General features: G+C 52.2%; 3 protein-coding genes, 2 long non-coding RNA genes, 1 other non-coding gene and 1 pseudogene across 14 annotated transcripts; 5 read left to right on the plus strand and 2 right to left on the minus strand.

The window, feature by feature from the left end:
- The first annotated feature begins 2,830 nt into the window (after nt 1–2,830).
- Nucleotides 2,831–38,721, plus strand: DRC7 (dynein regulatory complex subunit 7). The gene is made up of 17 exons (XM_073015418.1): nt 2,831–3,055; nt 3,758–3,932; nt 5,056–5,181; nt 6,912–7,106; nt 9,852–10,010; nt 12,444–12,662; nt 23,370–23,498; nt 26,674–26,746; nt 27,722–27,850; nt 28,012–28,140; nt 29,611–29,831; nt 30,992–31,207; nt 31,768–31,878; nt 32,231–32,341; nt 33,647–33,841; nt 35,994–36,133; nt 36,228–38,721. The coding sequence occupies exons 1-17, from the start codon at nt 2,853–2,855 to the stop codon at nt 36,319–36,321; spliced, it is 2,625 nt and encodes an 874-aa protein (XP_072871519.1). The 5' UTR covers nt 2,831–2,852; the 3' UTR covers nt 36,322–38,721.
- On the plus strand, nt 18,645–20,298 carry LOC103233068 (mitochondrial carrier homolog 2-like; annotated as a pseudogene).
- Nucleotides 38,722–40,866: 2,145 nt separating the features above from the next.
- KATNB1 (katanin regulatory subunit B1) lies at nt 40,867–62,095 on the plus strand. Of its 4 annotated transcripts, none has more exons than XM_007993477.3 (20): nt 40,867–40,994; nt 42,103–42,408; nt 46,755–46,885; nt 49,437–49,554; nt 55,723–55,823; nt 56,160–56,201; nt 56,540–56,623; nt 56,839–56,954; nt 57,422–57,493; nt 57,671–57,821; nt 57,970–58,160; nt 58,281–58,411; nt 58,835–58,894; nt 59,819–59,886; nt 60,014–60,133; nt 60,240–60,389; nt 60,691–60,767; nt 60,842–60,916; nt 61,207–61,323; nt 61,666–62,095. In XM_007993477.3, exons 2-20 carry the CDS (start codon nt 42,369–42,371, stop codon nt 61,796–61,798), a joined length of 1,977 nt encoding a protein of 658 aa, XP_007991668.3. In that variant the 5' UTR covers nt 40,867–40,994; nt 42,103–42,368; the 3' UTR covers nt 61,799–62,095. The 4 variants fall into 4 exon arrangements, with proteins under 4 accessions (XP_007991668.3, XP_007991671.3, XP_007991670.3 ...); XM_007993480.3 differs by having other exon boundaries at nt 58,835–58,885; XM_007993479.3 differs by lacking the exon at nt 40,867–40,994 and adding an exon at nt 41,014–41,155.
- Nucleotides 62,096–63,069: 974 nt separating this feature from the next.
- On the minus strand, nt 63,070–108,376 carry KIFC3 (kinesin family member C3). Of its 6 annotated transcripts, none has more exons than XM_073015415.1 (22): nt 108,252–108,376; nt 103,969–104,179; nt 100,900–101,042; nt 94,490–94,628; nt 91,402–91,604; nt 77,351–77,416; nt 76,677–76,820; nt 76,332–76,571; nt 75,351–75,524; nt 74,624–74,771; nt 74,414–74,544; nt 71,727–71,838; nt 70,313–70,494; nt 68,987–69,091; nt 67,029–67,159; nt 66,327–66,450; nt 65,953–66,082; nt 65,637–65,866; nt 65,162–65,296; nt 64,583–64,691; nt 63,982–64,008; nt 63,070–63,766 (listed from the first exon to the last, which is right to left on the minus strand). In XM_073015415.1, exons 2-21 carry the CDS (start codon nt 104,138–104,140, stop codon nt 64,004–64,006), a joined length of 2,823 nt encoding a protein of 940 aa, XP_072871516.1. In that variant the 5' UTR covers nt 104,141–104,179; nt 108,252–108,376; the 3' UTR covers nt 63,070–63,766; nt 63,982–64,003. The 6 variants fall into 6 exon arrangements, with proteins under 6 accessions (XP_072871516.1, XP_072871515.1, XP_007991677.2 ...); XM_073015414.1 differs by having other exon boundaries at nt 94,490–94,625; nt 108,252–108,353; XM_007993486.3 differs by lacking the exons at nt 91,402–91,604; nt 94,490–94,628 and having other exon boundaries at nt 108,252–108,370.
- LOC103233072 (uncharacterized) lies at nt 65,909–67,341 on the plus strand. Its single transcript, XR_497305.3, has 4 exons — nt 65,909–66,037; nt 66,289–66,458; nt 66,593–66,705; nt 66,966–67,341. It is a non-coding gene; the product is annotated as an uncharacterized lncRNA (long non-coding RNA).
- A 12,386-nt stretch (nt 108,377–120,762) lies between the features above and the next one.
- LOC103233071 (uncharacterized) lies at nt 120,763–122,959 on the plus strand. The gene is made up of 2 exons (XR_005243905.2): nt 120,763–121,185; nt 121,763–122,959. It is a non-coding gene; the product is annotated as an uncharacterized lncRNA (long non-coding RNA).
- A 13,946-nt stretch (nt 122,960–136,905) lies between these two features.
- Nucleotides 136,906–137,012, minus strand: LOC119627803 (U6 spliceosomal RNA). The gene has a single exon (XR_005244029.1). It is a non-coding gene; the product is annotated as a U6 spliceosomal RNA (small nuclear RNA).
- Nucleotides 137,013–140,223: the final 3,211 nt, after the last annotated feature.

The following is a 140,223-nucleotide window of genomic DNA, read 5'->3' on the forward strand; positions in this document are numbered from 1 at the left end:
CCACACTGGGCTATAGCTGAAGAGGCCACCTGTGTAGGGAATAAAGTGCTGTGGGTTCTTCTCCCCAGCTCTGCCTCTGATGGTGTTCTGGGACTGACACATTGACTTTCTCTTCATCCTACTTCTTTCCTTGCCCACCACTCCCCCACCATCCCTTCTAGCACTTCCCCATCTCACATCTCTTCTAGCCTGAGATGCACAGGTTTCACAGCCAGAAATACTTGGGTTCAAATCCCAGACCTGCTACTTACTAGCTGTGACCTTAAGCAGTGCACTCAACCTCTCTGGGCCCCAGTCTTCTCATCTGCAAAGTGGGTGTCCTAAGTGTCTGCCTCACAGAGTCAGTAGAGGATAAGTGAGATGATCTCCGTACAACCCTCAGCACAGGGCCTGGCACACAGTAGGCGTTCAGCAAACTGTAAGTGCCTTGTAATGGTGATGACTGCCCTCCCTGTGCTCATTCTCTCTGGGACCAAGAGGCCGATAAATGGATCTGATGACTGGGAAGTGCTGCTTGGCTAGAGGTTCTCCCCTGAGGATCTGGGGTCCTGAATGCTGTTGGCCCACCTGGGCTTGGGTGGGCTCCAGCCAGATGAGCATCCATCCCCTCCTGAGTCCCAGAACACAGAATGTCAGAATTGGACAGAAAATATCTGCCCTCCCTTCCTATTGTAAAGAGAAACTGAGGCACAGAAAGGAGCAGACAGTGACCCAAGGGTCCAGCAGGAGCTATTGGCAAAGCCAGGGTTTCCCCAACTGGGCTCGGTCCTGGCTGGTGGCCAGTGACTCACCTCCCTAAGAGGCCGAGGCGGCCCGCGTGGGTGTGGAGTGGGGAATGGGGCCAGCCTTTATCTGCCGTTCCCTTCTGCCCTCTTGTTCCTGGCTTCACCCAGGGAAGTGGGGGATGATTACAAAGTCGAGGGGATTCTGCTTTTTTTCTCCTCACTACTCGCGCCCTTTGTCCTGTGGGTTTCCTTTGTTTTCCTCCTCTCTGGACCCCTGTTTACTGTAAGGAAAACAGATGTTGGAGGAGAGAAATAGAAAGACCCCAGCTGGGAGGCTGCATCAGCTGGGGTGGCGTTGGGCGGTGTGGATCAGGGACCCCCATAGAGGCTGACGTTTCTTATATAAGGAAAGGCTGGAGGTGGCACTCCAGTCCTCTGTGGCACCACAGCTCCCCGGTCTCTTGGCCCTGCCATCCTTAGCAGGCTGCTTTAGCCCTCATGTGTGGTCACCTCATGGTCTCACCTGGGCTGCCCCACCTCCCACTTTATCTCCACATTCCAGGTGAGAGGAGGAGAAGGGCAGAGGGCGCCCCGATAACTTCTGCCCACATCTCATTGGCCAGAACCAGGTCACATCACAGGGCCACCTCTAGCTACAAGAGGATCTGGGAAGCTGAGCAATTCAAACCAGGCACACTGCTGACCCCACACAACTGGGGTTCTGCCGTATAGAAGAGGAGACTGGATCTTTGGGTAGGTGACTAGCAGTACCCGCTCAGTGAGGCTCTGCTCTGTGGTCGCAGGACATATGGTGAGCACATGTGGCGTCTCTGCATGGATCACAGAATGAAGCCTGTTCTCTGGGCGGACACAGGCCTTGGCCAAGAGAGAGCAGGCTCTGTTACCCCCACCCCCCACTTCCTGTTTGTGTGCCCTGGTGCAGGCACCTTCACTCTCTGTGCCTTGGTTCCCAATTTGGTCAGGTGAGATATCATTCACCTGCCATCTTCATTTTTGGGTGGGTTGTAGTCCATATTACCTTACTGTTAGGATTTTCTTTAAACCAATTTATTTATTCATGTATGTATTTATTTATTATTTATTTGAGATGGAGTCTCACTCTGTTGCCCAGGCTAGAGTGCAGTGGTGTGATCTCGACTTACTGCAACCTCCGCCTCCCAGGTTCAATTGATTCTCCTGCCTCAGACTCCCGAATAGCTGGGATTACAGGCGTGCACCACCATGCCTGGCTAATTTTTTGTATTTTTAGTAGAGACGGGGTTTCACCATATTGGCCAGGCTGGTCTCGAACTCCTGACCTCAAGTGATCCACCTGCCTCAGCCTCCCAAAGTACTGGGACTACAGGCATGAGCCACCACACACTTTAAATTCATTTATTTAAATAGGAAACGTGACAATACTATAGTAATCCCCACAGCATTAGCAATACTTATCATTGATAACTGTCAACTGGCACAATGGCTCATGCCTGTAATCCCAGCACTTTGGGAGGCCAAAGCAGGAAGATCACTTGAGGCCAGGAGTTTGAGCCTGGGCAACATAGCCAGACCCTGTCTCTACCAAAAAAAAAAAAAATAGCCAGGTGTGGTGGTGCGTGCCTGTGGTCTCAGCTACTGGGGAGGCTGAGGTGGGAGGATTGCTTGAGCCTGGGGGTTTGAAGCTGCAGTGAGCCATGTTTGCACTACTGCACTCCAAGCCTGGGTGACAGTGAGACCCTGTCTCAAAAAAATAAAAAATTTCAAAAAGGATAACTGTCAAATATTCTAAAAGCAAATTGACATGTGTCCTGCCCTGTCCTGTCCTGATGATGGCTTCCAACCGGAGGCCTGCTTTGTCTTTGTTGTAAAGGAATATTTGCTAGGATTAGAAAGGTGTTACAGATGGGGTAGCACCAAACAGAGACCTTCTCCATGTTTGAAAGGAAGTCAAAGAGGGAATCACTGCCTTCCTATGTGCTCTACACCTCCCCAAAACCATCTCCCAGGCCTCCCAGGGATGCCCCGGTGGTGTTGGTGGCTGCTGCCTGGTCTGACAGTCAGCCATGGCGTATACCTACCCTTCCCCACAGAGACATTCTGTCTCCAGACAGCCAGAGACGCTCCAGAATGGAGGTCCTGAGGGAGAAGGTGGAGGAGGAGGAGGAGGCAGAGCGGGAGGAGGCGGCCGAGCGGGCTGAATGGGCGAGGACCGAGAAAATGATGAGGCCAGTTGAGGTGCGGAAGGAGGAAACCACCCTGACACAGGAGATGCTCAGAGACCTGGAGAAGAAGCTGTCGGAGATCCAGATCCCCATCTCAGCGGACCTCCCGTGAGTGTGGCAGGGTGGGGGCCCTGGCAAGGGCAGACCGGGGCTGGGCACAGGGAGACCCAGGCAGAGTGGTGGCGACTGGTCTGGCAGGGTGATCAGTTAAGAGTGAAGGCTTTCTGCTTTCAAATGGCCTGGGCCGAGTGTCCACGCTCCCCCCACTAGCTGTGTGACCTTGGGCAAGTCACTCAGCCTCTCGGTGCCTCAGTGCCTTTATCTGTCTAAAAGTGCAGGTGCTGGCCGGGCGCTGTGGCTCACATCTGTAGTCCCAGCACTTTAGAAGGAAGAGGTGGGAGGATCGCTTGAGACCGGGAGTTCGAGACCAGCCCGGGCAACATAGCGAGACCCCCATCCATCTCGACAAAAAATACAAAAATTAGCCAGGTGTGGTGGTGCCTCTAGTCCCAGCTACTTGGGAGGCTGAGGTGGGAGGGTCACTTAAGCCCAGGAGTTCAAGGCTGCAGTGAGCTATGACTGTGCTACCGCACTCCAGCCTGGGCAACAGAGCAAGACCTGTCTCTTAAATATAAATAAATAAATAAATAAATAAATAAATAAATAAATAAGCAGATGTTAATGATACCTGCTTTCTCAGTAGCTGTGAGGATTAAATGAGGAAGGGATAGAGCCAATGGCAACTCAGTGGAACCAGGGCTCCTGTGTACCAGGCATGGCTTCCCTAATTCTGTCCCTCTTGTGGCACAGGGCCTTTACCAAGGACACTATTGACATCTCCAAGCTGCCTGTTTCCTACAAAACCAACACACCCAAGGAGGAACACCTGCTGCAGGTGGCAGACAACTTTTCCCGCCAGTACAGCCATCTGTGCCCGGATCGCGTGCCCCTCTTCCTGCACCCCCTGAACGAGTGTGAAGTGCCTGTAAGGCTGGCATGTTGAGGGCAGGGCCAGGGAGCCTGGGGCTGGAGAGCAGAGGGCACAGGGAAGTGGGGTGGGTTCTCCAAGGGCACTGGGCCAAATCACAGACCTCCTGTGGACTGGAGTGCTTCTAGTCTGGGGGAAACATAAACTCGAACGCCAGCAGGCCTCAGCAGGCTCAGTACAGAGTACCCTGGAGGGTGGTGGTGGCGGCCTGGAGACCCCATGCCTCACCTAAAGAGGCAGCTGCTGATTGCTGCAGGGAAACTACAGGTGTGGGGCTACCTGATCAAGAGGAGACTGGGGATTTGTGTGGGAGTCTCTGATTTTTAAATGCTGGCAGCTGACATAAATGCTAAACATCGTCACGTGGGCCAAATAAAGCGGGTCTGTGTGTCCCTGTCAGCCAATGGGCAGCTGTTTCCCACCCCCTGGATGAATCCCATGTCATTCCATCTACAGATGGAGAAACTGAGGCCCAGAAAGGCTCAGACACATGCTCTGGGTCACAGGGCTGGAAGGAAGAAGCCAGAGCTTAGGTTCTTATGCCTGTCCTGGTCCCGTTTGTCTTATTTCTCTGTCCTTCGCTGGACAGGCTGACCTCTGAGGCTTCAGACTGTCCTGGCCACCAGCTGGCCCCAGCCCAGAACCTCTGTAGGCCCCAGGGAGAGCATCGCTTCTGGGAGGAGAGCACAGCGCTCCCAGGAACCCCAGGAAACAGACCTGATCTCCTCATTCAGCCCTGACTTGCTGGGTCACCTCAGACAGCTCTCAAGCCTGCTCTGGGCCTCAGGTGTCTCCATGATGCCCTAGGGGTTGAAGGCGGCAAAACTTCAAAGCTCTTCAAAGTCCAGATCCAGAATATGCTTGTGCTGTCTCCAGGTGCTGGCAACGTGATGGGGGCCTCCCAGTCATTGCCACTGCGCCACTGATGGCTGCCATGCGCCAGATCTGGGCGTCACCTTCCCAGCCAAGGGCTGCTCTGCCACCCCAGGGCATGTGGGCCTGGCCTCCTGCATTTGCTCGGGCCTCTAGGGTCCCCCTGTGGATTCGGAGAAGGCCCCAACACTGGATCTCAGAGGTTTTTACTGCCATGACCCCACTGGCACCATCTCTTTCCTTGCAGAAGTTCGTGAGCACAACCCTCCGGCCCACACTGATGCCCTACCCCGAGCTCTACAACTGGGACAGCTGTGCCCAGTTTGTCTCTGACTTCCTCACCATGGTGCCCCTGCCTGACCCCCTCAAGCCGGTAAGTGCCACTCACAGGCTGCATGCCTGAGCCCACTAGGACTAAGATGATGTGAGAAACAAACTCACCCATCCAAACCCAAAGAATGGAGTTACAGGCCGGGCACGGCAAAGTGGGTGGATAACAAGGTCAGGAGTTCAAGACCAGCCTGACCAACATGGTGAAACCCCGTCTCTACTACAAATACAAAAATTAGCGGGGTGTGGTGGCGTGTGCCTGTAATCCTAGCTACTGGGGAGGCTGAGGCAGGATAATCACTTGAACCTGGGAAGAGAAGGTTGCAGTGAGCCGAGATGGCGCCATTGCACTCCAGCCTGAGTGACAAGAGCAAAACTCCCATCTCAAAAAAAAAAAAAAAATGGACATAGAGACCTGGAGAACAGTGAAAGTAAGACTTTGAATGATGGTCTTGCAAGATTGGGTGTCTGATAGGCAGACACACCCAGCACAGTTTCAACAAGCAATTTATCCCCTCGTGTGCAGGTCCCTCCCCTGGTTCTTCACAGGCTAAGTACTATGGGGCCACAATCTTCCCAGACATTGCCTATTGATTGTTAGGCAGGGGCTTTAGGTGTTTTTTCTAGGGTTGTTTTGCGGCATTTTGTTGCAACCCGCAATGCATCGCAATCCTAGTTAGGTCAGGGGCTCTTTAAGTATTTGACTTACGACCTAGGTAACTGGGCAAGCTGATAAGAACAGCTACTCCGGAGGCTGAGGCAGGAGAATGGCGTAAACCCGGGAGGCGGAGCTTGCAGTGAGCTGAGATCCGGCCACTGCACCCCAGCCTGGGCGACAGAGCGAGACTCCGACAGAGCGGGACAAAGCCAGCTATTTAGCAGACTAGTAAACTTTTATCTTAGGCTAAACTTTTTTGGTTTGAGTGAGGGCAGCTAAGGCGGTAGGTAAGGCGGAGGAAGGAGGAGGCTGACAAACAGGCATTGGCTATTCAAGCAGGGGCCTAGTATATCCTGGGTTTTTATTTTTGGTAGTTTGCTGACCTAAGCAGATTCAAGGCACTTTTCTTTGGAAACTGATCACTGTGTACATTATTTCCTTCAATGGGATGCCAGGCATGGTCTGGGAAAAGGAAGTTCAGCCAGACTCAGGGCACAGCCTCTCAGGGCCCTAAGGGCAAACAGGCCCAGAGAGAGACAGCCCCTTGCCTGAGGACACACAGCAAGCCTGGGCTTCTGGTTCCCACCTCTTTTCTCCTTTGCGTTCAGAGCTTCCCTGAAGAGGTGCAGGAAAGAGAAGGGAGGCCCGGCTACCCATGACCCTAACCCCATCTTTGGGCTTCTGATCAACTCCATCACCTTCTCCTTCAGAATAGAGGGAGGGAGGAAGAAAGGGCGAGGTCAACAGTGGAGAACTGATAAAGGGAGGAGGAGGAAAGGTAGGGATCAAAGGAAAGGGGAACATTGGAGTGAAACAGTAAACTTACCAATCAGAGGGCATTAGATCAGACACTTCTACAGTCCAAAAGGTTTTCTCTATCAGGAAGTCCATAGCCCCTTCAAATGACAGGCAAATGTGAATGGCATGGTGTCTGGTTTTCATTCCATTCTTAGCAGGCTCCCTGACCCCACAAGGGTTAGGGGCCCAAAGCAGGTCCAGCCTGTGCATTGGTCCTGGCTCCCCGCCCTGACAGGTGGTGGGCTGTGACTGGTGAGGAGGACAGGCTGGGGCAGTGGAGCCCCAGCTGTGCTGACCGTCCATCCCACTATGACCAGCCCTCGCACCTGTACTCCTCGACCACTGTGCTCAAGTACCAGAAGGGGAACTGCTTTGACTTCAGCACGCTGCTCTGCTCCATGCTCATTGGCTCCGGCTATGATGCTTACTGCGTCAACGGCTACGGCTCGCTGGACCTGTGCCATATGGACCTGACGCGGGAGGTGTGCCCACTCACTGTGAAGCCCAAGGAGGTATGGTCGGGCTCGAGCTGCCTGGGTTTCCCAAAGGATGCACATTCCCGGTGCTGTCGTGCCATTCTTAGAGACATCCATCCCTGCTGCCTCATCCCCGGCCCTGGCCACGTGGACAGAGATCCCTCACAACCAGCCCTTCCGCTGCCCTGGAGTTCATATTTCAAACCACCAGTGATTTATGTCCTCAATGTCTTAACACATCCAGCCCAGTTTTCCAAGCTGGCTGTTCTTCTCTGTCTGTTGTAACTCAGTTTTCAGTTACTATGCTCCCTGCTTGGTAAATTTTATGAATGCCACATAGCTTATATCTTAAGTCAAACGATTCCAAATTTACCCTATGCATTTGATAAAAATCCAGCCAGCCATTTTTATATAAGAAAATAGGCCGGGTGTAGTGGCTCATGCCTGTAATCCCAGCACTTTGGAAGTCCGAGGCGAGTGAATCACTTGAGGTCAGGAGTTCGAGACCAGCCTGGCCAACATGGCGAAACCCCGTCTCTACCAAAAATACAAAAAAATTAGCCAGGCGTGGTGGCGTGTGCCTGTAGTCCCAGTTACTCAGGAGGCTGAGACAGGAGAATCACTTGAACCCAGGAGGTAAAGGCTGCAGTAAACTGAGATTGCGTCACTGTACTCTAGCCTGGGTGACACAGCAAGACTCCATCTCAAATAATAAATAAAAAATAACAGACAAGTGGACAGACATTTGGTTCTCAGTCCCACACTCCCGAGGTAAAAAGCCCCCCACCACCCTGCTTTTTTTTTTGAGATGGGGTCTCTCCTATTCTGTCACCCAAAGCTAGAGTGCAGTGGCATGATCTCAGCCCACTGCAACCTCAGCCTCCCAAGTGGCTAAGACTACAGGCATGTACCACGATGGCCAGCTAATTTTGTTTGTTTTTTGTAGGTTCTTACTATGTTGTCCAGGCTTGTTGTGAACTCCTGGACTCAAGCAATCATCCCGCCTCAGCCTTCCAAAGTGCTGGGATTATAGGCATGAGCCACGGTGCCTGGCCTTCAGGCCCCTTTTTAATAGCAAAAAGAAAAAAGAAAAAAAAGAAAATCACTAACCCTTCAGTGGCTGGTGGCTGTGCTTTTAGATTTGCTCATTAAGAATTCCATAAGGACCAGAGGCTGCTGCAGACATAAGAAACACTCTGAAATGAATATCAGAATCACAAATGCATCTCTTTACATTTAGACAACAGTCATACTACAGACAGAAAATGCTCTACATGAGGTGGATTAATTCCAGGACTCTGGGATCAGGGTCAGGCTCCCGTGGGTGTCTGCAGCTTGGGGATGGGGATCGAGGGGCCTGAGGCACTCAGCAGGATCACTCTGTAGCTGTGTTATACTTGGGTGAGCACCCAGGGACCCCAGGGTGGGTGCTCCGGTGGGAGAAGGGCGAGATAGAAGCGGAGGCACAAGAAGAGCCTTGCTCTCTCAGGCCTGCCTCCCCAAGAGAAGATGGAGCATGAGCTCCGCCATGGCTTTTGGCTTCAAAAGCCTCGGTCTGGGCGTGGTGGCTCATACCTGTAATCTCAGCATTTTGGGAGGCTGAGGCAGGTGGACCACTTGAGCCCAGGAGTTCCAGACCAGCCTGGCCAACATGGCAAAACCCCATCTCTACTAAAATATAAAAATTAGCTGGGCATGGTGGTACATGCCTGTAAACCCAGCTACTCTGGGTGCTGAGCCAGGAGAATTGCTTGAACCTGGGAGGTGGAGGTTGCAGTGAGCTGAGATTGCACCATTACACTCCAGCCTGGGCAACAGAGGGATACTCTGGCTCCAAAAAAAAAAAAAAAAAAGGAGCCTCTGAGCTCCCACCTGGGCATCTCAGCCCTCTCAGCTCAGCCAAAAGCTTAATGATTAACGTTATATCAATAACAAACAGATGCAGAGAATTTTCGGGTTTAAAATCCACTTTTATGTCCATTGCGCTCGTTGCTGCCCATGATGGCCCAGTGTGGTAGGTATTGTCACTTTTATTTTACAGATGAGTATGTTGATGAAATCAAAAGGTAACATAATGTGGCCAAAGTCACACAGCGGGAAAATAGAGGCTCAGGAACTGAAGCCCGGGTCAGGTGAACTTGAAACCCTGGAGTTTCACTATTTCTCCTTCATAACTATCACAGGCCCACTTCTGCAGCCTCTGCAGTGCACTTTCCTGGGAACACTTCTTACCACCTAGCACATATTTGTACACACGCAAGTGTACACGTGTATACACACACACCCACACACGCACACACACAGAGTTTATTCTTCCTGGCCCAACAAATTCTTAAAGTCAACATATGAGGCCCTCTGATGACAAGATCTGAAAAATCCAACTCCTGACAATTCTCCCCACTTCTGGATCAGACCCAGGTCATGGCTAGGATGGGTGCTGAGGATTGAAGAGGAGAAAGCCACACCTCCTGAGCTCCTGGCCCTGATGGGTACCTCCCTCGCACATTTTTTCTGTCTTCACTTCTCAGAAAGAGGCTGGGGAGAAAGTTCCTATTATTCTCACACCATGGACCTGAGATTCAGAGAGGTGAGAGGACTCCCAAGGTCAGGGAGCTGGAGCTGGGGCTCCCTCTGCATTTAGGGCCAGAAAGGCCACAGGCTACAGGAGTAGCTGCCATCCCCTGGTCCGAGGGACTGGCTGGGCAAGTCTCACCTCTTGGAGTTGCATGTGTGAAGTGGGGATGCAGGGCCACTGACCCTTCCTCTTCTTTTGGGTGACAGACCGTCCAGAGGGAGGAAAAGGTTCTGCCTAAGAAATACACCATCAGACCCCCCAGGGACCTGTGCAGCAGGTTTGAGCAGGAGCAAGAGGTAAAGAAGCAGCAGGAGATCAGAGCCCAGGAGAAGCAGCAGCTGAGGGAGGAGGAGGAGCGCCTCATGGTGGGTCCTCAGCCTCAAACCCCTGGGTTCAGCTATCGAGAAATGACTGCTAGGGATGGGAAAAGAGGCACAAGTCATGGAAGGGATGTGTGTATGGACCCCCCAACTAGGTCCACCTCACAATCACCCGCGACCTCTACCCGGCCCTGCAGGAATCTCCCACTGGTGGTCAGCCAGCTTCTCATGATGGACTTCTAACATCAGGGCACTGTACTGCCTAGGGTAGCCCATTCTATGCTAGGCAGCTCTGGTGTCCTCTTTGCTTTAGACTCTTACAGGGGATATACCTGCATACACTCTCCCATCCATTCATCCTCCTATCTCTCCTCCCATCCTTCCTCCCATCCATCTTCCCATCTGCCCATCCATCCATCCATCCTCCCATTCATCCTCTGATCTCTCCTCCCATCCATCCTCCCATCCATCCATCCTCCCATCCATCTGTCCATCCATCCATCCTTCCATCCATCCATCCTCCCACCCATCCATTCTCCCACCCATCCATCCTCCCACCCATCCATCCTCCCACCCATCCTCCCATCCATCCATCCTCCCATTTCTCCTCCCATCCATCATCCTCCCATCCATCCATCCTCTCATCCATCCTCCGATCTCTCCTCCCATCCATCCTCCCATCTATCCTCCCACCATCCTCCCATCCATCCTCCCATTTCTCCTCTCATTCATCCTCCCATCCATCCATCCTCCCATCTATCCACCCTCCTACCCACCTATTCTCCCATCCATCCATTGTCCCACTCCATCCTCCCATCCATTCTCCCATCCATCCTCTCATCCATTCTCCCATCCATCCTCCCATCCATCCATCCATCCTCCCATCCATCCATTCTCCCATCCATCCTCCCATCCATCCATCCATCCTCCCATCCATCCATCCTCCCACCCATCCATCTTCCCACCCATCCTTCCACCCATCCTTCCTCCCATCCACCCATCCTCCCACTCATCCATCCTCCCACCCATCCATCCTCCCAACCATCCATCCTCCCATCCATCCATCCTCCCATCCATCCTTCCATCCATTCATCCTCCCACCATCCTCCCATCCCTCTATCCTCCCATTTCTCCTCCCATCCATCCATCCTCCCATCCATCCATCCTCTCACCCATCCTTCCATCCTTCCATCCATCCATCCTCCCATCCACCCATCCTCCCATCCATCCATCCTCCCATTTCTCCTCCCATCCATCCTCCCCTCCGTCCATCCTCCCATCCATCCATCCTCCTACCATCCTCCCATCCATCCACCCTCCCATCCATCGATCCTCCCATCCATCCATCCTCTCATCTATCCATCCTCCCATCTACCCATCCATCCTCCCATCCATCCTTCCATCCATCCATCCTCCCACCATCCTCCCATCCATCCATCCTCCCATTTCTCCTCCCATCCATCCTCCCCTCCGTCCATCCTCCCATCCATCCTCTCATCCATCCTCCCATCCATCCATCCTCTCACCCATCCTCCCATTTATCCATCCTCCCATCCATTCATCCTCTCATCTATCCATCCTCCCATCCACCCATCCTCCCATCCATCCTCCCATCCATCCTTCTATCCATCCATCCTCCCATTCATCCATCCTCCCATTTCTCCTCCCATCCATCCTCCCATCCATCCATCCTCTCACCCATCCATCCATTCATCCATCCTCCCATCCACCCATCCTCCCATCCACCCATCCTCCCATCCACCCATCCACCCATCCATCCATCCTCCCATCCTTGCATCCATCCATCTATCCATCTTCCCATCCACCCATCCATCCTCCCATCCACCCATCCTTCCACCCATCCATCCTCCCATCTACCCATCCTCCCATCCATCATCCCATCCATCCATCCTCCCATCCATCCATCTTCCTATCCATCCGTCCTCCCATCCATCCATCCTCCTATCCATCTGTCCTGCCAGTCATCCTTCCACCCATCTCCCATCTCTTCTTTCAACTTCACACTCCTATCCTTCCTCCAATCCTCTTTCCCCCCTCTCTTCTTTCCTTTCCTTCCATAGAGTATTCCTTGAGCTTCTCTTCTGGTCCAGACCTATTTATTCATAACAATGAACAGTCACAGTTCTCTCAGAGGGAGGCAGATAAGGAAGCTGCTTGGTCTCCCATTTCCTTTCTGTGGATGAAACCTCACCCAAAGTCACGACATATAAAGCCGGTAACCCCCAGATGCCCAGTGCCCCAAAGAGTCCAATTTGTAAACCACAGATCTAGTCAGACTCTCCCATTGTTTTGATTTTACAAATGGGCTCAGCGGTTGGGTGATGGGAGATGAGGTGGGCCGTCACACTCCAGTTGATGGTGCCGTCTGCATCAGAGCCCAGCCCCAGGGAGATGTCTGGGCCCCTGACACTCCTCTTCCAGCCATCTGACTCATAGTCACCCACCTTTCCTTGGCAGGAGGCGGAGAAGGCAAAGCCGGATGCCCTGCATGGCCTGCGGGTGCACTCCTGGGTCCTTGTGCTATCGGGGAAGCGCGAGGTGCCTGAGAACTTCTTCATTGACGCATTCACAGGACATAGCTACAGCACCCAGGACGAGCACTTCCTGGGCATCGAAAGCCTCTGGAACCACAAGAACTACTGGATCAATATGCAGGATTGCTGGAACTGCTGCAAGGTGCCTGGGGAAGGGGAGCTGGGTGGGCGTGGCAGGCACAATGCAGGTGACAGGAATAGAGGGAAGCGATGGCAGCCAGACCTTGGGGAGAGCGGGACACCAGGCCATGAGGGCTTTGAACCTTCTCCATAGCTGAGTCTCCATGACCCACTCCCTTGCCCATGAGTAACCATTCTGATACGATTATTGTCGCTCCTGATTTGTGTATCCTTCTAAAATGTGGATTGTTTGCATTTTTAAAAACCTCTATTTTGAAGTGTAACCTACATGCAGAAAAGTACACTCATCCCACGCATACATACAGTTCAACGAAATTCCACAAATTGAACACACCTTGGTTTCCTACACCCAGATCAAGAAATAGAACATTGGCCGAACCCCAGAAAGTCCCTTTGTACAATTACTATCTTCCCCCAAATGTATTTTTAACTTATGTATGTGGTACTGGTACACACACGCACCTACAAGAGGATACAGAGGAGGTCACGATCCTAAATGTACATGTCATTGAATTATCACACACTGAACACACGTATGTAGCCAGGACCAGCATAAGCCCCCTCATGTCCCCTCCTGGCCACCAACTCCGCCATTGTCCCCAGAGTTAAGCACTACCTTGACTTCTAACAACACCCCATTAGTTTCATCTGTTTTTGGAGTTTACATCAGTTGAATCACATAGTGATTCAATACTCTTATGCCTGGATTCCTTCACTCATGGTTATGTTTATGAAATTCATTATGGTTTTTTGTGTGGTTTGTTCGTTTTCATTTTTTATTACTTTTCCATTATTTGAATACACCAGAACTTATTTGTCCTTTCTACAGTTGCACATTGAGACTGTGTCCAGTTTGGGACTATTTTGAATAGTGCCGCCATGAACATTTGTATATATGTATTTCAGTGAACACATATACACATTTCTGTTGGGTAACTACTGAGGGGTGGAATTGCTGGGTCACAGCATGGGCACGTGCTCAGTTTAGTAGATACTGCCCGATTTCTCAAGTGATTGCATCCATTTACACTCCCACCAGCAATGTATGAGGGTTCTCGGAGCTCCATCCACATCCTTGCCAATACTGGATACTTTCTTTTCCATTTTAGCTGTTGTAGTGGACATGTAATGATATTGCACTGTGGTTTTATTTAATGCAATTGATTTTTGGCTGGGAGCAGGGGCTCACACCTGTAATGCCAGCACTTTGTGATGCCGAGAAGGATAGATCACTTGAAGTCAGGAGTTCGAGACCAGCCTGGCCAACATGGTGAAACCCTGTCTCTACTAAAAATAAAAAAAATAGCCCAGTGTGGTGGTGGGCACCTGTAATCCCAGCTACTTGGGAGGCTGAGGCAGGAGAATTGCTTGAACCCGGGAGGCGGAGGTTGTAGTGAGCCTGTATCGCGCCACTGCACTCCAGCCTGGGAGACAGAGCGAGACTCTATCTCAAAAAAAAAAAAAAATTGCTTTTTGCAAACTGTTCACATATCCAGTAAGTTTTAAACCTGCTTATTCATTTTAAAATTTAATCTGTAAAGACTTTGGGATTGTCTGCATACACAATCAGTCCTACAGCTGAATGACGGCCGTTTTCTTTCTTTGTTTTTAATCCTTACGCTTTTTCATTTCTTTTTCTTGTTTTATTTCTCTGGTTAGTATATCCAGTATAATGTCAAATTGAAGTGGGGATTCTGAATATCCTGTCTCAGTCCTGATTCACAAGTAAAGCCTTAGTATCATAACATTTCACTATTTTTATGATGTTTATCTTGACTATAGGGTTTTTATAGCTAGCTACCCTTTAACTAAGGTATTTCTTTCTGTTTGCTAGCAGTTTTTAATCAAACAAAATTTGTTTATATCAAATTTTTTTCATCTATTAAATGATCATAATTTTTTCTTCTATTAACTGATAAATTAGACTGTGTTCCCCCCCTTTGTTAAGTTGAGGTGTAATTGACATAACATAAATCCACTAAAGTGCACAAGTTAGTGGCTTTTGGTGTATTTACAAGACTGTGCAACTATCACCACTATCTAATTCCAGAATTTTTTCATCACCCCAAAAGAAGATTTTTATTTTTTGAGACAGGGTCTTCCTTTGTTGACCAGGCTGGAGTGCAGTGATGCGATCATGGCTCACTTCAACCTCAACCTCTGGGCTCAAGCAATTCTTCCACCTCAGCCTCCCGAGTAGGTGGGACTACAGGCATGTGCCACTATGCCCAGCTAATTTTTATATTTTTTATAGAGACAAAAAATGGGTTTTGCCATGTTGCCCAGGTTAGTCTCAAGCAATCCACCCATCTTGGCCTCCCAAAGTGCTGGGATCACACGTTTGAACCACCGTCCCATGCCCTGAAAAGAAGATTGTGATTGAGATTATACTGGATCCATAGATCAATTGAGAGAGAACCGTTTTATCAACAATATTGAATTTTTCACCCATGAACATGGTATCTCTCTTCAGTTACTTAAGTCTTTTAAAATTTCTGTCAGCAACATTTTGTAGGTTTCAGTGTACAGTTCTTGCACATCTTTTGTCAGATTTATTCCTAAATATTTCACTTTTTGATGCTATGATTTTTTTTAAATTTCAACTTCTGACTATTCTTTGCTAGTGAATAGAAATGCAATTGATTTTTACATATTGATTTTCTATCCTGAAATCTTCCCAAATTAACTTATTTGTCCTAATAGCCTTTGTGTGAATTCCATCAATTTTTATAATTATGTTATCTGTGAATAAAAACAGTTTTACTTCTTTTCCAATCTGGATGCTTTTCTTGCCTTATCACACTGGCTAGAATCACCAGTAAATATTAAATAGAAGTGATGAAAGCACACCTGTTTATTCCTGATCTTAGGGAGAGCATTTAGTCTCATACCATTAAGTATAGTGTTAGCCACAGGTTTCTCTTATTGGTTCCCTTTATGAAATAAAGGAAGTTTTTCTCTAGTCCTAGTTTGCTGAGACTTTTTTCAGAATAGATGCTAGATTTTTGTCAAATACTTTTTCTGAATCTACTGATATTATTATGATTTTTCTTTTTTAGTCTATCTACATGGTAAGTTACTTGGATTGATTTTTGAATGTTAGACTAACCATGCATTCCTGGGATAAACCTCATTTCATTAGGATGGTTTAATCGTTTAAATATCATTGGTTTTGAACTGAGAATTTTGCTTAGAATTTCTGCATCTTTGTTGAAGAGAGATATTGTTTTGTAGTTTTCTTAGAATATCTTTGCCAAGTTTTGGTATCACAGTAATGCTGGTCTCGTGGAATGAGTTGGGAGGTTTCCCTTTTCTTCAGTTTTCTGGATGAGTTTCTGTAGAATTGGCATGATTTCTTTTGTACATGTTTGCTGGATTCTGCAAGTGAAGCCATCTGTGGCTGGAATTTTCTTTGTGGAAGGGTTTTAAGGTACAAATTCAATAGGGATATTCAGGTTATTTCTTTTTGAATGAGCTTTGGTGTTCGTATCTCTCAAGAAATTTGTGCATTTGTTTTCACATTTGTTATTATAAAGTGTTCAAAATAGCTCCTTATTTTCCTTCTAATATGTTAGAGTCTTTAGTGACATTACCCCATTCATTCTTAATATTGGTAATGTGTGTGTCTCTCTTTTTCTCCTGTCAGTCTGGTTAGAGGTTTGTCAGTTTTGTCGGTCTTGATGTAGGGGCAGGCCTCAAAATCAGGGCTTTGCCAGTGAGGATTCGTGGCTTTTTCCAGGAAATAATTCAAGGGCAAGCTGGTGGTGTTACAGGCAATTTTTTTTGAAGTGGCAGCATACGGCAGCAGCAGACGGACTGCTCCTAGTGGAGCAGGGCTACCCCATAGGCAGTGTGCCCAGATTGTAACCACCCAAGGGACTCACCTTGCCCGCTGCCTAGACAAAGCTGATTCAAGACTGGGGAATTGCAATAGAGAAAGAGTAATTCATGCAGAGCTGGCTGTGTGGGAGACCAGAGTTTTATTATTACTCAAATCAGTCTCCCATAGCATTCTTGCATTCAGGGAGCAGAGTTTTTAGGGACAACTTGGTGGGTTGGGGGAGGCCAGTGAACCAGGAGTGCTGATTGGTCAGAGATGAAATCATAGAAAATCAAAGCTGTCTTCTTGCACCAAGTCCGTTCCTGGGTAGGGGTCACAAGATCAGATAAGCCAGTTTATCCATCTGGTGGTGCCAGCTGAGCCATCAAGTGCAGGCTCTGCAAAATATCTCAAGCACTGATCTTAGGAGCAGTTTAGGGAAGGTCAGAATCTCGTAGCCTCCAGCTGCATGACTCCTAAACCATAATTTCTAATCTTGTGGCTAATGTTAGTCCTACAAAGTCAACCTAGTTCCCTAGGCAAGAAGGCAGTCTGCTTTGGGAAAGGGCTATTATCGCCTTTGTTTTAAACTATAATAAACTAAGTTTCTCCCAAGGTTAGTTCAGCCTGCACCTAGGAATGAACAAGGACAGCTTGGAGGTTAGAAGCAAGATGGAGTCAATTAAGTGAGATCTCTTTCAGTGTCTCAGTCATAATTGTGCAAAGATGGTTTCAAGAGTAGCAGCTCAGAGGCACTTCCCCAGTCATATTTCTATCCACTTTAATCATATGCAAATGAAGGGGCAGATTATGCAGAAATTTCTAGAAATAGGGTGGTAACCTCTGGTTCACTGGGTCTTTGCCATGGAAAGGTGTAATATCTGGGTGTTGCCCTGGCCCCGTTTTAGCTAGTCCTCAATTTGGTCCAGTGTCTGAGTCCCCCGCTTGGAAGTCAAGTCCCACCTTCTGAGTTGAGTCCCACTTCCTACCTCATTGTCAATAAATCAGTTTTTGGTTTTGTGGTTTTTCTCCATTGTTTTTGTTTTCTATCTCATTGATGTCCACTCTGATCTTTATTATTTTATACCTTTTGCTTACTTTGAGCTTCATTTACTCTCTTCTAGTTTCTTAACGTGGAAGCTGAGATAATTCATCTAAGACTGTTCTTATTTTTTTTTTTTTTGAGATGGAGTTTCGCTCTTGTTGCCCACGCTGGAGTGCAATGGTGCAATCTTGGATCACTGCAACCTCTACCTTCTGGGTTCAAGTGATTCTCCTGGCTCAGCCTCCCAAGTTGCTGAGATTACAGGCATGCACCACCATGCCCGGCTAAGCCTGTTCTTTTCTAACATAAGCCTTCTTTCTCTCGGAAGTACTACTTTAGTGACATCCCACACATTTTACTCTATTGTGTTCATTTTCCTTCCATTCAATATGCTCTTCAATTTCCATTTTAATTTCTCCTTTAATTCATGGGCCATTTGAAAATGTGTTTAGTTTACAGATATTTAGAAACCCTCTAGAGATCTTTCTACTGTTGATTTCTAATTTAATTCTGTAGTGATTAGAGAATATAACTTGGTATGACTTCTATTATTTTACATGTGCTATAGTTTGTTTTATGGACCATAATATGGTCTGTCTAGGAAATTCACCAAATTCGTAATATAGTGAATTTTCTGTGTGTACTTGACAAGAATGTGTATTTTGCTGTTGGGTGGAATGTTCTATAAATGTCAATAATCTCAAGTTGATTGATAGTGTTATTCAAATATTGTATATCTTTGCAGATTTTCTGCCTGCATTTCTTTCAGTTATTGACAACATTATTGAAATCTTAGGGCTACAGTTTTGGATTTCTCTATTTCTTCTTTCATTTCTATCAGTATTTGCTTCATGTATTTTGAAGCCCTGCTATTAGATGAGTAAATGTTTGAGATTGTTATGTCCTCATGACGACTTGACCTATCAGCATGAAATAATCAACTTTGTCCCTAGTAATAGTTTTCATTCTGACATCTATTTTGTCTGATATTAATAGAGCCACTGGAGCTTTGATTTGTATTAGCATTGGTTGTCCTCTTTGTGGAACTGTGAGTCCATTAAACCTCGTTTTTCTTTGCACATTACCCAGTCTCGGGTATGTCTATCAGTGCTCTTTCGTTGTCTCGAAGGCACTCTGTTTCTGACCAGGCCAGTTTCCCTTGGGTCCTTTTTAAGGAGACCCTGAGGAATGGCTTTCTCCTTTGCTTGGTGGCTTGGTCTGTCTGTCCATCTGCATGGCAGACGCAGCCAGTCTGGTGCTCCTGAGCTCCTGTCTCACCATCCTATTCCAGCTGCTCTCATGGGGTATGAGCCTCTTCCTGCAACAGCAGGTCAGAATACTTTGGGGCAACAAGTAGGTCAGCTTCCTGGTCCCTTTAGTTATACTCAGTACATTGCCAGCATTGATGGGAGGTGCAGGTTGTTCACACACTTAACTCCAAAACTGCTTGGGAATCCACGGTCAAATTTTGCAGTAGTTAGGACCTGGAAATGTACAGAAAGTTGTCTCATCTTCCTTTGACCAACATATCATGGAGATAAGTCGAGAGATAATCACTCGTTCTGCTGCTACCCCCATCGCACATCCCTTCTGCATGATTACTGAGATTTATGGTATAATTCATTGACAGAGAGTCCAAGTACTGTGAACTCTGTGACTCCATAGCAAACATCTACTGGGAAGAAGGCATCCTAGGATTTCTCATCTGTCTTGTTCCTCACCTCCTCCTAGGCAACATCATTTCTTTATGGCTCTGTAACTCGCTGGCCTACCTCATCAATACCTATGCACTCTGGTGGGGCATGGTGGCTTATGCCTGTAATCCTGATACTTTGGGGAGGATGAGGTAAGAGGATCGCTTGAGCTCAGGAGTTTGAGACCAGCCTGGACAACAAAGTGAGACCTCATCTCTATGAAAAAATTTCAAAAAACTTAGCCAGGCATGATGGCATGCACCTGTAGTCCCAGCTACTACGGAGGCTGAGGTGGGACAATTGCTTGAGCCCAGGAGGTCAAGGCTGCAGTGAGCCATGATTGTGCCACTGCACTACAGCCTGGGCAACAGAGAGAGAGTCTCTCTCTTTCTCACACACTCACACATGCGCGCGCACGCATGCACGCACTGGACAGTGAGGTTTCTATCAGGAATGAAATGAACAGTATGAAGAGTTATTCTCAAGCTGTCACAAAACTGCTTGCCAGTATGTTGACCTATCCCTTTGTGCTTGTCTCTAATCTTATGGCTGTCAACAGCCATGGGCTTGCTGGTGGACCCCTTTCTTCCTTCCCAGTATATACTACTTGCATAAATTGCCGGTGCATGCTACAAAAACAGGGAAATATAAGCCGAGGAAATAGCTTGTTTTTCTCAAAGGATCCCTTTGGAAGACTTGTTTTGACCTGAGAATGTGAATTTGAAGATGTAGGGTGAGAGAGTGACATTTCTATAGTCCCAGATGCACCAAATTATGGGAGACAATGTTGATTTCTATATAGTGTTCCACACTTTTATTTTATTTTATTTTTTAGACAGACTCTCGCTCTGTCACCCACACTGGAGTGCAGTGGCGCGATCTTGGCTCACTGCAATCCCCACCTCCTGAGTTCAAGTGATCTTCTCACCTCAGCCTGAGTAGCTGGGATTACAGGCAGGCACCACCACAGCTGGCTAATTTTTTTGTATTTTTAGTAGAGACAGCGTTTCACCATTTTGGCCAGTCTGGTCTCGAACTCCCGACCTCAAGTGATCTGCCCACCTTGGCCTCCCAAAGTGTTGGGATTACAGGCCTGAGCCACTGTACCTGATGACCTTTTTAAATGGTCATTTAGTCTTGGGGAATGAATAAATAAGTAAATAAGTGTCAGAGGGATGGCTGCCGGCCCCTGCAGGAGACAGGCAGAGTTGATGCATGATTGCTCTGCTGGTTGCTCTGTCTCTGTGAAGAAGTCAGAAGCTCCAAGAGAGAGAAACTTCTGCCTTCAGCAAAGGAGACGCCTCTCGTCACTCTGCCTCCCTTAGACACTGATTCCAGGGTTGTGGGAAGTAACACTCAGTAGGTGCTCAAAATAGTCTCTAGCTGTTCAATACATGTTAACTATTGTTGCTCCCATTTTACAGGTAAGGAAACTGAGGCCGAGTGAAGTGAGATCGCTTCTCCCACGCCACACAGAGGGAGAAGAGCCGACACTGCCCTCTCCCAGGGCCTGGGCTCATAAGCACCATGGTGGTCGGTGTCCTCTGAAGGATAACAGCCCTTCAAAGGATGCTACAGTCCTCCTTCAGCCCCTCTTCCAGGCTGAATGTCCCCATCCCATCCATCAGGCTCCAAGGTGAAGGCGGAAGTGAGGCCAGAGGGGCAGTACTGTACCAAGTGAGGGCATGAGGAAGAGATGATGACATAGGCTGTCACTTTTACCACTACACGAACATTGGAGCAGCTGCTTTGTTTCTTCAAAGAACCTTGAAATAGCGAGGGGTTGGAGGAGGATGGTAAGGCATCCACAGAGTGACTGCCTGGTGCTAACATACCCTGGACACATGGATGTGGCCGTTGTCCATTCAATTATTCTTTTTCTAAAGAAATAGAACTTAAAGTAACAAAGCATAATATCTAACTACTGCTTACACTGGTTTACAAAAGTAACAAAATGTAGGCCAAGAGTGAAAGTAGCTTGGCCAGGCACGGTGGCTCACGCCTTTAATCCTAGGACTTTGAGAGGTCAAGGTGGGTGGATCACTTGAGGCCAGGAGTTCAAGACTAGCCTGACCAATATGGTGAAACCCCATCTCTACTAAAAATATAAAAATTAACCAGGTGTGGTGGCAGGCACCTGTAATCCCAGCTAACTGGGAAGCTGAGGCGTGAGAATTGCTTGAACCCAGGAGGCAGAGATTGCCGTGAGCCGAGATTGCGCCAGTGCACTCTAGCCTGGGTGACAGAGCAAGACTCCATCTCCAAAAAAAAAAAAAAAAAGTGTGAAAGGCGGCAAATATCTATACAGTCGTGTTGCTATCCACTAAGCCCACTAAGCTTTGTCTGCAGTCACTGTGACATCTACCAGCAGTTCTCTCCCCCACTCTCCTCTGTTATGCCCCCTACTTCTCTCCCCTCCACCCACCAGCTAGGGCAGAGAAATACTCAGGAGCCTTCCCAGGACTCACACATGACAGTGAGTACTAGGCTTAGTGTTGGCTTCAGGACAGCTTAATATTAACACCCCTCCAGGCAGCTGTTCTGCAGCCTTTGATTTCCTCTGGAACATGATTTAGGGTGGGGAGAACACCTTGCTCTAGGAAGGTGTTGATTAGAATGTGAGGTGCTCCCCACCTTCTAGGAATTTTCTGACAGATGAGCCACTTTTATTGAGGGGACTGAGGCTTCAGGTGGGCTGGGTGAAAAGAGGTCAGGAGTTTGAGACCAGCCTGACCAACATGGTGAAACCCGTCTCTACTAAAAATGCAAAAATTATCTGGGCTATGGTGGCGTGCGCTTGTAGTCCCAGCTACTCAGGAGGCTGAGGTATGAGAATCGCTTGAACCCAGGAGGTGGAGGTTGCAGTGAGCCGAGATCATGCCACTGTACTCCAGCCTGGGCAACAGAGGGAGACCTTGTCTCAAAAAACAAAAAAAAAAACAAAAAAAAAAAAGAGAAAAGAAAGAAAAGAGGTGGCAGACACACTCCATAGAGGAGAAATTCCCACCCACATGCTGTTTTGTTTTGTTTTGTTTTGTTTTGGAGAGACAGGGTGTTACTCTGTCTACCAGGTTGGAGTACAGTGGTGTGTTCACAGCTCGCTGCAGCCTCAACTTCCTGGGATCAAGTGATCCTCCTGCCTCAGCCTCCCAAGTAGCCAGGACTACAGGTGCGTGCCACCATGAACTGGCAAAAAAAAAAAAAAAAAAGGCCAGGCACAGTGGCTCATGCCTGTAATCCCAGTACTTTGGGAGGCCAAGGCAGGCATATCACTTGAGGTCAGGAGTTCGAAACCAGCCTGGCCAAAATGGTGAAACCCCATCTCTACTAAAAATATAAAAATGAGCCAGGCTCATTAGCATGTGCCTGTAATCCCAGCTACTCAGGAGGCTGAGGCAGGAAAATCACTTGAGCCTGGGAGGCAGAGGTTGCAGTGAGCCGAGATCACGCCACTGCACTCCAGCCTGGGCAACAGAGTGAGACTCTGTCTCAAAAAAAAATAAACAAAATAATAACAAAAAATTGTAGAGGTGGGATCTCCCTTTGCTACCCAGGCTGGTCTTGAGCTCCTGGGTTCAAGTGATCCTTGTGTGTCAGTCTCCCAAAGTGCTGGAACTACAGGCACAAGCCACCATGCCTGGCTGTCCACCTGCTTCTTATGTATAACCTCCACGTGTGCCTGCCTAGTTCCCTTGTTCCTGGCATGGGTAAAATAAACAGGAGGAATCCTTTTTTAAAAACCTTCCGCTTTCTGGGAGGTGCTAGACCCTTCTACCATCAAATCTTGCTGGTTTGTTTTCATTGGCTCTAAGCACTGCCCCGCTGACGCGGAAAGACCTACACATCCAGGTCTAGCCCAGGCCAGAGAGCCTCGTGGTCTCTCATAGGGGCCAGCACGAGATGTCCTCACAGGGAGGCTGAATGATGGGCAGGGAGTTCTGCTTCCCCTCGGGGCCTCAGTTTCCCTGTTGGGATGAGGAGGGTGGGCGTGGACTCTCAGAGCCACCTGGGACTGACGTTCTGCTTCTCTAAGCCCTGGGTCCAGGTCCCTTCTCTGCCCTGGAGTAGCCGTCTCCCAACTCCTCATGGAGCAGATGGGGGCGTGGTGGCCGTGGGGTGCACTCAGTTGACTGCCCTCATCCCCAACAGGACTTGATCTTTGACCTGGGTGACCCTGTGAGGTGGGAGTACATGCTCCTGGGGACTGATAAGTCTCAGCTGTCCCTGACTGAAGAAGATGACAGTGGGATAAACGATGAGGATGATGTGGAAAATCTGGTGAGTCTCAGCAGCTCAAGAACCAAGGGAATGTGTGTGAAGGCTTCAGGGAGCCTGACAAGTGTCCCCAGCAGCGTGTGTGTGGCAGTGGGGGATGGCCCACGTAGACCAATGATCCGTTCCTCAAAGCAGGAAGGCTTGGGCAATTCCCTTATTTTACAGATGGGCACATTGAGGCCCAGAAAGGCCAGTAACCTATCCAGGACCTCCCAGTGGGTTAGAGAAGGGACAGGACTTGAAGTCAGGTCTTCTGCCCCCCATATCATCCACCTTGTTCAGGAGTTGCCCTGCTCCTTTGGAAAGATGCCCCTTGCCAGCCTGGGCAACATAATGGGACCCTGTCTCTACAAGAAAATGTAAAAATTAGCTGGCTGTGGTGGCATGCACCTATAGTCCCAGCTACTTGGGAGGCTGAGGCAGGAGGATCACTTGAGACTGAGAGGTCGAGGCTGCAGTGAACTGTGTTCCTGCCACTGCATTCCAGCCTGGGCAACCCCACCCTACCACAAAAAATAAAAATAAAAATAAATTTAGAAAAAGACAGTTGCAGAGTGGGGTCATAAGACCCCTGGGAGTCCCGGAGCTGGCTGTTCTCAGTTCCATCCCAAGTAGCCATCATGAGCCCCACACGCTGCCAGGCCTTTCTTGTCTGTTCTGTCAGTTCCTCTGAAAGTCATTGGCCAGGGCCTTACCCACATCACCAGCCTCCCTTCTCGGAATTCAGTTTCCGCCTTTATGTGAAATAGAGACAGAAGGGTCATAGTTGTATTCATAGTCATTCTAATAGGTGCATTCGTCTGGCATCACAAAGCACCACAGATGGGGATGCTTAAATGACAGAAATTAATTTTCTTACAGTTCTGGAGGCTGGAAGTCTGAGATCAAGATGTGGACAGGGTTGGTTCCTTCTGAGCCCCCTGTCCTTGGCTTGTAGATGGCTGTCTTCTCCCTGTCTTCACACTGTCTTCCCTCTGTACAAATCTATGTCCCAATCTGTTCTTATAAGGACATCAGTCATATATATATATTTTTTTTAATTTTTTTTGAGGCAGGGTCTCCTCTGTTGCTCAGGCTAGAGTGCAGTGGCACGATCATAGCTCACTGCAGCCTCGAACTCCTGGGCCCAAATGATCCTTCCACCTTGGCCTCTTGAGTACCTGGGACTACAGACACACACCACCACACCTGGCTAATTTTTGTTTTTCAGAGAGACGTGGTCTTGCTATGTTACCCAGGCTGGTCTCGAACTCCTGGGCTCAAGAGATCCCTTTGCCTTGGCCTCCCAAAGTGTTGGTATTACAGGCATGAGCCACCATGCCCAACCAACACAGTCCTATTGGATTAGGGCCCACTCTAATTGAACTCATTTGACCTTAATCACCTCTCTAAAGACCCTGTCTCTATAATCATTCAAACAGTAAGTGATCAAGACAACAACAACAACAAAGATAACATAAGAAAAATAAATAAAACAAATATAGTAACTTTCAGGGCTTAAAACTTCAACCTATGAATTTTAGGGGGACGCCATTCAGCCCGAAGTAAAAGGTAGCACTCATATAGTCCTTACTAAGCATTGGGATCCGTTGTATCTATTTAACCTGAAGTAACTCGTTAAAATCCCCACAGCCACCTGGTGAGGTGGGCACTGGTATTACCACCTGTGATTAATATGATCCCATTTTACCGATGGGAAGACTCACACACAGAGAGGTTAAGTCACTTACCCAAAGCAACACAGCTGGTAAGTGACAGAGCTGGGATTTGAACCTACACAGTCTGGCTCCACAGTCTGGGTTCTCAGTGGTAACTCTGTTCTACCTCCTGGGGCTGCTTGATGTGATGTGCTTGGCACAGCAGTGTAGACCGCCTGAAAAGGGTGCTGAATGTTCTCAGCGTCCTCATCTCCAGAGACTGGGGACATCTTGTGTGCACTAAATCTGGGCATAGGTGCCCCCTGCTGGCCGTGGGGCATGGACCAGCCAGGGCCTGAGAGCCCAGCCCTGCAGGCAGCTGGCTTAGTGCCAGCATGGCTAATAAACAGTTCCAGTCTCCTGGTCCACCCTGGCCCAAGAGCCCTCGTTACAGCAAAGATGGACAGAGGGCAACCCAAAGAGTCAGAGCCCAGTCATGGACCCCCAGGAAAAAACAGACCCCTGGTGACAGCCCACCCACCTGGCTGTCTTGGAGATTTTTGACAATACTAACTGCTGACTGCTCACCCATTTTTGTCCCCTGCAAAATGTCACAATTAGATAAGCAGGTGTCAGACATATGAGCAATGTTTGTGGAAAAAAGGTTTTAAGTTGAGAAAGTCTTATCCAAGTTTCTGTGATTATCTAGTTTGAGGACCATTTATCTAGATCAGGCCTTATTTCACAAATGGGGAAATTAAGGCTCAGAGAGGAAACAATAATAGGCCGGGCACGGTGGCTCATGCATGTAATCCCAGCACTATGGGAGGCCAAGATGGGCATATCATTTGAGGTCAGGAGTTCGAGACCAGCCTGGGCAACATGGTGAGACCCGCCCCCCCATCTCTACTAAAAATACAAAAATCAACTGGGTGTGGTAGGCGCATGCCTGTAATCCCAGCTCCTCAGGAGGCTGAGGCAGGAGAATCACTTGAATCTGGGAGATGGAGGTTGCAGTGAGCCAAGATTATGCCACTGCACTCCAGCCTGGGCAACAGAACAAGACTCCATCTCTAATAATAATAACAACAACAATAATAATAATAATGTCAGCCAGACAGAGTCCCAAGGCCTTTACAGACATTATATCATTTAATCCTCCTAAAAGATCCAGTTTACAGTTAAGAAAACTAAGGCTTAGAGCAGTTAACAGACTTGCCCAGGACCCCTTAGCTGGTCTTGGAGAGAGGGTGGGGCTTGGGTGCCCTGACTCCAGAAACACCTCTCTAATCACGAAGGGCCTGCAGCCAGGGCAGGGGGTGCTGCTGTGCTAAGCCAGGCAGGTATAGGGAAGAGCTCCCTGCCCAGAGTAGACTCCTCCTCTTCCACATCATGAGTCGTGCTCATGACCTCCAGTTCCCCTGGGGAAGCCAACGGACCACCTTGGCTTGGCTCTGCAGGCAGAGACAGAGCTTGGACCATAACTTCTGCTTCAAGGCCCTGACCAACACCACCTCCCCCACCCGTTTCTCTCCCATCAGGGCAAGGAGGATGAGGATAAGAGCTTCGACATGCCCCACTCGTGGGTGGAACAGATTGAGATCTCCCCGGAAGGTATTTTCTATTTGTGTGTTTACTTACCCTCTCCAGATCCAGTTCCTGGGCCTCCAGAGAGGTCTGCAGCAGCAGTGAGGCGGGGGGGACACAGCAGGGAATGCCGTGCTCCACATTTCCACCCTTCCCACCTTCAGCTGCACCCTCTCTCCCTCCCTCCTCCCTTCCTGCCACAAGCACTCAGCTCTGACCCCGAGGCCCTGACACCAGTCAGGCACACAGGGCGATGCAGCTTAGTGAGGATGTGTGGGATGATGGCGTGTGGGCAGCAGCAAGGCCTGGGAACCCAGCCCGTTCCCCTCTCACACTCTTCTACCCAGAGGAGGCTACGGGCAGTGCCCAGATGGTGCGGGGGGTCTCAGGACTGGAGAGGGGCAGGTAGAGAAGGCAGGAGGGCAGGGACTGTCATGCTCCATGTCAATATCTGCTGGTGCCCACCTAGGGAGCACCCAGGCCTATGGGGAAGGCATGGGCCATTTCATCAGGGTGGGAAGTGCCAGAGAGGGTGTCACGGGAACCCAGAGGAGGTGCACCCAGCCCAGCACTGGGGCTAGGGCCTGGGGGTGGGTGAGCAGAAAGGGGTACCAGAAGTAGGCTAGAGGTCACCTGGGCAAAGTTTTGAAGGATCTGAAGGAGTCAGTCCAACAAGAGGAGGAGGGGATGATGGTGTTTCTGGCAGAGACCTGTACAAGCAAAGGCCTAGCAGTGGAATAGTGTGGTTGGCTGCGGGGCACACCCTCTGATGGGGCTCAAATCCCATTCTTGGGTGGATTTGTGCTTCTGTCTGGCCTGAGAACCCCTCTAGGGCTGGAGCCACCCCTGGTGATTATTCTCCTCGGCCTCCCTGGATCGGGCTTGGGGCCGGAGGAGTTCAGTATACAGAGAACGGGCAGTGGATGAATGAGTGGCTGGGCAGGGCTGGCCCTCCCTTCCCCCAAACTAGGAAGGATAGACCCCAGCTGACTGTGTCCACAGCATTTGAGACCCGCTGCCCGAATGGGAAGAAGGTGATTCAGTACAAGAGGGCAAAGCTGGAGAAGTGGGCCCCGTACCTCAACAGCAACGGCCTTGTGAGCCGCCTCACCACCTACGAGGACCTGGAGTGTAAGGGGGATTGCTCTGGCCATGGCTCCAGGCCCGCCCAGGGGCGGGGGTGGCTTCTACTCTCTCCGGGGGCATTGCTGGCCTCTGTGTGCCTGGAGTAAGTAGCGGTTGAAGACTAGGGGAGCTGGCCTGGCTGCAGCAAACATCCATCGGCCCCACAGGTACCAATATTTTGGAGATAAAGGAGTGGTACCAGAACCGGGAGGACATGCTGGAGCTGAAACACATAAACAAGACCACAGACCTGAAGATAGACTACTTCAAACCTGGCCACCCCCAGGCTCTGCGCGGTACGTGGCTCCCTTTTCCTGGGCCGGCCAGGAGCCTGGGGTAGAGGCCTCACACACCCTGTGGCAGGTGGTATGTGGTGGGAGGAACCAGCATACATATTACACAGGGATTCTTGGGCAGCCAGCAGTAGAAGCTGCCCTGCCTCCCTCAGCAAACCCGATGTGTGGGAGGTCAGGGAAAGCTCAGAAAATCTAAGGAAATGCGACAAATGCTCCTCCAGGAAAGCTGAAGGGGGCACCACATGCCCGCTCAGTGGTTGGAATCAGGCCAGAACCTCACCATGAGGTCACACGATGGAGGCCACATTTAAAGGAGGCAGTGCCGGGCACAGGGTCTCACACCTGTAATCCCAGTACTTTGGGAGGCCAACGTGGCCAGTTGAGCCCAGTGGTTCAAGACCAGCCTGAGATATATGGTGAAACCCCATCTCTACAAAAAATACAAAAATTAACCAGGAGTGGTGGCACATGCTTGTAATCCCAACTACTCAGGAGACTGAGGCAGGAGAATCACTTGAACCCAGGAGGTCGAGGCTGCAGTGAGCCGAGATTATGCCACTTCACTCCAGCCTGGGTGACAGAGAGAGATCCTGTCTCAAGGAAGAAAAAAAATCCTGACCAAGAAATTTACAAAAGAAAAGTATGGGGTAATATACATTTTTAAAAATGATCAACCTCATTTGGAGGTTGATATTGAAAAAAAGAAACTAATAAGGTCCCTAACCAATAAAGGACCCATCTTATAACCCCCATGTTGGCAAAGATGAAAAAAATGGTACTACTGGGTATGAACAAGTGTGGCAGCAATAGTCACTCTGTGTCACTGTTGACGGGACAGCAAATTGGAACTTTTATGGAGGACAGTTGGACAAAATATTGATAATGACCACAAAACATGTACGCTTTTGGCTGGGCACAGTGGCTTACACCAACAATCCCAGCACTTTGGGTGGATCACCTGAGGTCAGGAGTTTGAGACCAGCCTGGCCAACATGGTGAAACCCTGCTACTACTAAAAATACAAAAATTAGCCAGGTGTGGTGGCAGGTGCCTGTAGTCCCAGTTACTCGGGAGGCTGAGACAGGAGAATCACTTGAACCCAGGTGGCAGAGATTGCAGTGAGCTGAGATTGTGTCACTGCACTCCAGCCTGGGTGACAGAGCAAGGCTCCATCTCAAAAATTTTGTACACTTTTGGACCCAGCAACTCCATTGCTGATAATTTATTCTTAGCAAATAATGGACAAGAATGAAAAATGCGCAATGCAGATGTTCATCATGGTGTTGGTAATAATCAGAAAAAGTTGTACACAACCTAAACACCCAGCAATAGGGAACTGGTTCCATAGCTAACCTCATCCATAACGTGGGGCTGTCTTCTCCCTGGGCCTGGGGTTGGGCGATCAAGCCAGCAGCCATACTTCCCAGTGCTCATGTAGCTGTCTCCTCCCACCTCCTGCTCCCCACCCAGTGCACTCCTACAAGTCCATGCAACCTGAGATGGACCGTGTCATTGAGTTTTATGAAATGGCCCGTGTGGATGGCCTGATAAAGCGGGAGGAGACAGCCAGGACAATGACAGAGTACTATCAAGGACGCCCAGACTTCCTTTCCTACCGCCATGCCAACTTCCGACCCCGAGTCAAGAAACTCGCTCTGAGCAGTGCAGAGTCAAACCCCCGGCCCATTGTGGTAAGAGCTCGCCGGGGCTGGGAACAGGTCGCCCTCCTTCTCTGGCAGTTGATGTCACCTCTGAATGGTGAGAGCCCTGGCTCTGGGGTGGCATTAAGGCCTGAGACATATCCAAGGGCACCAATGATGAACGAAGCATTTTACCAAATGTATTAGTCTGTTCTCATGCTGCTATTAAGAAATACCTGAGACTGGGTAATTTATAAAGAAAAGAAGCTTCATTGACTCAGTTCCGCATGGCTGGGGAGCCCTTAGGAAACTTAGCATCATGGCAGAAGAGTCCTTTTCACCGGGCAGCAGGAGCGCGAATAAGTGCGGAGCAAAGGGGGAAACCACTTATAAAACCATCAGATCTCAGGAGAACTCACTCACTATCATGAGAATAGCATGGGGGAAACCACCGCCATGATTCAATTATCTCCACCTGGTCCCGCCCTTGACCTATGGGGATTATTACAATTCAAGGTGAGATTTGGGTGGGAGAACACGAAGCCAAATCGTATCACCAAATGTACCATCCTGGGGTTGTCTGGTGCCAGACTGTGCCCTCAACCATGGGGCCAAGGATGTGTTATTTCCTTATTGTTATGCAAAAATACACACTCATGACTAAACATTTGGAAAACATGTAAGAATGTAGAGAAAAGCAAAAATATCTCAGAATGGCATCTCTCATATATTACCATGGATTATAAATTTGGTTTTGAGAGTTTTTTCTAATGTAATTGAGATAGGGACCTGGGAATTATAGTCCCTGTATTACCCACTTAACATGAAATTGTGCATTTTCCCCTCCATATCGTTACAATTTAGTTGGCAACTGTGTGTAATGGCAGCATGCAAAGAAGCTCTTTCTAGCAGTAAGGGATGTCTAGGGGTCTAGCAATGGAGTAGGCTGCCTGCAGAGGTAGTGAGCTTCCCATCTCTTGAGGTAGGCAAGCAGAGTCTTGAAGGAGCTGAGGAGGGGCCCACCACCATACGGGACTGGAGTGGCCTGTCCATGAGAACCCACGAAATCCATTGTCTGCTTAAGAGGGGCTATTCCACGTGAATCTCCAAACAACCCCAGACTCCAGGGCCCTGAAGGTCCGTTGCTCCTGCCTTCGGGCATGCAGAGAAATCTCTCACACCCTCATCCTTTGCTTGTTCTCGCCTCCCAGAAAATCACAGAGCAGTTCTTCCGCAACCCAGCGAAGCCCGCGGAGGAGGACGTGGCAGAGCGCGTGTTTCTGCTGGCGGAGGAGCGCATCCAGCTGCGCTACCACTGCCGCGACGACCACATCACAGCCTCCAAGCGCGAGTTCCTGCGGCGCACCGAGGTGGACAGCAAAGGCAACAAGATCATCATGACGCCCGACATGTGCATCAGCTTCGAGGTGGGCATGGGGACCACGGCGGGCAGGGGTCGGGTGTAGGAGGAACCGGAGCTCTTTGTCTTATTCCAGCAACGTGGGAGAACCTGGACGGGCACTGGTGAATCCTGGCCCCGAAATTCATCTTTGCCCCTTGGGAAAACCAAAAGTTTCCACCTGGGGACCCTTCTCTTTGCAGTTCCTCTGAAAATCTTCCCTTTTCTACCAAAAAAAGAGAATTCAGCAGGCTAAGACGACTCCTCATGTTCCCCACTCCTGGTCAGGGCAAACCTCAGATCCTAGGGAGGCTCTGGGGGAGGGGAAGATTCTCACCACCTCTGAGGGGCTAGCCTTCCTAGTCAAACCCTCACTCTCCTGGCACAGTCCCCAGCTTTTCTGAGTCTTCAGTTTCTCTTTTATTATTATCTGTGTTTTTATAAGTGAGAAAATTAAGGCTCAGAGAGGCTTAGCAACTTGCTCGAGGTCACACAGCTAGAAAGTGGCAGGGGTAGATTTGAACCCAGGTGGTCCTATGCGCCGATCATGGCAGCCTCTCTGTGTTACCGAGGTGGTTGTTGTCCCAGGTGGAGCCCATGGAGCACACCAAGAAGCTGCTCTACCAGTACGAGGCCATGATGCACCTGAAGAGGGAGGAGAAGCTGTCCAGACATCAGGTCTGGGAGTCAGAGCTGGAGGTAGGGTCCTATGGGAGAGTGAGCAGGTGGGCGGTATCTTTGTTTTTGAGATAGGGTCTCGCTCTGTAACCCAGGCTGGAATGCAGTGGTGCAATGATGGCTGTACATCCCAGGTTCAGGTGATCCTCCCACCTCATCCTCCCAGGTAACTGGGACTACTAGCGCACACCACTATGCCTGGCTAATTTCTTGTTTTTGTTTTTGTTTTTTAACAGACAGGGTTTTTCCATTTTGCCCAGGCTGGTCTCATACACCTGAACTCATGCGATCTGCCCTCCTTGACTTCCCAAAGTGCTGGGGTTACAGGAGTCGGGGGTGTCTTCATCACGCCCTCCAGCACTTCTCATTTCAGGTGCTGGAGATCCTGAAGCTTCGAGAGGAAGAGGAGGCGGCGCACACGCTGACCATCTCCATCTATGACACCAAGCGGAATGAGAAGAGCAAGGAATATCGGGAGGCCATGGTCAGTCCCAATCCCTTCCCCAGGCCCCAGCTTTTCCTAGACCCCCCTGGCCTCCAGGGTGGTGGGGACCATGAGGGATTCTGCTGAGAAACCCTCTGTGGGGGATACGGTTATTGATACCATGCGGTCATCCTTGCTGCCGAGCTGACCGTTTCTATGGTTCATCCCAAAGAGTACCTGGGATTTGGGCAAGGTCTCCCCCCATCCCCAGGGGCTGTAGCCAAGCCAAGGCCTGTGGTTGGGAAAAGAATTAAAATTATGTGCCCACCTCTACTCAGGGCTCCCACTGAGGTTGCACCCTGGGTCAGTGGCCCCAGTGAGCTACCTCTGGCTCCAGGCCTGAGCAATCCTGCTCTCCAGCACAGGGAGGGCATTTGGGTTACACCCGCAGGTTGCAAGGCCCCACCTGGTTTTCAGGGCCGGCTTCTGAATCCCTTTCACCAACCAAGTTGAGATTTCTAAAAATAGTTTGGGGATCGTGAGGCAGGACGGTGCATCAGATGACCGTTCTCAGATCCCAGGGGAAGGTGTCTGCCCCCACGTCTCCAACTTCACCACCCCCTGTCTGCAGATGTAGGACACAGTCCCCAGGGTGGAAAAGAAAAGTGAAGGGAGTTACTGGCAGTTTTTAACTAACATCATTAATAACCACTACCATTGACTGAATAAGCATCTGCTGTGGATTGTCAGGCATCAGGCTGCGTGCTTTATAGACATGATCCTGTCAGATCCTCAGAGAAGGAAACCAAAGCTCAGGTAGAGAGACACAAATTCATGTAAGAAAAAAAGAGTTGGCTGTCACCAGTAAACACAGGTCCAGAGGCCGGGCACAGTGGCTCACGCTTGCAATCTCAGCACTTTGGGAGGCCGAGGCGGGCTTATTATAAGGTCAGGAGATCGAGACCATCCTGGCTAACACGGTGAAACCCCATCTTTACTAAAAATACAAAAAAATTAGCCGGGCGTGGTGGCAGGTGCCTGTAGTCCCAGCTACTCAGGAGGCTGAGGCAGGAGAATGGTGTGAACCCAAGAGGCGGAGCTGGCAGTGAGCCGAGATCACACCACTGCATTCCAGCCTGGGTGACAGAGCGAGACTCCATCTCAAAAAAACAAAAACAAAAAAACAAAAAAAAACAACCCACAGGTCCAGAGACCAGCATGCAGGCCCTTCTAAGGCCTGTCTTGGAGGCGCCATGCACCGGGACCTGGCTGTGAGGTCTGGCTTTGTGCTGGCACACTGCTGATGCAGAGCTGGAGAGGTCTGCAGTTCCTGCTGATCCAGCTGACTGCCCCTCACCCTTACAGGAGCACATGATGCATGAAGAGCACCTACGGCAGGTGGAGACCCAGCTGGACTACCTGGCGCCATTCCTGGCCCAGCTCCCGCCAGGAGAGAAACTAACACGCTGGCAGGCGGTGCGCCTCAAGGATGAGTGCCTCAGCGACTTCAAGCAGCGGCTCATCAACAAGGCCAACCTCATCCAGGCCCGCTTTGAGAAGGTACCTCCAGCGCCTTTGTTGGGGAAGGGATCTCAGCATCTGCATCCAGAAAATGGGCCCAGGGCTGTCTGTCCACCACCTCACAGGCTTATGAGGGCCTGATGAGGGGGATGAATATGTCAACGCTTGGAGTTTCCAAATGACTGAGTTGTTCCTCCTCACACTTGTTTATCAGATAGATGAATGCATAGGGAGATGAATGGGTGTAGGTATGGATAGGTGGGTGGGTGGGTGGATGGATGGATGGATGGATGGATGGATGGATGGATGGATGAATAGATGGGTGGACGAATGGATGGGTAGATAGATGGATGAATAGGTAGATGGGTGGGTGGATTGATAGGTGGATAGATGGATGGATGAGTGAATGAATAGATGGGTGGGTGGATGGGTGGATAAATGGATGGATGGGTAGATGGATGGGAGGATGAATGGATGGGTGAGTAGATAGATAGGTGTATGGGTATATGTATGGATAGATAGATGGATGGATGGGTGGGTGGATGAGTGGGTGGGTAGATGGATGAATGGTTGGATGGGTGGATGGATGAATGGATGAGTGAGTGAGTGGGTGGATGGATGGATGGGTGGATCAGTGAGTGAGTGAGTGGGCAGATGGATGAGTGGGTGAGTGGATGGATGAGTGGGCAGGTGGATGGATGAATGGATGGATGGGTGGATAGATGGATGGATGATTGGGGGATGAGTGAGTGGGTGGGTGAATGGATGAGTGGGTGGGTAGATGGATGGATGGATGGATGGGTGAGTGGGTGGATGGATGAGTGGGTGGGTGGGTGAGTGGGTGGGTGGATGGATGGATGGATGGATGGATGGATGGATGGATAGATGAGTGAGTGGGTAGATGAGTGAGTGAGAGGGTGGGTGGATGGATGGATGAATGGATGGGTGGATGAGTGAGTGAGTGGGTGGGTGGATGGATGAGTGGGTGGGTGGATGGGTGGGTGGATGGATGGATGGATGGTTGGTGAGTGTGTGTGTGGATGGATGAGGAGGTGGATGGGTGAGTGGGTGGGTGGGTGGATGGATGGATGGATGGATGAGTGAGTGGGTAGATGGGTGGGTAGATGGATGGATGGATGGTTGGTGAGTGTGTGTGTGGATGGATGAGTAGGTGGATGGGTGAGTGGGTGGGTGGGTGGGTGGATGGATGGATGGATGAGTGAGTGGGTAGATGAGTGAGTGGGTGGATGGATGGATGGATGAATGGATGGGTGGGTGGATGGATGGATGAATGGATGGATGGGTGGGTGGATGGATGGATGAATGGATGGATGGGTGGATGGATGGATAAATGGATGGGTGGATGAGTGAGTGAGTGGGTGGGTGGATGGATGAGTGGGTGGGTGGATGGGTGGGTGGGTGGATGGATGGATGGATGGATGGATGGATGGATGAGTGAGTGGGTAGATGAGTGGGTGGGTGGATGGATGGATGAATGGATGGGTGGGTGGATGGATGAATGGATGGATGGGTAGATGGATGGATGAATGGATGGGTGGATGAGTGAGTGAGTGGGTGGGTGGATGGATGAGTGGATGGATGGATGGGCGAGTGGATAGATGGGCAGTTGGATGGATGAGTGGACGGACGGACGGACGGATGGATGGATGGATGGGCAGGGATGAGTGGAGGGATGGGCAGAGGAATAGATGGGCAGATGGCTGGGTAGACAGAGAGATGGTACATTATAACAACTCCTAGTCCTTGACCCATTTTTGTTGGTCAGGCACACACCATGTAGTTCCCATGCACTACTAAGACTATGTCACTTAATCTTCACAAGGAGCTCTACAAGGGGAGGGGGTAGTACAATGACCCTCATTTTGTAGACAAGAAATTGCAGGTTCTGAAAATGCCAGTAACTTGTCCAGAGCTACATGGCTCTCTCAGTCTTGACCCCTGCTCTGACCTCATAGACATGACATCCCTATAAACATGACCTCACTGGCTCCCACCCAAGATATTTTGTGGTCCCTGCCTCTGTGGCAGCTATGGATAGGTGGCTTGTGTGGGTGGGGATAGTGGGGCCAACTGTCATGGGGCTGTCTAGTGACCAATGGGATTGCAGCCTGCAGCCTGGGTGAAGGTCAGCCTTGTCAGCCCCCCTTCTCTGTCCTCCCTATGACCACAGGAGACCCAGGAGCTGCAAAAGAAGCAGCAGTGGTACCAGGAGAACCAGGTGACGCTGACACCTGAGGATGAAGACCTGTACCTGAGTTACTGCTCTCAGGCCATGTTCCGCATTCGCATCCTGGAGCAGCGCCTCAATCGGTGAGCAGGCAGGGCAGGCAGAGAGAGCCCAGTGGGAGGCTGGACTGCCAGCTTTGTTACCCCTCACCCTCTTTTCTTGCCCCTCTGACTTCAGACACAAGGAACTGGCCCCACTGAAGTACCTGGCTCTGGAGGAAAAGCTCTACAAGGACCCACGCCTGGGGGAGCTCCAGAAAATATTCGCTTAATGTCTCTCCTGGGGCCTCAGCCAGAACTGCCAGAGAAAGGAAACCTCTTCCCTGGAGCCTGGCTCCTGTGTTCCCTCTACCCAGCCAATGCCTGTTTACACAGACACCTGGCCTCACTGCCAGCCCACCTTTCCTACAGCCCTGTTTGTTCCTGCTTCTCTTGGTTTTCCTGTAAATAGACACACTCTTAATTGGCCATTTGTGCCTCGCACTTCACAAGCTCCAGCAGCAGGCTTTCTCTTCTTCCGTTATCTATAGCCTGGGACCACCTGCTTCCTCCCCTTGGCCTGTCATTTACTTCCTGTCCTTCTCTCCATTGGAATGTCAGGTCTTCACAGCACCTCTGCAGATGGTCCTGCAGCCATCTGCAAACAACTGGTTAGATCTCAGTGTGACTAGGGTGGCCCACCTCACCAGGTGGGATGGGGAAAGCTAAGATGCATGCCCCAGGATTTGAGGGCTGAATCCCAGATCCTCTTCTTACCAGATACCACTTACCAATCTGTAGAATGGGGTAGCATTGTTGCATTAAATAAGACTTATGGCCAGGTGTGGGGCTCACACCTGTAATCCCAACATTTAGGGAGGCTGAGGCAGGAGGATCGCTTGAGCCCGGGAGTTTGAGACCAGCCTGGGCAACATAGTAAGAAAGACCCCATCTCTTAAAAAAAAGAGCCAGGCATGGTGGCATGAGTCTGTAGTCCCAGCTACTCAGGAGGGTGAGGTAGGAAGATCACTTTCACCTACGAAGTCAAGGCTGCAGTGAGCCATGATTGCACCACTGCACTTCAGCCTGAGCAACAGATTAAAATCCTGTCTCAAAAAAAAAGAAAAGACATAAAGCAGGGAGGCTGGGAATGGCATATAGAAAGCAGTCATTAAATATTAGCTTAAAAAATAGCCAAAATACACATGAAATGGTTGTCAAATTCATGAGTCATCTGGGAAATGAAATGTCACAACACCCTCCGGTGTGAAAAAAATAAAAAGTACTGGTGATAATGAGAAACAACTGGAACTCCCAAATAACCTTCGTAGTGAAAGTATAAATCAGTACAACCATTTTGGAAAACTGCTTGGCATTATCTATTAAAGCTAAACTAAAGCCCAACAATTCTACCCTTAGATTCTACTCCAATCCATCATTCATCAAGTAAGAATGATGAACAACTCAACAGAAATGTAGATAGATAGCTATCTGCCTAAAGGCATGTGCTAGAATGTTCATAGCAGCATTATTGATAATAGCACCATACTTGGAAGTTACCCAAATGTCCATCAAGAGCAGAATGGATACATAAATTGTGGTCTTCAGATATTTTGGGTTGTGTTTAACTGCTTAGGAAGAATGCTACTGGCATCTAGTGCATACAGGCCAGGGGTGCTGCTAAACATTCTACAATGCCCAGAACAGCTCCCCACAGCAAATAATGATCTAGCTCCAAATGCCAATAATATTGAGGTTATAGAGTGTATTAGTCTGTTTTCACACTGCTGGTAAAGACATACTCAAGACTGGGTAATTTGTAAAGAAAAAGAGGTTTAATGGACTCACAGTTCCGCATGGCTGGGGAGCCCTCACAATCATGGCAGAAGGCGAAAGGCACTTCTTACATGGTGGCAGATGAGAGAACGAGAACCAAGCTAAAGGGAAAATCCCTTATAAAATTATCAGATCTCATGAGACTAATTCACTACCACGAGAACAGTACAGGGGAAACCGCTTCCATGATTCAATTATCTTCCACTGGGTTCCTCCCATATGTGGGAATTATGGGAGCTACAATTAACAAGATGAGATTTGGGTGGGGACACAGCCAAACCGTATCATAGAGCAATGAAAATGAATGAACTTGCAACACAACTATATGGAATGATATGGTCCAACTGCCTAAGTATAATGTCAAAAGATTCAAGACACAAAAGTACATACTGAATGATTCCATTTATGTAAAGAACAAAAATAAGCAAAATTAATTGGTGATATTAGAAGTCAGGACAACCATCACTCTTGGAGTGTGAGGGTTAGTGAATAGATGTGAGCATGGAGCCCTGGGAGGGGATTCTGGTTTCTGGTCATGTTCTGCTTTTTGACCTGGATGTGTTCAGTTTGTAAAAATTCATCAACCTTGTACACTTACAATGTGTCCTCTGGAGTGTTTTTAAGTGCTTGTTGTCATGAATCTAATCAAGCCTTTAGCCCTAACTTAAGAAATTCAAGGGAAGAAATGCATTTAAGAAGAACTTCCATCGAACAAGAACTTCAGGAAATTCAGGTAAATGACACTAAAAGGAAACATTCCTAACGTGGGACAATCTACTAGGTAAATGGCCTGATCTCTTCAAAAGATCGATGTCATACAAATAAAAAGTTGGGGACAGAAATGGAAATAACTTAAAAGAGTCAAGTGTGCTGAATACTGATTGGTTCCTAGTTAGAACAAAAAGTCATAAAAGGTTTTTGGGATGACTGGGGACATGTGAAAATGGACTGGTTGTTAGAGAATTAAATTTTCTTAGCAGTGGTGATACAATGGTTATGTAGAATAAGGTCATTATTTTTATTTTATTTTTTTGAGACGGAGTCTCGCTCTGTCGCCTAGGCTGGAGTGCAGTGGCAGGATCTCAGCTCACTACAAGGCCTGCCTCCTGGGTTCACACCATTCTCCTGACTCAGCCTCCCGAGTAGCTGGGACTACAGGCGCCTGCCACCACGCCCGGCTAATTTTTTGTATTTTTAGTAGAGACAGGGTTTCACAGTGTTAGCCAGAATGGTCTTGATCTCTTGACCTCGTGATTTGCCCACCTCGGGCTCCCAAAGTGCTGGGATTACAGGCGTGAGCTACCGCGCCCGGCCTTTATTTTTATTTTTTGAAATGGATCTCAGTCTGTTGCCCAGGCTGGAGTACAGTGGCCCCATCTCGGCTCACTGCAACCTCTGCTTCCCAGGTTCAAGTGATTTCCTGGTCCAAGCAACCGCGCCTGGCCAAGGGCCTTATTTTTAAGAGCTACATGCTCAGTATTTGGTGTTGGGGTGAAATGTCGTATCTACAATTTTCAAATGGTTCAGAAAAAGACACACAGACAAAGCAAATATGGCAAACTGTTAACAAGTGCTGGAATCTACGTGGTATCATGATACTGTGTTTTCAAGTTTTCTCTATTTAGTTTTTTTTATAATACAAAAGTTAAGAGGAACTACAGACTAGACAGTTTTGATCCGATGTTATTCTAATCTTTTAAAGGTGCCTTGTGGTGACTCACACCTGTAATCCCAGCACTTTGGGAGGCTGAGGCGGGTGTATCACCTAAGGTCAGGAGTTCAAGACCAGCCTGGCCAACATGGAGAAACCCCGTCTCTACTAAAAATACAAAAACTAGCCTTAGCCAGGCATAGTGGTGGGCGCCTGTGGTTCCAGTTACTCGGGAGGCTGAACCAGGAGAATCGTTTGAACCCAGAAGGCAGAGTGGGGACTCCCCCACGCTTCAGCTTTCAGAACAAGGGTTCGAATTCTGGGGCTATTACTTTCTGACCGTGTGGTTTTTTGCAAGCATCTTAACCCGGAACTCAGTTTCCTCATCTGTAAATGGGAACAGGAATTCCTACCCCTTAGGGTTGTAGTGAGCGTTATGTGAACCCAAGGAGCCCTGATCTGAGGTGAGAGGCTGGAGGCCGAATGGCGAGGTTCGAGGAGCTCTGGGTGCCCGGGCCAACCTCTGGGCAACAGGAAGAGGAGGCTGCGGGGCCGAGTCCCTCCTAAGCGGCCACGCGAGAGGCCCTGAGTCGAGAAGGGTTATGGCGCTTCCCTGAGCCCACCCCGCCCAACGTGTCACAAATAAAGCCGGCCTTTCTCCGATTCCCTGATTGCGGCCCCTCAGGGAGCAGCGCCTTGCCCACGCATCCATTAGCCGAGGCGGTGGCTGCGTGGGCAATGCTCCAGGGCTCAGCGCCTGCCTGGGCTCCGGAATCAGGCTGTTTCCTTCTAGACCTTCCGTGGGGGATTCATGCCGGCGTCCGGGTCAAAGAACAGGGACAAAGTCCTCCTGCCACGGGGTACCATCTGCAGGCAAAGGGAAGAATGAGGAGCTTCGGCACGAAGGCCTACCTAGGTTTTGCCCCACTCCAAGATGGAAGGCCTGCGGCTTCACACCGCCCCAGAAGTCTCCTTCCCATTGGCTATCTTGTAATTGTTTTCCAATAATGCGGGCTCTGATTGGTCAATCCAGGACGGTTGCTCAAGCCATTGGCGCAGCCGCCATTGGAGGGCGGCTCTCAAAAGTTTTCAGACACAAATTAGGTTCGAGGAAGGAAACGGAGAGGAAAGGGAAACTTGAGACGGAGGCGGGACTAAGGAAAAGGCAGCTTGCATTGGCTTATCAGAGGCCAAGGGGCGGCTCTTGAACGCTCCTTCCTCTTGATTAGCCCGATTTAGGAAAAGAGGGCGGGTACTTAGGAAAAGCGGCAGAAGCGCCTGCTTCCATTGGTCAGTCCTGGCAGGAGGCGGAGCGCCTGCGGCAGCTGATTGGTGCGGGAGGCGAGGTGGGCGGGGCTCTGAGCCGGAGGTTTTGTTGTGAGGGTCGGTTGTCAAGCAGCGGCCAATCAGGGCAGGGGATGGAGGCAAGTGGGGGTCGCGCCTGGAGCAGAGCCTCGGCCTCCGGAGCCGCAGCTGCAGGTGGAGTGGGCAACGGGACGAGGTGGCGAGGGGACGGTGGGCCCTGGGCTGGGCCGAGCCAGGCGGGACTGGCCGGGCTTGCGGGCAGAGAGCTCTGGGCGTGGGGAGGCTAGAGCCCATACTCCGCAAGCAGAGGGTTGAGAGGATCAGCTGAGGCCGAGGTACCTGCCCCCGCCCCCGGACCTGAGGGGTCGGGGTGGAGGCCGGAGGGGGCAAAACCAGGGAGGCCGGAAGCAGAGCTGGGGGTCTGCAGAAGGACGGGTAATGAATAGGGAGAAGAGAAGCAGGAGAATGAATGAATGGGAGACCCCGGGAACATATGGGAAAGGGCAGTAACGGGAGTCTGGCGAGGCAGGGGCCACGTGAGGGAGCTCGGGAGGCAGGATGTGCATGAGTGGGAGACTCAGGGGGCAGGGAGAAAAGGGGGTGTGAACGAAGGACTAGAGAGGCAGACCCGGGGACCCAGGAGAAGGGATGGAGGGGAGCGGGCTCATGGGAAAGAGGTGAAGTGGCTGTGGGAAGGAGGTGGGAGGCTCCATGAGGTGGCCTTTCAGAGTTGAGGAGTCATAGCCACTCACACCCAGACCGGAGGCCTAGTTCCTAGCTCTGTCCTTGGGAATCTCAGGGAGCAGGAGCGGTTCCCTTGCCAGGAGCTGGGGAGTTGGGCCATCAGGGTCGTCTTCGAGATTCTTTCCAGGGAGGACTAAAGTGGCCGTCTCTGGGATGCCTTTCCTAGGCCCATAAGCTTAGCTTCTGACTCCACTCCCCCAACATCCCACACGTGAGACAAAAACAACCACTCCCGGGAAATCTATGTGAATTGCAGACACGTGGTCTTCTCCGCCCCACTGCGGCTGCTGCACTTTAGGCAGCCAGCATCGCGGAACAGAGCTGCATCTCATTATCCTGGCCTCTGGGAGGAGTTTCTTTTTCCTTGTGTTCCAAATCACCCTACCTGAGGTGCCCCCTCTGCAGATCCCCAAACCCAATTTGGTTCTGGCCCTTTGGCTTTGGGTGCCAGTCTTTATCAAGTGGCCTTGGTGATCCAGGTAGCAATAGCTCTTACCAAGCATTTTCTAACATGACATCACCTCTGTTTGTATTGCAGCCCGGTACTGAGCTGAGATGGCTCAAGCCTAACATCCCATGATCCAGGATCGTGACAGATGTGCACAGGCTGCTGTTCTTGCTGCCGTGGGTGATTTGGAACCACGAGGCAGCCCACAACCAGAAGACGAGGCATTCTCCCTGCCTGGATGTGTGGGAACTCTCTGCCAACTTGATTGGTGGATCTGGGGGGGATCCACCCCCACCCCACGAGGAAAGCACAGTTTATTTTGTGGGTGGGGCTTCAGGTGGCCAGCCAGCTGAAGGATGGCCACTCCTGTGGTCACCAAGACAGCCTGGAAGTTGCGTGAGTGGTTTTCATTTTTCTTTATCACCCCATTTATTCTGTTAGCTGCTTGTTGCCAGGAGGCCTGAACCCACAGCTTTGTTTCCTGTTCTTGGCACAGGAGGAGACTCCTTGACTTTGGAGTAAGATAGACCACGATGTAAATCATGACTGTGGCACTTCTTAGCTGGGTGACACTGGGCAGGTGACTTAACCTCTCTGAGGCTCAGTTTTCTTGTCTATACAATGAGATGACGCCTGCATTCTATGGTTGCTGTGAAATTCAAGTGACAAGATGAACATCCTAAAGCACTTAGCACAGCATTTCCAGTTAGGCTGACAGTGGGGTGAGAAATCCTGAAAGATGTTCGCAGCATTCTCAGACATCTCACAAGTCAAACTTCCCCAGTCAGATAAAAGCATCTTGGGCCCAGGATGGAGGAAGGAGTGGGAGCGAGAAGGGATGGGCAGAGGGTTGCAGACAGGGCTCGGCCTGTAACTGATGGACACTGCCCTAGACAAGCGGTTCTAGACTCTTTCATCTAAAGACTTCATACTCTTAACAATTATTGAGGACCCCAGAGTGCTTTTGTTTGTTGGATTTATATATCTGTCAATATTTACCATGTTAGAAGTTAATACTGAGACATTTTCAAACAAGAGTATATAATCAAATAGGCCTCTAGTGATGTTCTGGGAAACTCCACCATATGCTTGTGAGCAAATGAGAGTGCAAAAGGCAGATGCCATCTTAGTGTTATTGTGAAAATCCTTTTGTCTTCTCAGACCCCCCGAAAGGATCTCGAGGATCCCAAGCATGCCCAGATCAGAGTTTGAGAATTCCCGTACACATTGGCACCTCTATCGTAACTGGTTGGCATAGCTTTTGTGTGTTCCACCTGGTCACTGTCTGCTGCCAGCTGTCCCTGGGCTGGTTTTCAGGAGCTGGGTTGAGACAGACTCTCACTGTCGCCCAGGCTGGAGTACAGTGGTGCAATCTCAGCTCACTGCAACCTCTGCCTCCTGGGTTCGTGCGATTCTCGTGCCTCAGCCTCCCGAGTAGCTGGGATCACAGGCACCCGCCACCACACCCAGATAATTTTTGTATTTTTAGTAGAAACGGGGTTTCACCATGTTGGCCAGGCTGGTTTCAAACTCCTGACCTCACGTGATCCACCTGCCTCGGCCTCCCAAAGTGCTGGGATGACAGGCATGAGCCACCACGCCTGGCCAAGACTCCACACTTTTTAACCATGAATTTAACCATAAGACTCTGGGCAAAGTTCTTTGCAGGGCCTCTCTTTCCTTGTTTGTAAAGTGAGAGGTTTGGGCCATTTCCATGTTGTTCCCCAAAGCTCTAGGGCTCTGAGAGAACCCTTTTATGGTTCCCCAAGGAGGGCACACTTCGGTCAGAGTGACTTTGTCATTATTGGGATTACATATTCATCCCTTCAACAGCTGGCCTTTCCCCAGAGCTAGGCACTGGGGAGCCAATGGGCGACAAAATAGTCAAGGTCTCTGTTCGGTGGGAGCTCAGAGCCTGGGGAGAGCAACAGGCAGGAACTGGATAACCGTATCCCTCTGTGTCTCCTCTAGTTGCAAGCTGAATTCGTTAACTCGGGGGTGGGGTAGGGGGTGGGGTGGGAATACTGCAGGTTGCATGAACAGCAAGCGCAAAGGCCCTGAGGCAGGAGGCTCGGCGTATTGGAAGGACTCAAGGGAGGCCATGGGCAGTGGCACAGCAGCAGGAAGAACGTGGGGCCGCACAGACCTAGTGAGTTCACAGGAGCGCGTGTCCACAGGACCCCAGCCCTACTGAGGCTGCCATGGCTTTATCTTAAAGGCAAGGCCAAGCCATCAGAGTGTGCGAGCAGGAGGTAATGAGATCAGGCGTGTTGGACATCTGCTGCTGCTGCTGATTTTGTGTGCATGGTGGTGTCCATGGGAATCAACTCTGAAGAGCCCAGGGCCACATGACCTCTGGCTCCTTGTGGCTCCAGGGTCTGGTGAGGATCAGAAGTGCGTGGCCCACATGAGGTCGTTGAAACCTAGTACTTTGTATCTTGCATCTGGGATGTGGATCCTCAGCCCTTCTTGCCATGCCGCACCGTGTTCCCCAGCTTTGGCTGGATGTGGGGCCCAGGTTGTATGTGCTCCCAGAGCTTGGCCTGCCAGTAGACACTGAGGATTTTTATTTTTCATTTTTTGTATGAAAATCAAGTATTCGGCCTGGGCTGTTGGTCGCTGTCCTTCAAGCCAGGATGAAGGAGGAGCTCTTGGGGTGGTGCCCCGTGCCTCCTTTGCAGGTGCCTGTGCTGTGTCCCTGCCCCTCTGCTCTCCCTCCTTGGGCTCCAGTCAGTCCCTGGTCAGGCTGCTTAGAGGGGAGTGATGTGGGCTCCTCAAGAAGGGCCCAACTTCTAAATTCTTCTCACCCCAAAGTCTGTGGTTTTGCCAGCTCAGTCTCCCGCCCCCACCACCGTCTGATCACATTGGGGCATATTTTGTGCAAGACCTAGAGTGGGCACCCAGGAAATACTGATATTATGAATGAATGACTGTCTCCAGGGGCAGCAGTCCTGAGGCCCAGTGAGGTGGGGCCCAGCCAGACACTTTCCCTGGGAGGAGTAAGGGCCAGGGGATAGACAGAGCCCTCCAGGTAGGCCAGGGGGAGTGGGCAGTGCCTCCACGGAGAGGGTGCCAGCCTTGGGCACAGAATGCCAGGGAGAAGGTGCTTTGCCCTCTTTCCGGGCTGGGCAGAAACTCTTGAACAGACACATGTCTGTGGCTGGATTCCCCAGGTTTCTGTCCCCACAGTGTCCAGAGGACAGAAGGCTCTCGTTGAGATGGGACTAAAGTGGGGCCTCGCTCCCTGGGATCCCCACGGCAAGCTCCCCGGTGCCCTGGCCTAGGTTTGGGCCCACAGGGAACCCTTGCCCTTGCTGGTGCTGCTGCCTGTGCCGGCTCTGCCCTGGCCGGGCCAGGAGGCAGGGTGTCATCGGTGAGATTGAGCCTGCGACTTGTCCCCTGGGCATTCCTGGTGGCCCCTTGGAGCCCGGCTTTCTGGCAAGCAGCTTCCGTGGACCCAGTTTCCCAACCTCCTTGTGGTCTGAAGTCCGCAGCAGAGACACCCAAGCAGGGTGGAGTTGGAGCTGGGGTGCAGGAGGGGCCTCTGTGGAGCACTGTGGCTGCAACACCCTTTTCCTTGGCGTCACCCACGCTGGCCTCCCAGGTGCCTCGGGGCATCAGCGTCTTGGGGTTTTCCCCTGGCCTGTGTAGGGAGAACTGTCTTTTTTCTTCTTTCTTTCCAGAAGGAGCTTGCACAGGGATGGGCTCCGAGGCCCTGGCCACCTCTTGGTTCCCTGCCTGTGCTTTGCTCCCTGTGGAGCCCTCCGAGGCTCATGCCTGCCATCTCCACTGACCAGGCCAGGGGCCTTGGGCTGTCTTCATGGCTTCCTCCTCTGTGTGGTCAGCCCTCACCCCCACCCCGGCTGCTTAGTCTGCTGCCTCCTGCCCCCTCCTCATGAAGCCCACCCTCCGGTGCCCGCCTGGGCCCCCATGCCCACTTTCTCATGGTGACTAGCCCCGAGCCTGCCCAACGTCACGGAGCCCTCACCTGCTACTAAGCAGCACACAGGCACGCTCTCAGGGAGTCCTCAGCATCAGGTGTGAGCAGGCACCATGGGTATCCCCACTTTCCAGACGAGCCAGGCCCTCAGAGGACAGGTGACCTAGTAGCCAAGGCCACGCAATAGCAGATCGCAGACCTCAGACCAGAACCTGATCCATGATTCTGAATCTGAGCCACAGCCCCATGCAGGCTCACCTGGGGGCAGCTTGTCTAGAGGTGACTTTGGTTGTTTTAGAGTGTGTTCTCCAAAGCGGGGTTTGCGTGTCCACATAAACAGCAGCTGAGAGGTGCATAGGCAGTACATGGGTCAATTTTTTTTTAATTTTAGTAACTGTTTTTCTTTTTGTATCATACAGTATCATGAGTATATCAAACTTGTAATTTCATGGATATGGCCTAAGAACAAGCTAATAAAAAATAGCAAGTCAATTTTAAAAATTGAGTATAACTAGTCAATATTACCAAGTGATGTGCAGAAACAGGAAGAAAATCGTGAAGTCTAAAGGTAGGAAGGACAGGTATGATGAAAGTTGAGAAACAGTGATTTCTGTCTCAGGCCCATGCCCTGCCCTGTCTGCTGGTCCCACAGCTCATGGTGGGCACCAAAGCGGGAGCTGAAGGAGGCAGAGCCTTCCACTGGGTTTCAGGTTCTGGAGCGGGTAGCCGAGCAGGGTCACCCCTCCTTCACAAGGCCACATCGGGCCCCCCTGATGGCCTCTCCCTCTCCTTCCCTGTGTAGAAGAGATCGTCGCACATGCCAGCAATGTGTCCTCACTGGTGCTGGGCAAAGGCTCCGGGCGGCTGCTGGCTACAGGCGGGGATGACTGCCGCGTCAACCTGTGGTCCATCAACAAGCCCAACTGCATCATGGTGAGCCCCGACAGCCAGCAGGGGGTCAGGACAAGGACCTGGGGAGGGGACAGGGACAGGGGTTGAAGGCTGAAGAGTGAGCAGCTTCTCAGGCTCTCTTGAGCCCAGGGCCCCCTATCCGCTGGGGCCCAGTCCAGGGATGGAGGGGGCGTGGTGCTTCCCCCAGCTGTCTGCTCAGTGAGGCCCAGGACAGCCCAGCATGGCTGGGACAGTGGCCAGCCCTCAGGAGCGAGGGAGTCACCTGCCTGTGGTACTATTAAGAACTCCAGGCAGGCTTCGTGAGAAGGTTAAAATAAGCCCTGGGCCTGTGGTTGAGCCAAGACTTATACCCCTCCCCTCCCACCTGCCCATCTGCCTGCCTGGCAGCAACATGTGGGCGTTTATTTTAATTCATTCCCAGCCTTCATTCCCCAACAAGGATTTGAGGGGACCTGGCTGGAGCTGATTAGGGAGCTAGTTCTTAAATAGCATCTCCCCACTATTTATGCAGCTATGTTCAATGCTAGAAACTGTTTTCTAACTAGGAGCACATAAAGGAGAAAACACAAAATGAATTACATATAGTTCTTTTATCCAAAGGCCACCACAGTTGGTGTTTTGGTCTGAGTCCTAGATGCTGAGACAGATACGTATATGTGTACATGCACATGTGTGCACACTTGTACATGCATGTACACATGTATACACGCAAATACTCATACAAGCACACACACACAAATAAAAATACACTGCCACTCTTGTGCAGCCTGATTTTTAAAAATAACAATGTTGTAAGGATTTGCCTGTGTCAACAAGTATTCTTTTACAACATAATTTTGAATGGCTTAATGGTGTTCCATTGTAGGGATGAGCTGTAATTATATTAGCCACACCCTGTTATCAGCATGGAGGTTGTTTCCGGCTTTTTTCTGGCTCCGCTAAACCACCCTGTGGTGAACATCCTCAGCCACCTAGATCCTTGAGCAGATCCGTGATCATTGCATTCAATCCAAGGGTGTGTGCTTTTGTTAAAGCTTTCAAAACAGATTGCCGAATTGCCCTCCAGAAATCATTTTACGTTCTCACCAGCAGCATCAGAACCTGCCCTTTCCTCCATGCCCCACCCCGTATCCCTTGCCAACCAGGGAAGTATCATTGTTTTGACTCCTGGTGAAATAGATAAAGAAAATTAGGACAGGCACAGCGGCTCACACCTGTAATCCCAGCATTTTGGGAGGCCGAGGCAGGTGGATCAGCTGAGGTCAGGAGTTTGAGACCAGTCTGGCCAACATGGTGAAATCCCGTCTCTACTAAAAACACAAAAATTAGCCGGGCGTGGTGGCGGGCACCTGTAGTCCCAGCTACTCAGGAGGCTGAGGCAGGAGAATTGCTTGAACCCAGGAGACGGAGGTTGCAGTGAGCCGAGATTGTGCCACCACACTTCAGCCTGGGTGACAGAGCGAGATTCCATCTCAAAAAAAAAAAAAAAAAGAATATGGCAAAGGATGAATTTCTTAGTAGAAACTTAATCACCTCTGTTTTTCTGAGATCCAGGGGTAGAACTGAGATCCACCCCAGCTTCAGCAAGGGTGCCAGGGGTCAGTAAAGATGAATTGAAATATTTTGTTTTACTTTGTTTTTAGGGTTTAAATGTGTTTTCTACCCCCACCGAAATGCCAAAGTAGTAGCATACACAAGCTGAAAAAGCATCACCAATGACTGACCAAAAATAGGACATGCCACGACCCCCAGAGAAACGGGGCCAACCGCCTGGGGCCTGGCCTGCAGGCTTGTCTTTGAATGCCAGGTACAGCTGTCAGGCCCCAGGCCGTCTCGCCCCGGGCTGCTGCCCTGGCTCACACACACCAGCCTCCCAGGCCTTACAGTGCCTCTAGCCTGCCAGGGTCTCTCTCTCCTTGGGGTTTCTGTGCACGCTCTCCCCCTGCAGGCTGTCCACTTGGATTTATTTTTGTTTTTGAGTATGGGATACACTTATTCCTCTCAACATCCAAAAGATAGAGGGTCCACAGTGAAAAGTCTTCCGCCCTCCTCCAACCCCTACAGCCCTCTCCTTTCCGTGGGGATGGGCAGTCGGGGAGAGCCGGGGGTTCCAGAGGGGCAAGATTTGTGCCCGGGACCAGGCAGGCCTTGGTTCTGCTGTGGCTTTCCTCGCTGAGGGGCTTGTGTGGGGCAGAGTGAAGAGGGGAATAGAGCAGGGGCGGGTTGCTTGACTTAGGGCCGAAGGGACAGCATCCCTTTATCTTGGCCAGTCACTCCCCTCTGAGAGGCCCAGGGCCATTTCTGCAGGTGACGCCCGTGTCAGAAGCACAGCGAGGAAGAGGGAGGTGGTGGGGGGATGACTGGGGTTTGTCCACTTTTAGCCTTGAGAGCTGAGGCCGAGAGGAGTAGCTGCTCAGAAAGGCCCTGCGGGAGGGCTCTGCTGTGGCCCCATGGGGGGCTCTCCTGCCTTAGCCACTTCTCGCTGAAGCGTTTCCGGGGGACCTGGAATTCAGGGCGGCAACTGCGGGGGTCTGTTCCGCAGTGTAATGCAGCTGCTGCCCTCTCTCCACAGAGCCTGACGGGCCACACGTCCCCAGTGGAGAGCGTCCGCCTCAACACCCCCGAGGAGCTCATCGTGGCTGGCTCCCAGTCAGGCTCCATCCGTGTCTGGGACCTGGAAGCTGCCAAAAGTAGGCCTCCGAGCTTGCCTCCTGTGCACGCGCACCTGCCTTAGTCTTCAGGCTCTGCAGTTGTGCCACTTCCTCCAGGAAGCCTGCCTGGACTAGGTTGGCTGCTTTGCTCCTGGAGCACTAACCGGGCAGTGTGGCACCCACTCCACCCCCATTAGCCTGGCATTGACATGCACTGCTGCCTCTAGCAGCTGGCACTGAGGGCCTGCTGGAAAATGTCTGCATGAACCATCGTGTGGGTTGGGGGATGCACAGGTGTGTGTGTGTGTGTGTGTGTGTGTTTGGATGTGTGTGTGTTTGGATGTGTGTGTGTTTGGATGTGGGATGTGTGTGTCTGCATCTGTGTGTGTGCGTGTGTGTGTGTATTTAGAACCTAAAGGGACGTCACATGTGGCCAGGGGCCCTGCAGGTCTCGTGAATGAGTGAGGTGGCTGTGTGGGACAGCCGTGAAGAACCGGGGAGCTTGTACCCCGACTCCAGGTGGTTCCCACTCTGTCTTGGCTCCCTGGTGCCATCAGGCAGCCTGGAATGGCCAGATCTGTTTGCTTGTGCTCTGTTTTAATTTAGTTTTCATCTGTATGGAAGCTGTACATAGCCTAAAATTTAAAACCTCAAATACCAGTAGTTCTGCAATTAATTCCAATGGAAAGAGGAAACTTATGCCCTACTCCTTCCCATTCTCCAAGAGCCGAAACTTTCTGTGCTTTCGTCTGTGCTTTGCTGATCGCCTCCACCTTTCTAGACCACATGGTTATACCACAGTTTCTTTCTTTTCTTATTTAAAAAACATCGTGGCCAGGCGCAGTGGCTCACGCCTATAATCCCAGCACTTTGGGAAGCTGAGGCAGGCAGATCACCTGAGGTTGGGAGTTCAAGACCAACCTGACCAATATGGAGAAACCCCATCTCTACTAAAAATACAAAATTAGCTGGGTATGGTGGCACATGCCTATAATCCCAGCTACTTGGGAGGCTGAGGCAGGAGAATCACCTGAACCCAGGCGGTGGGGGTTGTGGTGAGCTGAGATTGCACCATTGCATTGTAGCCTGGGCAACAAGAGCAGAACTCCATCTCAAAAAAAAAAAAAAAAAAATTAGCACATTATTCTCTTCCTGCTGTAGAGGATGAAAATTTAGCTGTCTCGTGGCACCACCCCCAGCCCTATCGCTCGTGTTTCTCCTCCCACCCTCCCAGTAGCACCATTTCAATAAGCGGTGTTTATAACGTAAGGACGCGTAAGTGTCATTTACCACTGACTGTTTCTTTTTAATAACTTGGTTTCCCTGTAGTTAATAGTTGTTCTTTTTTCTTTTTTAATCTGTGTGTTTTCTATGTCTGTATTACTCATTTATCCCCAGATTCTCTGCCAGACGAGTAAAGCTCCTCCTATTTCTTTGAAACCCATCCCATAATCCAGGCGCCTTTTCTCAGAGCCTCTCCTCTGGTCCTAGTGGCCTGCAGCCCCGCTGTCATCCTGGGCCTCCGTGTCTCTTCTCTGGGGAATTCTCTCCGTCTGCTGTTCCTGGTCCCACCCCGCCACCTTTCTTGGTTTTCTCCCTCTTTTTGATGGAGCACATTCTTTTGTAGCTTACTGAGAAAGGGTGCTGGGAAGGCATAGTTTTGGAGACCTTCCATGGCTAAAAATAACTTTATGCTACCCTCATCATTTGCTTTTGTGTTTGTTTTATGAGTTTGAGTATAGAGTTCTATGCTGGCAATAAAATATCGCCCTCAGAATTTGGAAGGTGCAGCTCTTCTGCCTTTTAGGTTCTAGGGTTGCTATTGGGAGGGGCTGGTGCTATTCTAATCCCAGATCCTTCACAGGGGACTGGCTTCATTCCACGTTCTCTCTCTTCTTTCCTCTCTCTCTCTGTCTTTTCTTTCCTCTCTCTCTGTCTCCGCAGGCTTTTAGGGTCTTTGTCCCAGTGTTGTGGTGTGATGAGCCTTGGGGCAGGTCTGTTTCCACCCTGTGCTAGGTCATCGCTGGTTTCTTGCGGTTGTGGTCTGGAAACTCATGCCCTCAGTTCTGGGCTGAGTGGAGAGTCTCGCCCACTGCTCCTGTGCTGTGCCTCGGTGCCTTGGCAGGTGGTACCAGCTCTACGGATTTTTCAAGAGAGGCTGGAAATCTGGAAATTCATGTGGAATCCACCCATTTAAAAATGTTGACAGCTCACTCAACATTTGTTTCAGAACACCATGCAGGCCAGCACTGAGAGGTCCAAATGAGATCTGTTTGCCTGATGCTTTTCTTTTCTTTTCTTTTCTTTTCTTTTTTGAGACAGAGTCTCGCTCTGTCACCCCAGCTGGAGTGCAGTGGTGCAGTCTCAGCTCACTGCAACCTCTGTCTCCCAGGTTCAAGTGATTCTCCTGCCTCAGCCTCCTGAGGAGCTGGGACTACAGGCACGGACCACCATGCCCCGCTAATTTTTGTATTTTTAGTAGAGATGGGGTTTCTCCATGTTGGCCAGGCTGGTCTTGAACTCCTGACCTCAGGTGATCTGCCCTCTTCAGCCTCTCAAAGTGCTGGGATTACTGGCATAAGCCACCGTGCCTGGACTGCCTGATGCTTTTTGACAGCCTTGGTTGGATCACCCCACGTGCCAGGCAGGAGGCCACCTACCTGAAGCCCTGGAGAGGAAGCAGCAATGTGGATGTTGCCGAGGCTGCTTTTTCCAGAAGAGAGCCCCTCTGGCCTGGCTGAGACTTCAGGATTCTTCTGGGCCTCTCCTTGGTTTGTGCTCTATGTTGGCAGCAGGGCCGCAGCCATGAGCCGTGCATACACAGTGGCAAGGCTCAGGAACAGCGGGCTTTCTGTGTAGGTGGTACTCAATAAAGATGCACCCAGGCCTCCTCAGTGATGGTCAGTTTAAGAACGAAAGGGCCCCAGGACCTCTTTGATAACAAACAGGACTGCAGGCTTTGCGTCTCGGCATGTGATCACACTGCCTGGTCACACCAGGGCATGCTGTGCTTGGGTGTCACTGAACTCAAGCGGGCCAGGGAGGAGCGAGTCCAGGATGGCTGGGCTCTAATGGAGAAGGTGGGAAGGCTCAGGCAGAAGGCGGGCAGCTTCCTGGACCTGAATCCCAGCGTGTGGGCACCAGCCATTCAGTATTCACTGAAGAACAAGAGACAGAAGGGAGAAACCGAGGGCGCCGTGCCCCCTGTCCAGGCTTTCTCAGCTACAATTGTTTTACTCATGAGGGAAATGTGAGGAATTCCTTGAAGTGGCTGAGAAATGAAAAATGAAGACTGCTGGATTCCTGGGCCCTGGACAGCCAGGGCTGGCTCCTCCACAAGGAGCTTATTACAAACTCATGGCCCAGACTCCACCCTTGGAGAACCCGACTCAGTACTGGGGTGGGCCCAGGATCTGGATTTTAATAAGCTTCCAGGTGATTCTGATGGACAGCCAGGTTGACAGATGGGCAAATGGAGGCCCAGGGAGGGCACCAAGCTTAGGAAAGCCCTGGTAGCTGCAGGCAGCAGAGCAGAGCCTGGGACTTGAATCCTGGCGTGAGGAATCCCATCCCAGTGCTCTCTGTTGTGCCATTGAATGGAAGAGAAACTTGCCTTCAGCACAGCAAGTAGAGCTAAGACCTCCGGCCTCCTCCACCCCCACTTGCAAGAGCTCGGGTGACAGTGACAGACAGGCAAATTGAGGCCCCAGGTGTAGAAAGGTTCCAAAGAGAGCTGCTCCACTGGCATGGTGGCTCACACCTGTAATCTCAGCACTTTGGGAGGCTGAGGCAGGAGGATCACTTGAGGCCATGAGTTTAAGACTAACCTGGGCAACAAAAGGAGACCCCTGTCTCTATTTTAAAAAAAGAGAGAGAGAAAGAGAGAGAGCTGCCTCTCATATCGGTTGCCTTGGAAGGCCACCCATCACTGGAGGGCTCAGATGTAGGCTAAGGATGTGCTCAGCTGGGAGGCCTTGGGGGTTCCTGTGTGGGGCAGACAGACCCCAGAGGCCCCTCCACTCTGCAGTTCCTAGATCCCATGATTGAATGTGGGCATCAGAGGCCTTCGTGGGATAGAAGAGCAAGGGCAGGAGTCAGGCGAGAAGAATGTGGTCCTGCCTGCTTTCACAGCGCAGCCAGAGGGCGAGGGTGGCTCAGCGCAGGGGATCCCACGGGATCCCACAGGAGGGTGAACGGCACTTCATGCAGCCAGCCCACACAGGGTGGGACTCCTCCACATCCTCTTCGGGCAGGGCAGGATTTTGGAAGCCTTGCTGTGGGATCCAAGCTGAGTGGGCTGGGAGCGGGTGTGGACTGGAGCAGGAGCTAGCGTGGCCTCCTTGGCCAGGAGGCAATGCCCAGCCCCCAGCAGCAGCTGATAGCTACACGGAGCAAGGAGGGACAGCTGCAGAGATTCTGGTGCAGGTGAATTGGATATGCATTCGACAGACTCCAGAGGGATGTGAAAGTGTCCAGACCCAGCTCCAGCGCCAGACAGGGCCAGCTGCAGAGGGGCACTGAGGCCTGGGTAGGAGGAGAGAAGGCCCAGCTTGCGGGACAGCCAAGAGCAGAAGGCAGGCCTTGTGCAGGAAGACATGTGAATGGGACTAATTATGATTGGCATTTATTGAGCACTTACCATGTGCAGAGCCCGTGCTAAGCACTTTATGTCTGTTTGTTTACTCCATTCTGAGACCCAACGTGAGGCCCAGAGACAGTATGTGATTGGCCAGGATCACACCACCAGTGAGGATTGGAGCCAAGGCTGATCCCAGTACTGCCTGACGCCACAGCCCACATCCTGACTTTGGGGGTAGAGAAGATCATACATAGAGTTCATTTAATTCACCCGGTGCTTGGATCTCAACTCTGCAGTAAAGTGTTATATATGGAATCTTGAATACCTCCTCTGACAGAGAGCTCATTACCTCACAAGGCACCCTATTGCACCTTGGTTCAAAACTAAGAATGGCTGGACTCCCATATTTCCTGGCCCCGCCACTCGGGATGGTCAGTTTTGTTTGGATAGTGAATTATAAATCTTTCCAAAAGCAGGAAACATGAGACAAATTTGAGTGGTGCTGGAAGACACCCTGGAACACACAAGGTTTGCCTCCAGGCTGGATGGCTCCTGGCCATGGAGATGCCTGCAAAACCTTCAAGGAAAGGATGGGAGGCAATCAGGCCCCACCCCGGGAGTTCTTTGGTCCTCGCGTGTCCTCCCTGTATCCTCTCAGTTCTCACTGCTCCTCAGTGTGTCCTCACAACCATCCTCAAGATCCCATGGACAGGGGTCACCCAAGAAGATGGGTGTGTGCACCAGGGCCACCCCAGCCATGCCCTCCCCTTGCCCTCCTTAGGGCCTTTTGCCCATCACCTCCATCTACCTAACAGTGCATCCTTCATCCTCCACCCACTGACATCTACTCAAATACCACCTCCTCCATAAAGCCTTCCTGGATTTCTCTTTCCAACCAAGCTGTTTCTTTCCCAGCTCGAACCTCTCCTGATCTCTCTCTCTCCTCGTGCTGTCTTGGGTGGGGTTCAGCGCCCTGCAAACCATAAGCTGCATGCCTATAGGGCCTGAACTGAGTGTGGTGGTTCCCTGGCTCTGCTGCCGCTGGGGCACAGTCTGTGGGGAGAGTGCGGTACAATTTCTGCAGACTTGAGGTAACACAGGGCTGTCATCTCTCAAGAGAAATAAAGGAAAATTAGTTGTCGACTGGACACAGTGGCTCACGCCTGTAATACCAACACTTTGGGAGGCCAAGGCAGGTGGATCACTTGAGGTCAGGAGACCAGCCCAGCCAACATGGTGAAACCCATCTCTACCAAAAATATAAAAAAATTAGCTGGGTGTTGTGGCACATGCTTGTAATCCCAGCTACTTGGGAGGCTGAGGCAGGAGAATTGCTTGAACCCGGGAGGCAGAGGTTGCAGTGAGCCGAGATTGCACCATTGCACTCCAGCCTGGGCGACAAAGCAAGACTCCTCAAAAAAAAAAAAAGAAAAGAAAATTCATTGTTAGGGTGGTGGGACCCTTGATTATTTCCTCCTATTTTAAAAATACGTGTCATTGTTCAATTTTTCTGTTCTGTTTTCTGTGCAGTTAATCCAAAAGCGCACACACAAATCCCCACAGCAGCCCTTCCTCTGCCAGCCTTCTCATTTGCTCTTAGCCACTGTCTCTGCTTTCCTTCTTGTTAGTTCTTCGCACACTCATGGGACACAAAGCCAACATCTGCAGCCTGGATTTCCACCCGTATGGCGAGTTCGTAGCCTCCGGTTCCCAGGACACGAACATCAAGGTGAGAGGCCGGTCCATGCCCCGTGTCTCCTGCTGGGCCTGCGGCAGGACTGGCCCGGCCCTCAGTGCTGGATGCCCGCTGAGGGGACCTCTTCCCTTTCTGCAGCCACATCCGCACCATCCTAGGGAAGGTGGGTGGCAGGCATCTGCCAGACGTTTCTGCTCAGAACGCCAGCTTAGTGAGCAGTTTCTGTCCTTGTTACCGTGGGGAGTAACAACCTAGAGAAGCCTGCGTTCTGCCCTCTGCTCACGGCCACACACCTTCCTCCAGTCGTGGCTCTGGGCCTCAGTCATGACCTCTCCTGACTCTGCCCCTTTGCTTCTCTCACCCCCACAGCTCTGGGACATCAGGAGGAAAGGCTGTGTCTTCCGATACAGGGTAAAGATGCGCTCTGTCAGTGACTCCATGAGCACCTTGCAGGCATTGAGTGTGGCGTGGTGCCCAGACCCTGGCAGGGGAGGGACGGGATGGCTGTCCCACATGGGTGAGAACATAAAACATGGATCTGGAGCCAAGCAGGAGTGCCATGGGCGGCCCACCTGGATCCCCTGGCTCTCCATGAATCCCCTAGAGCCACGTTCATCAATCTGCTCCCTACAGAACCAGGTGGATAACCGGTGTCGTTAGATAGAAGGGGTCCCATAGGAGTGAGGAGGCAGAGAGAAGTCTGTTGGGCCCAGGATCCCAGGGTGAGCTCATGCTGTGTCCTCCCTCAGGGGCACAGCCAGGCCGTGCGGTGTCTCCGGTTCAGCCCTGATGGGAAGTGGTTGGCGTCGGCTGCAGATGACCACACCGTGAAGGTAGCTCCCAGCCTGACCTGGGCCCGGGGGCTGGGGGCTGGGGGCTGCTGATCACACCAGGCTGAGTCCTCACCTCCCTCCTGATCGGGCTCACATGTCCCAAGCCCATCCTGAGTGGAAGGTAGCTTGTGGATAAAAAGTTTGGCCTGGATTAGAGAGAGGGTGGGTAGCCAAGATGCCTGGTCGCTCTGACCTCCTCCCTGCCCTGCCTCCAGCTCTGGGATCTCACTGCCGGCAAGATGATGTCTGAGTTCCCTGGTCACACGGGGCCTGTCAACGTGGTCGAGTTTCACCCCAATGAGTACCTCCTGGCCTCCGGCAGCTCTGACAGGTGAGGAGGAGCGGGCGAGTTGCTCATGACTGCTGTCCTTCACCACCTTGTCCTCTGCGCGTCTCTGCTCTCGGTCTGTCACTGTCTGGGGTGTTATACGCCTGACAATCCTGTGTGGACTGAATTGGATTTCAGCCCAGCCAGGACTGAACCCTGGTCATCTCCCCTGGCTCTGGTTCCCTGGCCTCAGTGTCCCAGGTCTATGGCTTCATGGGCAGGTTGGGACCCAAGGCACCTAGCGGGGCCCCATAGGGCAGGGAGGCTCATGGCTACTGGGGCCAACCCTGGGGCCAGGGCTATTGGGCCCAGCCTCCCCCTTGCAAAGTCAGGGCCAGCTCTGCCCCAGACGTTGCTCCTGGTGGCCCTGCCCTGGGGGAGAGGTTTCTGGAGAGAAGCTGGCTTCCCAGGGGCATGTGGAGGCCAGGATGAGAGATAGGCTTGGCAGCACAGCCTGGCTACCTTTGCAGGACAATCCGTTTCTGGGACCTGGAGAAGTTCCAGGTGGTGAGCTGCATCGAAGGGGAGCCTGGGCCTGTCAGGTACGCAGGCTGTGGGGTGGGCGGCCCAGTGCTTCTCCCGGACAGTGGGGCGTGGCTGTGGGTGGGCCTTTCCCATCTCTGCTGCTGTGCCCTCCTTGCCCTGGGCTCTCTGGGTTCCTCAGAGTGGGGACCAGGTTGGGTGCCACAGGACCCACAGCCATGTCTCACCTGGCCCAGGAGCGTCCTGTTCAACCCCGACGGCTGCTGCCTGTACAGCGGCTGCCAGGACTCGCTGCGTGTCTACGGCTGGGAACCTGAGCGGTGCTTTGATGTGGTCCTCGTCAACTGGGGCAAGGTGGCCGACCTGGCCATCTGCAATGACCAGTTGGTGAGACAGCCATGGCACCCACCACCCCCCACTCCCACAGGGCCACCCGCCTCCCTCCAGCCCAGGCCCTTCCTCCTACCCCCACACTGGGGCTGGGATTTTGCCCCCTTAGCTCACAGGCCCAGCCCCACCTCTCTGCTTCCTGCAGATAGGTGTGGCCTTCTCCCAGAGCAACGTCTCCTCCTACGTGGTGGATCTGACACGTGTCACCAGGACTGGCACGGTGACCCGGGACCCTGTGCAGGACCACCGACCCCTGGCACAGCCACCACCCAACCCCAGTGCCCCACTCCGGCGCATCTACGAGCGGCCCAGCACAACCTGCAGCAAGCCTCAGAGGTGGGGGCGTGGGGGGCCTTAGGGGGCACAGGAGAGGGCCTGTCATAGGGGAAGCCTCGGAGTTCAGCCCTGGGCCTTACAGGGCACCTGCTTCCTTTGGGCTTGGCCTCATGCCCCCAGGGTGAAGCAGAACTCAGAGAGCGAGCGCCGCAGCCCCAGCAGTGAGGATGACCGGGACGAGCGCGAGTCCCGCGCGGAGATCCAGAACGCCGAGGACTACAACGAGATCTTTCAGCCCAAGAACAGCATCAGTGAGGCCGGGCTCCTGCCCCCAGCCCAGCATCCCCATCGGTGAAAGGGAGGCTGAGGGTCCTTCCAGGATGGCCTGCCATGGCTCTACGTCCCTTTAGTTTCTTCCTAACCCAACCTGGGTTCCACGCCCTGTCCTCATGTTCCCTGGGCCTTGCCAGGCTATGCTCTGATGGAACTGAGAGGGGGCCCTGGGCACTCCCCAGCATCGGCCCAGCAGCTGCTCAAGGTCTCAGTCCCCTGCCCTGCCAGGGACAAGTGGGCTGGGAGGGCAGGACTGAGGGTTCCTGGGACCAAGAGCAGGGTGCACGGTCTGTGGCCACATGCCTGGGAGCTACCCTCTGTCCCCCGCACTCTGACAGGGCCCTGGGTCCCAGGTGACCTGGCCAGGAGCGCTCACAGCCAGGGACCTCTTTCCTCTGCAGGCCGGACACCACCCCGGAGAAGTGAACCCTTCCCTGCACCCCCAGAGGACGGTGAGTTGGGTGAGCCTAGTTTCCTAAGGTCTCTGATGCCCCCCGTCCCTCATCTTCTCTCCCTGTGAGCCCTCCCGACAAGCCCCTTCCCTGGAACCTCCCCTCTCAGGACACGACCCACAGCCTCTCCCGCTGGGTCTCTGCCCTCCACCTGTTATGTGCCGGGTCCCTGCAAGACTGACAGTGCCTCCCAAGGAGCCTGTGCCCTGGTGTGTGGGGGACAGACATAGACACCACCACACGGGCGGGCCTGCCAGGGGCACTCGGGCTGTGGAGGATGGAGAGGAGTCACTGGGGGCCCACCTTAGATGGGGTCTGCTGTAGATGGGATGATCGGGAGGCTCTCAGGAGGCCCAACAACTGCTGAGGCCTGGGGGCCAGCAAGAAGAGGGAGAGGGGAGCGCTTCCGGTAGGAAGGGAGCTGAGAGGCGGGGAGCTGGGGTGAGTCCCAGCAAGAGGTCAGGCCCACAAGGCCTCAGCTGGGGGTTTGGATTAAGAAGGGAGAAAACATGATCTGCGTTGTGGTTGGAGAAGGGGCAGGTGTGGGGCCCCCTGTCCTACAGAGTACCCCTGCCCTCCACCTGGCCTTCCCGCAGGGACCGTCCTTGCCGTCTTCTGGAGGCTGGGTTTCCTAGGAGGCTCCACTTCCATCTTGCCAGTCACTTATCCCAGCCCCCTCCACACACATGCCAGTGAAGGGACAGGACAGTCACATCCTGGAGCCCCCTGGGTCCCACCCACAGGCAGACTTAAGATTGAGTTCGCGGAGAGGGAGGAGGCAGGTCCAGGCCTGCCCCCAGGTCCTCTGGAGCCCCCATGCTACTGGCCTGCCGCCTCCCCACGCTCCTGCTCCGTCCCCATTGCGATGCTGCCCAGAGCTCCGCCCTGAGGCCCTTCTGGCTGGACCCAGTTATCTTTTCCTTTTGCCTCCAGATGCAGCCACAGCAAAGGAGGCAGCAAAGCCCAGCTCTGCCATGGATGTGCAGTTCCCAGTGCCAAACGTACGTCCATGGAGGGAGCATGGTGTGGGACCTAGAGAGGGTCCTGACCCAGGGTTGGGGGTCCCTCATGTTGGGAGGCAGAGAGGGAGGCCCCAGGCTGGCACCCAGAGCTTCACACCCGTTTCAGCTGGAGGTCCTGCCCCGGCCCCCGGTGGTTGCTTCCACACCTGCACCCAAGGCTGAGCCTGCCATCATCCCTGCCACCCGGAATGAGCCCATCGGGCTGAAGGCCTCCGACTTCCTGCCCGTGAGTGGGAGCCCAGTGTGAGGCGTGGGTGGAGGTCTGTGGGTGGAGAGCAGAGCTTTGCTGCCAGCTCTTCCCATGCCAGCATCTGGGTGCCCATCCCACATAGGCCGTGAAGATCCCCCAGCAGGCTGAGCTGGTGGACGAGGATGCCATGTCACAGATCCGCAAAGGCCACGACACCATGTGTGTGGTGCTCACCAGCCGCCACAAGAACCTGGACACCGTGCGGGCTGTGTGGACCACGGGCGACATCAAGGCAAGCGCCCACCCTCGCCCAGGGCCTCATCTCGCCCCCTGCCCCTGCCACCTGCCTGCCCAGGCTTGGGGCAGAACAAGAAGAGGCCACCCATGTGGGATAGGCCGTCCTATCATCATCATCATGGCTGCCGTTTAGTGAGCACCTGTTTAATGCCTGGCCTTACACTCACTGCGTTAGGTGCAGTGCTGTAAACACCCACAGCCCCTCCAGCACACCCCCATTCGCATTCGTACCCTCACCCTCACAGGGCCACACTGTCCCCCACTGCCCCTCCCCTGACGGTGCTCTGTTTGCACAGACGTCGGTGGACTCCGCTGTGGCCATCAACGACCTGTCGGTGGTGGTGGACCTCCTGAACATCGTCAACCAGAAAGCGTAAGTGGCTGCCGAGGGGGAGTGGGTGGAGGGGCAGGGCTGGGCTGACAGCAACGTGTCCTGGCCTCTCCTAGCTCCCTGTGGAAGCTGGACCTGTGCACCACGGTCCTGCCACAGATCGAGAAGCTTCTGCAAAGCAAGTATGAGAGGTGCGTGTGGGGAAGCCATGCCTGCCTCAGGCAGGGGGAGGGGAGAGGTAGGAAGCCTCCTCCTGGACTGTGGGAAGGCCCCCCCAAGAGCCTGGGTGTTCCTGTGAGCTGGCTGTGAAGCATTGCTGCCCCTCAACGGTCCAGAGGTGGGAGTGGAAACAGGCGTGTGTGTGTGTGTGTCTGTGTGTCTGTGTCTGCGTGTCTGCCCCGCTCCTCCTTTGTTCCTCGCTGTTTCTCTTTCTGTCTGTGGCCCTGAGTCCATCTGTGACTTCATCCATCTCCCCCTGAAGCTACGTCCAGACGGGCTGCACCTCCCTGAAGCTGATCCTGCAGCGGTTTCTGCCCCTCATCACGGACATGCTGGCGGCCCCGCCCTCCGTGGGTGTGGATATCAGTAGGGAGGAGAGGTGAGGGCCAGGCGGCACGTGTGTTGGGGGCAGGGGTGCCACAACAGGTGAGGGGACAAAGGCCTGGAGGCCCTGGCCCCTCTTACTGACGGTCCTGTTGGGACGGAGTACAGAGGGTGTGTTGGTCTGGGGCCATGGCTCAGGGCATGGGTGGGCTTAGCCAGAGCTGGGTTCCTCCATGGCCTGGCTGTGCCCACGATCCCTGGCAGGGCCTGGGTAGTTCCCCTCTGGGCCTCTGCCTTCCCTTGGGAGGAGGGGCTGGAGCAGTTAGGACAGCAAAGGCCCTGGGGTTGGGGGTGGTAGTGGTGCCAGCTGGCCCCTCAGGCACTGCCCTCTCTACAGGCTGCACAAGTGCCGACTCTGCTACAAGCAGCTCAAGAGCATCAGCGGCCTGGTCAAGAGCAAGTCGGGCCTGAGCGGCCGCCACGGCAGTACTTTCCGCGAGCTGCACCTGCTCATGGCCAGTCTGGACTGAGGAACGCAGTGGGCAGGGGCGCTTGGCTGCCCTCAGGGCCTGGCCTCAGCCCCCACTCCTGTTCCTTGTGTGCCTAGTGGCCCATGAGCCTCTGCCTGGCCCCTGCCACTGTCCTGTGGCCGTCCTGGAGGAGGTGACGCTGGTCCCTGGCCACCTCTACAGCCCTGAACTCTGAGACAACTCTCTCCAGCAATAGCTGCCCAGCTTTGCCCAACCGTTGCTTCTTGGGGCAGCGAACTGAGCCCTGGGGCTGCTGCTGTAATTTATAAGGCAAATTTTATTAAATTTGTAACTATTCCCAGGTTTCCTTGCAGGGAATGTTTTCTGCTGGCCACAGGGCTCCCCGCGGCCCAGGAGTGCCTGCCCCGTCGTTGCTGAGATGAGGCCACACCCCCTCCAAGCCCTGGGGTGGGGCTCTGGGCCGTGTGACCAGCAGGGGGCAGCAGAGAGTCAGGCCTGTGGGACATCACTTCAGCCGGTTCAGACTGGGAAGGAGAGGCGGCAACCACCCTTCCACCACTGGGTGTTGAGGTTAGGTAGGGGTGGGCCCCACCAGCCGGTCCTCCCCACCTCAGCCACACACAAGCTGTCTTATGGACACCCCCAGGATGCCTCCAGGGGCAGGACTGGAAGGCACCTGCCTCTTCTGAGCAGGGCTCTGATCAGCTGTCATTCCCTGCTGGAGCCTCCAGCACTGGCTGGCAGGAAAGGGCCCACCGCTCTGTGGTCACTGCGACAGGTGGGCCCTCTCCTGCTCCCAAGGCAGGGACCAGGTACAGCCCTGTCCCGGGGTGGTCAGGGTCCTCGGCACTGGAGGAAGGTGGCGTGGACCTCTGGCCAGTTCACTGAAGAGGGAAACGACCAGGGCAAAGGGTGGGCACAGGGTGGGCAGTGGGTCGTGTCCAGCAGTAACCCGGAAGGCCAGCATGGTTTGGGCAAGGCTTTAATGAGCCTTCGAAGCTCTCTCCAGCCTTAGTTTCCTTCCCATCAGTAACATGGAGGGATGCCCCTGTTGGGAGGTCGGTTATTGTGGGCACGCGGTAGGCACTGCATGAGGTGACTGTGACCACAAACAACAGAGAAAGTGACCCAGGGTGGGACGGCGCGGGCTCCCTCCAGTTAAGGATGCATGTCCCTAACTGACCTCTAGAGGACAGATCCTGGAGGGCTATGGGGTGACCAGCCAGCGCGGGAGTCCACAGGACCTGCCAGTGCCCCATCCCCCTTAGCAGACCAAGAGGGGCTCATAGGCCAACGTTTTCAGACCATACTTGTGTAAAAAGGCTTTTATTTTAATAAGTAAAAATGGCTAAGCTTCCAAAAGTTCTTAAATAGGATTTCAGAGGGAAGAAAATTCAAGAGACCAGTGAGCCAGGCAGGTGAGGGAGCAGCAGAATCCCCCACCCACTGGCTGCCTCTGTCAGCCATAAATACAGCACAGCCCCGTGGCAGGAGGCCGTGCGCCTCTGTACACACCCCAGCTGCGGGACCCCTCCTTGAAGGAGAGGGGCGGGGAGGGCTGCCCTTGGTGCCACCAACCCACCCCAGTCCGCATGGTTCTTGAGCCTGCCAGGAGGCTCCTTGCCCACCCACAAAGGAGGGGGTTGGCCAGTCCTGCAAGCTGAGGAGAGGAGCTGGGGCAGCCTGGGTGAGAGGCCCGCCCTCCTCCACTCTCCTGCCCTCCTCACGGGGCCCAGCTCACTGACAGCCCAGGCCCGCCAGGAAGAGCAGCCACCCCCGCTTTTCCGCCCATGCAGTTTGCACCCAGAGCCACAGCCGAGAGACACCGTTTCCTTCTGAACATGTTTCTCATCTCTGAGGGGAGACGGGGCAGAAGAGGAGCCTTCACTCTTGCCTCCACCTCCGGGGGTCCTGGCGCTGCAGCAGGAACAGGCCAGTGAGGCCTCGGGGCCCAGCTCCAGGCCCAGCGGGGTCACATCCGTCACACAGGCAGTGGCCGAGACTTCCCTGCAGGGGCACCGGGATCATCAGCCTCTTGTCCACTCGCCCACTGGCAGCCCACAACAGGTGCCACCAAGAGCAGGAGGGAACCCAGCAGAAGCACACAGACAAGCACCAGCGGAGGCTAGACCCAGCCTTGAGCAGCAGAACGTCCCAGCGCAGCCCTGCAACCCACGGGGGCGGGCAGGCGGGTAGCCCTGGGCCACTGGCCCCACACTCACCTAGAGGCTGCAGCCCCAGCCGTCAGGCTGAAATCAAAGTGACAGGCGTCTCACTGGTGGGCCTGCCTCAGGCCAGTACCCCACAGGACCCTGCTGCTGCTACCCCTTTGGACTCAAGGACAGGCCAGGCCTTCCCATGATCTAGGCTAAACAGGGGCTGGAGTCCTGGATCCCGGTCCTGTGGTGGGGCTCACTCCTCACCTAGGACGTAGGCAAGCCCTGCCCTTTCTATCCCCGGGGCAGTTGAGGAGCAGGGAGGGGGAGGCAGGGACTGCTCTGGAGGGGGCTTACTGCACAGGCCCAGCCAGCCCACCCTCAGAAAGCAGGGCCCCAGGGTAGACTCAGCACCCCAAGCTGGGAGGCTGGGGTCTCCTTACACTGCCCCTCCCCACAGGCCTTCCATTTCCCACCTGCAGACTGAACACAGCACTGTCTGCCCTGACGACTGCCTGGGGGCAGGGGAGGTTGTAAAACAGGTTCTGGAGAAGTTGTAAGAACTTTTTAAAAAGGAAAGAAAGTAGAAAGCCAATCCAGGTAAGGGCAGCCTGGTGATTATTATCCTGGGGAGACTCCCCCACCCACACTTCCACCCCAGGCTCACCCGAGGGCTGCAGCTTCCTCCGGATGGATCCAGGGCGGCTACTGGTCCCAGAGCTGGGGGCTGAGTGGGCCCGTGCTGAGGGCTGTGGCGTCTGACAAGCCGGCTCCCACTGTCAGCAGGGAAGGGCGGGTGGGCGTGGGCCACGGGTGCCCTGGCCCCCCACCCTGCTGTGCTGCTCTCTACTCCCCTGCCCTGCCTCCTAACCTCCTAACACCCAGTTTCCTCATCTGCAAAACGGGCATGATGCTCGTGCCCCAGCCTCACAGTTATGGCAAGAATTAAACGAGATAATACATGTAAAGAAGTCAACTAGTTACCACTGTGTGCTAGGTACAACTAGTACCTACTGTGTGCCACCCCCACGGCCAGCTGGTCACCCCACAGGAACCTCTGAGGCCAAGAAGAATTACCTGTACTGAAGAGGCTCCTGGCTGTGGGTTCCAGCTGTAGCTCCACCCACCTCTGGCAGCTTCCCCGCCCCCACTGCTTCAGGACGTCCCCGCCCAGTTCCCGCTCCTGCCATGACCCAAAGTCTCTGACCCAGGGCCACCTGAGCCAGGCCTGTGACGGTCCCCGTACCTCTAGATGCTCCTGGCTCGACCAGGACCCAAGCTCTGCCCTGCGTAGCCCAGGCCCCAGCTCCACAGAGCGCACCCGCTCAGCAAACTTGAGGGAATAGAGCGTCTCGCTAGTGTTCTTCTCCACAGGGGACACCTAGGGGACACAAGAGCTCACTGCCCAACCAGGCCAGCTGGAGGGACAGCAGGGTCACCAGAGGGAGCTCACAGCTGGGGATGTCAGAAGGCTTCCTGGAGAGGACTGAGAGAGGGGGTGGGAGGGCAGGCAAGGTGGCAGAGGTAGTGTGGTCAAAGGTGGAGAGAAGGGACTGGGAGTCACGCAGGGTGTGTGTGGCCAGGTCTGGGGCTGGGGGCTGTTGCTGACTATGGAGCTGCTGAGACAAGGGTCCCTTTGCACAGTCTGGGGTGACTGGGTCTCGCTGCTAGCGCAGCCCCTCCACTCTAGGGACTGGCCTGCCCTAACCCAAGGCACTCACCTGTACCACCATGAGGGTCTTGCTGTCACCACTAAGTGAATCCTGCAGCAGGTAGGTGAGCTTGGAGTTGCGGAAGGGCACGTGGCCCTGGCGGGAGCGCAGGGCAGCAATGACGTCCCCCAGAGCTGACAGCGACTTGTTGATGTGCTGTGCCTCCCGCAGGCGGCTGCCCTCAGCCCCCGACTTGCCCACGCGCTCGGAGCCAGCCAAGTCCACCAGGTTCAGCTTCCCTGCAGGGAGGGCACCCAGCAGATCAGGCCTGCCGTGCCCCTTGTGGTTGTGGGGATCCTCAGGCCAGGCTGCCCGCCACTCTCACCCGTGGTGCGGAGGCCCGTGCTGCAGTCCATGCCTCGCACCGTCACGATGAGCAGCGCATGCGAGCGGGAGCTGTGCTCGTTGAGGTTGGTGAACTCCGTCGTGCGATTGGTGTGGCCGAACTCAAACACCTGGGGGATTGGGAGCGGGAGGGCAGAGGCACAGCGTTGAGAATGGGGTCCTCAGAGTCACCTGGCCCCAAGCATCCATGAGGAGTGGCACCACCCTCTGCAGTTTAGATGAGGGAACTGAGGCTCAGAGAGGCTTGGGGACTTGCCCAAGGGTGCGTGCTTAGGACACAGCAGAGCCTACATTCAAACCCAGTTCTGTCCTCTAGAGCAGTGTGGCTGTGGTCAGGGGCTCCCTCCTCCACACCTTGTTGATGTCGTCCACGCTCTGCACCTGGAACTCAGTCAGCCCTGGTACATACAGCTGCCCACTGCCATCTGGGCATAGCCGGATCTCCAGTTTTTCCTGAGGCTCTTTCCCTAGCAGGTCCCTGGAGGGGTAAGTGAGACAGTCACCCCCTCCTCCCATTTCTGGCTGCTGTTTGCACTGCACCCAGCCCCCCAGCCAGGAATGTTCCCCCAACCCAGGAAGCCTTCTTCAGCCATCAGCTGAGCGCATCTCTCCTCCTCCAGCTCCTCCACCGCATTCAGCTGACGCAGAGATCTCACTCCACAATGCAATGAGCCCTGTGGGCAGGGCCCCCAGCTGCCCACTCCCACCCATGGCCACCTGGTGCAGCCCACAGGTAGGGGCAAGGATTGCCTGGGTCTGGGCTGGGGCAGGCTGAGAGAGCGCCCCTCCTCCCCACAGGACCACCCAAACCGATGGGCTGAGTCAGGACTTGCAGCCAGGTCCCTTGATGGCCTCATCTGTTCCCTGCACTCCCTTCAGAAAGACCCCACTTCCTATCCCCCATTGCTCCAGCACCACCCCAGAGGACCCCAAAACTGCCCCTGAGGCCTGCTCCCCACATGCTGGGGCTCCCACTTGAGGACCTCATTCCAGCACCACCCCGGAGGACCCCAAAGCTGCCCCTGAGGCCTGCTCTGCACACCCTGGGGCTCCCACCTGAGGACCTCGTTGTAGATCTCCGCGGCGCTGACGGTGATGGTGTACTCCCAGTCAGACGCCTTCTCCTGCACCTCGGAGAAGAGCAGCTGCAGGGCCCGCTGGTTGATACCTGGGTTCTCGGGGGTCCCCTGGGGGCAGAAGGAAAGGCCCCAGTGAGCCAGGTCTGTCCCCCAAGCCCCTTGGCTACTCCTCACAGGCAAGCCTCCTTGCCCAAACCTCCTACCTACCTGCCACTGTCCCCCAAAATGCCCTCCACCAGCTGCAGGCAACTGCACCTCTATTTCCCCACCATTAAAATGGTATCACCCTGCCAGGACTACCCTGAGACTCATTGTCCAGCACTGGCGTGAGGGGCCTGGCCCAGACCCCACATAGGCCAGCTGACGGCCAGATGCATGCCTGGCCCTGCGGGGCCACCTGGGAGGGGCGCTGGAAATGAATGACCCCAGCACTGCCCAGAAAGGGGCTCAATCTCAGGGAGGCTGAGGCCTGGGTTCTGTGGGTGGTGGAGAGGAGGCACAGGGAGGAGTGGACCAGTGTCCTGGGGCAGGAGGGGTGGGCCGGCCTTTCTAAAAGGAAACCTGGAGTCCCTACCTGGGCCCTTGAGGCCCTGGGAGCCTGGCCCTCGCCCTTCTTCTGACAGTATCTCTCACCCTCTCTCTATTCCTGCCACAGGGGCCTCCTGGTCGGGCCTCAGGTGCCCCTGGCATGCTCTGGCCTCTTGGCCTTGGCCCTGCAGCTCCCTCTGCCCTGGGTGCTCCTCTGACCTCCCCGTGGTCGGCTCTGTCATCTCCCTCAGGGAGGCTGCTCCTTCGCCCAGCACCCCCAAATGCCCTGTCCCTCCCCCTAGTCAGTTCCACATCCCTGGCTTTATTTTTCTCCTTGGCCTGACAGGACACTTGCTGATTTATATGGACTGTGTTGCCTCCCCACAGCCAGGTTGGCCCTGTGGGGAGGGCCCCCTGTGGAGGCAGGGACTGTTTGGGTCAAAGCTGTACCTGGCACAATGCCCGATATGCCTCAGGCATCAGCAGATACGCCTGAGGACGAACGCTGATGTTTCTGGTGGTCAACTCAACTCCAAGCAATCCCAAAGCAGAACAGGGAGCCCACGGGATGTTGCACATACCCCATTCCTCCTCCCACCTGGCCTGGCCTGCCCCCACTAACTAGTCTCACTAGTTCCAGAATTGAGGGAACAGCAGAGTCCAGATGGGAAATAGAGGGCCGCCATGACAGGCTCCCTGCCCAGCAGGCCTGGCCAGCCCTTTCCCCTGCCCAGATGCCGTACCACCTGGCCTCCTTCTGACCTAGGGAATCCCACAGCACCCCTCAAGAGCCAGGGCTAGCTTTCCACTGCCCTCTGCCCACAGTCAAGATCCTTCCTCATCTCAACACCCCCCTCCCTGGCCAGCCACCTGCTCCACCACACCTGGGAGGGCACTGGTGACGGGCAGGGAGAGGAATCCTTGGCCTGGCCCCAGGGGCCACCAGCAAGAGCTGGGCTCCCCACCACAGCCTTCGCATGCCAGTCTTGCCCTGGGATCTCCTTGAGGACTGAGACCAACCACTCATCCCAGATCCCCCAGGCCTGGCCGGGGCAGCCGTAAAGCAGGAGCGTGCAGTGCATACTCAAGGTGAAATGCAGCCCCGGTCCTGAGAGAGGTGGGTAGCCTGCCCTGGACTCTGTCCCCAGGCCAAGATCCCTGTGATGACAGACCCCCCTTGCCTCTTCCCCAGTCCTGCTGGGCCCATTGTGGGTACCGTTGGGCAAGGGGGCCCCCTCTTAAGGCCTGGTGCCTTGGGGCTAACACAGATAACTACAGCCTCTGCTCCTGGGTTGTGAGGACCAAATGAGGCAAAACACACACTGCACAAAACCCCAAGACCAATGAAGGAGCCCGCACTCCCTTCATACTTCACTGTGAACCCCCACCCCGTGGGGCAGCACCCACCTCCATCGTGTATGTCTTGCCGGCACCCGTCTGGCCATACGCAAAGATGCAGACATTGAAGCCATCGATGCAAGAGGTGATCAGGGCCTGCACCTCCTGGAACACCTGGGAAGATGGTGGGAGGGAGGCTGGTGGGGGGCTTCCAGGGCCACTGGGACCACCAGCTACAAGTCCAGCCACCTCCCCAACCATGCTGTCCTTCAGCAACACCACAGCATGTGTTATTGCAGTCACTCAGCTCACAATGATTCGTGATTCGTGAGTCATATACATTAGACATCAGTGGGCAACTGGGCCGCCCAAAGACTGCAGGGAAGACAGGCTGGTGCCTGCTGCCCTTCCCCCAGCTCCTCCTGCTCTCTCTCAAAGAGCACTCAGCACAAGGAAGGCGGAGGCCAGCACATGCCTGGGGCCTCTCTGGCCTGGGCCTGCCTGCCAGCTGTCAGCGGTTGGGGGCAAAGACAGAACCAGACATGAGAACAGGAGGGCACAGGCCTTGGTAGGGCTGGCAGGTTGGTCTGGGCAGAGATAAGGGAAGAGTGGACACTGAGAACACATGGTTCTCATACAGCCTCAGGGGGTCAGGGGATTCCTAGGAAGGCCCAGGGGACTGATACAGGAGGGTACTCCCAGATGGAGAAGATGGGCAGGGTCATGAAGACGGATGGGGCCATGTGGGTGGGCAGTCACAGCCATGAGAGTGGGAGGGGCTGTGATAGTGGGAGGGACCTGAAGGTGGGTGAGGCCACATGGTGGGAGGGTGGGAGGGGCCTGAGGGTGGGTGGAGCCATGCAGATGGGAGGGGCCACAGCATGAGGGTGGGATGGGCTGTGATGGAAGGAGGGGCCTTGAGAGTGGGCAGGGCCACGCAGTAGAAGGAGCCACGTGGATGAGAGGACCCAAAGCCATGGTGGTGGGAGGGGCTGTGGGTGGGGCCATGTGGTGGAAGGGACTGGATATAGGAGGGGCCACATGGTGGGAGGAGCCATAGCTGAGAGAATAGAATGGGTTATGATAGTGGAATGGGCCTTAAGGGTGGGCGGGGCCACATGGTAGAAGGGGCCTTGGGGATGGAAGGAACCACAGCCATGGAAGGGGATGGGCTGTTTCTGGATCTCTCCTTCCAAAGGAGGCTTCTAAGGCCTTCAGTCTTAACTTCCCACCCTCTTCTGTCCTCCAGAGGAAGGCGCGGGACCCTGGCTCCCCACTTCTGATTCCTGTACCCCTTAATCTTATGCTTCTTCCTGCCCAGCCCCTCTCCCTCCCTGTGAGTCCGTGTTTCCCTCTCTCCATTGCTTTCCCTTTCCCGCATGGGGCCACACTCACGTCCTGCTGCGAGGCCTGTGGGGAGAACACCTTGTCCAGCTCGAAGGACACAGGCTTTCCCTTGTGCAGCAGGTGGATGATGGAGTCGTCGTCGGCATCGAAAGTCACAGCATTGGTGGCCTCAGGTCCTTCCCCATCCTCTTTGGTGACTGGCCGGACACGAGCAATCACTCGGATGTTCCCTGGGTTGGTTGGGGATGGGGAAATGGGCCCAGGCCATGTCAAGACCAGTCTCCACTCTGGTCCACTGGTGTCCCAGGCAGACCAGTTGGCCTAGGAGTCCCCTGACTTTTAAGCACAGCCCCCTAGGGGAAGGGGGCCCACAAAGCTGTTATCCATCATTCACACTATAGTATGAATTCACTTAGTACATTTCTTCTTGAACAGACCAGCTGACTGGGTTGGAGCTCTGCCCTGGGGATGGGGAGGAAAGGTCAGTTGTGGGGCTCAGGCACTGCACCCAGTCAGGATGAGACGCCAGAACGGATACTCTCTTTTCCTCCCTGGACTTCAGTTTCTTCATCTAGACAATGAGGGGCTTGGGCCCCAGTGAGCAAAGAGCCTTCTCCTGAATGGCAGGACAGGGCTTACGAATCAGATGGGCATATAGGCCCGGCAGCAGGTGATGACTGATGGTGTATCTGAGGGCCCAGATAGTGGGGCAGCCACAAGGGTATCTGGCAGCATGAGCTGGTCATGCCACCGTCTACTTCCAGCTTTCGTTGGGATCCCTGTGCTCTTGGAATGAAGAGGAAACACCCCCACTTCCAGCATGGCCCACCTGCCCTCCCTTTTCACCCATCTGTTCCAGCTCACCATCCAGGTCTCAGCTCTAACTTTGCCTTCTCTGGGAAGCCCCTCAACACATTTGCCTGTCCCATACCCAGGAGAGCCTGTCTCAGCCCTGGAAGGGGGCAGGGTTGAGGTTCCCTGACAATCACCATTGTCCATTCTCATACTAAAGTGAGCACCGGGAGGCAGTCTGTGGGGCCATGACCATAGCCTCGGGCTGGAACGGCACCTGGCACAGAGCAGGCACTCTAGAGCTCCATGCAGTGCATGGTGGAGTCTCAAGCTTGACCAGGCCCCAGGTCAGAACAAGTGGCTTTCCAGCTGCCAGCAACCCAGTGCTGCAGTACCACACCCCTCGGCCATCCAGGGCCTGGGGAGTCACCTGCCCAAGCACTGGGGCCAGGGCTTCTGAGCTGGACAGACTCAAGTTCAAATCCAAGGCGGACCATTTAATATCCATGTGGCTTTGAGCAAGCTCCCTGCCTTCTCTGCGCCTCTGTTTCCTTATCTACAGAGATGGGATTAGAATAGTGCCTCAATGGTGGGGTGAGCTCCAAGCATGACTGCCAAGCCAGGTCGAGGCCCCAAGGCTGGTGTCCACCCCCAGCCCTCCTGCAGTCACCTTTCAGCCGCACGAGCTCGTTGTGGCACTTCTTGCGCAGCTGCAGCTCACGGCGGTACTTGCGCAGCAGCTCCTGGTTGTTGCTGTTGACCTCCTCGATGGCCTGGCCTATCTGGTGGGGGGTGCACACCACTGTCAGGGGGTCAGCTCCATCAGCCTTGCTGGCCCAACTGCCCACCCCTGAGGGGTGCTCACTGCCTCCTGCCCCTGGCTGAGTACCTGACACACAAGACTATCGCAATCACCCCTCTGGGTAGGTACTGCTGCCATCCCCATTTTACAGATGATGAAACTGAGCCCCAGAGACGCTAAGCTGACAGCTCAAGGCTGCTCTGCTAATAAGCATAGAGCCAGGACTCAGCCTCCACACGATAGCACGAGTGCTTGACTATGTGATTCAACCAGACTCAAATTCCACCTCTGCCCCTGAGTAGCTGGGGACCTGAGACTGCTGACTCAATGTCTTTAAGCCTCAATTTTCACATCTGGAAAACAGGGATAATACCATCTAACTCATGAATCTATAAAGATCTCCCAGTTACATTTCACAGGGGGAAAGAAGATGCAAAATCACACATACAGTATCCCGCCATATACGGAATCACACGTCCCCTTTCTGGGGTAGAAGGAAAGTGTATACAGTGTATACAGTCGTCCCTTGGTAACCATGGAGGATATAAAACTCCACAGATGCTCAAGCCCCAGATATAAAATGATATAGTGTTTGCCTGTAACCTACACACATCCTCCCATATACTTTACTTTTTTGAGACAGGGTCTTGCTCTGTTGCCCAGGCTGGAGTGCAATCACAGCTCCGTGGACGTGGTGGAAACTCATCATGAATGGTGTTATCTTGGCTCACTGTAGCCTCGACCTTCCAGGCCCAAGCGATCCTCCCACCTCAGCCTCCGGAGTAGCTGGGACTACAGGTGCAGGACACCGCACTCAGCTAGTTTTTTTATTTTTATAGAGATGGGGTCCCACTATGTTGCCCAGACTTGTCTTGAACTCCTGGGCTCAAGTGGTCCTCCTGCCTCAGCCTCCCGAAGTGGTATGATTACAGGCATGAGCCACTGTGCCCAGCCCCGCCCATGTCCTTTAAATCATCTCCAGGTTACTTACAATACCTAATACAATGAAAATGCCAGGTAGGGGCTGGGCGCGGTGGCTCATGCCTGTAATCCCAGCACTTTGGGAGGTCAAGGTGAGCAGATCACCTGAGGTCAGGAGTTCAAAACCAGCCTGGCCAACATGGTGAAGTCCCGCCTCTATTAAAAATACAAATCAACAACAACAACAACAAAAACCCTAGCTGGGCATGGTGGCATGTGCCTGTAATCCCAGCTACTGAGGAGGCTGAGGCAGGAGAGTCACTTGAACCCGGGAGGTGGAGGTTGCAGTAAGCTGAGATCCCGCCATTGCACTCCAGCCTGGGCAACAAGAGCGAAACACTGTCTCAAAAAAAAAAAAAAAATGCTGTGTAAATAGTTGTCATATGTTATTTTTATTTCTCTTATTTTTAAATGTTGTACTTTTTAAATCTTTTTCAAATATTTTTGATCTGTGGTTGTTTGAATCTGGAAGCGCAGAACCTGTGAGTGGGGGAAGGGCCTACCATATATTCTCACACACACACATCAATTGGCTTAAGCATGCTCAGAATGGTCAGGGGGAAACGCTGAGAGGCCACACTGGGGGAGTTGGGTGGGTGGCAGAGAGGCCTTTCCTATTCACCTGATGCCCCGCTATGGAGTCTGACTTTTCACCATGTCCACGTATTACTGACATACTCTTTTAAAGGAGAAGAACTATATTCTGTTCCCAAAATATATTAGTCTTTGCAAAGCTATCATACAAATTCAAGGAGCTAACGGCTATAAACAGCTCGACATGTAGGAGGCACTTAAGAGGCGCTGGCTATTCTCATATGTACAAGTACAGCTTGAAAGAATTAAGTTAAACCTAACAGAGATAAGACTGTATCGGCCAGTCATGGTGGCTCACACCAATAATCTCAGCACTGTGGGAGGCCAAGGCAGGAGGACTGCTTGAAGCCAGGAGTTCAAGACCAGCCTGGGCAACATAATGAACCCTGTCTCTAATAAATAATTTTTAAAAAAATATGTATGTAGCATGTTTTTTGTTTTTGAGATAGAGTCTCGCTGTCACCCAGGCTGGAGTGCAGTGGCACGATCTTGGTTCACTGCAACCTCCACCTCCCGGGTTCAAGTGATTCTCCTGCCTCAGCCTCCTGAGTAACTGGAATTAACAGGCACCTGCCACCATGCCCAGCTAATTTTTGTGATTTTAGTAGAGATGGAGTTTCGCCATGTTGGCCAGACTGGTCTCAAACTCCTGACCTTGTGATCTGCCCGCCTTGTCCTCCCAAAGTGTTGGAATTACAGGTGTGAGCCAACGCGCCTGGCCTGCATGTTTGAAATATGAAGTTATCTGTAACATGTTTGGTTTAAAGAATCATAGTAAGACAAATAGCCGAATGCCTGCCCTAAGCAGTCTAGTTTCAAACAGGGCCTATAAGGGCAGCAGTAAGTGTCATGGTGGGTGGAGCAGGGGCTGCTGTCTGAGGGGCTTTGTCTGAGCTTTGGAGGGAAGCCCTGGGTGGATGTCGTGCCTCTCCCAGTGCGCTCCCTCACCCTGGACCCTCCCACCCACTGCCCTCGCTCACCTCGGCCTTGACACTCCTGAGGGCCTCCTGCAGCAGCAGCGGGAAGCCGCGCACCTGCCGCTTGAGCCCGTTGTAGTCGTTGGTGAGGGTCCGCAGTGCTGGCTGCAGGGTCAGCAGGTTGGTCCGGACGCCTATGGGGACACTTGGGCTGTGAGGCGGGAGGGGATGAGAGGCCGCGGTGTGGGGCAGACAGGGCCCCAGTCAGCTCACCTGCTAGATTCTCGTGCACAGCCTTCATCTCCACCTGGGCTCTGGCAAAGGCCTCCTCAATGGCCCGGTTCTTGTCCTCTTCCAGGGACTGCATCTCCTCCAGCATCTGCCCATGGGCCCGCTCCAGCTCTGACTCGTACATGGCAATCTGGCAGCCAGATCAGGAAAAGGCTCAGTACCTCGAGGTGTGGGAGGGAGAGGGGCAGGTGCCATACCGAGAAAGAAGCCCCACTGGTCACCTCCCATGCACATGAACACACATGCACACACATGTGTGCACACACAGAGGGGTAGAATGGCCTTGTCTCTCTCCCCGTAAAGGGCTGTGAGCTCTGTACATTGGCCCCAACACCAACCCAGTACTGAGCACACATCAGGTGCCCAAGTCGCGTGCCCTCAGAAAGGTAGGAGAGGGCCTCTGTGATGACAGTGATGAGTACCACTGTAGAGCTTACTGAGCAAGCCTGTGTGCTGGGCCCTGGGCAAAAAGCTTCTTGGGATCACGTTCCTGAGTCCCCACTGTGAGGTGGGTTCTGGGACCAGATCGTGTTAAAATAGATGAGGAAATGGACACCGGACAAAACTTGCCCTGGGTCCCATGGCCATCGGGGAGAGGAGGGACTGGACCCCATGTCTGTGGGGTGTCCGAATGCTTAACTGGTGCATTGGCCCAAGGGCCTGCCTCTGGCTTCCTGGCTGGGCGTGTGCCCCCACACAACCTGTGTACCTGCGCCCGGAGCCGCGCGGTCAGCTGGTGTGAGCTCTGCAGCTGCTGTTCCATCTCCTTCAGCACCTGCCTCTGCATAGCCACCTGCTCCTGCAGGTGCTGGTTCCGGGCCTGGGACTCACTGAGGGCCTGCTTGGTCTTAGACGACTCCACCTCCACTGTCTTGATGACATACTGCGGGGTGAGGGAAGAATGGCGTGTGGAGCCAGCAGGCACCAGACCTCACCCCAGACCCTGAGACGCAGCCGGCCAGGGGAAGGAACTCTCAGGAACATCCTACTCAGAAACCCGGAAAAAACTAGAGGAGCCTTGAGGTCCTGGCTTTCCAGAAAGCTGGGGGGGTCTCCTGGAACCTTCTCTTCTTTTTTTTTTTTTTTGAGACGGAGTCTCGCTCTGTCACCCAGGCTGGAGTACAGTGGCCGGATCTCAGCTCACTGCAAGCTCCACCTCCCGGGTTTATGCCATTCTCCTGCCTCAGCCTCCTCAGTAGCTGGGACTACAGGCGCCCGCCACCTCGCCTGGCTAATTTTTTGTATTTTTTAGTAGAGACGGGGTTTCACCGTGTTGGCCAGGATGGTCTCGATCTCCTGACCTAGTGATCCGCCCGTCTTGGCCTCCCAAAGTGCTGGGATTACAGGCTTGAGCCACCGCGCCCGGCCTGGAACCTTCTCTTCTTAACAAGAGGCTACTATGAGCCTGCCTGGGGCCCCATCCTGGGTACAAACAAGAAAGGCAAAGATGGGGGCAGAATCCAGAGGCTGCGCTGCATCTGTGCCTGGCACCTCAGTTGTTGGATACCTACTCGGTGCCTGGCTCTGGATACAGGAAGGGAAAGGGGCAGGATCAAGCACAGAATTGGAATGATTCCTCCACCCACGGGCACCTACCTACTGACCAGGTCAAGCTCCTCTTATGGGCTGGCCCTGCCCCAGGCACCAGGGGCCTTGGGCTGAGGCACAGATCAGGTGGGCCAGGGCTCACCTTGACAGGTGGGGACTGGGCCCGCAGGCTGGCAATGGTCTCGTGGCTGTCACGCAGGCGCCGGCTGAGTCGCTCCTCCTCCTGTGCCTTCTCAGCCAGGCAGTCCTTGAGCCGCAGCTCCACCTCAGCCAGCCGGTCAGTCTTCTGCTGCACCTCCAGGTTCAGCTCTGACAGCATGCCTTTGCTCTCCGCCATCTCCAGCTGCAGCTGGGACAGCTTGTCACGGAGCTGGGCACTCTCCTGCAGCCAGTGGGAGGCACTAGATGAGTGCAAGGGACAGGCTCACTCTGAGGAGCCAGGGTGGCCCTCCAGGACCAGCATGGGGGCTGCGGCCATTCTGCTCACCTGGCTGTGCTCACAACCTGGGCAGGGACCTGCTGGCTTTGCACGTAGCTCTTGCAGCTCGGCCTCGCAGCGCCGCATCTCCTGTCTCAGTCGCTCATTCTCCACCATCAGCAGGTCCCGGTGCTTCTCCAAGTCGGTGCCCCCCTGCAGAGAGCCAGGGCCGAGGGGGCGCATGTGGCGAGGGCAGATGGCAGGGGAAGGAAGAGGGGCCAGCAGAGATGGCACAAGGGCAGGGGAGAGAGGGGAGGTGAGGAGAAAGGCAGAGGGAAGGAGAAAAAGAAAAAGGCAAGCGCAAGAGAGGAGGGAACGAGCTCAAGAGAGAAACCAAGAGAAAGACAGTGGAGGGCAGAGTCGAGAAGGGTGGCAACCCAGGGCCTGCTCTCCCTGCTGCCCCTATTCTGAGTGTGAAAGTCACAAGGAGAGACATATTTCTACCAGGGTTCACACTCCTGTTTAATGTCAGCAACCGGGAAGGAATCTCCCACCCCTTGGAGCCACAAGGCCTCTGAGGGCACCAGGACATGGGGACAAGGCTCTCGGTGTGTTTCTGAGATAGGGTGGGATGGATGTGTGGGCTCAGCAGAGAGAGGGTTGCACCCCTGCCCTGGCAGGGCCCATCTACACAGGGCCAGGCCAGCCCCCTGTGCTGCCCCAGGACAGCCTTGTGGCCTCACCAGCTCAGATCGCAGTCGGCTCACTTCCTGGGCCTGGCTAATGAGCTTCTCCTTCAGGTGTTCCACCTATGGGCACAGAGTCAGGAGCCAGGTGAGACTCAGTCCTCAGCTCCAGCCCACACCCAGGCCTCCTGCCCAGCACCAGGGATGACTGATGTGGCCGTGGCTTCTTCTAAGGCTGTGGCCTTAGGTTCCCCCATGTTCAAGCATCCCGTCACACCTGGGACTTCAGGTGAGCGAAACCTGGGCTGGTACTGACAGCCTCCCGCGCCCTCTCCCTCCACAGGACAGAGCCAGCCCCAGCTCTTCAGGAAAGCCCAGAGAGCAAGTGCAACCAAAGCCACCCCAACGCCACCTGGGACCACCCAACGGCAGCCCACCCTCGGGACCCCTCACTCCACGAGCCCCTTCCAAAGCCCTGTCCCTGCCTGTGTCTATGTAATGTCATGTTCTCTCTTTCCTGTCCCTGCCTGTGTCTATGTAATGTCATGTTCTCTCTCTTTCCTCTACCTGCCTGTGTCTATGTAATGTCATGTTCTCTCTCTCTCCTCTACCTGCCTGTGTCTATGTAATGTCATGTTCTCTCTTTCCCCTACCTGCCTGTGTCTATGTAATGTCATGTTCTCTCTCTTTCCTCTACCTGCCTGTGTCTATGTAATGTCATGTTCTCTCTTTCCTGTCCCTGCCTGTGTCTATGTAATGTCATGTTCTCTCTCTCTCCTCTACCTGCCTGTGTCTATGTAATGTCATGTTCTCTCTTTCCTGTCCCTGCCTGTGTCTATGTAATGTCATGTTCTCTTTCCTCTACCTGCCTGTGTCTATGTAATGTCATGTTCTCTCTCTTTCCTGTCCCTGCCTGTGTCTATGTAATATTATGTTCTTTCTCTTCCCTGTACCTGCCTGTGTCTATGTAATGTCATGTTCTCTCTCTTTAAAGGGGCCCCCAGATTATACATACTCCAGGTCCTCCGAGCCCTGGATTCACCCTGGCCCAGCCCCCAGAATTTTCCACTTGGGGTGGTCTCTGGCAAGTCGACCTGTGGAGATGGGTCTTCCAGTAGCCAGAGCACACTTAGAACCTGTGTCCACCCCTGCTCCCAATCTGCCTTGCAGGAGAGCTGTGGCGGCCAAGACTATTAGAAGGGGAAGAGGGTGTGCACCCCATGAGGAAGCCATGGTTACCTGGCTTATCCCGACCCCAGAAGAGGGGACACCATCATGGTGCCAATCCCATGAGGGCAGATCCCAGGGAAGCAACCCTTCCCCGGAGCTGTCCTCCAGCCAGCCATCCCCTCCCAAGGCCCAGACTCTGGTCTCACATCAGCCCACCCCCAGAAACCTCTCCTCAGGAAACAATTCGCAGACACAGACTTTGGCTCCAGCTTCCGTCAGGGCATGTTTAGGACTTTTCTTGCAGAACGTCCTGTAGTGAGCACCCCTCACCTCAGGAAAGGTATGTTAAGAGCCAGATTCCTATGTGGTAGTTTAGGAGGTTTACACAGCTGGGTTCTCATTACTAAATGACAGGCAACAACGTCCACTCACTACAGGGGAAAGCCAGGTAAGGCGGGTGAGGGGCTGTGCAGGGCTGGACTCCCAAGAACCCCCTAAGAAGGCGGCCACCATTTGCTCCCCTCAGACCACGGGAGGTGAAAACATACACCCAGCATCGTGAAAATTCTCTTTCAAGAAAGGCCTAGGCCAGCCTGAGCAACATAGCAAGACCCCATCTCTACAAAAAGTTTCAAAACTCAGCCGAGTGTGCCAGTGCACGCTTATAATCCAAGCTGTAATCCGGAGGGTTAGGATCACCTGAGCCCAGGAGTCTGAAGCTGCAGTAAGCTATGATAGCACCACTGCACCCCAGGGTGACAGAGCGAGGCTGTCTCAAAAAAAAAAAAAAGAGGTTTAGAGTCTGCCCCCTTAGCACAGCCAGCAGCATGCATTAGCCATAGTTAAGACAGGCCAGACATCTGGATTTTGTGGGGTGTGTATAAAATCTCCCTACTTTACATGGTTGAGATGTCATCAAGCTAGTCTCTGTCATCAAACAAGGTAGTGTTCGGCCTCGGAGGTCCCTGTCTCCCAGGGCTGGAGAGAGCGCTGACTCACAGCAGTTAGGCCAGCTCTGAGTGGTCAGGGGTGGACCAAGGGATCCACCCCCACCTCTGAGGAAGAGGCCAGGGAGCTGGCTTTGCCTACTCACGGTGGGGCAGGGGGATTCCAAGATGCAAGACCCAGGTGAAAGGCTGGGGGCCCAGTCAGGCCTCCTGGGGGACAAGCAGGTGACCCAAGGGCCAGGCCCCAGGAGGTCAGCTCTGCTGCCACCTGGACAAGCACATTCCTTCCTAGCAACACACTGGGCCACAGGCCAGGCAGGGAGGCAGAGCTTGCACCACTTCTCTGCCCACTCAGTGCCCGATGAGAGGACGGCTCAAGTCCTCTGGCCCCGTGTGGGAGTAGGGACAGTTTGCATGAGGCAGCCTTTCTGCTAATTTAGTCCTAAAATTGAGAATACCCTGAATACCCACGCTTAGAGGAGTGGGCAGGTGAATTACAATGTGTATATACATTACATGGACTATTCTGTCATTACATCCATGTTTATCAAGAGTTTTAAATATCATGAGGAAAGGCTCATCAACATATTAAGTCCAAGAAACATCTGAAAAACCATTGAATATACAGTACTAAAAAGTGGGGGTCTCTGGGTTGTGGAATTATAGTTGACAAAATCTTTATGCTTTTCAGTAATTTTTTTTTTCTTTTTGAGACAGGGTCTCACTCTGTTACCCAGGCTGGAGTGCAGTGCTGCGATCTAGGCTCCGTGTAGCCTAGACCTCCTGGACTCAAGCCATCCTCCCACCTCAACCTCCCGAGTAGCTGGGACTACAGGCACATACCACCACGCCCAGCTAATTTTTTTTTTTTTTTTTTTTTTTTTTTTTTTTAAATATATAGACAGGATCTTGCCATTTTGCCCAAGCTGGCCTTGAATTCCTGGCCTCAAACAATTTTCCCGCCTCAGCCTCCCAAAGTGCTGGGATTACCGTTGTGAGCCACTGCGCCCAGCCAGTAATTTTTCAGTCTCAAAGAATATGTATTCCTACTCTTCCTACCCTGACATAAGTGAATCGACTCCCTTTTCAAAAGGATGGAGTCTCCTTCCACCCCACCTCCCTCCCCTAGATAGGCTGCTGCCTCAGCATGGGGCTGGGCGTGCTGACCTTGATCGTCTCCACTGTCGCCACTGCCAGGCACTCAGACCCCAATGCAAGGAGAGTGGGGTTTGCCAGTGTTTGCTGGGGGTGGGAGGCGGGATACCCACTGGCCACCTGCCTGGGGCCCAGGGTTCTGTTGTGTCCTTGCATCACAATGGGAACCTGGGGGCTCCTGGGTTCTGTCTGGAATCTCAGAGGGGTGCCCAGAAGGAGGTGGCTGCAATGTGGGGGGGTCAGGCTCGGGGAGCATGGGGGATGGTGAGGGAGTTGAGGAAGGGGCTGTAAAAGGCCCCTTTACTCAGAGATGTCAGACACTAGGTCATCTCTGGCTTGTTGCGGGCAGCAGAGCAGGGGGAATGTGGCTGAGACGCAGCAGACTGGCACCACGAGCACTCTGGCCCAGGCACCAGTGACCTGCTCCGTGGCAGGTGGTTGGCCAGCTCTACTGGGTGTAGGTCTCGGGCTTGTGGGGAAGATGTCCGCTTTCTCCTGCACTTGAAGGCAGGCAATCTCTCAGAATTAGGAAAAACAGGCAAGAAGTCAGAGAGAAGTGGAGGCACCTGGGGAAAGCGGATGGGAGACGGCCTGGGAGCAGTGAAAGCCAAGAGCAGGCAGAGCCAGAAGGCAGGGCCTTCCTCAGGGGAGACCGAGGGCCCTTCACACACTCACCGCAGCTCCCAGCCAGCAAGGGTCGTCCGTGTCTCTAAGCCCACCAGGGGAGGGTCCCAAGCGCCACCATGGGCTTGATACATACTTGTGGCCACAAAGGGGCAGCGGGCACATGCCTGAGCCCAAGACACAGGATGGAGGAGAAAGCAGGCTCCCCACTAGGCCGCTGAGACGGTTCCAGGACAGCATGGACGTCAATCCAGGGCTGAGGACAGACCAGGCTGGGGCTGTGCGACACTCCTCCCAGGCCCAAGCTCTTCATCAGCCAGAGCAACTAAGTCACGGGCCTGCTGCAGGGGGCCTCGGCCCTGCCTGCTCAAGGGGAAGAGGGAGCTGGGCCTGTCTGCCAACTTGACACCACCTGCATTTACACTTCACAGGCAGAAGCTGCTCGACCGAGGGTGGGGCCGGCCAGCCCAGGTCTGTGTTTTCTCAGCTGTCTGCTTTCAAGGCGGCCTCTAACTGTCACAGAGAGAAAACCTGCTGGTTACCTCTTTACCTCCCACCAAGCCCAGCAATGATCATCAGCTGTCTGCTAAGGAAAAGCGGCCTCTCCCAGGCCGAAGTTGCTGAGCTGGGAAGGCCAGAGGGCCTGGAATCCAGACAACCTCAAGGAAACTCAGCCCAGAGGCCAGCCGGGCGGCCCTGGCAGCATACCCTGTGGAGCCCACAGAAGGCCTGATCCTGGCTCTATGACCACTGGCCAGGCCTGTCTGTCCCCTGTCCATGCCACCCTGCCTCTGTTGCCAAGTCTTTACCTCTGGGTCCTTCTGCCACTGATGGGCAAGTAATAGCAGCTGACAATTCGAATTCTTAAGCCAGGCTGCCCAGGTTCTAATCCAGACATTCCCTTACCCGCTGGGTAACCTTGGACAAGTCTCTTAAGTTCTCTGTGTCTCTTATTTTCCTTATTTGTATAATGAGGCTACCTCATGGAGGCTGTCTCGAGGATTAAATGAGTGATATATGCGAAGGAAAGGTCTGTGAAGGCAGGGATTTTTGTCTGTTGTGTTCAGCACTATACTCCCAGTGTCTGGAACAGTGTCTGGTACACAGTAGGTGTTCAGTAAGTACATGTAGGAGGAATGCTGAATGCATGGGGCCAGCCAGAGCAGAGCTTGTGGATGAGGTTGGTAAGCAGAGACAGAAAGGGTGGTGGGGCTGGAGTGTGCTAAAGGATGCTCCTCTCCACCAAAGGCAGGAGCTGCCACTCGACCTCAAGCGGTGGGTGCCATGTGGGAATGTCAGCTCAGAGGTGCCACATCTTCCAATATTTTATGACAAAAAGGAAGTCTAGAGTTTTAGATGAATTTCATTAAGATTTAAATGTTGGAATTAATTTGCTTTTAAAAGCAGGACAATTAGAACTAATAAATTCAGCAAAGTTGAAGGACACAAAATGAACACACAAAAATCGGTTACGTTTCTACAACTAACAATAAACAATCCAAAAAGGAAATTAAGAAAATAGTTCCATTTACAATAGCATCAAAAAGAATAAGGTACTGAGGAATAAACTTAACAAAGGTTAAATATTGTATGCTAAAAACTACAAAATACTGGTGAAAGAAATTAAAGATGACACCAATAAATAGAAAGACATTCCATGTTCATGGATTAGATTTAATATTGTTAAGGTGTCAATACCACCCAAAGTGATCTACAGATTCAATGCAATGCCTAACAAAATCCCAATGACATTTTCTGAAGAAATAGAAAAATCCTTATCAGGGGACACCATATAGCTAAAACAGTCTTGAAAGACTGAAGGTCTCACACTTCCTGATTCCAAAACTCATTAAAAAGCTACAGCAGTTTGGCCAGGCGCGGTGGCTCATGCCTGTAATCCCAGCACTTTGGGAGGTTGAGGCAGGCGGATCACCTGAGGTCAGGAGTTCGAGGCCAGCCTGGCCAACATGGCGAAACCCTATCTCTACTAAAAATACAAAAATTAGCCAGGCCTCATGGCAGGTGCCTGTAGTCCCAGCTACTCAGGAGGCTGAGGCAGGAGAACCATTTGAACCTGAGAGACAGAAGTTGCAGTGAGCTGAGATTGCACCTCTGTGCTACAGCCTGGGCGGCAGAGCGAGACTCCATCTCAAATGAAAAAAAAAGCTACAGCAATCAAAGCAGTGTGGTACTGGCATTAAAACAGACATAAATACCAATGGAATAGAATACAGAGTCCAGAAATAAACCCTGACATACATGGTTAAATGATTTTTGACAAGGTTGCCAAGACCATTTAATGTGGGAAAGGATAACCTTTTCAACAAATGGTGCTGAGAAAACTGGATATCCATAGGCAAAAGAATGGAGTTGGATCCTTACCTTATACCATATACAAAAATTCACTCGAAATAGATCAAAGAGGGCCAGGCATGGTATAATCCCAGCACTTTGGGAGGCCAAGGTAGGAGGACTGCTTGAGCCCAGGAGTTCTAGACCAGCCTGGGCAACACAGGGAGACCCTGTCTCTACAACAAGTAAACAAAATTAGCTGGGCATGGTGGCACACGCCTGTGGTCCCAGCTACTAGGGAGGCTGAGGTGGGAGGATCACCTGAGCCCAGGAGGCCAAGGCCGCAGTGAGCCATGATCACACCACCACACTGCAGCCTGGGCAACAGAGCAAGATCTTGTGTCAAAATAAAAAACAAAAAGCCCCAAAGACCTAAATGTGAGAGCGAAAACTATAAAACTCTCAGAAGAAAATAGAGAAGAAAATGTCATGACATTAAATTTGGCAATGATTTCTTGGATATACACCAAAAGCAGAGGCAATAAAAGAAGAGATAAGTCGGACTTCATCAAAATTAAACACTTTTGTATAACAAAGGACACTATCAACAGAGTGAAAAGGCAACACGTGGAAAATACTTGCAAATCATTTATCTGATAAGGAGCTATTATTCTGGATATATAAAGAACTACAACTCAACAACAACAAAACCAATTAAAGAATGAGCAAAGAACTTGAATAGAAATTTCTCCAGGGAAGACATACAAATAGCTAAAACAGACATGAAAAGATATTTAATATCACTGGCATTAGGGAAATGCAACTCAAAACCACTATGAGATACCACTGCACACCTATTAGGATGGCTGTTGCAAAAATAAAAATAAGCAGGAGCAAGTCCCAGCTACTCCAGGAGGCTAAAGCACGAAGATTGCCTGAGGCCAGGAGTTCAGAGGCTGCAGTGAGCTACGACCATGAATGGCCACTGCACTCTAGCCTGGGCAACATAGCGAGACCTCATTTCTACAAATAAATAAAGAAAACGAAAAACCAAGTGCTCATAAGGATATGGAGAAACTGGAACCTCTGTGCACTGTTGGTGGGAATGTAAAATGGTGCAGCCACTATGGAAAACAGTATAATGGTTCCTCAAAAAATTAAAAATAGAACTATCATATGATCCAGCAATTCCATTTCTGGGTATATACTCAAAAGAATTTAAAGGAGGGACTCAAAGAGATACTTGTACACTCACATTTATAGCAGCATTATTAACAGTAACCAAAAAGTAGAAGCAACCCATGGATGGATGAATGGAAAAACAAAACAAACAAAATACGGTATATCCATACAATGGAATATTATTCAGCCTTAAAAAGGAAGAAAATTCTGATGTATGCTACATGGATGAACTTTGAGGACATTATACTAAGTGAAATAAGCCAGTCGCAGAAGGACAAATATTGGATGATTCCACTTACATGAGTAGTCAAACCCACGGAGATAGATGCAGAATGAGGAGTTACTGTTTAATGGGGCCCGGATTTCAGTAGGGGAAGATGAAAAGAGTTCCGGAGATGGATGGTGTATTAGTGAGTTTTCACACTGCTATAAAGAAATACATAAGACTGGGTAATTTATAAAGAAAAGAGGTTTCATCTAAAGAAAAGAGGTGTCTCACACCGGTAATCCCAGCACTCCAGGAGGCCGAGGCAGGTGGATCACTTGAGGTCAGGAGTCTAAGACCAGCCTGGCCAACATGGTGAAACCCTGTCTCTACTAAAAATACAAAAGCCGGGCATGGTGGCGTACACCTGTAGTCCCAGTTTACACAGGAGCCTGAGGCAGGAGAATCACTTGAACCCAGGAGGTGGAAGTTGCAGTGAGCTGAGATTGTGCCACTGTACTCCAGCCTGGGAGACAGAGACTCCATCTCAAAAAATAAAAATAAGTAAATAAGTAAATAAATAAATAAACAGATAAATAAAAGAAAAGAGGTTTAATTGACTCACAGTTCCACATGGCTGGGGGGGCCTCAGAAAACTTATAATCCTGGCAGAAGGAGAAGGAGACACAAGGCATGTCTTCCATGGCAGCAGGAGAAAGAAAGTGAGCACACGAAGGGCAAACTGCCACTTTTAAACCATCAGACCTCATGAGAACTCACTATCACAAGAACTGCATGGAGGAAACCATCCCATGCTCCGTTCACCTCTCACCAGGTCCCTCCCTTGACATGTGGGGATTATAATTCGAGATGAAATTTGGGTAGGGACACAGAGCCAAACCATATCAGATGGTGATGGTTATTGCACAATGAGAATGTGCTGCTGCTGAACTTAACTCTCAAAAATGCTTCAGATCAGCCGGGCGCGGTGGCTCACGCCTGTAATCCCAGCACTTTGGGAGGCTGAAGCAGGTGGATCACCTGAGGTCAGGAATTTAAGACCAGCCTGGCCAACATGATGAAACCCTATCTCTACTAAAAATACAAAAATTAGCCAGGTGTGGTGGTGCATACCTGTAGTCCCAGTTACTCAGGAGGCTGAAGTGGGAGAATTCCTTGAACCCAGGAGGCAGAGGTTGCAGTGAGCTGAGATCGTGCCACTTCACTCCAGCCTGGGCGACAGAGCAAGACTCTCTCAAACAACAACAAAAAAATGCTTAAGATGGTAAATTTTATGTTACATCTATTTTTAAAATGATTTAAAAAAATAAAGAAGAAGAAGACAGCAGCCAAACAAGACACATTTGAGGGCAAGAGCTAGTTTTCCAGCCTGTGGCCTCTGAAGACAATTTTTTTTTTTTTTTTTTTTTTTTGAGATGGAGTCTTGCTCTGTCATGCAGGCTGGACTACAGTGGCACAATCTTGGCTCACTGCAACCTCCGCCTCCCAGGTTCAAGCAATTCTCCTGCCATAGCCTCCCTAGTAACTGGACTTACAAGCGTGCAACACCACACCCGGCTAATTCTTGTATTTTTAGTAGAAACGGGGTTTCACCATGTTGGCTAGGCTGGTCTCGAACTCCTGACCTCAGATGATCTGCCCACCTCGGCCTCCCAAAGTTCTGGGATTATAGGTGTAAGCCACTGTGCCCGGCCTGAAGACAGTTTTTTAAGGTTCACTCTTGAGGTGCAGGGGGCAGGAAGGGAGTGTGGTGAGTGCCGGGCACAGTGGCTCACGCCTGTAATCCCAGCACTTTGGGAGGCTGAAGCAGGCAGATCTCTTGAGTCCAGGAGTTTGAGACCTGCCTAGGCAATATAGCAAGACTCCGTCTGGACAGAAAATACAAAAGTGGGCCAGGTGTGGTGGACACCTGTGGTCCCAGTTATTCAGGAGGCTTAGGTGGGAGGATGGCTTGAGCCCGGTAGGCAGGAGCTACAGTGAGCTGTGATCACGCCCCTGCACTCCAGCCTGGGTGACAGAGTGAGACCGTCTCAAAATAAAAAAGGAGTGTAGTGAGGTCTGGGCAGCATGTCACATTGTTGGGAACTTCAGGAACCTTGAGGCCATGGCTCTAGGGACATCCACAAGAGGACAGGGGAACTCAAGGCCAGCAGGACGTGGCCTGGAACTGTTGTTAACAACACTGGGGAGGGTCATCCCAACAGCCACAGCCTCCTGTGGTCACCAGACAGAGATGAGCGGCCTCTGTGGCCTGGGTCAGCTGGGTGCTCAAGGACTATGGACCTTTGGCCCAATTGCTCTCAGTATATACAAACACCTCCTCCACCTGGCACAGCCGTGGGGAGGCCTGAAAAGACCACTGCAGCCCCCACAAGCCCAAATCCCAACAGTGATAATGGAGCCCCATTAACTGAGTCAGCTTTGCCAGTAGGGCAGGGGGATTTCATAAGATCATTTTTCATCCCCTATTCCCCTGAGGTAGGAACTATTATTATCCCCATTTTACAGGAAGAAAAACTGAGCTCCTAAGAGGTTAAGCCGTGGTTAGGCAACTTACTTGAGGTCACCTGACCAGTAAGTGGTGGACCTAGCACTGGAACTCGTATCTGACTGACCCTTGCAGAACCCTCACCCTTAACCATGGGGCCACAGAGCCTTGCAGGAACAGCAGTGTGAGAAAGCAGCCGATCAGAAGCCAGTGTGCACAGGGCTGGGAACATAGCATCACGGAAAACAAGGCACAGTATATCCCCTGGCGGGCTTTGCTTAGAGAGGCAACGTTCAGAATTCCAGGAAAGTCCAAGTCTGCGTCAAACCACAGTGAGGCCAGCAGGAGACCAGGGCACATGGGAGTGACAGCTCACGACGCACCACACGTTACAGTTGACCATCCTTTTTTCTGTCCACTCTTACAACAGATCCACCCCTAAACTGCAATGCAACATTTGTAAGCCCCAGTTTAGAGACTGGGAAGTGAAGGCTCAGAGAGGAGGTGACTTCCTACAGCTGCCCAGCTGGCACGTGGCACAGCCAGAATAGAATCCTGCTCACGGGATTCCAAATCCAAAACTCTCCCAGTAGCAACAATGGTGTGGCCACAGCAACACCAATGACTCACTAGGGATCATCTCACCACATCCTATTATTACATCCATTTCTTTTTTTTTTTTTTTTTTTTTTGAGACGGAGTCTCACTCTGTCGCCCAGGCTGGAGTGCAATGGCTGGATCTCAGCTCACTGCAAGCTCCGCCTCCTGGGTTCAAGTGATTCTCCTGCCTCAGCCTCCCGAGTAGCTGGGACAACAGGCGCCCACCACCTTGCCCGGCTAGTTTTTTGTATTTTTTAGTAGAGACGGGGTTTCACTGTGTTAGCCAGGATGGTCTCGATCTCCTGACCTCGTGATCCGCCCGTCTCGGCCTCCCAAAGTGCTGGGATTACAGGCTTGAGCCACCGCGCCCGGCAATATTTTCCATTTCACAGATGAGGAAACTGACCTGCAGAGTGGTAATTAACTGTCCCAAGGTCACATAAAGCTAATGAGTAGTGCCAAAGTCAAGGTTTGAACCCAGCTCTAGACCCATGTGGTTGGCCACATCTCCACAAGGTTGGGCCCCCCAGAGAGTATCTCAGAGACCTGGAGCTTCAGATACATCCCCTGAGAAATTTCCAGAAAAGAGCTGCAGTCAGAAAGTTGAAGGACAGGCCGGGTGCTGTAGCTCATGCCTGTGATCCCAGCACCTTGGGAGGCCGAGGCAGGTGGATCACCTGAGGTCAGGAGTTCGAGACCAGCCTGAACAACATGGTGAAACCCCATCTCTACTAAAAATACAAATTATCCAGGCATGGTGATGGATACCTGTAATCCTAGCTACTCGGGAGGCTGATGCAGGACAATCGATTGAACCTGGGAGGTGGAGACTGCAGTGAGCCGAGATCGCGCCATTGCATTCCAGCCTGGGCAACGAGAACAAAACTCCATCTCAAAAAAAAGGAAAAGAAAAAGAAAAACAACGTTCAAGGACAAAATGAGAACAAAGCCTAGGAACCATTCTGAATTCCTAAGTCACTTGCGGGAGTGGGGTAGGCTCGGGGTTTCTCCTAAGAGTGGCTGGAGAGCTGGGGGTCAAAGAACTAAAAAGGCTGAGATGTTTTCTCCTCAGTTTCCCTTCTTAAAACGTAAGTTGATTTTGTTAATTAAAGGAAAAATGTTTTCAAAAACCTCTTTAAAGTCACAAAAGGTTAGATACGATGATTTCACTTCTATGAAATGTTCAGAGAAGACAAATCCATAAAAACAGAAAGCAGATTAAAGGTTGCCAGGGGCTGTGGGGCAAGGAGCACGGGGAGTGACCGTCAGCAGGCCCGGTGGAGTGATGAAGATGTTTGGCAATGAGACACTGGTGATGGGTGCGTTGCCATCTTACTATGCTTACCACCGACCACCGAATGGTACACCTTCAAGGGGTGAATTTTATGGCATGTGAATCATATCTCCACAAAGTCCTTTTCTTTTCTTTTTTTTTTTTTTTTTTTTTTTTTACGGAGTTTTGCTCTTGTTGCCCAGGCTGGAGTGCAGTGGCGTGATCTTGGCTCACTGCAACCTTCCCTTCCCAGGTTCAAGCGATTCTCCTGCCTCAGCCTCCCGAGTAGTTAGGCTTACAGGTGCCCGCCACCACACCCAGCTAATTTTTGTAATTTTAGTAGAGACATGGTTTCACTATGTTGGCCAGGCTGGTCTTGAACTCCTGACCTCAAGCGATCCACTTGCCTTGGCTTCCCAAAATGCTGGGATTACAGGCATGAGTTACTGCGCCCAGCCCACGAAGCCCTTTAAAAAAACACTTATTTGCAAAATGAAGTGTCTGAAGAGCCTAACTGGGGAAGGTCAGGGAAGGAAGAGGGGCTGCTCAGCCTTTGCCTGAGGCCACATGCGTGTCCTGCAGGGTGGGCCCTGGACCCCCTGCAACCCCCAAGGCGCTTGAGCCATGCCCCTCCTACCACAAGTCCCTTTGCACTGGCTGGGCCCCAGCTCAGAGTGCACTTCCCTCTGCTCTGTCCCAGAGCTTAGCTCAAGATGCCCCGGGACAAGACCTCGAGGCCATGCGTGTGCCCATCCCATCGAGCCCTTCCCACTTTACGTGGGTGTGTGAAGCAAATGTCCATTTTCCCACAGGCAAAGCCTCCACTGGGTGGGAGCCTACTGTCCACTGGGGTATCCCCCATGCCCAGCTCAGTGCGAGTACAAAAGGGGCATGCACAAATACCCAAGGAAGCAGGTGGGCATGCAGCAGGCAAGAGGATACAGGGCTGGCCTGGAGGAGCCCCCAGTTAGTGAGGAAGGCAGGCCCAGATAGTCAAGCTGTGGGGTAAGTGTGTAAGAGGAAGACACAGAGCATGAGGGGCACCCCAAGGAGGCCCACCCGAGTCAGCAAGGGGCATGGGGGCAGGCCAGGCCATTCTTGAGAAGAGAACACACCTGTAAGCTAGAAGAAATGCTGCATTTCAAAAGCGTGCACAATATGCTGCCCCCAGAACTGAGAGAACAAGTCACAGCACATATGAGGCACAATAGGCAGACATCGGCATGTCCAGGCCATCTCTTTGCTGGCTCATGGGACACACAAAGAACTTAGCTCTACCTGAAGGCCAGTCAGTCAACACAGAGTCCTGGGCCCAGAGCTCAGAGGCCCAACAGCCAGGCCAGGGCACTGGATCAGAAGCGGGGATGATGTGGCAGACGGGCTTGCAGACCTTGGGGAAGTGGGCAAGGCTGAGATACAACCACAGAGACAGCCACTGAGGAGAAGAGCGGGGAAGGAGGGCTGGGAGCTGAGTGGAGATCCAGAAGGAGAAGAAAGTGACGCAGCCACACATACACAAGAGGGCTGGCGGTCAGCCCCACAGGACATGCAGCTTATCAGCCAATGGTACCCAAATGTTCTGCCCAGTCAACGAAGGAGACAACGCTGACCTGCATGAACCCTGGCTCTCCCTGGCTTCCAGAGGTTTGAGAGATCCCTTCCCCAACACGCACTCAAACTAGCGTCCACCTTTAACGAGAAATCAAAAGCATGAGAAATGTCATGCCAACCTCCTGTGGGGTGACCATCTGATGAGTTTTGTCCACTCGGGCTGCCCAGTGCAGGGCACCACGGAAGATGGGGTAGACTCAGGGTGGGAAGCACCCTGCACCTTCCTGTTCCACTCACATCTACATCACCTCCTAGGGAGGCAGGTCCTGGCCCCCTGTAACCCAAGGAGATGGGGCACAAGAAGGATCAAGATGGGAGGCCCCTGTAAGCTGAAAGAAATGCTGCATCTCAAAAGTGCATCCTCCAGGATGGGAGGCCTCTGACTCTTACCACCCTACCCTCCAGCATATTCCAGGAGATGAGACCCCAGCTGTCTCCTCTTACACCAGTAGCCTGGTAGGGTCAGGTGCCCCAGGTGGTGTCCTCTGACCTGCTCCATAGTGGGCAGTGGCCTCTGCCCATCCCAGCCTCCCCAGGTACCTGGTTCTGCAGCTGGGTGGATGTGACCTGCTGGTCACTGTCGCGGAGGACCAGCCTCTCCCGTAGGACCACCAGCTCCTCCTGTAGCTGGGCCTTCTCCTCCTGGAGCTGGGACATGGCCTCCACCATCCTATGCACCACGGGGGCCGCACCTGGTGGCCCTGACAGGCTCAAGCACCTCCTGCTGCCAAAGAGACGCCCACCTACAAGCAAAGTAGTGGCTGATGAGAGGGCAGCAGAGGTCCCACGCTGGCAGAGGAGAGGGTCCATCACAACAGGGCAGACCGCCAGGGATGATAGGGGTGCAAGCAGAGGGGGTGGGCAACCAGGTGAAGCTGGGGCAGCAGCGGCATAGGTTAGCTGGCACCTCCAGGGCCTGTCCCAGAAAAAGACACTTCCCCAGGCAGCATCTGGGGGATTAAATTGCCTGGATCAGGACTTAAGAAAGCAACTTCCACTGAATACAGCTCTCAAAGCACATGTTCTAGGTCTGATGGGCCAGCCTCTCTCCATGGCCAGGCTGAAAGGAATCGCAGCTGGGAAAGACAAGGGATTCTCACCCTAGAAAACTCTATTCTTGTAGGAACGTTATTTCTTTAAGTCTCAAACCCTCTCAAGAGTACAGAAGAGAAGAGTGGGGCTCCCCAGCCTCCCCATGTGGCAAGTGGTCAACTGTGCAGAGGGAGGGGAGCCAGGGGAGCCGTGTGCATGTGGGAGGGACAGACAGACCAGGACACAAAGCCCGCCCTGCACATGGGGCAAGAACTCAGCCAGCCAGCACCTAGCAAAGATGGAGCGCAGGGACCTCCCAGGCAAGACAGAGGGAGTCCTCCTCCTCCAAAGGCCCGCCACTGTCCTGTCACCAAGAATGAGAGAGATGGACAGATGGATGAAGGACAAGAACACAGAATTGGGGCCCATGACCTGTGCACGGGGCCTGGGATGCTTGTTATAGCTTGCTTCCAAGGCGCCAAGAATGGCCATGGTCTCTGCAGGTAGGGAGCAAAGAGTTTGGGGGAGAGAGAGAAGAATGGGGGGCTGGGAAGGGTGGGGGATTTGCCTCCTCCCCTCAGGGAGCACAAATGGGACATGACAGAGCGTGGCAGAGTGAAGGGTGAAGAAGGGCATCTGCTGGCCAGAGAACGCTGCTCTCTACCTTGGAGCCTGGGGCTCTAGGCGTTCCCACATTAGTCCCCAGGAATCCCAGCCCTTAGCAAGCTGGGGTTGGGGGCTCCTAGACCCTGGGAAGGAAGTCACTTGTACCTGAAGTCACACACCCCTCTGACAGCCTGGCCTGAGGGAAGCCAAACAGACTCAGATGGACAGGGAAGTAGGGAGGGTACAGCTTGCAGCTGGGCGGGGACATCTTGGCACAGCCCCAGGAGGAGGGGCAGATGGGTAGAGGCCCCCCGCCCCGCTCTAGGAGAGCAGGAGGGGCACACATAGGTTGGCTCTTCCCTCCTCCACCCGAGTACTCCGGAGAGCTGGAGCTGGGCATCCCCGGTTGGGTGGTGACCCTGGCCGTGTGGCCTGCACGTGACGCAGCATGCATGTCACACAGAGCTGGCCAAGCTCTTGTGATCTGTTCTAGAGCGAGTGAGGTCAGACGGATGCTTCCAGGCCTGCACACGCGGCAGCATGAGCGGCATGTGACCAGCGTGGCCCTCAGCCCTTTGCAGGCTGCTGCAGTGAGGCAGGGAATGCACTGGACTCCTGGCCCGGGAGCTGGTTCTGCCACTCGAGAGACATGTGGGAGGGGCCCGGCAGGAGCTTCCTAGGAGAAATGGGGACAAGGGGCCTTGCCTGAAAGGAGCCCAGCACCGTGGAGAGGCACAGGCGTGGGTGGCTGTTACACAACAGGCCATGGGGCAGAAATGAGGCCTCGGAGGGCCCAGTTCATCCGGAACACTGCTCACGTCATGGGATGTCACCCCCAGAGGGGCTCGCCGGGTCTCGGCACCGCGGCAGGGCAGTGGGACGGGGGCCAGGAGAGTGCTTGTGGAGAAAAGATCTCCAAGAAGATCAGGGAGGTCCCAGAAAGGGGAGGATGGGAGGATGGGAGGACGAGGTGAAATAAAATGGGTCCTTGTGCTGGAGAGGTTGCACTCAGGGTTCAAAGATGCGATGCAGGCACGGCCTGGCCCCACTGACCAGGTCACCCTTGCTGTTTCCTGAAATCGGCCTTCCTCTTCTCAATGCACAATCAGCAAGATGATGTCCCCTGCCCGAGGCTGGCCTGCTCACACTCAGCCAGACCCCAACCCCTGCCGCTCGCTGCAGAAGAGTGCCTGGGCCCAGACAGGCCAGAACGCCAGAACGGGGCTCTGGACAGCCTCAGAGAAGGGAGTGGCTCCTTCCACCACATGGCAAGTTCAGACACACAAGTTAACCTTTTGGCGATGGAGGAGGAAGATGACAGAAAGGCCAGCTCATCTTTCCTTCACATGCTCTCGGCCTTCCCCCGGGATCCTGGAGGATGCTGCTTCCCCATTATCACCGGGCTCTCGCTTACTGCCAGGGATCCCCGGCATGGACCCGTAAGACTACAAGGGGGGCCTGTAGAATCTTCCAGAACCAGCCAGCCCTGGACACCATGGCAGACCCTGCCAGAGAATAGCTGAGCCACCGGCTCCTTTATCTCAGCCTCTGACCAGGAGAATCAAAGTCCTGTTCTAGAAGCCTCCAGACCCTGGGAGCCCATGGATAGGAGGGAGAAGGCCGAGTCTCTCTCTGCAGGCAGTGGCGTCTGTGAGGCTGCCACCCTTGCCCTGCTTTAGACAGGCACTGGGAAAAGACAAAAAGCAGAGAAATTCAACCCCAGCCCATGCTGGCCAAGGCCTCTTATCACTGGGTGGGGCCTGGATGCTGTGGGAGGCAGGTCGAGATGAAGGTTCCATACACACCACTGTCCCTGAATCCGGGAGAGGCAGGCTGGGGGCTTGGAGCTGTGGGTCAGGCAGCTGGAGTCTGTCTAGGCCACCTCCAGCCAGGGAGGACAGGGCATAGGGATAGCACCAACCGCACAAGAGCCTCCCTCCTGTGCTGGCTTCACTGGGGAGTGCCGGGTCGGCGGGCAGGCCTGCTTTACCTGTATTCTCTACATTCATGGTGCCACCAGCTTCCTGGGCCTCCTGGGCCCGCCTGGGGGCCGGTGCCTGTCTCTTCCAAAGCTTCTCTTCTTTCGTCCCCTGACTCTGGCTCTTGCACCCCTTGTCCTGTAGGGCCTGCTGCCAAGACACAACCAGAATCCTCACATGAAGGAGACTGCGCCAGGGAAGGACCCTCGAGCCAAAGGATGGTGCACTCCCAGAGCTGGCCAGGATCCCAGGGCCCAGGGGGTCCAGTCCCTCCCTGTGTGGGTGGGTGGGGATGTTGAGGCCCAGGATCTGGAAGAGGATGTGCCAGGTCCCACAGCAAGACAGTGGCAGTGCCTTATCCTGGCCTCCCTCAGCAGCTGGTCTTCTGCCCCAGCAAAGAAGGTTCTTAGGTACTTCAAGTCCTCAGGCGAAGCTCATGCCATCCCTGCAGAGTCTGAGAGTCACCAGCACAGAGGCGGCTCACTTCCGGCGCACACGCCCCACAGGCACCTGTCCAGCCCCACCACACACATATCAACCTCAGGGCAACTGCTCCCATGCCGATGCTGCCACCCCAGGCACACAGCTCTGCATCTCCAGATGGAACCCCCAGGACTGCCAAGGAGGCTGCCCATGAGTCTGTCTGAGTAGAAGGGCCACAGCCCTGCCTCCTTCACTTTCCCCGCCCCACAGGGCTATCGAGAAGCCATGAGAAGCCATCTCCTCTTCCAGGGCGAACACGGGCAAAGGACTTGAGACAGAGAGGGCCAGTGCGCAGGCACAGGAAGAGAGAGGGGAGGCACGAAGAGGGGTTTCATCCAGAGAACGTCACCTACCGCTCACACATAAAGATGCCCAAGGCAGGTGGCAGGGCCACATGCAAAGAGTGAGCCCATTTGAGGATCATGAAAATAAAACAGGCATAGAGACAAATCTAGAGAACTATATAGACAGTGATCCTCTCTGGAAGGTTGGGGAGATGGTGTAGTGGCTGAGAGTATAAACAAGCATCATTTCAATTTGGGGGGAATAAAAAGAAAGTTCACAACAGAGAGAACGTGAGAAGAGGGGAAAGGAGGTGGCCTTACATTTCATTTTGAACCTCTTTGGCATTTGAGTTGTTAACCTTATAAACAATGACTGTGTGGTTTTTTTTTGTTTTTTTTTTTTTGTTTATTTCTTTTCTTTTTTTAAACAGAGTCTCACTCTGTCACCCAGGCTGGAGTGCAGTGGCGCGATCTCGGCTCACTGCAACCTCCGCCTCCCAGGTTCAAGCGATTCTCCTGCCTCAGCCTCCCAAGTAGCTGGGATGACAGGTGTGTGCCACCATACCTGGCTAATTTTTGTATTTTTAGTAGAGACGGGGTTTCACCATGTTGGCCAGGCTGGTCTCAAACTCCTGACTTCAAGCGATCCACCCGCCTCGACCTCTTGAAGTGCTGGGATTACAGGAATAAGCCACCGCGCCTGGCCATTTTTTTCTTTCTTTTTCTTTTCTTTTTTTTTTTTTTTTTTTTTTTTTTTTTTTTAAGACACAGTCTCACTCTGTGGCCGAGGCTGGAGTGCAATAGCACAATCACAGCTCACTGCAACCTTGACTTCCTGGGCTCAAGCAATCCCCCTACCTCAGCCTCCCGAGTAGCTGGGACTACAGGTACACACCACCATGACTAGCTGATTTTTGTATTTTTTGTGTAGAGATGGGGTTTTGCCATATTTCCCAGGCTGATCTCAAACTCCTGGGCTCAAGCGATCCTCCTGCCTCAGCCTCTCAACATGTTAGGACTACAAGCATGAGCCACCACGCCCAGCATTTTTTTTTTTTTCCATATCAACAGAGGTTATCTTGGAAGAGAGATAGCAGACAATTTCTGTGTGTCTTTGTGACCTTTAAATTCAAAACAAAAAAATAAATTACTCTTTTAAAAGTGCTCACTCTAAAAAATAAACTTGTAGTCTAGAGGCGGCAAGGCCTGTGTGTGAAGACTGGCTCTTCCTCGGCTAAGCTGTGTGATGCTGGGCAAGTTACTTACCTTCTTGAAGCTGCATTCTCCTCATTCTTAAAATAAAAATGGTAATAACAGGACCACCTCATTGAGCTTGTGTGAAGAGTAACAGACAATTGCAGCCAAGTCCTCAGAAGGCGCCTGCCACATAGTAAGGGCTTGATATGAGGTAAGTATTATCAGGATATGATTCCTGTAATCTTCACATTTTTTTACTTTGACATTCAAAAAGCCAATACAGATAATTGAAAAGACAAGAAAAGTGACATCAGCAGGCTCCTTAGCCCAAAATTCACCCCCTCCTTCTCTCGACCCCGAGCTCCACTTGAGAAGGGCGGGTGGAGGACACACCTCTTATATTTAGGAATATTCATGCTGGGCGCAGTGGCTCACACCTGTAATCCCAGCACTTTGAGAGGCTGAGGCGGGTGGATCACCTGAGGTCAGGAGTTCGAGACCAGCATGGCCAGCATGGCGAAACCCTATCTCTACTAAAAACAGAAAAAAAATTAGCCAGGTGTGGTGGCAGGCACCTGTAATCGCAGATACTCGGGAAGCTGAGGCAGAAGAATCGCTAAACCCAGGAGGTGGAGGTTGCAGTGAGCTGAGATTGCACCACTGCAATCTAGCCTGGGTGACAGCTCAAGACTGTGTCTCAAAAAGAAAATAGAAAATTGCCTCCGACTTAATTTTGTCCCCACCCTGTGACCAACTGCCACACCATCGCTAGCAGGCTTGTGATCCATGGCGGCAAGGACAGCAGCTGGAAGTTTCCATTTGCCAGCCAGGGCAAAGGTTACACTATTTCTGGCCTGTTGGCCAAGCCACAGGAAGGACAGACGGGGCCCTGGGGGGTTGGGAATTTCTGCAGCGCCTCTGTGGGGTGCATCTCAGGTTTCAACTGCTGGACAGAGCCTAGGGAGGGGGTGTCACTAAGGCCACCAGGTCGCCGCACTGTGCTTGGGACCCACCCTGGCCCCACATCTTCAATCCTGAAGCACCTACCGCATAATGGAGCTTTGTGGGGGCCCACCAGGATGTGAACGTGGAAGCTAGTTGCTGGTGCCAGCATCCCAGAGATTTTCAGCAGATCTGCTGACCCCAGGACTCAGCAACCACAACTCAGCACCCCATAATCAAAGCTCAAGAACAGAGCCACCACCCAACTCGAGGCTGTGGGTTTCTGACTGCCGCCTTCCAATTTAACTATGGATGGCTCAAGACAGAGCAAAGAGTGGGTCCTCGGGTTTCTTTAACTGTTCTCTCACCAGACCTGCTTTTCTAGCAGATTTGAACAGATAAAAGAAGAAACTTCTGGTTCAGTTTTCAGATGAATCACATGAGAAGAGACAAGAAACACCTCGAAACACAAGACTGTCCCTGAAGCAACATCAACCCCTGCATCCATGTTCAGATCAGGGGCTGGGAAAACAAGCTACCCGGGCCAGGACATCCATTTGCACCCGGGAGGATATGTCCCCTTGAATGGTATGTGTTTTCCACACTCCATCCTGCCCACCATTTGTACACGGTTCCTTCAAGGCTCTGTGAAAATGTAGCTTCCAGAAAGGGTAGAATCAGTGTGTGTGGATGGTCAGGAGAACGTGGGGGAGTGGTGGGCCCTCTAGTGCAATGGTTTTCTTGGGGGGTGGGCCTTGGCAGCACCCCCAGATGACTCTGGTGTCGATCCTCTGCCACTGCCTTCTTGGCCCCTGCCTGGTTTGCCTTCATCCCTTCATGATTATTTGGTCACTCTCTGGGGTCTCTGCTAGACTCTCTTGTCTCTTTCTGCACTGCACCTCTGACCCTAGCACAGACTGGCACATTCTAAATAATCTGTTGAACGAATGCATTAATTAAAAATGGGCAGAGCTTGTACTGCCCTGAAAATACTCAAAGCTATTGCTGCATGAACATAGCACAGATATTTGTTTAAGGAGCTCACTGCAATCAGAAACAATACAGAGGATCTGTTATAAATAACTTATGGTAAGTCCTGAAGTAGACCATTATGCAGTAGTGTAAAAGAAAGAGGTAGGGCTGGGCGTGATGGCTCAAACCTGTAATCCCAGCACTTTGGGAAGCCAAGGCAGAGCCCACAAGTTCAGGACCAGCCTGGGCAACATGATGAAGCCTCCATCTCTACAAAAATTACAAAAATTAGCCAGGCGTGGTGGCACATGCCTATAGTCCCAGCTACTCAGGAGGCTGAGGTGAGATGACATGGCTGGAGGTTGCAGTGAGATTGTACCACTGCATTCCAGCCTGGGCAATAGAACCAGACCTTGCTCAAAAAAAAAAAAAAAAAAAAAAAAAAGGTAGTTCTCTATGTGTTGATGAGCATGAAGAGACTACGAGGAGTTACTTGAGGGAAAGAGCTAGTCACAGAATAACATGTAAAATAAGTAATAAAAATAATATAAATATGCACTGGGCACTGTGGGTCATGCCTGTAATCCCAGAACTTTGGGAGGCCCAGGTGGGCAGATCACTTGAGGTCAGGAGTTCGAGACCAGCCTGGCCAACATGGTGAAACCCCATCTCTACTAAAAACACAAAAATTAGCCAGGTGTAGTGGCGCATGCCTGTAGTCCCAGCTACTCAGGAGGCTGAGGCATGAGAATCACTTGAACCTGAGAGGTGAAGGTTGCAGTGGGCTGAGATCATGCCACTGCACTCCAACCTGGGCAATAGAGTGAGACTCTGTCTCAAAAAAAAAAAAAAATCCATAAATACGGCTGAGTGGCTCACACCTGTAATCCCAGCACTTTGGGAGGCTGAGGTGGGCAGATCACTTGAGGTTAGGAGTTCATGACCAGTCTGGCCAACATGATGAAACCCTGTCTCTACTAAAAATACAAACATTAGCTGGGCATGGTGGCGCATGCCTGTAATTCCAGCTACTCGCGAGGCTGAGACAGGAGAATCACTTGAATCTGAGAGGCGGAGGTTGTAGTGAGCTGAGATCATGCCAATGCACTCCAGAGCGAGACTCCGTCTCAAAAAAAAAAAAAAAAAAAAGAGTTCAAGACCAGCCTGGCCAACATAGTGAAATGGTGAAACCTTATCTCTACTAAAAATACAAAAATTAGCCAGGTGTGGTGGTGCACACCTGTAATCCCAGCTACTCAGGAGGCTGAGGTAGGAGAATCACTTGAACCTGGGAGGCGGATGTTGCAGTCAAGATCATGCTACTGCACTCCAGCCTGGGCAACAGAGTGAATGAGACTCCATCTCAAAAATAAAAATCATATAAATATAATTAAGTAGTTCGATATAGGAAACATAAATAAATAAACACCAAATACTTAATAGTGGATTTCTCAAAGATAGAAGACTATGAGAGGCAGTTTCTGGGTAATTGTATCTCTGCCCTGTTACAAGGCTAGTTGTGTTGAATGGTCAAATATGTGACCAGCAGCCAGTAACTTAACCTCTCTGAGCCTCCACATCCTCATCTATAAAGCTCAGATCAAATACTGTATCCTGAGACTGTCATGAATATCATGAGGACTGATATGAGATCTTTAATGCCTGGCACAAAGTCTGTGTTTGATAAACAGTAGCTCTTATTACTATTATCATTATGTATTATTTCTATAGCCAAATATACCTATATATGTAAAGTTTATCTCTTTTTTTTTTTTTTTTTTTTTTTTTGAGACAAGGTCTCACTCCATCACCCAGGCTGGAGTGCAGTGATGCAATCACAGCTCACTGCAGCCTCAACCTCCTGGGCTCAAGCGATCCTCCCACTCCAGCCTCCTGAGTAGCTGGGACTATAGGAACCACCATGCCCAGCTAATTTTTTATTTTTCTTTTTATAGAGATGGGTCTCACTATATTGTCCAGGCTGGTCATGAACTCATGGGCTCAAGCGATCTTCCTACCTCAGCCTCCCAAAGTGGTGAGATTACAGGCCTGAGCCACTGCACCCAGCCTTACTTTGTCTTTTTAAAGTCACTTGGTGATAACTACAAGGGAGAAGACCCCAAGTTTTAGTGAATCCCCATCTAGCTTTGAATTCTCACTTCAAACAAGGAAATATTCCCAAGGAAATACAAGGAAATACTCACATAACCATGTTTGAGAATAACCAACTACCCCAAACCTGCCTGTTTTCCCAATACCTTCTCCAAGCTCTGCCCATCTCAGCTAAGGCCCCATGCTTCTCACTTTAACACCTCAGCCAGGGCATGACTGAAAAGTTCCTGTCAGCTCCTGTGAGATTTCCCCTGTCTGACTTAACAAAGCAGGCCCGCAGGCAGAGGGGTCATGAGGGGCCTAGCAGAGAGGTGCGAGACGGGTCCCTGGCTCTCCCCTGGTGCTTCCTACCCCCAGGAACCTGGCAGGAACCCAGCCACTGGAGCTCAGAGAGCCAAGGCACATGCAGCCTGGAAGGCCCCAGTGCTTACCTGCAGGGTCAGGTAGAGCCCGTGGGGGCTTCCGGGGCCAGCCCAGTCCACGCTAAGGGCTCGGCACTGAGCTAGGGCCGGGCGAGCTGCACTTCGGGCACTGGAGTCCTCGTCACCGCAGACTGGGGTATCTTTTCCACGCCCTGTCCCAGGACAGAGAGATAGGTGAGACGCTCCGACCGCTGGCCAAAGACTGCTAGCCATGGACCACTGGCCAGGGCCACAGCTGACCTCAGCTTTCACATACCCCTGGCTGGTCCAGATGAGGCCAGAAGGGGCTCACACACCCTTACATGCCTGCCCTGCACAGAGCGGAAGGCCTGGCTCAGGGCAGGGGCTACACTCCTTTCTTACCAAAAGCCGCCCCAAGATTCTCTTCTGGAGGGGGCCCAATACCCCACTGGAGGCTCCCCTGTCCTCACGGTGGCTTTTGGGGCAGGCACCTGCTCAGCAGGGCAACGGAAGGAAGCCGATGCCAGCCAGCCTGCAGGAAGCTTTGAGGACTTGCACAGGGCTATGGCTTTATTACCCCGGCTGCCTCTAGGTGGCAATTTCTTCCCTGACTTCATTAAGACCAAATCCACACCAGGTGGCCCAGCCTCCGCTGCTTCCCCAAGCGTATTCAGAACCAGCTAACGTGCATCCCCTTGTGCCTCTGACACACTGCCTCTCTCACCCATGGGAGAGAGGGCGGGCTGCGGCAGCGATGCCCCAGCCACCCACCTCCACCTGCAGGGCTGAACAGGGTGGGATGATGGGGGCCAGCCTCACAAGTCATGAGGCACACTGCAGAGCCACTACCCTGGGGCATAACAATATCCCAAGTGCCAGCCACTGGGCCAAGTGGTTTTCAAGCCTTACACACATTTTTTTTTTCTTTTTTTCTTTTTCTTTTTTTTTTTTTGAGACAGGGTCTCTCTCTGTTGCCCAGGCTGGAGTGCAGTGACGCGATCTTGGCTCACTGCAACCTCTGCCTCCCAGGTTCAAGCGATTCTTACACCTCAGCCTCCCGAGTAGCTGGGACTACAGGCATGCACCACCAGCCCAACTAATTTTTGTACTTTTAGTAGATATAGAGTTTCACCATGTTGGCCAGGCTGGTCTCGAACTCCTAACCTCAAGTGATCTGCCAGTCTTGGCTTCCCAAAGTGCTGGGATTACAGGCGTGAGCCACAGTGCCCAGCCTTTACACACCTTCTTGATCCTCAGTTTGCTTGTCAATAAAATGGGGACAACTTCACAGCCCTGTGGTGAGGATCAAATGGATGAGATACACATGGTGCCCATGTAGTGCCAGGCACACAGAAAGGGCCCACAGTACAGGCCAATAGGACTACAGTTGCCATCAGCTCCTCACAACTCCCCACGGAGGTGGGGGGCATTCTCCCAACCTGACAGGCAAAGAACCGGAGGCCCTGAAGGGTTAACAATGTGCCCAGGGTCACAGGAGCCAGGATTCAAATCTCATGTGCTAACCAATCCTCTGCCAGCCGACTCTCAGGGTGGCAATATGGGGGTTGGTTGGGGGGCTCAGAGGGGCCTGGGGCAGCTGAGCTGGCTGAGGTCCAGTGGCAGGCACAGTGCTTGCATTTCACACACAGGATTTCATCTGACCTTTGTCTTAAATGTTTTAAGTGGATAAAAGTCTGTATGGTCATATAATCTTCATAATACCCAATTTTTTCCTTCAGGTTAGAAAGCTGAGATAACACAATATTTCAAATACCTATACGCGCGCGCGCACACACACACACACACAGAGACACACATGACTAAAAGGCACTACATAAAATGTTCAGTGACTAGCTTGTGATTTTTATTTCCTTTTTGATATTTTTCTATGTGTTTTAAGTATTCGAAGGGAAAATGTTTTTGTTTTACCAGAAAAGCAATACTCATTCATATTACATTTGTAATCCTTACGACAACCTTATGGGGTAGAGGCCATCCTCCGCCCCTTTCAGACAACTGGGCTACCTGGCCCAAAAGCCCAGGCTTTTCCCGAGGGCCCTGGGTCATCCCCAGCCTGGCTGTGCTGCTTGGGAGCAGCCAGCCCCAGACAACCATAGAAGCAGAGAGACCTCAGGAGGCATCAGTCCAGCTGCCACTGACAGCACAAATGTGGTGGGAGAGAGGGCTGAACAGGAGTTTGCTGTGTGCCCTCTCTGGGCCTCAGTTTCCCCTGCTGTGCACCGAGGGGCTTGGACCTGATGGCCCAGAGTGACTCTGCTAGCCCTCACAGGCTGGCAGTCTAGACCCTGTTCCTGTAAGTCACGAGGGACAGGGAGCAGACCCCTGAAGGCACCTTGCCTAGAGAGCCCTCTCTCCCCCACACTACCAGGGCAACCTGTCCACGCCTCAGGAGAGGGTCATGGGCAGCTCCCCAGCCCCGTCAATCCAGTCCCCGCCCTTAATCAGAGAAGCCGCTCACTTCTTGCCTTTCGCAGCACCGGGGGACATGACCCAGAAAGGCGAGCTGGCACTGACAGCTCCCCGGGGAGACACTGGGGGCCAAGACTCTGGGACCCCTGCCCACCTGCTGTCAGGGTCTCTACAGAAACACCTGAAATGAGCACATGGCCCCCAAGCCCCGCCAGGCAACGTTCCGGAGCAGCCTCCGTCCACTCCCAACGCCGTCCAGGGACCAGCCCAGGCAGGATCAAGTGTCAGCGGCGCTTGGTGCCCGGGCAGCCACTTCACCTACCTTGTTTACCAGCCTGGGCAGAGACCGGAGTGAGCCCACACGCTTTTGGCCAAGGACGGCAGCCCGCAGAGCTCTGACCAGCTTGGCCAGAGGGAACGCAGCTGATTCCCCTGCTCTGTGCCCGACCCGTGTTAAAGTTTAACCCGGCTTCCAGGTCTCCTCTTTCCAGACAGGGGCGCAGGGAAGGAGCACCCGGCGAGACTGACGCTCCGGCTCCACGCCCGCCCGGCTCTGGGCTGTCGGTTACCCTGTAATTACCTGACAGCTCTGACTGGGCTTAGGAACCGGTGAGAAACCTCAGTCTCATCTCTGGTATCTGGAGGAAGGAAGGGAAATAAAGAGGCATTTTAAAAATGCGGACTCACCAGTTCTCAACCTCCCCGGGCCGGTGTGTGGGAAAGGGCGGGCGGCCGGGCTGGCTGGGGCTGGGGCGGGGCGAGCCATCCCCGGCTCGGGCTCCGGGGCCCGGCCCACTCTCCACAGGCCCCGCAGCGAGGGCGTGGCTCCCAGGTTCCACGTCCTGCGAGAGGGGACCATGGCCTGGGGCTCAGCAGCCTCCTCGGGGCACCGGGCAGCCTGCGGAGAGAACAAGGGGAGATGAGCTTGAAGATCACGGACCAGCACGACTGCACCTCGGGCAGAGCCAGTCATCTGGAAGGGTCTACGCCCCACCAGTCGCTGGTTACCCATGGCAGCAGCTCCAACTGCACTGTCCCCCAAAGACCCCAGGGCTCACAGGATGAAATGGGGCCTGCTGCCTTTTGGGGATATTTGTTTCCGAATACGGAGGCTCCGAAGTGGGAAAGGAGCATTTCAGCTGTGCCTGAGACCCCACACCTGAGCCCTTCCGCGCTGAGCCTGGCAGCGTGAGGACAAGCCAGGTCCTAGCCCCACACAGTGGAGGCACCGCGAGTCAGCAGCGTCTCCGTAAGTCTAATCCTTTTCCTCCAAGACATCTAATTTTCTAATTGCACTTAACCACATTCTTAACCCTTAGGCTTCAGGTTCCTCTGCCTAAGGTCTGTCAGCAGAGCAGTGAATGCTCTGAATATTAACATTTCACTGAGGAGGGACTCAAAAGGGCCCTGACTGTGGTCAGTGGCAAGTGAAGTCTATATACAGCAAATTCTCATTCATGTATTCGACTAGCCTGCGCTCTGTGCCTAGCATGTGGCAGGCACCGTATGGGTGTTGAGATACAAAGATTCATTCAGTCTTCATTTAATAATGCCTACTGGGTGCCAGGCATCTGCCAGGGGTTCTTTTGGATCAGAAGAGATGAGGCCTGAAAGCTCCCGGTCAGAAGGGAGATAAACACTTCAAAAACCCTTAGTCTGAGCAGGCTGCTGGAGGCTGCAGGTGCGGGCCAGGCACCAGGTGGTATGGGGAATGGAGGGGGGTGGGGAGCATTGGTCAGGGATGGAAAGCTTCAGTCAGGGATAGTTCCCTCATGAACTGAACAAACGAACAGAGCTCGGATATTCCCTGCACAGGTCTTTACTGAGCACCTACTGTGTGCAAAGCAACCTTGAGGGCATTTAAGGTGATCATGCTACAGTCCCAGACTCAGACAGTAATGTCATTTACAGAAGAAGCGAAGTCAGCTCGGAGAGGCAACATGGGGTTTTAAGATTGAGGTGGGGGTAACCGAAGGACTTCCTAGTGGAGCTTTCTGGGCTGTCAACTACTCTCCCCATCCCTCACTGCAGTGGCCACTTCCTGCCAAGAAGTGAAGATAGCTATTTGAAGGGTGTCCACCTCCCCTGACCCACGATGGGTCCCACAGCTCACACACATTCATGTTTGCAGCCCCATTGCACCCAGCCTGCAGCTGCACCCACACTAAGCACTCTGGGATGACTTGTGTGGTGAACGTTCTGAAATGAACACACACAAGCTTGAAATGAAGCCTAGAAGAGAGGTCAGGGCTGGACACAGACTCAGAGCTAAACAGGGCCACCGATGCCACAGGTGAGGAGGCAATCATCAAAGCTTGAGCAAGAGGAGACAGCCATGTGATAACAGGGCTCACGGGGGTGGAAAGCGGCAGAAAGAAAGTGAGAGAGGGACAGGAGCTCCAGGCAAGTATAGAGTTTTCAGAAGTGACTGAAGTGTAAGTGGGAAGGAGAGGTTGGTCAGTGCCCAGTGCATCATGCCACAGACGTGGAGGACTGGAAGCCCAGACAGGCAGAAAGCCTGAGCCTGTGGAGGGAGAAGGGCAAATGGCAAACTTGGGAGGGCTCAAAGAGTGGGGAGGGAGCTGAGGGAGGAAGAAGCCACTTCCTTCTCCTTGAGGGTGTTTGGCTAAGATGGGAAGGAGAGGATGTGGTGTCTAGAATAGGAGAGAATTGAGCATGTTGGGGAGACAGAGGGACAGGAGTGACTAAAGCATTGAGAGGCAAAAAAAAAAAAAAAAAGTAAAGAGTTCAGGGGTTAGGGGCCTGAAGCTCTGGTGTCTGATGTTTGCAGAGCCCAACCCTGGAAGAATGCCAGGCACCTGGCAAGGGAGCCATAGTCTCTTCCTTCCTTGACTGAGAACAACTAGGAGGCTCCTGGGTGCAGTCTTACTGGGAAGGGGATGGGAATGTGGGCCAAAGGACAGGGCAGAGGCTGATCTAAATACATGGGCCAGCTCCACTGAGGAAACAGAGATGGACCAGTGTGGCGTGGAAGAAACCAAGGGGAGCAGCCAAATGTCGTCTTCTCCAGGCTGCTTGGCACAGAGCTGGGCACACAACCAACCCTGCAGACCAGCTGTCCAATGGGCAAAGGAAGGAGCAAGACAGGTCCATCTGCATGCTTGGCTGCTGGGAAGGTGAGACGGTGCAGGGCATTGGAGGCTGACTCCACAGTGGACAGAGAAGACTTTCAGGGAGATCAGTTCCGTCTGAGGGGCAGGGACAGGAGGAGATAGCGTTTCTGTGGTTATCAGGAAGGGAAGTGGAAGAGTCAGCCAGGAAGATACCAGGAAGAAAGAGGAAGGGTGTGTGCTAGATCCTGAAGAGGAAAAAGCAGCTGAATTTAGCAGCCTCAGGGGTGTGAAGGTCAAAAGTATCAAGGAATCTTAAGCCCAGGGTTCTGGGCCAAGAAAGCAGCACTCTCTCTCTCATTTTACATGGGCATCTGAGATGAAACCTGGTGTCCAGGGACTTCTACCAACCTAGAATTCGTGGGGGAGGGCAGTGGGACTGGTTCAGAACCTGGCTCCACTGTTTACTAGATGTGTGACCTTGGGAGAATTACTTTGCCTCTCTGTACCTCATTATTTCCATCTATGAAATGGGGAGAACTCCACCTTATAGGGTTGCTCTAAAGATTAGACAAGGCCAAGTGTTCAGAACAATACTGGCATATACAAAGAGCTCCAAAATTTTATTTTTCAGTGACTTCGCTCCAGTGGTGGGTGAATGCAGAGGGGCTGGCTGGGGAAGAGGGTCTCTGCCTCTCTGGGTTTAGACCAGGGCAGCAGACCTGCAATTCTCCCCCTGCCCTAGATCAGGAACTTTGCAAAGATTGGGGGGACAGGCTGGACAGCTACCCAGAGACTGCAGCCGGCAGGGCTTGGTCCCCCTGGGAGAGCAGGCAGAAGGTCAAGGAAGTTGCACAGGGAATGCCACCTCCCTGCACACCATCATTTATCCTGGGCTTTCCAGGGCAACCCAGATTTCAAACCCTCTGCTCCCCAGTGCCCCTATGAACAGCAGAACTCACCACCCTGTGCCCCTAAAGTCCAGTCACTGCAAATGCAGGGCCCCATTCTGAGGCTGCATTCCTAGCAAGTGACTCTCCCTGGTGAAGGAGACGGCTACTTTAACAACGGCATGGGGAATACACGTCTGGGAAAGAATGGGTGCTCACCCTTTCCAGGCAGAGGAAAAGTCGGGGAAGGTGAAAGGGCCAGGGGTGGCCACAACCTGCAATCTTGAGACAGTGTTGGGCTATGGAGGTGGCGGGGGCGGGGGGTGACAGTAAATGGTACTCCAGAATTTAAACACAGCTTCCTCTTTAATATCTCCCAGGACCAGGCCCTTCACTGCACCAGCCAGAGTTCTGCTCTAACTAGCAATGCGGGGCTTAAGGGGGTGGTCCTGGGATCGCCCTCCCTGCTGAGACCCTCACAACTGCTGCGGCGGTCATGGCCCGATTCCTCACCACCCGGACAGCGCCGGCCAAGGCCCTTCTTCCTAACCTCTGGGCTGGGGCACCCCGCCCCAGGCCCTGCCAGGGAAAAAGCGAACTCCCCAAGGGACGTGGTGGGAGGGACCCAACGGCAGCCTTCCAAGGAGCCCTGGGGGTGGGGGAGACCCCAAGAAGAGGAGGGGCGGCGCCGATTGACACGCCGATCCCGGGTAGGGTCTGCGCTCTCCTCGTTCAATGAAATCCAAACGGGGTCCCGAGGCTGCTCGGATCCCGGGGGACACGCCGCCCCCGTGCCTACTCCCAGCAAGGTCCTCGACTAGGGCTGAACGGCGCTGAAAGGGACCTCGCAGGGCTGGGTCTCCCGGGCCTTTTCCTCCCCGCGCCCCCAGCGGGTCGGGGCAGAGGGGTCCCGAGGGCAGGGCCGGCCCGGACGCGGCTCCCCGAACGGCGGGCTGGGCGGAGCCCCAGCGCCCCGCCCGCACCCAGCCCGCCTGGGCCCCCCACTCACCGGCCTGGCGGAGGCAGGATCCCGGCGTCGCCGCAGCGCCCGGGGCTCGGCCCGGCCCGGCCCGCCGGCAGGAGGCAGCTCCACGCCGCCGCCTCCTCTGCCCGCCCGCTCGCGCCCCTCCCGCACACTTTCCACAGGAAATGATTAACTCGGGCCGCGGCGCGTTCCCATGGCAACCGGCTCCGACCCCGGCGGGGGGCGGCGGCGCGCGCTCGCACTCACGCGCGCACTGGCGCGCACGCGTCAGCCCGGGCGCGCCCCCGCAGGTCTCCCGCCGGCACTCCCACTCCCACTCCCACTCCTTCGCGGGGCCTCCCACTCGGGCTCTCCCGCCTCCCCGCGTCCCGCACTCGCACTGGCACACATGCTCATGCGTTCTCTGAAGGCTCTCACAAAACATGCCTGCGCATGGGCTGGCTCACACGAGGCAGCCCACACAGCCCCACACCTGGTGAGCCATGCGTACTTCTGCACAGCCTCAAACCCGAGTGCAAAACTTCCACGCAAGTACTCACACATACACGTCTCATGCGGGCTCTCATACCAGTACATGTCTTCCCATCCCAACACACACACAAGCTCTTACTCACGAGACAGTACATGTACACCCCTTACCGTGTCCTTGCACACGCTGGCGCACATGCACTCACCCTGTTTTACAGCACTCACCCTGTTTTACAGCGCACACCCCCTCACTCGCTCCACCACCTACTCGCTGGCCAGGCAGCCTCCCAGCCACAGCACTTCCTATCTCTGCACCCCCAGCCCCACCCCAGCAAATGAATATCTTCCTAGCAAGGAAGCTGCCTGGGGTCTCTTAAGGTAAAACACTCCGTCAGGTTCCAGTGAAAACACACCAATGGTGCAGCAGTTCCCAGCCTGGCTGCAGAAGGCCCTGCTCCTGGGGGGCCTGGGGGAGGCCAGGGGCCTGCCAGCCTGGAGAGACAGCTGACCCGGAGGACCCACTCTGTTCTTTGTCTCCCAAACAGAGGCAGCATTTTATTCCAGAGCCAGCAGCAATATTCTCCCTCACCCTCCACACACACACCCCACACACACCCCCGGGTGCGGAAGAGGAGAAAGCAAGTCACTCTGAAGCCAGCCTGTGCAAGCTGATGGTTCTGCAGATAATCCCAGGAGGGTGGGTACTCTGCCCCTTCCTGCTTGTCAGGGGATTGCCCAAGAAGATCAAGGAGAGGACTGGAGGGGGTCGGGCAGCTCCAGGTGGGAGCTCGCACTGCTGCCCAGGCGCTGGGCTGCCAGTCAAGAATCTCAACCAGAGACGGAGCCAAGGGCCTGGGCCTCAGTTTGTTCTGGACACCAGAGCAGGACAGTCACAGTCCCCCAGCTGGAAGCAGCCTAGTGCATGCTTTATTTGCCAACTGAGATTCCTCAGTGAAGGCCTGATAGAGGGTGAATGTCATGCTCCTGGAATCATTCCCTAGAGAGTTGGATTTCCAGCTGAACACCACACCGAAGAACCCTTCCAATGGGAGAGAAAGCCTCATTTGGGGAGTTAAGATCTCTGAATTCCCCTGCCTGCCCTCCAAACAGCAGTGATCCAGGGGACTGCAAGGGTGGATGAAGGCAAAATGTCTCTAGAATTCTGATTTAGTATCTAACTCCCTTGATTACAGTGAGTTGATGGGGGCGGGGGGAGGGCAGAATGTTTGTGTTTAAAGTCCTGGTTCAAAACTGGAGGTTTTTTCTTACTCAGGGATTGAGTACATTGACATTAACTGTAGGTCCTTCCCACCAAAGCCAAAGCCAGATTTTTAAATTAATAATAACATTTGTTGTTCTTTTGCTTTGATTACAAAAGTAATAGATGTTCATTGTAACCATATCCCACCCACTGGAGATAAATGCTGCCAACACTTAGAAATCTTTTTTTTTTTCTGTGTACATAATAGATGCCATTATTGAAGCTAACACTGTGTCAGGCACGGCACTAAGCTCTTTATAAACAAAATCCCATTTAACCCTGAACACCCTATGAACACCAGTACCGTTATATTCCCATGTTTCAGGAAAGGAAAGTGAGCCTCAGAAAGTCTGTTCACAATGCAGTGTGTGATAGAGCTATGAGTACAATAGGTACTCACACAGTACTATCAGATGCATATGGGTATAACAACTTATTAAGATCAAAGCACCAGCGAAGGAAAAAGAAAATTGAAGTGTAAGGAAGTTGTATTTTTGGAATTCTAGCAAAACTCTGATTTGAAATGTAAAAACTACTTGTTTCATCATTGTTGCATTTTTGAGACAAGATCTTGATCTGTTGCCCAGGCTGGAGTGCAGTAATGCAATCATAGCTCACTATAGCCCCGAACTCCTGGGATCAAGTGATCCTCCCACCTTAGCCTCCTGAGTAGCTGGGACTACAGGCACACACCACTGTGCCTAGCTAAATTTTTTTTTTTTTTTTTTTTTTTTTTTTTAGTAGAGACAGGGATGTCTCACTACGTTGCCCAGGCTGGTCTCGAACTCCTGGACTCAAGGGATCCTTCTACCTCGGGCTTTCCAAAGTCCTGGAATTACAGAGGTGAAGATGTGAATTACTGTGCCTGACTCAATTTTTTTTTTTTTTTTTTTGAGACGGAGTCTTGCTCTGTCATCCAAGCTGGAGTGCAGTGGGATTACAGGCACAGACCACCACACCCAGCTAATATTTTATATTTTTGGTAGAGACAGGGTTTCACCATGCTGGCCAGGCTGGTCTCAAACTGCTGACCTCAAGTGATCCGCCCACCTCGGCCTCCCAAAGTATTGGGATTGAAGGCATGAGCCACCGTACCCGGCATGACTCAATTTTTTAAAAAAAACATTGTGTGGAGTCCGGGTCTAGCTCTGTCACCCTGGCTGGTCTCAGAATCTTAGCCTCAAGTGATCATCCTGCTTCAGCCTCCCAAAGTGCTAGGATTATTTGCATGAGCCACCATACCATGCCCATCCCAGTTGTTGGAATTTAAGAATGTACAATGTCACCAGGAACTACATACCGACTCCAAGGTCATTTCTAACCCAGAAGCTTCACTGATGATTTACATAGGACGCTGCCAACTTTCCTGGCCTCAGGGAAGGTGGAAATTTTGCTGAAACCTGGCCATCCCAACACTGAAGTCCTAAACCCTTGAGGGAGGATGCTTGGGTTCAGCCTCAGCCTTAACCCTTCCTGCCTACCACTGGCAGAGGCACAGCTGTCTCAGGGAAGGCCAGACAAAAGACAGTATCCAGAACACTGTAATTCCACACCCACATCCACCCCATCCCCAGGCAGAGTCTAGCAGCGCCATCTTTGTGTTCAGACAAGATCAGGTGCGTTCACGGCGGTATGCCCATAGACTTTTTTTTTGTTGTTGTTGTTGTTTGAAACAGAGTCTCTACTCTGTCGCCCACGCTGGAGTGCAGTGGCGCAATCTCAGCTCACTGAAATCTCTGCCTCCTGGGTTCAAGCAATTCTCCTGCCTCAGCCTCCTGAGTGGCTGGGATTACAGGCATGCGCCACCACGCTCGGCTAATTTTTGTATTTTTAGTAGAGACAGGGTTTTGCCATGTTGGCCAGGCTGATCTTGAACTCCTGACCTCAGGTGATCTGCCTGCCTCAGCCTCCCAAAGTGCTTGGATTACAAGTGTGAGCCACCACGCCTGGCCCATCTTTGTGTTCAAAGGGCCCGAAACCCCTTACTGCTCAGGTACTCGTCAGAGAAGTGGCCAAGAGCCTGAGAGTTCTGCTCCCCAAAAGAAAGGAAAGAAGGGGAATGAAAAGCCAGATTGTGTTTAATCTGATTCTCATAGCAACCCAGAGTAAAGCACAGATAAGATTTACATGATTTTCCCATTTTAAATGATTTAACCTGAGATCAAGTCTTCTCCGAGCCTTTGCAAATGTCCTCGCTGCCTGGAAAGCCCCTCTCCTTCACCCCATTCTCATCTGCCTCCACTAACCCTTCCCTGGTCAATTCCATACCTGCTTGTCCCTCCTTCAAGCTTAGAGGTCACCTTCCTTGACCCTCCCAGGCACCAGCAGGCGGGCTCAACCCACCCCCTGCAGCATCCCTGACCCTGGATCATGATGGCATTCCTGTCTATACCATCTGCTCCTTCAGGACAGGACCCTTTCCTGACTTGATCACAGGGAAAGTCTCAGCTGACCCCAGCTCAGGGCCTGGTATCACAGACGTGCTCATTGAATAAATCCATAGATCCTGTAGAATTCAGAAGGGAAGAATAGGTGCATGAAATGTACCCAAACAGACTTTCTTCCCATGTAAAGTAATGATAATTCCTACCAAAAGGAAGTAAGAGAAGGCTCCTTAGCAATTATTTCCATGTGGTCAGGAAGGAGCGCCCTGCAGCTGTGAAAAGTGTGTCCTCTCATGCTTCTGGGTAACAGAACATTTATTGAAGTTGGAGAAACTCATTCTGGAGTGAGCCGCATATTAAGTAATCCTGACCCAATTAGCTGCTTTTTTGAATCCACATCTTCCAATCTTCCAATACCTCTGAAATCATTCATCATGAGCATCTCAGAAAGAACTGCGGAGGAGGCTGGATACGGCGGCTTATGCCTGTAATCCCAGCACTTTGGGAGGCTGAGGCAGGCGATCACCTGAGGTCAGGAGTTAGAGACCAGCCTGGCCAACATGGCGAAAACCCATCTCTATTAAAAATACAAAAATTACCCAGACGTGCTGGCGGGTGCCTGTAATCCCAGTTACTCAGGAGGCTGAGGCAGGAGAATTGCTTGAACCCAGGAGGTGGAGGTTGCAGTGAGCAAAGATCATGCCACTACACCCAGCCTGGGCAACAGAGCAAGACTCTGTCAAAACACACACACACACACACACACACACACACACACACACACAAAACCCTGTGGAGGAGCTCTTGGAGGCGAAGAGCATGGCCCCGCACCCAGCCCCACAAGCATGAATTTGGTTTCCAGCTTTGCATGTCACCAACTGCAGGTCTTGGGCACGTGACTCAACCTGAGCACCTCAGGGGGTCTGGCACAAGGCTCACAGCGCAAGCTCTCAGGAAGCCAGGCTCCTCAGTGGGCATGGAGAGGTGGTGGTCTTGGATGACCCTTGACTGGACTGTAAATTCCTCTCATGCTTGTCTGCTCTAGACCCAGCTCAGCAGGCAGTAGGTGTTCAAGTGATATTTAAACAAATGGTACTTTTCTCACTCTTTTATCTCCCTCTCACCTTCCTGCTCCCTGTGTCCCTTCCTTCCTAGAAGCTGTATTAACAGGGGAAAACAGTTCTCCCATTTTCAGATAACCAAGGCAATCTTTCCCCCAAGAAAATCACCTTGCAGGCCAGGCACAATGGCTCATGAGACAGGAGGATTGCTTGAGGCCAGGAGTTCTAGACCAGCCTGAACAATATATTGAGACCCTGTCTCTACAAAACAACTAGCCAGCCGCGGTGGCACCGGCCTGTGGTCCCAGCTACTCGGGAGGCTGAGGTGGGAGGATGGCTTGGGCCCAGGAGTTTGAGGCTGCAGTGAGCTATGATCATGTCACTGTACTCCAGCCTGGGCAACAGAGCAAGATCCTGTCTCAAAAAAAAAGAAAGAAAGAAAGAGAGAGGGAGGGAGGGGGAAAAAAAAAACCTAAGGGGACTAGAAAATAAAAAGAAAACCACCTTGCTTTAAAATATCCAAATGGTGGCTGCCTTTCTGCATTGGCCAAAATGACTGAACTCAACAGTGCTCCCCTAACTCTCAGTTTAGGGGAACCTAAAACCTCTTTATGACTCAAGAAAGAATTTGGTGGAGATTCCGTCCCTCCTAGCACTCCAAGGCTAAAAGCAAACCGAAGCTTTGTGGTTTTCCCCTTTATCATTTCCTGTAGTCTAAAAAAAATGAGAGGAATGCAAACATTGAGGAGATAATGGACGTAAGCACCAGGTAATAAAAAGATTTAGCAATAACCGCCCTGAGAGTAGCACGGGCCAAATAAGCCCCGCCCCAGGCCCGCCTCCCAGCCCGAGGATCCTGTCACCATCCTCCAGAAGCCTCTGGGCTCCTCCTCACTAAGTGGTCTGCCGCTTTCCTCCTTGCTCCTAAATTGTTCTAGCTCCAGGTTTTAAGCCAGCACATGCGTTATTAACATCCTTCCCATTTTTCCCCACTTCCTCATTCACTTCTCCCCACCTGCTGCAAATTCTAGGTGGCAGTTTTTGGCTTTGAACTTAAAATTTTTTTTCTGGACAAATCTAATAGAAATCAAGAGAGAGAGGGAAAACACAAAAACCACCCTTCACTTATTGTCATTGGTCCAGATTTGTCCTTCCAGTATCTGACCATGAGCTGATGTCATTTCTGTGTTAAGGAGATGACAGTATAGAGGAGTGGCTAAAGGTGGTTCTGGGGCCAGGTAGACCTGGGTTTGAGCTCAGTCACTGGCTCAGTCACTTCCTCTGTGCCTCAGTTTCCCCCTGTGAAAATGAGAGTAGGGCTAGTGTCTAACCCATTGAGTTATGGTGAGATGTAAATTAGAGCAAGCACATAGCACCCTCAGCCCAGCATCTGGCACACAATTGGCGTTTCTGCAAACACAAGCTGCAGTTATAGTGGGAGGCAAAGACTGGATAGAATTTTTTACTCTGCCTTTTCTTACTTTGAATCATGTAAGTGCTGGGCATGGTAGCTCACGCCTGTGGCCCAGCTTCTCGGAAGGCAGAGGTGGGAGGATGACTTAAGGAGTTTGAGGTCAGCCTGGGCAACATAGCAAGACCCCCATCTCTAAAGTTTTAAAAAATTATTATAATAAGCATTTTCCATGTCACTTTTTCCTCCTAAGGCCTGCATTTTTCTGAAGTACAGACGTCATAGGATAAGGCCAAGGTCACATTCAGAATGGAGGTTCCAGTGTCTGGGGCACACCTAGCACTCAATAAAAATGGCTGAGAAGTATTTTATTTATTCACTTATTTAGATTTGGGGTCTCGCCCTCTCACCCAGGCTGGAGTGAGGTGGCATGATCAGAGCTCACTGCAGCCTTAAACTCCTGAGCTGAAGCAATCCTCCCACTTCAGCTTCCCATGTACAGGAACTACAGCTGTGAGCCACTGCACCCAGCAAAAAACTATTTTAAATGGCTACATAATATTCCACTGAAAGCCTGTGCCCTGACTGAGCTGGCCATTCCATAGGGTCTGATATTTGAGTAGCTCCCATTTTTGTCACTTTTATAAACAGCATTGCTGTCACCATTGCCACCCACACAGCCCGTTCATTCCCTGGTGTGGGGAGGGAAGGGAGAAGAGAGGTTGTCAATTTCATAAAAAATCTTTCTGAATAAAGAATCTGAGCATTTTTTTTTTTTCGCTTTCTAAACATGTTGCCAGATTGCCCCTCAGAAGGCCTGTACCAAATTTACACTGTTGGCAGCATTTTTTGACGAGAACTACTCTTCGCGCTAATTTACAGTTTTTCTCTCGGATCTGGAATTCTCGCCCTGGCTGGTTCTCCTGGGAGGCATGAGGTATATATAAAGATATCTGAGCGATGGCTGTCACCAGAGGGGTGTATCTGGTTCTTCTGCCAGGTGCTCAGGCTGGGAGTGTTTCTGTCTGCTGGGCCAGGCCAGGTGGGGCTGAGAGCACTGTCTCAGTGCTCCCAATCCCTGCCTGCTCTTAAGCCCCCAGAGATCTTCCGAGGTCGGTCCTGGAATGCCTCAGTACCCCGCGGTTCAACACTCTGGCCCATCCTAGACAGATGAGTCTCATCAGGTGCCACCACCGTGACTCCTGCTCTCACACCCTGGCACTTCATTGGGGCTCCTTTGCAATAAGTCAATCAGCTACTCCTGGGGAAAAAAAATTTTCTCCTGGGTAGGGAGATGGGGACAGGGGCCATAAGGGAAGCCACATGCTCCTGGAAAGCCATAGCCACAGCCCCTGACCACGTGCTGAACTCTTAGCACCACTGCTGCTGCTGCCTTTAGACTGTAGCATTGCTTTGCTGAGGTTCTGTGACGCGCAGCCTCTCCCCTAGCTCTGGTCCTCCTCCTCCCGGGGTGGCCCTTGTTTGCAAACAGCAACAGGAAGTTTTGACGCTGCTGATTAACCAGACTCCCACAGCTCTCCGTGCTGAGTCATCGCCACTAGTGTCAACCTCCCGCCTGCCCCGCCGACACCACCAGCTTCCAGGTGACCGAGAGGAAGCAGCAAGCATACTGTGGTTCCAGTGGCTTCCATCTGCCACCTTCTAGAGGAGGGGAGGGACAAACTTCCATCCACCCCAGACAACCAGAATGTGCAGGGCCCTGAATGCCCAGTTGGGAATTTAATCTAATTAAACTTCAGCAAGGGGCTGAGGGACAGCTTCATGCCAGGCACAGGGAAAAACTCTTTACACACAGGATTGCCTTTGCTTTCATTCAATCCCCGCAACATGTGTGGTAGGTGTTATTATTCCCATTGTACAGATGGAGAGACTGAGGCCAGCGGGAGGCCCACGGGTGTGTAGGGGCTGCTATGGGAAGGCACCTTGGAGTGCCGGAGATGGTGGGTACTGCCAGCAGGAGCTGTGTCCTCTATGCACTATGTGACCTTGGTCAGATTTCCTCCCTGTTCTGGGTCTCATGCCCCTCCCTGGGTACATGAGGACTGGTGACCTTCTCAGGGCTACAGCCACGAGGAAGTGAGTGGGCCAGCTGGATGGCCCACTCTGGGATTCTGCTTGCTGAAAGCCTGATCCAAGGGCAGGACTATCCCACCTCAGCCACCTGGGGCTGGCTTCACTGTTCACAGTTGCATCACCAAGGAACTCCACGGAAAGAAAATAACTGAGTGGTTGCCAGGACCTGGGAGGTGGGAGGGAGAATGAGGAGTGACTATGAATGGGGCTTCTTTGGGACGTGATAAAATGTCCTAAAGTTAGATTATGGTGACAGTTGTACAACTCTGTGAATATACTAAAAACAATTGGATTGTACACTTTAAACAGGTGAATGTTATAGTATGATAATTATATCTCAATAAAGCCATTTAAGAGAGAAAGGAGGAAGGAGGGAAGGAGGACAGGAGAGAGAGAGACCTACTCAGAGGTCAGGCCAAGCGCGATGGCTCACGCCTGTAATCCCAGCAGTTTGGGAGGCACAGCAGGGAGGATCACTTGAGGTCAGGAGTTTGAAACCAGCCTGGGCAACATGGCAAGACCCCATTTCTACAAAAACATTTAAAAATTAGCTGGGCATGGTGGTGCATATCTATGGTCCCAGCTACTTAGAAGACTGGGGTGTGGGGCCAAGCGGAGTGACTCACGCCTGTAATCCCACCACTTTGGGGGGCTGAGACAGATGGATCATTTAAGGTCAGGAGTTCAAGACCAGCCTGGCCAACATGGTGAAACCCTGTCTCTACTAAAAATGCAAAAATTAGCCGGGCATGATGGCACATGCTTGTAAACCCAGCTACTTAGGAGGCTGTGGAGAATCAGTTGAACCTGGGAGGTATAGGTTGCAGTGAGCCGAGATTGTGATTGTGACACTGCGCTCTAGCCTGGGTAACAGTGAGACTCTGTCTCAAAAAAAAAAAAAAAAAAAGACTGAGGCCAGAGAATCACTTGAGCCCAGGAGTTCAAGGCTGTAGTGAGCTATGATCACACCACTGCAGTGCAGGCTAGGTGACGGAGCGAGACCCCATCTCTTAAAAAAAAAAAAAAAAAAAAAAAAAAAAGAAGTCAGGCCAGAGCTGCCTTTGAGATTTGCCTTCTGGAATAGGGCCCTCAGCCTCCAGGCCCTCTCCAATCATCCCCCTCTAAGCAGCCTCCCTCCAGAGCCCAGGAAAGGTGTGTGTGAAGACACCCAGTGGCAGGCGGTGGCCCCAGCTGCTGACCGAAGGTGATGGGGCCCTGGCCTCTGGTGCTTGCTCTTCTCAGAGAGGAAAGAACCATGAATCAAAGGGCAGGTGTGTGTGGACCTGGAGGAATGCGGGGAGGGTGGCAAGAAAACTGCTGGAGGTGGAGCGGGAGAGACCCTGTGAGTCAGGGTGAGGTGAGGTGTTGCTCAGACAGGGAGGGCCTGGAAACGAAGCCTGGACTGGAAACACTGAAACACCGGGCTGGCCAGCACGCTCTCAGTTGCCTAGAAACATCTTAACACTCCAGAAAGTGTAAGTAAGGAATACCTGCTGCTTGTGAGGGGCCCCCACCAACTGGTCCGGTCATGTCTGCTTGGCAATCGGGGGCACAGGCAGATGCTGCTGCCCAAGAGGTAACCCCAGCCTAGACCTAACGCTGAGCCAGGGGCACAGGTGCAAGGGATCCATCATGAGGTTAGCTAAACTGGCCAATAAGAGGCTGGAGCTCATTCCACTTGTACTGTTTGGGCAACTTACTGTTGGAAAAGGAGAACCTGGCCGGGGGCAGTGGCTCACACCTGTAGTCCCAACATTTTGGGAGACTGAAGCTAGTGGAGCACCTGAGGTCAGGAGTTTGAGACCAGCCTGCTCAACATGGTGAAACCCCATCTCTACTAAAAATACAAAAATTAGTCAGGCGTAGTTGTGCACGCCTGTGATCCTAGTTACTCGGGAGGCTGAGGCAGGAGAATCGCTTGAACCCGGGAGGAGGAGGTTGCAGTGAGCCAAGATTGCACCACTCCACTCCAGCCTGGACAACAAAGCAAGGCCTTGTCTCAAAATTAAAAAAAAATAAATTAAAAAAAAAAAAGGAAAAGGAGAACTCAGAGGATCTTGGAGGCACAGTGTCCCTGTCTAAATCTCCAGATAACCCAGAAAGCACGCGCTGCCCCCACGCCACTCCACCCCCTCCACGCCTCCCTGTCCTATGCTCTTCACGCCCACCTCCTGGGGCAAATGGCACCGGATGCTCCTGTCTTAAGTGAACAAATGGAGACTCTAACCACCTTCTGAGAATCCCAGCCCTGGGGTCAAACCTGCATGCCTGCTGAGTACCTGCATGACAATAATTAGGATTTCCTATGCTCTGAAGCAAACCTCCCACCTGGCATCCTGCACGTGTCCAGCAACTCCCTGCACCCGGGCACTAATCACGCAGGTGGGCTTGGCATCCTCACAGCCTCTGCAGCACATGCCTTCAGGGGGAAGAGACCCGGGGACTCAGGAGACTCAAGGCATCTCCAGAGTCACAGCCTGAAGACGGAACCCCATGCTCTCCTGGACATAAAAGCCACACAGTCCCTGGTAGACAGGTAGGCAGAGGTGAAGGGATTTACCCTGGCACTGGGTTGGAGCTATGCAGTCACCCCTGCTTATTCTTCCTGTACATCCCGCTACTGTCCCCCTGCTATAGATTTGACTGGGGCAGGCTGGCTGCAGAGTCCAGGTCTTGAACCACTGCACCACACTGCCTCTCAAGGGCACAGTCAGTGGGGTCCTTGTCACTGTGGGCCATTCCTCAGCATGCATTCAGAGCTCTTCACCGTCTGCCTGCAGCTGCCCTGCCTGGCCTTTTCTCCCACTGACCCCCCAAGGCACCCTCTTTCTGGTCCTTGAGTTTTCCATATGCTCCGCCCCCTACCCCCACATCTCCACCTGCAGCTGTTTACCTGTGAGGCTCAATGAAAGGACCACCTCCTCCGTGGGGACTCCTGATACCTAGTCAGAAGTCCCCTAGGACCACTTCCCCTTCCCTTAGCTCACCTAGCACTGGATTCACAACTGTGAGGGACTGTCAGTCTCCTACATTAGATTGGAGGTCCCTGATTCAGACTCCCATGCTGTGTGACTTAGGTAAGGCCCTTAACCTCTCTGAGCCTCAGTTTCCTCATTAACAGGTAATATTTATTGAGCACGTACTATGTGCCAGGTACTATATGCTACTATCCCGTTTAATCCTTACAGCACCTATGAGGCGGGTACTATAATTATTCCATGTTACAGATGAAGAAACGGTCACTGTCATTAGGACTACCACTATTATTGTCATTCTTTTTTTTTTTTTTTGGAGACAGATGCTCTGTCACCCAGGCTGGAGTGCAGTGGTGCGATCTCAGCTCACTGCAACCTCTGCCTTCCAGATTCAAACAGTTCTTCTGCCTCAGCCTCCCAAGTAGCTGGGACTACAGGCATGTACCAACATACCCAAGTGTTTGTATTTTAGTAGAGATGGGGTTTCACCATGTTGCCCAGGCTGGTCTTGAACTCCTGAGCTCAAGCAATCCACCCACCTCGGCCTCCCAAAATGCTAGGATTACAGGTGTGAGCCACCGTGCCTGGCCTATTATTGCCCTTCTTTTATCCACTACAAAACCTAGCACACAGCAGATACTCAAACTCAGCAAAATTCAAGTATGGCTAGAACTGGAACCAGCCTTGGATAGGAAGGAGTTTCAGAAACAAAGTTCTGCACATGCTGTAGAACCCGCAGGCCTGGCCTTGTCCTGGCTGGGGTGATACCATCTTTGGAGGCTGATGCTGGCAGTCTGTTGTGGCTGGGGACTTGAAGTGGCCTCCTTTCGCTTCTCACAGCAGCCCTGCCTCTATCCACAGAAACAGACTCTGCCCAAACCAGTCCTGCAATGCACAGAGCCCGGTGGCAAACAAGCCACCTGGATAAATGGTGCCCAAGGCTGTGGGGGTCCTGGGAGGCTGACTGGAGGCAGAATTGTGCTCATTTGTAACCAGAGTAGCTCCGGGTTACTTCTGTTAGCTCAAGGTCACAGGTACATCTCTGTGCTTCAAGATCCACACCGCACACCCCCAACCGCCATGTGTTTTCTAGGATCTGCTCCAAGCATTTTCCAAAGCCCCAGGGGCTGCTTACAAGACTCTCTGCCCATCACCCCCAACCTGGCTGAGCTGGGACCACATCGACTCTTCTACCAAGATGCCCTCCAAGACCAACACTGATGCCCGAGTCCCCTCACCAGGGAGACTGGGGGTGCCCCTACGCAGCTGCTGCACCTGATGTTGGAAGCGGAGGCTCCAAAAATGTAAGTGAAGTGGGTATTCCTGCTAAACACTCCACTCGGGGCCTGGGGGAAGGGGAGCAAATGTCTGTCTGCCCCCCCGCCAACTCCACCCAGCCATGGCTTGTCCCACGGCCAAGTTGCCTGGGTCTATGGGACCACCAAGTTCTTCTGAGTCACTACACATACCCCCAAACACCCCCAGACTCCTTTCCTGCCACTCCCCCACCTCAGGCACACATGTAGTGCTTGGCGCCGGCATTAAGTCTGTGCCCTGTGGCGAGTGCTGCCCGGAGACCCCGGTGTCCATTCGAGGATGAACTTGGCTGGGTCATCCCTGCTACAAACAGGCTTTTACATTCTTGAACTTCACCTGGGGTGAGGGTTTTCAGAAGTCCTGTCCCTTTTCCTCCTGAGGCCTCCTTGGTCCTGATTGTTAATGAGTGGCCATCCACGTACCCACAGGAAGGGATGTGGTCAAATCCTCTTACCAACGGCTCTGAACCATTTGACCTGTTACCTGAGATGCTGGGGAGAGGAAAGGGGAGGGTGCTGTCACTTCTAAAAGTTCATCAAGTTCTCACAACATCCCCATTCACAGGTGAGAAAACCGAGGCCTGAAAAGTGTCAACCCAAAAGACGCTCCTTGCCCCAAGCCCAGACGGCTGAGGAAGTAGGGAAGTGCGGTGGGATCTGTCTTCCCGTGTGTCTTCAGGATCCCGGGGCCTGCCCCTCCTGGTCTCCCTCAGAAGACCCACCTTTGGTCACAGGACGGAAGCTGGGCCGAGAGGCAAGGGTTTTGGCCTCCACAGGGGAAACTCTGGGCTCAGAGCTGCCGAAGTGACTCACGGGCCCTGCTGGGAAGCAGCTGACGTTCCTTGTCTGCGCCTTACAAAACCACAATGGGCTGCGAGTGACAGCCAGCTGCTCTGAGTGGCGGAGGAATGTTGTTGCCAGACAGGTTCCTGAGGCATCTGCTGAGCTGTGCTCCAGAAACCAGCCCTGGGCAGCTGCCGCACCAAGCAGCCTCCACCCCTCCCCACAACCAGGACTCGTAGAGGGCACCCCCACCAACCTCAACAGAACCCTCCCCTCAGGGATCCGTGGAAGTCAGCCACTGCCACAAGGACAGCCACCCATTCCGGGCAGGAGCTCATGGGAAACCATGACCAGGGAACCCATCCCTCCCCACCCCCAGCAAGACTTGAGGCCAGGGAGGTTGGAGGGGTCTCCCTATGACCAAATCTGTGGCCGTCACAACCGACCTTGAACCATAATACTAAGAATGAGAACAATAATAATCACAGCTAACCCTTCACACTCACTGCATGCCGGGCACCATGGCATGGAGCGCTTTTTCTGGATTATCACATGCATTCATTTCCTGGGGCTGCCGTAGCAAACTGCCACAAACTGCATGACTTAAAACAACAGAAACGTATTCTCTTGGCCAGGCGCGGTGGCTTACGCCTGTAATCCCAGCACTTTGGGAGGCCGAGGCGGGCAGATCACCTGAGGTCAGGAGTTTGAGAGAAGCCTGGCCAACATGATGAAACCCTGTCTCTACTAAAAATATAAAAATTAGCCGGGTGTCGGGGTAGGAGCCTGTAGTCCCAGCTACTCAGGAGGCTGAGGCAGGAGAATTGCTTGAACCTGGGAGGTAGAGGTTGCAATAAACTGAGATCGCGCCATTGCACTCCAGCCTGCGTGACAGAGAGAGACTCTGTCTCAAAAAATAAAAAATAAAATAAAAATAAAAAAGAAGAAAGAAAAGTAAAAGAAAAAGGACTGTATTATTTTACAGTTCTAGAGGCCAGAAATCCAAACTCAAGGTGTTGGCGGGGCCACACTCCTGAAGGCCTAGGAGAGAATCCTTCTTTTCCTTTTCCAGCTTCTGCTGGAGGTGGGCGATCTTCAGTGCACCTCGGCTTATGGGCATGTCACAGCAGTCTCTTTCCATCTGCACATGGTGTTTTCTCTGTGTATCTACGTCTGTGTCCAAATCTCCCTCTTCTTAGAAGTACACCAGTCATATTGGACTTAAGGCCTACGCTAATCCAGTATGACCTCTGCATACCTCTGCAAAGGCCCTAGTTCCAAATAAGGTCATATTCCCAGGGTTCTAGGTGGATATAAATTTTGGGGAACACTATTCAACTCAATATACCACATGTAATCTTCTTAATAAGACTGATACTGCTTTTATCTTCATCTTACAGATAAGAGACTCAGAGAGGTTAAGCAACTTGCCAGAAATCACCCAGCCTCTGATTCCAGAACTCACACTACATCATCATCACCATCGCCTCACAGAAGCTCAGCACTTCATCACTTACAAAGCTTCTCCTGGCCATTGTCTCTTTCTTTCTTTTTCTTTCTCTCTCTCTCTTTCTTTCTTTCTTTCTTTCTCTTTCTTTTTTTCTTTTTCTTTCTGTCTTTCTTTTTCTCTCTTTCTGTCTTTCTTTTTCTTCCTTCCTTCCTTCCCTTCTTATTTGTCTGTTTTCTTTTTTATGTTTTGAGATGGAGTCTCACTCTTTTTGCCTAGGTTGGAGTGCAGTGGCGTGATCTCTGCTCACTGCACCCTCCACCTCTATTTTTAGTAGAGATTGAATTTCACCATGTTGGCCAGGCTGGTCTCGAACTCCTGACCCCAAGTGGTCTGCCTGCCTCAGCTTCCCAAAGTGCTGGGATTATAGGCATGAGCCCCCATACCTGGTCTATTGTTGCATTTTCTTCCTGCCAACACAATCTTGAGGGGCTTGGGAAACAGTTGATAAGGAAACAGTGGGCTCCATTAATTAATGTGGCCATGGTCATACAGCTAATGAGAGGAAGGTCTTTTTGATTTTCTTTTGAGACAGGGTCTCTCTCTGTCACCCAGGCTGGAGTACAATGGCACAATCACAGCTCACTGCAATGTTGACCTCCCAGGCTCAAGTGATCCTCCCACTTCAGCCTCTCCAATAGCTGGGATTACAGGCATGTGCTGCCAAGCCCAGCTAATTTATCTTTTTGTAGAGACTGGATCTCACTATGTTGCCCAGTCTGGTCTCAAACTCCTGGGCTCAAGGGATCCTCCTGCCTCGGTCTCCCAAAGTTCTGGAATTATAGCTTCTGCTGGAGGCGGGCGATCTTCCGTGCACCACCAGCCCAGCTGAGTGGCAGATCTTTTGACCCCAGATCCAGCATACTGTACTATGTAGGCTCCAAATGGAGACCTCGTGGGAACATTCCAAGGCTTTGTAAGCCCCTCGAGGCTATTTGCCCAGAGTGATCAATGCCATTGCTGTATTTACTGATAACACCCACTTCAGCTATGCCTGCCAAGCTCATAAAACGTATTGTAAGCCTGCTGCTTAAATTTACCTCCTCAAATATCAGCTCCTCATCCCCTGTCTGTTCTCTGCCAGCAGCAAGGCCAGCTATTTGAGCAGTAACAATGTGGAGAAAATCCAAGAATCCAGGGGGCCCTCACAGCTCACAGCTGAGCCACGGAGTCTGGGGTGACAGTAGCAGGTGTGGCGGGTGCTGTTCCTCCAGTTGCTCCCAGCCAAGAAGGGGCGAGGTACGGGCACAGCCCCACTGTTAGCTCCCCCTCCAGATGTAGCTCCAGGACGGTCCAGCGTCTTCTCATTGAATGCTCACAAGGATCCCACAAAATCCGTACTATTGGCTGGGCAGGGTGGCTCACACATGTAATCCCAGCACTTTGGGAGGCCGAGACAGGAGGATCACTTGAGCCTAGGAGCTCAAGACCAGCCTGGGCAGCACGGGGAGACCCTGTCTCTACAAAAAATTAAAATATTAGCCAGGCACAATAGCATGTGCCTGTAGTGCTAGCTACTTGGGAGGCGGAGGAGAGAGGATGGCTTGAGCCTAGGAGTGGGGCACGTGACTTGGCGCAAGCAGGAGGATTGGACTCCGAGATACCTCCTGTTTGGACGCCAGCACACGGCAGTCAGAGAAGTCTTAACATATAAAGGAGAGATGGAGAGATTGTCACCTTCGAACTTTATTTTATTTCTATTTATTTATTTATTTTTTTAATTTCATTTATTTATTTATTGAGATGGAGTCTCGCTGTGTCACCCAGGCTGGAGTGCAATGGCACGATCTCCGCTCACTGCAACCTCCGCCTCCCGGGTTCAAGCCATTCTCCTGCCTCAGCCTCCTGAGTAGCTGGGATTACAGGTTCCCGCCACCGCGCCTGGCAAATTTTTGTATTTTTTGTAGAGACGGGGTTTCACCATGTTTCACCTCAAGGTCAGGCTGGTCTTGAACTCCTGACCTCGTGATCTGCCTACCTCAGCCTCCCAAAGTGTTGGGATTACAGGTGTGAGCCACCGCACCCGGCCCTTTTATTTTTATTTTATTTATTTATTTATTTATTGAGATGGAGTTTCGCTCTTGTTGCTCAGGCTGAAGTGTAATGGCACGATCTCGGCTCACTCCAACCTCTGTCTCCTGGGTTCAAGCGATATTCCTGCCTCAGTCTCCTGAGTAGCTGGGATTATAGGCACCCAACACCACGCCCAGCTCATTTTTTGTATTTTTAGTAGAGATGGTGTTTCACTATGCTGGTGAGGCTGGTCTCGAACTCCTGATCTCAGGTGATCCACCCACCTTGGCCTCCCAAAGTGCTGGGATTACAGGCATGAGCCACTATGCCCAGCCTTTTTTTTTTTTGGAAACAGAGTCTCACTCTTGCCCAGGCTGGAGTGCAGTGGTGGGATCTCAGCTCACTGCAATCTGTGCCTCTCAGGTTCAAGTGATTCTCATGCCTCAGCCTAGCTGGAATCACAAGTGTGTACTACCATGCCCGGTTCATTTTTGTATTTTTAGTAGAGATGGGGTTTCATGATATTGACCAGGCTGGTCTTGAACTCCTGACCTCAAGTGATTTGCCTGCCAAAGTTCTGGGATTACAGGCATGAGCCATTGCACCTGGCTACCTTCTGACTTTAAAATGTGGCACCAGGCCTTTGCACTCACTGTTTCCTCTGCCTGGGGTGTCATTCCTTGAACTCCATGCAGCTCAGCTGTCCGCTTTTCAGAATGACTTTATTTTTTGTTTTTTGAGAGACAAGACCTAACTTTGTCACTAGGCTAGAGTGCAGTGCAGTGGTGTGATCATAGCTCACTGCAGCCTTGAATCCCTGGGCTCAAGCAGTCCCCCACCTCAGCCTCCTGAGTAGCTGGGGCTGTAGGTGCGTGCCATAACACTCAGCTAATTTTTTTATTCTTTGTAGAGATGGGGCCTCACTATGTTGCTTAGGCTCGTCTTGAACTCCTGAACTCAAGTGATCCTCCCAGCTCAGCCTCCCAAGTGCTGGCATTACAGGTGTGAACTGCTGTGCCCAGCCCAGAGTGATCTTAGAGTTGATGGCTCCCAGTTATTCTCTATCTTAACCTCCTGGTTTATTTCCTTCGTTGCATTTAGCAAAACGTACAATTACCCTGTTTATTTATCATTTGCTTCTTAATCATCTTTCTCTCATGAAGACAAGAGGTAAGGACTTTGTCTTGTTCCCTGCTGATTCCAGCGCTTAGGTCAGTGCTTCCACGTAGGTCCTCAGTGGATATTTGTTGAATGAATAAATGAATGAATTCAATAGAGAATACAGGTAAGGTGCAGTGGCTCATGCCTATTATCCCAGCACTATGGGAGGCTGAGGTGGGAGTATCACTTGAGCCCAGGAGTTTGAGACCAGCCTGGACAACATAGCAAGACTCTGCATCTACCAAAAAAAAAATGTTTATTTAAAAAATTAGCCAGGTGTGGTAGCACACACCTATAGTCCCAGCTACTCAGGAGGCTGAGGCAGAAGGATCACTTGAACCAGAAGTTCAAGGCTGCAGTGAGCAAAGATTACACCATTGCACTCCAGCCTGAGTGACACAACAAGCCTCTGTATTAAAAAAAAAAAAAAAAAAGGAGGACCACGGGGTCACAGATAAATAACCCAAAGCCTGGGAAAAGACTGGGCTGGCCATTGGGTATGACAAGGAGAGTGGCCTGGGAGATTGAGGCCCAGGTAGAAGCTGGGGAAACATCGGGAGAGCGAAGACAGGTGGCTGGACCTCAGGCCAAGAGGACTTCCTGGAGTAGAATGACCAGACCTTATAAAGGGATGTTCTGTCTCTGGCTGTAGCTTTGTGCAGGGACAGGAAGCAAGAAAGGAAACCAAGTAAAACTCTCTGCTGCTTTAGCTACAGTTACCACCACGGAGACCAGAATAGGGAAGAGTTTCTTAGCCCATCTTCTGCCCCAACCTATAACAAGGACTTGAATTAGGAGGCAGTGATTTCAAGACTCAAAGGTGAATTTTCATCCTACAATCCTCTGTGCGCATTTGCTGTCAATCTTTCCTAAGTGCTGAAGACTAATGCCGCCCCCCCCGCCGACTGTTTCTTGTAGGCCTGGGGAAAGTATAGAGGTCAACCTTCTTATCTCTACTGGTACATGGTCGGGGAGGGGTGCTATTATAGGTAAGAGATAGCTGAGGACCATGACAACACTTTGCTGACCTCAGAATTCCAGAAGTTAAAAAAAAATAATCTGTGTGGGCATGGTGGCTCATGCCTGTAGTCCCAGCACTTTGGGAGGCTGAAGTGGGAGGATGGCTTGAGCCCAGGAGTTCGAGGCTGCAGTGCGTCTTGTTCCCACTACTGTACTCCAGACTACATGACAGAGTGAGACCCATCTCTACCAAAAATAAAGATTAGCCTGGCATGGTGGTATATGCCTGTAGTCCCAGCTATTTCAGAGGCTGAGGTGAGAGGATCACTTGAGCCTGGGAGGTCAAGACTGCAGTGAGCTGTGGTGGAGCCACTGCACTCAGCCTGGGTGACAGAGTGAGACCCTGTCTCAAAAATAATAAAAACAAAAATTACCAAAAAACTACAAGTAAAACAAGAAAATTCCCCAAAGCACAATGGCCACATCGTTAAGAAAATGGGCTCTGGAGTTAAACTTGGAGCCACCTCTCGGGGCTGAGCACCCTCAGGCAAGACTCTTAACCTCTCTGAGCCCATTTCCTTCTGTGCAAAAGTAATCAAGTCACTTGTCCCTCAAAGGGTTGTTGAAGAGATGAATGAGATCATGTACAGGAAGATCCTGGAACACAGTAGGTGCTCAATACATGGGAGCACTTGTTAGGGGCCAGTTCTGTGCCAAGCCCTACTGGAGTGTCTTTCATTCTACAAAATAACTGGCCTGTCCTCTTTTAAAATGCCAGTGTGGCTGGGTGCAGTGACTCACACCTGTGATCCTAACACTTTGGGAGGTTGAAGTGGGCAGATCACTTGAGGAGTTCGAGACCAGCCTGCCCAACATGGTGAAACCCTGTTTCTACTAAAAATACAAAAAGTAGCCAGGTGTGGTGGCGGGCACCTGTAATCCCAGCTACTCAGGAGGCTGAGGCAGGAGAAAGGCTTGAATCCAAGAGGTGGAGGTTGCTGTGAGCCGAGATCGCACCATTGCACTCCAGCCTGGGCAACAGAGTGAGATTCCGTCTCAAAATATAAATAAAATAAAATAATAAAATAAATAAAACGCCAGTGTCATGAAATACAAAGAAAAACTCAGAGACTGTTCCAGATTGAAGGCAACACAGAGCTTGGATTTCCTTTTGCCATGAAAGACATTCTTGGAGCAATTGACAAAATCCCAATACAGCCTGTAGATTATTAGGTAGCAATGTTGTTTCAATGTTAATTTCCTGATTGTGATCATTGTATATTGATTATGTAAACCAAAAATTAAATTCTAAGGCCCCCCAACCATCTGAATAAACCCCTCCTCTTGGCCAAGGGCATTCCAGTGTTAACTTGAAAAACTAGTTCAGACTATGATGGAAGAGGGTTCGGACAAGCCTCATTATACTTTCCTCCCTTTTGGAATTCAGGAAAAGTCGACCAGCATTAACATCAACACAGAGCTTAAGTCTGATAAGAAACATTTACAATCTATTCTTCATCTGCATGACAAAGTCATGGTCTCTACAATCCCTTATCATAACCCAGACATTTCTTCCTATTCATAATAACTCTTTCAACCAATTACCAAGCAGAAAATTTTAAAATCAGCCTATGACCTGGAAGCCTCTGCTTTGAGTTGCACCACTCTTCCAGATGGAACCAATGTAAATCTTGTATGTATGGATTGATACATCATGTCTCCCTAAAATGTATACAAGCAAGCTGTACCCTGACCGCCTTGGGCACTTGTCCTCAGGACCTCCTGAGGGTGTGTTGCAGGCGTGTCCTTAACCTTGGCAAAATAAACTTTCTAAATCGATTGAGACCTGTCTCAGATACTTTGGGTTCACAGTTGTAAAAGAGAATTTCTTGTTTTTAGGAAATATACAGCGAAGTATTCAAGGCTTAAGAGGCATTATGTATGTACTGAACTCTTAAATAATTTCAGAAACAGAGTCTCGCTCTGTTGCCCAGGCTGGAGTGTAGTGACGCGATCTCAGCTCACTGCAACCTCCGCCCCCCGAGTTCAAGTGATTCTCCTTCCTCAGCCTCCTGAGTAGCTGGGGTTACAGGTATGCACCACCACACCCAGCTACTTTTTTTTTTTTTGTATTATTAATAGAGACAGGGTTTTACCATGTTGGCCAGGCTGGCCTCAAACTCCTGACCTCAAATGATCTGCCCTCCTGGGTCTTGCAAAGTGCTAGGATTACAGGTGTGAGACACCACCCCCAGCCTAAACGGTTAATACTTGAGGAATCTATAGAAAAATTGCGAGAATAAAGTCTGCAATTACGGAAGAAAGAAAAGCATGTTTCCTGCCCTTGCGGAGTCCTGGCAGGGAGAGCACATCCTGCTGGTGGCAGGATTCCAGGGAGGGTGATCAACCATCCAGGTTTGCCTGGGATTGTCCTGGTCTTGGCACTGAAAGTCCTACATGCTGGAAAACTCCCAGGATGGTTGGTCAGCCTAATTCCAGGCAAGCTTTGTAGATGGAGATCATGGGTGCATATGAACCTCTGTTGGTCCCCCAGGGCAGGGAACCACTGAGGCTGCACCACCAGCTAGAGGCAGGCTTGTAGTGAGTAGGCTGAGGGCAGACCAGACATCTCAGCCCACCCAACAAGAGATGGGCCAGGAGCTTTCTGGCAAAATGAGATGTTCAGAGCAGAGAACAAGATTCCAAGTAGGGCCAGGTGTGGTGGCTCACACCGGTAATCCCAGCACTCTGGGAGGCCAAGGCAGGCGGATCACTTCAGGTCAGGAGTTCATAACCAGCCTGGGAAACATAATGAAACCCTGTCCCTACAAAAAATACAAAAATTATCCAGGCATGGTGGTGCATGCCTGTAGTTCAAGCTACTTGGGAGACTGAGGTGGGAAGATTGCCTGAGCACAGGAGGCAGAGGTTGCAGTGAACCAAGATGGCGCAACTGCACTCTACACTGGATGACAGAGCAAGACCCTGTCTCAAAGAAAAGTAAAAACAAAAACAGAAAAACAAAAGATTCTATGTAGCCCTTTGCCTGAAATCACTACTGAGGCCCTGTGGGTGCAATGAACAAGGTGGGGAGGCCAGCCCTGCGCCCCCGGTCCCTTTTTCTACACATTTTTTGTAGAGATGGGGTCTCGTTCTATTCCCAGGTTGGTCTCAATCTCCTGGCCGCAAGTGATCCTCCCATCCATCCCAAAGTGCTGGGATGACCAATGTGAGCCAGCACCATTGGCACCTCTCCACCAGGCCCTCTCTCATCAAATAGTTAACCTGCCTCCCAAGCCTACTCAGCTATCACTGCGGCCAGAACCAATGAGATGGATGGATGGATGGATATCAACAAGGCACTTAACGACCAAGGAATGTGGCCTACAGCACAACTCACCCCAGCCCAGCCCTCCTAGCAGGTAGATTGCCCAGGCCTTGGGCCATCCCAGGCTGCTCTGCAACACAGATGACCTCCTGAGGGACTTGCCTCCTGTTACCTGCTGAGGGGCGAGTCCCACACCTAAGAGAGGTGGAGGAGAGGCACCACCATCAGTCCTCATGAGTCACTGGCCAGGCTCCTTCTCTTTGTCCCTCCTCAACAAATGCCAAGCATCTGTGCTAAACCAAGACTCTGGCTTCACCCCAGCCTCGAAGGGAAAATGGGGTTTGCATGTGGGCTTTCGGCGCCATTCATGAAAGCATAGGTATGTGTGATTATAACAAGGATATGAGCTTGCATGCAGCAGGCTGTTAAACACCATGCCAGGAGGACGCCACTCCATTTAACCCCTGAGGCCACTGTGGGGCCAGCTGTGAGTCAGGCTTTGACCTCAGCCGCCTTCCTAATTTAGAGTGGCAGCTGCCCACCCAAATTAGCTGCTCCACGTTCAGCCTCAGCTCTGCCGTTCAAATGCCTCTGTCTGCTTAGGTTCTTTGGAGAACAACTCTGAGGTTGTTTTCTTTTTTTTGTTTTTGTTTTTTGTTTGTTTTGTTTTGTTTTGAGACAGGGTCTCACTCTGTCACCCAGGCTGGAGTGCAGTGACACAATCTGGGCTCACTGCAGCCTTGACCTCCCAGTCTCAAACACTCCTTCCACCTTGCAGCCTCCTGAGTAGCTGGGGACTACAGGTGCGCACCACCATGACAGGCTAATTTTTTTCATTTTTTGTAGAGACAGAGTTTTGCCATGTTGCTCAGGCTAGTCTCAAACTCCTGGACTCAAGCTATCTACCCACCTTGGCCTCCTGAAGTGCTGGGATTACAGGCATTAGCCACTGCACCTGGCTTGTTTTCTCATTTAATATGTTCAAACAGTACAAACTATGGTGAAAAGTAAGTCTCCCTCTCACCTTTAACCTCCATCCTCTGTGCCCCTCCTCTGAGGGAATCACTGCCACCAGTGGCGGGAGGGTCCTTCCCCAGAATAGTCCCCACATACAAGCCCACACCCCAAAATGCCTGCTTCCCCCACCATGGGAGCCCAGAGCACAGTTCACATGCTATCCTGTGCTTTGCTTTTCACACTTCACCCTGTTGGAAAGCTCTCCACATCATGCATACACACTTGTCCTTCTATGGTTGTACTTTTTTCAAAGAGTGGACCCAACTGATTGAACCAGTTCTCTCTCCAGAAACAAACAAAACAAAGCAAAACAAAAAACTATGTGATGATTTTGCATTAAGTTTCTAGAGGGAGGCCCATGGATGCCACATTAAGAAGTCTTGGTAGAGAGGTAAGTAACAGGTAGTTGAGTTATTTCAAGTCTTTTGCGACCACCATGCTTCCAAGAATGTCCTTGTACCTAGATCTTTTATCTCATTTACAGGTGGTAGTGGCTATTCCTAGAAGTGGAACTGCTAGAGTTTTTAAATGTTTAAATTTAAATTTAAACATTAAAAAATATTGGGTTAGGAACCACCGCTCTTTTGAAAATTTCATGCAAAAATACCAGTTCTCTCTCGAGAAACAAACAAAACAAAACAAACTACGTGATGATTTTGCCTTCAGTTTCTAGAGGAAGGCTCGTAGATGCCACATTAAGAAGACTTGGTAGAGAGGAAGAGAACAGGTGCAGGAAAATTGTATCCGACCATCACTTCCCTGTGTGCGTGAGTGTTTTGATTTGGTCATCATAGAGGAAGCTGCCAGTTTGTTCTGCTGACGGTGACAGACACACACAGTAGAGTTTAGTTCTGATTCCAAAAGTCAGATTCCTGATCATATTCTGCCACTAGAGTACATACCTCTCACCGTGGTCATACTCTGGACCTCGGACTCCCAGAATGTGGCTGCTGAGCAGAAGTGAGTCTGGCGCTGCTCCACACAGTGCTGCGCTGGGTCACTGGGGCCTGCTGCAGACCCTCCCTGCAGCTGCTGCCTTGGGACTGTGAAACTAGAGCCTGCTAGGAAGGCTCTGCAGCTCACACGCTCAGTTAGGCTTTAATATTTTATGCCAGCTGCCAATAAGGACTCGGGTGACAAGAGTCACTTCAGGAAAGTAGTGTGCAGAAAGCATGGACCCCATTGTCTCTCATTCAGGGTCCACATCAGACTAAAGTGATCCCACAAGAGAAAAGCTAAAAGGAAGCAGAGCCGTGAACAGCCTGTGGCTGGTGGGAGCCTGGCGTCAGCAAACTCAGGGTCTCACTTCAGTGACTTGGCAGCCAGTAGCTTCCCTTGGGCCATGGCCACAGGCCACATCTCAGTGTCTGGTTGGCTCTGTGTCCAAGGCCACTGCCCGCTGTGAAGACATGGCGAGGTCTGAGGCCAGACAGCTGAGGGCCCTGGCTGACCTTCCGCTGGCCCACTCACCTGAACGAGGTTCACCCAGGGCAGTTTCCACAAATCTGGAGCAGAGCCAGAGCGCCGACCCATGCCTGGCACAGAGGAGACGCTCAACACCTGTCATCCCTTCCCTTCTCCTCCCTGTCCCTCAGAGTTCCTGGAGCTTCCGATCTCCCAAGCCTCATGCTGCCCATGCGACACGTCACGACCATTTTCAACACCACAGCCTCCCTGTCCCATGGCTGTTTTCTGAGGTCTACAAGTCACCGCCTTGGGCTTAAGCAACCACGAGGCCATGGATGGTCAGAAACTTCCCTGGGCTGCACTCCACAAACCCTCCAGTGGGCACAACACGTGTCTCTCACACTTTGGAGAGAAAGGAACTGAGAACTCCAATTTCTAGAACCCCATGCCAGTTCTAGAAGGTTCCATCCTAAAGACGAAAGCTGATTTGTCAGCTGTGGCATGTCCCAAGAAGAAAAAAACGCCTCACCTTGTACTGAGCACTAACTACACACCAGGTGCCAATTGAAGCCTCTGAGGCGTGTTCACTTACTTATTTTTCCCAACAACCGCTTGAGGGAAGTTCTACTGTACCCTCTTTTCAGCTGAAGAAACTGAGGCACAGAAAGGTGAAGTGCTTCCCCAAAGTCATGCCACCAGTAAGGAGCAGGCTGGGATTTGTAACCCGGGCAGCCTGCCACGTGGCCCCTGGCCCTCTTGGGGGCTCTTCCCTGAGCAGCCTCCAGAGGAGAGAATGGAAGAAGCCCCTCTGCGCTCCTCCTGCTCCTCTCCTTCCTCCTCATGAGGGAGCCACTGCCTGTGTAAGTGCTCTACCTGCATCATCTAATGTCACCTTTGCAACTGCCCTGTGAGATAGGAAGCGTGCTTAGGTCCCTTTCTCAGGGGAGGATGTCAACGTGAGGCCACCTGCCCGGTAAGGCAATGGTAGACTGGGACTCGGCCCAAGGTTGCGCCGCCATTGAAACCCAGGCCCTCCCTGGGTGCTGCACGTGGAGGCCCTTGTGCAGATGTGGCCAGAGGAAATGCTGTGAGTGGCAGAAAGGCCAAGAAGCCAACGTGGGTGGCAGGAGGGAGAGAGGGAGGCTGTGGCAAAGTCTTGTTTACATTTGCCAAGGAGAGCTACTTGTCATCATCTACCTGAGGGTGGCACCTCAGAAGACAGCCTGGGTGGGGCCCGGTGGCACTGGGCCAGGGTCCCAGCCTGGGTTCTTGTCCCAGCTCTACCCTGATGGATCCCGTCTCTGGTGGACCTGGGCAGAGGACAGGCCCTGAGGACCCTTCTGGCCCTAATGCTTTATGATGCTGGAGCAGGAAGCAGGGCTGACAGCAGAAACCTTGGCCCCTAGTGGCCTTTTAGTTAAGTGCCTGAGGAACAGCCCATTCCCCACAGGAGGCACTAAGCCCCTCTCCACTACAAGCCCAGCCCTCTCCACATACAAGCCCCTCACCCCCTAGGAGAGGGTAGTGTCGATAGCATTACCGATTGAGCCCTAACTAGATACTAAGAGTCACAAAGCTGCCTCTCTGCTAGTCACTTGCTATGGATTAAAACAGATGCTGTTGCTATACCCATTTTACAGATGAGAAAACTGAGGCCCAAAAAGTCAGCTCACTCAAGGTCACCACAGACCCAAACACTAGGCCAACTTCCCCAGCAGGTACAATAGGCACAGTGATTAGAGACCATAATACTTTTAAGGACCCATAAAAACGTTTTAATTTCACTTAAAATCAGAAGGAGAAAAATGAACTTTTAGGATAAAGATAATGATTTCATATATAAAATTAACATTTTCACCTTTATACCAATATAGCAGGAAAATCTAGTTTTATTTTTTATTTTGTTTTTTAAAATTAAGAATAACCTTTGTGGCCGGGCGCGGTGGCTCAAGCCTGTAATCCCAGCACTTTGGGAGGCCGAGACGGGCGGATCACGAGGTCAGGAGATCGAGACCATCCTGGCTAACACAGTGAAACCCCGTCTCTACTAAAAACACAAAAAACTAGCCGGGCGAGGTGGCGGGCGCCTGTAGTCCCCGCTACTCGGGAGGCTGAGGCAGGAGAATGGCGTAAACCCGGGAGGCGGAGCTTGCAGTGAGCTGAGATCCGGCCACTGCACTCCAGCCCGGGTGACAGAGCAAGACTCCGTCTCAAAAAAAAAAAAAAAAAAAAAAAAAAAAAAAGAATAACCTTTGTTTTTTGTTTGTTTGTTTTGTTTTTTGAGACAGGGTCTCACTCTGTTGCCCAGGCTGGAGTGCAGTGGCACAATCAGGGCTCACTGCAGCCTCGATCTCCTGGGCTCAAGCAATCCTCCCACCTCACCCCTCAAGTAGGTGAAACCACAGGCATGTGCCACCATATCTGGATAATTTTTTAAAAATTTAGTAGAGATGAGGTCTTGCTATGTTGCCCAGGCTGGTCTTGAACTTCTGGGCTCAAGTGACCCTTCTGCCTCAGCCTCCCAAAGTGCTGGGATTATAGGCATGAGCCACCATGCCTGGCCAAAAATCTATTTTTTAAATGTTCTTTTTAGTGGCAAAACGAATTTACCAAGGCAAAAGTACCTAGGGCTCAGGAAAGTCACCATGCAGCCCTGAATAGGCAGACCTTGAACTCCGATCTGTTTCCCTCCCAGGGTCATGTCCATCAAAGAATCCTCCAGCCTCTTCCCCAGTATCAAAGCAACCACTCAAGGGAATCTCATGGAGCTGCAGAGTTGACGTCTGTCCTTGGAAGGGTCATGGCCAGACAGCAACTCAGCCACGGGTATTTGCCCAGCTGGCCACAATCCTTGTGGGCAAGTGTCCCAGGCTCAATTTTTAGCCTTCCAAGAAGCCACTGGAGCAGAGGAGCTACATTTCTGGGGCCAAGTCATTCATAAGAGAAGAGGAATAAGGCAAGCTGGGAAACATGCTTCCCCTGAGCTGGGAGAAGCAAGAAAAGATGACCAAGATCTTCCGAAAAACATTCCATTTTTTCTTCTTGACCTGAAAGAAAACAATTGACAGCCTCCACCAGGGAATTCTGTCCTCGAAAGTCCAGGTATAGCCCAGGAGGACAGAGAGCACTGGCTTTGGTGACAGACAGATCTGGGTTTGGGTCCCCACTCTGCCATTTAATTTGCTGTGTGACCTTGAAAAAGTGACTTTACCTCTCTGTTTTCCTTTCTTTTTTCTTTTTTTTTTTTTTTTTTTTGAGATGGAGTCTTGCACTATTGCCCAGGCTGGAGTGCAGTGGTGCAATCTCGGCTCTCTGCAACCTCCCCTCCTGGGTTCCAGCAATTCTCCTGCCTCAGCCTCCAGAGAAGCTGAGATTACAGGCACCCGCCACTACGCCTGGCTAATTTTTTGTATTTAGTAGATACAGGGTTTTGCTATGCTGGCCAGGCTGGTCTCGAACTCCGGACCTCATGATCCGCCCACCTCAGCCTCCCAAAGTGCTGAGATTACAGGCGTGAACCACTGCATCTGGCAAAAATATGGAACGCTTCACAAATTTGCATGTCGTCCTTGCGCAGGGGCCATGCTAATCTTCTCTGTATCGTTCCAATTTTAGTATACGTACTGCCAAAGCGAGCACTGTTTTCCTTTCTGTAAACTGGGAATAATAGCAACGCCCTTCCCCCAAAGGATGGTAGTGAGAATTGGCTGAAATAAAATGCTCTTTTCTATAGTAAAGCAGTTGCAAGGAGTAAAAGCCAGAAGAATATTTATTCATCGGTTTGAGAAACAAAATCGTCAATGCCAGCGTTCCCAGGGCCTTGAGTAATTATGCCATGGGCTTGCCTGAAACGTTGATAGAGAAACCACCAAAGCCACAGTAACTGAGGCCACACTATGAGGTCAGCCTCTTTTTCCCCCCAGGTCTTTGAGGTGACAGTTTAGACAGGAGGTAGGAATCTCGCTAATGAAAGGAGAGCCTCACCTTCAATTAAGGTGTCACCAGAGTGGGAAATTCATCAGCCCTGGTGATGGTGACTTACGCCACACTTGAGCCTTGCAAGTCCAGGATGACACAACCCTGGCAGAAACCGTGAAATTAGAACAAAGGTCTAAGTAGTAAGCAGATCTGGGAGTTCCATCCAGGTGAGCAGGGCTGTTGCTCAGCAGGTGAGCCTGCCCCGCCATGGAGACTCAGCGCTAGAGTGAGAACCACATCTGCTCACACCAGGGGCCTGAACCTTGCTAACCCCACAGAGGGGGTTCTCACAGCCAAAAGCTCTTGTGACTCTTCCAATGATAGCAACTCCCGCCCAGCCCCTTCTCTCCAAGAGCAGCGCTTCTCAAACCACATTGTGCACACGAATCAGCTGGGATGTTATTAGAATGCATCTTAAGGCCACGGCTCATGCCTGTAATCCCAACATTTTAGGAGGCTGAGGCGGGAGGATCACTTGAGGCTAGGAATTTGAGACTAGCCTGGGCGATGTGGGCACAAGACCCTGGTTTCTATACAGAAATATTGGTTTTTGATTAGCAAGGCATGGTGGTGTGTGCCTGTAGTCCCAGCTACTCAGGAGGCTGAAGCAGGAGGATCGCTTGAACCCAGGAGGTCCAGGCTACTGTGAGCCATGATCATACCACTGCTTGGCAACAGGAAAAAAAGAAAAGAAAGAAATACAGCTTAAGCTTTAGTGGGTCTTGAGATTCCACAGGTCTGACAAGCCCTCCATGGATACAGCTGGTGAACAACGAGGGCCTAGACTTTCCTTGGGCCCTACAGACACCTTGGGTTGCCCTTCACCAGGTAGACCTGGGAACCCTGATCAGTCTGTACTCCAAGATTTAGGATTCAAGCAACCAACAGCACAACTATAAACTGGATCCCTCATGATTTCTTTGGAGGTTGAGGGGAAAGGGATAGGATACAAAATGAATTAAACAGAAACATTTGTGGCAGGATAACCTATTGCAAGGTGATTTTTTTTTTTTTTTTTTTTTTTTTTTTTTTTTTTTTTTTTGAGACGGAGTCTTGTTCTGTCACCCAGGCTGGAGTGCAGTGGCGCAATCTTGGCTCACTGCAACATCCGCCTCCTGGGTACAAGCCATTCTCCTGCCTCAGCCTCCCAAGTAGCTGGGACTACAGGCATGCACTATCACGCCCATCTAATTTTTGTATTTTTAGTAGAGACAGGTTTCACCATGTTGTCCAGGTTGGTCTCAACTCCTGACCTCCAGTGATTCTCCCACCTTAGCCTCCCAGAGTGCTGGGATTACAGGCATGAGCCACTGCGCCAGGCCTTTTTTTTTTTTTTTTTTTTTTTTTTGACAAAGTCTCACCCAGGATAGAATGCATTGGCACAATCTTGGCTCACTGCAATCTCTACCTCCCAGATTCAAGTGATTCTCATGCCTCAGCCTCCCAAGTAGCTGGAATGCACCATCATATCCCGCTAATTTTTGTATTTTTAATAAGGACAAGGTTTCACTATGTTGGCCAGGCTGGTCTACAACTCCTAACCTCAGGTGATCTGCCCACCTTGGCTTCCCAAAGTGCTAGGATTACAGGCGTGAACCACCGTGCCTGGTCGCAAGGTGAATTTTTTTTTCTCCCAGCATACTGCCCTTTCCCCAACACACACACACCCTTTTCAGGTAGCAAGACCCTTTGATGTCTTCTTGCCACAGAGATTTTTAAATTTCAACTAATTTCAGAAGTCAGGCGCTTTTCTTTAAAAACAGAGGGCTCCGGAGGGCTCCATCCTCTCCTATCACTCCTACTCCTCACTCCCAGTTTCAGACATCCCTACTGATATTTAGGCAAAGGTATTTTAAAAGAGAGATGTTTGCAGGATCATGTTGGATTGGCTCTTCCTTTCTTTTATTAAAAATATATAAGCCGGCCAGCCTCAGTGGCTCATGCCTGTAATCCCAGCACTTTGGGAGGCCAAGGCGAGTGGATCACCTGAGGTCAGGAGTTCAAGAACAGCCTGGCCAACATGGGGAAATGCCATCTCTCCTAAAAATACAAAAATTAGCTAGGTGTGGTAGTGTGTGCCTGTAATCCCAGCTACTCAGGAGGCTGAGGCAGAAGAATCGCTAAAACCTGGGAGGTGGAGGTTGCAGTGAACCGAGATCATACCACTGCATTGCAGCCTGGGTGACAAAGCAAGACTCTGCCTCAAGTATATATATATATATATACACCTCATATATATATATATATATATATATACACACACACCTCATATATATATATATATATATATATATATATATATATATATATATATATATGCCCAGGGTGCCAGGGGGGCCGAGGGGACAGTGGCTGCCCCTTCCCATCTTGTATAAGATATAGTTACAGGGTGGAGGTAAGTAGTGACAGCATCAAAGGGAAGCTTGGGGGCCTTCAGTCTCCCCATTAACTTCACCAGGACCCCTTCCCCTAATCCCTGAGCATAGCTAACCACAGCACTCTGGAGATGTGGATCTCAGCGCGCGAGGGGAGATTCCCTCCCACAGGAATGAGCCCTGTACTGGGGAGCAGGGGTGTGCTCTCCACTGAGGCAGCTGGGCAGGGCTGAGCTCAGAGGAGCTTCCGGCTGCACCCAGCTCCTGTCTCAAGCACACTCTTCCTGGAAGCAGCCCCCACAGACTCCCAGGACCCAGAGATCAGGACTCCCAGCATCAGAGACCATGGCATGGAAATGCGGGGCCCCTACCCCCAACTTTGGGTGAGTTTCCCATCGTGGTGACACGACACCTGGGAGGGGGAGGGGCCCTAAAATTACTGAAGAGGAATTTATGGCCACCTCTCTCTAAGGGAGCTTGGGGGTCAGACCTAGGGA

This window comes from Chlorocebus sabaeus, chromosome 5 (genome assembly GCF_047675955.1).
Source record: "Chlorocebus sabaeus isolate Y175 chromosome 5, mChlSab1.0.hap1, whole genome shotgun sequence".
In the NCBI taxonomy this organism is placed as follows: domain Eukaryota; kingdom Metazoa; phylum Chordata; class Mammalia; order Primates; family Cercopithecidae; genus Chlorocebus; species Chlorocebus sabaeus.

Bases quoted from the DNA above. Each gene is read 5' to 3' on its own strand.
- DRC7 (XM_073015418.1), top strand. From the start codon at position 2,853: ATGGAGGTCCTGAGGGAGAAGGTGGAGGAGGAGGAGGAGGCAGAGCGG. The intron at 10,011-12,443 runs GTGGGTCCTCAG...TTTCCTTGGCAG, and splicing joins AGGAGGAGGAGCGCCTCATG to GAGGCGGAGAAGGCAAAGCC. The intron at 28,141-29,610 runs GTACGTGGCTCC...CTCCCCACCCAG, and splicing joins CCACCCCCAGGCTCTGCGCG to TGCACTCCTACAAGTCCATG.
- KATNB1 (XM_007993477.3), top strand. From the start codon at position 42,369: ATGGCCACTCCTGTGGTCACCAAGACAGCCTGGAAGTTGC. The intron at 49,555-55,722 runs GTAGGCCTCCGA...CCTTCTTGTTAG, and splicing joins GGACCTGGAAGCTGCCAAAA to TTCTTCGCACACTCATGGGA. The intron at 55,824-56,159 runs GTGAGAGGCCGG...TCACCCCCACAG, and splicing joins CCCAGGACACGAACATCAAG to CTCTGGGACATCAGGAGGAA.
- KIFC3 (XM_073015415.1), bottom strand. From the start codon at position 104,140: ATGGTCCCCTCTCGCAGGACGTGGAACCTGGGAGCCACGCCCTCGCTG. The intron at 70,495-71,726 runs GTGACTGCAGGA...CAACCAACCCAG, and splicing joins CGAGCTCGTGCGGCTGAAAG to GGAACATCCGAGTGATTGCT. The intron at 64,692-65,161 runs GTACGGGGACCG...CCCTGCTGACAG, and splicing joins CGAGCCAGGAGCATCTAGAG to TGGGAGCCGGCTTGTCAGAC.